Source organism: Papio anubis, chromosome 5, assembly GCF_008728515.1.
Source record: "Papio anubis isolate 15944 chromosome 5, Panubis1.0, whole genome shotgun sequence".
In the NCBI taxonomy this organism is placed as follows: domain Eukaryota; kingdom Metazoa; phylum Chordata; class Mammalia; order Primates; family Cercopithecidae; genus Papio; species Papio anubis.
The window spans coordinates 134752601-134896779 of NC_044980.1; the positions used below are offsets into that span (position 1 = coordinate 134752601).

Below are 144179 nucleotides of genomic sequence, written 5' to 3' on the forward strand. Positions count from 1 at the left end.
GCTTCCGGTTAAGGTGAGTGTGTGGGAGCACCGTGGGGTTTTCCAGTTACTTACACACAGGATATGTCATTCCTGCCCAGCATGTCTGCCAAGGTTTAACTAACAAGGGGCAAAGAGGCCTTTCCCTGAAAAAGGTTTTTGGACCTCCCTCTGGCGCATCTGCAGTAGGGCTGACCGAGTACATGGCTGTCTGGTCCATAAAGGTGCTTCTTCCACCAATGTTGGTGACCAGCTTCAACACCACCCATAGGGTTCCCAAAGTCTGGTGGCTACAAAGGAATGAGAAGAGACAGGTTAAGAGTTCATAAAGATGGGAGCCAGGGTGCCAGAGCAAATCAGTGGCTGCGAAGGCCCAGAGTTCTGGTCTCCACACTATTTATTGAGTACAGTCACTTAGCTCTAAGAAGCAGATGTTCAGAGTGAAACAGTGAAAGGGTGGCAGTGCGTCATAGGCGTAATCTATAGCAATAGCGGTTTAAATGAATCTCTTTTGTGTTCAAACAGCGTATCTTTAACTTATCGGAGAGTAGCTAGTGGGAACGGGCTTAACTAGGAGCCTGCATGTCTGTCCACATTCCAGCGCTTCAAAGGAGTGTCTTTCTCCTTGAACACAGTGTTTACAGATAAGAGAGCAGGTCTCGCTCTGAGCATGGGAACATGATGGCAATTAGGAGGCTTTCCTTCTCAGGGGCCTCTTGTGGCTTTCCACAGCTTATTGTCCCATATTTTTATGGCCAGTTTATACAAGCACCCCACAAGCTCTTCTCGCAACACACCAACCCCAGTGTCTGCCGCCTACATCGACTAACCAGACTGGGTGCCTAAAATAGCAGCATTGAACCGCCTGCTTATTCTGTTTCTCCCAGAGCTACAGTTACAGGTCACTGAGGGGTCAGGGAGCCTTGGAAGGAGAGACCTCCACAGCCACCTTTGGGCTTTTTTGTTTTGTTTCTCAATACAAACTCCAGCGTTTCAAGGTATTAAAAATTGCTGTCTCGGCTGGGCGCGGTGGCTCACGCCTGTAATCCCAGCACTTTGGGAGGCCGAGGTGGGTGGATCATGAGGTCAGGAGTTCAAGACCAGCCTGGCCAAGATGGTGAAACCCCATCTCAACTAAAAAAAACAAAAAAATTAGCAGGGCGTGGTGGCACGCGCCTGTAATCCCAGCTACTCTGGAGGCTGAGGCAGAGAATTGCTTAAGTCTAGGGGGGGCAGAGGTTGCAGTGAGCTGAGATTGTGCCACTGCACTCTAGCCTGGGCAACAGAGCGAGACTCCATCTCAAAAAAAAAAAAATTGCTGTTTCTCCAAAACTGGCAAATGAGGGGCACAAGAAGGAACAAGATGGAGTCTTGCTCTGTCACCCAGGCTGGAGTGCAGTGGCATGATCTCAGCTCACTGTAGCTCCGCCTCCTGGGTTCACGCCATTCTCCTGCTTCAGCCTCCTCAGTAGCTGGGACTACAAGCACCTGCCACCACACGCGGCTAACTTTTTGTATTTTTAGTAGAGACAGGGTTTCACCGTGTCAGCCAGGATGATCTCCATCTCCTGACCTCATGATCCGCCCGCTTTGGCCTCCCAAAGTGCTGGGATTACAGGCATGAGCCACCACGCTTGGCCCCTGGTTTTCCATTGTTGATGTTACTCCCTCCCTTCCTCACAAAGATAAATACAATCTTCCAACTACACCTGCCTTCGATACATTGTGATTTGAGACTCTACCTTGTCCCTTGGAATTAGATGGAACTGGGGTCTGGGGAAAGAGCAAACAATAGGGTGGGAGTGGGTGGGTGGGGCAAAGGCTAGGAAATCTGATTCTGGACACAGCTTTCCTTATCTTTTTATTGAACAAATATTTCTGGTGTGCCCACCACAAACAAGATACAATCTTTGCTCTCAGGAACTTAGAATCTAGTGGTGGACTGACTCCATTAAAAAACTTTGCCCTGTGTTTTGCTTCTTTGATTTTACTGAACCACATATGTTGCAATCCTGTTAATGACAGGATTCATTGGCAAAATCTATTAGATGTTTACGTTAATATTAAAATTGAACCTCAAGTACATAAATAAATGAATGGAGTTGCCCCTAGTACATAAAGACACGAATAGAGTTACTTGAGCATCACTTCCATTGTCACTGGGTCCTTCTGAGCACCCACCTAGACATAATTCTCCCAGATTACAGTTTTAACTAAATTCCTAAATTTCTTTTTTTTTTTTTCCTTTTTTATAGAGTCAGGGTCTCACTATGTTGCCCAGGCTGGTCTTGAACTTTTGGACTCAAAAGATCCTCCTGCCTCAATCTCCCAAAGTGCTAGGATTATAGGTGTAAGCCACCATGCCCAGCTTAAATTTCTTAATTTAGTTTTCTCCTTGGTTTAAATTAGCATAGACTAATAGGATTAAGGTCTTCACAAATGAAATTACATTTGGCTTTAAAGAAACAAGGTTGTGGCCCAGCTTGGTGGTTCACGCTGGTAATCCCAGCACTTTGGGAGGCTGAGATGGGTGGATCACTTGAGGTCAGGAGTTCAAGACCAGCCATGGCCAACATGGTGAAACCCCATCTCTACTAAAAGTACAAAAAAATTAGCCAGGCATGGTGGCACATGCCTGTAATCCCAGCTGCTCAGGAGGCTGAGGCAGGGGAATCACTTGAACCCGGAAGATGGAGGTTGCAGTGAGCCACGATCATGCCACTGCAATCTAGCCTGGGCAACAGAATGAGACTCCATCTCAAAAAAATAAAAGAAGGTTGTGGGCAAATAAACTTTTTGATCATCCCGAAAAGATGGCTCACAGGACTGATATTGCAGATAAGTATATGATTTTATGCAAAAAATAAAGTCATTTTTAAGAGAAGTGTATAGTATACATAAAAACTTATACAAGAAGGTTCATAGCAGCATTATTCATAGTAGGCAAAAGTGTAAATGATGAAAATGTCCATCAACTGATGAATGAATAAACAAAGTATAGTATATCCATACAATGGAATATTTGACAATAAGAAAAAATGAAGTATATCTACATGCTATAATATGAATGAACTTGGAAAACATTATGCTAAATGAAAGAATCTAGTCACAAAAGGTTATATACTATGTAATCCCATTTACATGAAATGTACAAAACATGCAAACCCACATAGAGACAGAAAGTAGATTAGTGGTTGCCAGGGGCTGGAGGGGAGGAATGGGGAGTGATTGCTTAATGAACATATGTTTTGTTTTTTCGATGATGAAAATGCTTTGGAATTAGATAGAGGTGATGATTGCACAACATAATGAAGGTGCTAAATGGCACTGAATTAAACACTTTAAAATGATTAATTTCATGGTATACGAACCTTACCTCAATTTAAAAAAAGAAAGAAATTAAATGTGGGTATATACTATACTGTGGATGAATTTTGAAAACATCCTAAGTGAAAGAAGCCAGACACAAAAGGCCGCATATTGTATGATTCCACTGATATGAAATGTTCTTTGTGGGTTGATGGAAATGTTCCATCAAAGAACAAAATTTCAACAAATTTAATTTCAAAGATCTAATTAGTTTTTATTAGTAATTCATGAACTGAGCAGCATCCAGTCTAAAACAAAGAGGGCTGGGCACGGTGGCTCACACTTTTACTCCCTGTGCTTTGGGAGGCTGAGGTGGGAGGATTGCTTGAGGCCAGGAGTTCAAGACCAGCTGAGCAACAAACATAGCGAGACCCCATGCCCCCGCGCTGCCACCAAAACAATTAGCCGGCCATGTAGGTGTGGACACTAAAGCTGGAGGATCACTTGAACTCACGAGTTTGAGACTGCAGGGATCTATATCATACCACTGCACTCCAACCTGGGCAACAAAGACCCTGTTTCAGTAAATAAATAAATAAATAAATAAATAAATAAATAAACAAATAAAGTAAAACACAGAAAAGAGCTCTCACAAGCTAGACACAATGGGTGAATTTCACACGTAGAAAAAAATGCAGGAAAGAAGAAACAATGAACCAACAGTACTTTAATCATTTCAAGATTACTTTCCTTGTAGAGGTCTAAAGGAAATTTTGTTGACTTTATGGGATTTGGCCATCGCCTTTCTCCTGGTTTCTCAGAAGGTCGAATCTTATAAATAAACAACTTAGGTTTCAGTTTGGTGGGATAGAACCTTAGCATGAGTGACACCATTTTGGACCTGCTGTCTTTTAATAGTTCTAAAATTGATTGTGGTGAAGGTTATACAACTGTGAATATACTTAAAACCACTGAATTGTATATTTTAAATAGGTGAATTGTATGGTATATGAGTTATATGTTAATAAAGCTGATATAAGAATATGTAAACATTTCAGCTTTTAAAAAATTGAATAATTTCAGGGGTAATTAGGACAGCTTGCTAGCTGTAGCCTGAACAGTTCTATTTCCTTAGGTTATCTAGCTTGTATGTTGAAGTCTTTGTGAATTGTCTTCTAAAAAACAGGACACTAATAAACATACAGATAGGTGAGTGAAAAAGAAGTGGGGGGCCAAGCACAGTGGCTCACACCTGTAATCCCAGCACTTTGGGAGGCTGAGGTGGGTGGATCACTTGAGGTCAGGAGTTTGAGACCAGTCTAGGCAAAGTGGTGAAACCGCATTGCTACTAAAAATACAAAAATTAGCCGGGCATGGTGGCACACGTCTGTAGTCCCAGCTACTGAGAGGGGGCGGGGGTGCTGAGGCAGGATAATTGCTTGAACCTGGAAGGCAGAGGTTGCAGTGAGCTGAGATTGTGCCACTGCCCTCCAGCCTGGGCGACAGAGCAAGACTTCTTCTCAAAAAAAAAAAAAAAAGAAAGAAAGAAAAGAAAGAAAATGAAGAAAAGAAAAAGGGTGGGGTTCCAGAAATAAAACAGACTTTTTAAATGGTTATTTACCAAATTGTATGGAATCTAGCTAACCATTTAAAAAAAAAAATCTGGATTACTAGCTTCCTTACCCCTAAATAAATTACTTGATCAGGTATGTCCATGTAAAAAAGAAACCATAAAAGCACTAAGGAAAATATAGCTAAGTATTTTTGTGATTTTGGGAGTGAAGAAGACCTTCCTAAGCCTAAAAAAGAAAAAGGAGGGATACATTTGACTACATTTTAAAAATGTGACCAGGCGCGGTGGCTCATGCCTGTTATCCCAGCACTTTGCAAGGCCGAGGCGGGTGGATCACTTGAGGTCAGGAGTTCGAGACCAGCCTGGCCAACATGGTGAAACCCTGTCTTTATTAAAAATACAAAAATCAGTCAGGCATTGTGGCACATGCCTGTAATCCCAGCCACTTGGGAGGCTCAGGCAGGAGAATTGCTTGAACCCAGGAGGTGGAGGTTGCTGTGAGCTGAGATTGTGCCACTGCACTCTAGCCTGGGTGACAGAGTGAGACTCTATATCAAAAAAAAAAAAAAAAAAAAAAAGCGAAAAAACTTCAGTATGGCAAATAATGCTGCTGAGTAGACTGAAAGACAAAGGATAAGCTGTGAAAAATATTTGAAATCAACAAAGGGTAATATTCCTAATATATATATAAAGAATGCTTATAGATAAAAGACTAATTCTAAAAACATATAAATATGTGTGTGCATTCGATTAGCAAAGATTTTTCTTTCTTTTTTCTTTTCTTTCTTTTTTTTTTTTTTTTTTGAGATGGAGTCTCACTCTGTCACCCAGGCTAGAGTGCAGTGGCGCGATCTCGGCTCACTGCAAGCTCTGCCTCCCGGGTTCAAGGGATTCTCCTGCCTCAGCCTCCCAAGTAGCTGGAACTACAGGGGCATGCCACCACGCCCAGCTAATTTTAAAAACATTTTTAGTAGAGACAGAGTTTCACTGTGTTAGCCAGGATGGTCTCAATCTCCTGACCTCGTGATCCACCCTCCTTGGCCTCCCAAAGTGCTGGGATTACAGGCATGAGCCACCACGCCCGGCCCTTTTCTTTTCTTTTCTTTTCTTTTTTTTTTTTTTTTTGAGACGGAGTCTGCCTCTGTCGCCCAGGCTGGAGTGCAGTGGCCGGATCTCAGCTCACTGCAAGCTCCGCCTCCCAGGTTTACGCCATTCTCCTGCCTCAGCCTCCCGAGTAGCTGGGACTACAGGCGCCCGCCATCTCACCCGGCTAGTTTTTTGTATTTTTTAGTAGAGACGGGGTTTCACCGTGTTAGCCAGGATGGTCTCGATCTCCTGACCTCGTGATCCACCCTCCTTGGCCTCCCAAAGTGCTGGGATTACAGGCATGAGCCACCACGCCCGGCCCTTTTCTTTTCTTTAAAATAGAGACAGGGTCTATGTTGTCCTGGCTCATCTCAAACTCCTGAGCTCAAATAATCCTCCCATGTTGGCCTCCCAAAGTGCTGGGATTATAGGCGTGAGCCACCACACTTGATCAGATTAGCAAAGACTTTTAAAAAATTGCCAATAACCAACATTGGTAAGAGTGTGGAAGAATGAGTAGTGGTGTGGCCTGATGGTGGGAATATTAATCAGTACCATCTCCCTGGAGAACATATTAGCAATGTAGATCAGGAATCTAAAAAAGGACTATATCTGAAAAACAGTAATTTCATTTATAGATATCCATTTTAAAGAAATAATCAAAGATGGACAAAAAAAGTTATATATAAGGAGGCCGGGTGCAGTGGTTCGTGCCTGTAATACCAGCACTTTGGGAGGCTGAGGTGGGCAGATGGTTTGAGCCCAGGAGTTTGAGACCAGCCTGGGCAACTTGGCAAAACCCCGTCTCTACTAAAAATGCAAAAAATGAATCGGCTGTGGTGGTGTGCAGCTGTAGTCCCAGCTACTCAGCAGGCTGAGGTGGAAGGATCACCTGATGAGCCCAGGAAAGTCGGGGCTGCGGTGAGCTGTGGCTCACCACTCACTCCAAACTGGACCATGGGAGTGAGACTCTGTCTGTCTCAAAAAAAAAAAAAAAACAAAAAAAAAACCAAGAGTACTCTGGCCTTCTAAAAATAGTGCTTTTCAGGAGCACAGTGATTCCCAGGAACAGAAACTATCACCAAAGTGACCTCTAGTTTATGGCTGGGGGAAAGGAGGGTGGCAGAGAGAGCACAATAGAAATGGGCACATCTTTACCTTTTGTATTTAAACAAAATTTGTTTACCTTCAAACTATATTCACTATATGTGGACAGCAAATGGAGTCTTTTAAACAGAGAAAGCTGCCAATGGAGTAAGAAGTAAATATCTATTTACTGAATGAGTGAATACGTGAATAAAATAAAGACAACTGAAAACACCTCTAACATGACAAAGTGTTCAGTGGAGCTCAAGCATTGCATGGTACTGACAAGAAGCTAGCAAACACGTCTTATCTTAGAGTTGAGATCAACTCCAGGTTAACAAGGTACAGAATCAACTGGGAGAGACTCTCACGAGTGAACAGGCTCTTTTTCTTTGTCTCCTCAATTCTGCTGGCTTGCTTCAAACTCAATTTTAGCTCGTGTGAGTCCAGCCCAGCGTCAGGCCTGCTCTCTGCAATCATTCTAATATCATCTCAGCACACAAGGAGTTACCCACGGAAAGCCCACGCCAGGAAAAACTTCCCCGGGTTTCTGTGGCTGGAAAATCTGTGTCACCAGAGGTATCGATAGAGAAGTCTCCCTTCCACCCACTGCAATTTTGAAGAATCAAGGAACACACGCAGAGACACATGATAGTTCCTGGTATCTGCAATTTATAAAATACATTGTCCCATTTCGCCGATCTTTAGGAGGTAAAAGACCAGGCCAAGATCCACACCCTTTTCCCTGAAGTCATTCTGCTTTAGAGAAAGCAATTTTTGCCAAAGCTAATATGAAAGGTCTTTCCTTCCTAGCAAGAGACACTACTGTCCCTTCCTGAAGAAGGAAGTCTAGTCTTCAGGTAAGAGGAAGGTATATTCTTAGGCAGCTCCTGGGTTGGAAGGAAGGAACAGTGAAATCTGTGTTTTGGAAGGGAGGAGGGAGTGACATTTTTAAGTTACAAGCCTCTTCTGGGAGAGCTGGGGACAGATCTATTTTTAGATATGTTCTCTGACACCCAGGAAGAACTCAAAAGGTAACCAAGCACTTGGCAGGTTTCCTGAAGAGAAAGTTGTTACGGGCTAGAGGGACTCTGTATGTTCTGAGGCACAAAGTTTGACTTCAATCTGATGCGGTGTGGTGCCCGCCCCACCTTTTAGCATAGTTTGGTTGCAGGATGACAAAATACTTGGGGGTGGCACAAACCCTCAAATCATGAAAGGCTAGGCCGCAGACTCACAGAGAGCTGGATGATGTGTGCCACCCTAAAGCCACTTCCTGGCTGCGTGATTATGGGCAAGTGACTTAACTCCTTCGAGCTCAGTTTCCTCATCTGTAAAATGAAGACTCAAACCAAATAAAGTCCTCTTAGCCCTAATCTTCTAACAACACACACACAGGCCAGGTGTAGTGACTCATGCCTGTAATCCTAGCACTTTGGGAGGCCCAGGCGGGTGGATCACCTGAGGTCAGGAGTTCAAGACCATCCTGGCCAACATAGTGAAACCCCGTGTCTACTAAAACTACAAAATTTAGCTGGGTGTGGTGGTGGACACCTGTAATCCCAGTTACTCAGGAGGCTGAGGCAGGAGAATCACTTGAACCCGAGAGGCGGAGGTTGCAGTGAGCCAAGATTGTGCCACTGCCCTCCAGCCTGGGTGACAGAGTGAGACTCCATCTCAAAAAAAATAATAAAACATAATAATAACACACACAAAATGATTAATCTCCATATGACCTGTTCTTTCACTCATAGAATAGAGATAGAAAGACACTGCCTCATGTGTTTATTGTAATAAAAAAAGATGATAAATATAAATTGTTTGGCACAGTCCCTCACTTAAAGTAAGTACTCAAGTCATGTGTTATTCAAACAGCATTCTGGGGTCCATGATGTCAGAGGCCCCTTTGTTAGGGCATTGAACAATAAAAAATGTGCCTTACAACTTTTTATGGTGAAATACATCAAGGAGAATGTAAGCTGGTGTTCTGGAGCAGCTGTAAACTAATCTGGCCATGCTTGCTGATGGAGTGACACTGGCTCACTAAGTAAAGGCAAGAGGGTGTTTGGTGTATCAAGAGCCAAAAACACAGCCTCCTTCAGCCATGAAGCAGGAGGCCTATTATTCTGTTAGAAATGGAAATCCAAGGTTTCATGGCCTGTTTTGTCATAAGGAACTTGGGGAAGGCCTCATTGCCAGGTGGTATCTTACCTTGTGTCCTGATCCTTTTTTTTTTTTTTTTTTGAGGTGGAGTTTCGCTCTTGTTGCCCAGGCTGGAGTGCAGTGGCTCGATCTCGGCTCACTGCAACCTCTGCCTCCTGGGTTCAAGCGATTCTCCTGCCTCAGCCTCCTGAGTAGCTGGGATTACAGGCATGTGCCACCATGCCCAGCTAATTTTGTATTTTTAGTACAGACGGGGTTTCTCCATGTTGGTCAGACTGGTCTCGAACACCTGACCTCAGGTGATCCGCCTGCCTCAGCCTCCCAAAGTGCTGGGATTACAGGTGTGAGCCACTGCGCCCACCCACTTTGTACCCCGATTCTATCATAACAGTGCTTACTCCAGGGGAGGAAGTTGACACAGAAGGGGGCTTGTCTTTGCTGCTCTCTGTGGGCTTTAGTTACTGAAGATGTGACAAAGGACTGTGCCAACTTGGCGATAAGGTTAGACAGAAGTTATGAATAACTGGGCCAGGATTTCTATACTACTTTAAAAAACTCAGCAGCCAGGCATGGTGCCTCATGCCTCTAATTCCAGCACTTTGGGAGGCCGAGGCAGGTGGATCACCTGAGGTCAGGAGGATCACCTGAAGTCAGGAGCTTGAGACCAGGCTGGCCAACATGATGAAACCCCTGTCTCTACTAAAAATACAAAAAATACAAAAATACAAAAAATCAGCCAGGCATTGTGGCTTACACCTGTAATCCCAGCTACTCCGGAGGCTGAGGCAGAATTGCTTGAATCTGGGAGGCAGAGGTTGCAGTGAGCCGAGACCGTGCCACTGCGCTTCCAGCCTGGGCAACAGAGCAAGACTCTATCTAAAAAAAACCAAAAACTCAGGTATTATTTTCTGGTCCTGGTGTAATCTTATTTAGAACTAGAGATTCTCTTGTACTTTGCCTGAGGCCTGCTGAGTCACCTGAACAGAGCTCCCTGAAGACTTGTAGTAACCAGCGTGCATGCCCACAAACTGCTGCGGAGTGCAAGCCAACACGGCTTCTTCCACTAAGGCCCCCGAGGGTCACTTCTCTTCTGCGTCATAATTAATGCATATTGCGTCTCCCCGACACACTGCAGAGCTCCTAGCTTTAGCATTTCCCGTGTGTAATTGTGTTTCTTCTGATACTCTCTAAATGCAGTGAGAAAACTACCATCCTAGGAAATGTGAGAAGCCCTTGACTTATCTTATGAATCAGTGTGGGAGCTTGGAGAAGTGAAGCACCTTCTCTACTCACCTTGTTCTTTTTTCAAGGCACTTGGTTAAGACAACTTGTTGGAACATTGTGCCCAAAGATGAGACTTAATTTCCTTGTAGATGAACACAACGCTGTTCCTCATTTCTGGGCCACCGACAGCACTTGTAGGGGAGGAAAAAATAATTTTCCTTCCACCCTTCTAAGTTATCTGCTGGGGCTCCTGTAACAAAAGACAGATTAAAAAGAGAAAAAACAAGCGGAAGTTTACTAACGTGTATCTTGGCTCATTCCTGTAATCTCAGCACTTTGGAAAGCCAAGGCGGGTAAATCACTTGAGTCCAGGAATTTGAAACCAGCCTAGGCAACGCAGCGAAACTCCATCTCTAAAAAAAAAAGAAGAGAAAGAAATATTAGAAAAACAAAACAGAAGTTTACTAACAGGTATATCTCATATAAACATGGGAGGTCAGGGAAATGAGTAACTCTCAGAGAAGTAGGTTAGAACTCAGGCTTAAATACCATCTTCAGCTAAGTCAACGAAAGAATTGTGTGGTGGAGGTAAATTATGAGAAGGAACCAGGAAATGTACAGTAAACAAGGATAAGCTTTGTCATGCAGATATAAGTTGGTGCCTTCTCCATTGATAAGAATTTCTTGTGATTTAGAATATCTTTCTCTTCCTAGTACAGAGAAAGACATCCCTACACATGGAGGTTTCCTTTATAAATGTAAATTTCCCTTTCAAATGGGAAACTTCTCTGTTTTCAGAGATTCTCCCATGTCTGCTATTTCCTAAAATAATCGGCTCAAAATAATCCTTATGCCAAAGAGGTATATTTTGGGGTGGCATATTCTGTTCTTTTACAATCCCTAAATATACAGTGAACACTAAGCCATTTGTCAGAGGAGGAATCACTCAATGATTTTATGGAGTCACTCTTGTAGGAGCCTAGGTTGTATATTACCCAATGCAGAGTGTGTGTGGTTGGGGAGACGGTGTTGTTTGCATAGACTGCAATGTGATGGATACCCTGGAGTTGGGCAGTACACAGTTTGCACAATCAGATGTGGCAGCCCATGTGGACTAACTATTGCATCACTCCTGGGAAGGGGAAATTCCCAAACTTAAAGCATATATTCTGTTTAGGATGGAGGAGTCCGTTTTGGCATATTTGTAATTGAATGTTAGTGACAACTCTTGGAAGGAATTTCTCTATTGTTCTTGGTATCATCTCTTGTTTTATTTAGCTCTGGATCACTATCAATTGTATAACCAATCAGGTCTCCACTTTAATTGGATGCCAAGTTTACAGTACACTTGTAGTGTATAACTTCATTTTTGTGTTAACCTTATTCTTGGTGTTATTTTAATTCTATAAAGACCTGTGATGTGACAGGCTCTGTTCACATGGCAACAAAAGTGAACAAGAAGACAAAGTCTATTTTATGTTGCTACTCTTGTTTTGCTTTTTCTTTCTCATCTACTTCTAATCTGTGATTTCTTGCTATACGGTAACCTCCTAAATCCTTTCAGGATCAAGTGCATAAAATAAGTGGGTATTATTAATATATATGCACCTAAAAATAGAGCAGCAAAATACACAAAGCAAAACACACAAAGCAAAACTGACACAATTGAAGGGACAAATAGACAATCAACAGCAACAGTTGGAGACTTCAACAACCCACTTTCAAAAACGGTGAGAACAACTAAGTAGAAGATCAATAAAAAGACAGAAGTCTTTTTTTTTTTTTTTTTTGAGACAGAGTCTCGCTCTGTCACCCAGGCTGGAGTGCAGTGGCACGATCTCGGCTCACTGCAACCTCTGCCTCCCGGGTTCAAGCAATTCTTCTGTCTCAGCCTCCCGAGCAGCTGGGACTACACATGCGTGCCACCATACTCAGCTAATTTTTGTGTTTTTAGTAGAGACGATGTTTCACCATTCTGGCCAGGCTAGTCTCAAACTCTTGACCTCATGATCTGCCCGCCTCAGACTCCCAAGGAAATAGAAGTCTTAAACCGTACTATAAGCCAGCTAAAGCTAATAGATATCTATAGAACTGTTGGGGCTCAGAAAATAATACACCAAAGTATAGCATATTATTTGAATACTGAGCACTTTGAATTAAAGGAAATCGAAAGTCTTAGAAGCAACCTCAGAATCAGGGTCTCTCTGACCTTCTCTTGTTTCTCCCCACAAGGGTGGGGACAGGCTCTCTCTGAAGGTCCCTTATCTCACTGAAGGAAGTTCTTTCAAAAGAAACACAATTGCCTTCAATCCACTGTTTAAAATCTCTTTGCCTGCTGGGCACAATGGCTTATGCCTGTAATCCCAGCACTTTGGAAGGCTGAGGTGGGTGGATCACTTGAGGTCAGGAGTTCAAGACCAGCCTGCCAACATGGCAAAACCCCATCTGTACTAATAATACAAAAATTCACCAGGCATGGTGTTGGGTGCCTGTAATCCCAGCTACTCGGGAGGCTGAGGCATAAGAATCACTTGAACTCGGGAGGCAGAGGTTGCAGTGAGCCAAGATCATGCCACTGCACTCCAGCAGTGGGTGACAGAGTGAAACTGTGTCTCAAAAAAATAAAAATAAAAATAAATAAATAAGTAAAATCTCATTGCCTAGAGAAGATTAATCAGGAAAAAGAAACAAAAGGTTGTCACTACACCCACCCAAGCAGACTTTTCATATTGCCTGAGAGAACTTATTTGCATACTAAGACAATCTTTGTATTGCAGTTCTGCTCCCTCACCTTCCCATAACTTGTCACCACCTTCCCCAGAACTCAGAGGACCTTTGTCCCAGGCTATTGTCTGTTCTTTGGGCCCATCTATCTCCCCTAAAAATTACTTATTCTTTGTATTAGTCCATTTTCACACTGCTATAAAGAATTGCCCATGACTGGGTACTTTGTAAAAGAAAGAGGCTTAATTGACACACAGTTCAGTATAGTTGGGAAGGCCTCAGGAAACTTACAATCGTGGCATGGCGGCAAAGGGGAAGCAAGGCAATGCTTCTCCACAAGGCAGCAGGAAGGAGAAGTGCTGAGTGAAGGGGGAAGAACCCCTTATAAAACCATCAGATCTTACGAGATCTCATTCACTGTCATGAGAACAGCCTGGGGGAAACTGCCCCCATGATTCAATTACCTCCACTTGGTCTCTCCCTTGACACGTGGGGATTAGAATTCAAGATGAGATTTGGGTGGGGACACAAAACCTAACCATATCACTCTTCCTCTAAAATTGCATCTATCTCCCTTGTGAAGAGGGTATTTAAACTTCATCTGTCAGGTCCTTCTTTGAGTTTCATACTTGGTGTGACTCCCATTGGCTTGCAAATTAATAGCCTCTTCTCCTGTTAATCTGTCTTTTGTCTATTTCTTTTTTTTTTTTTTTTTTTTTTTTTGAGATGGAGTCTGGCTCTGTCGCCGGGGCTGGAGTGCAGTGGCCGGATCTCAACTCACTGCAAGCTCCGCCTCCCAGGTTTACGCCATTCTCCTGCCTCAGCCTCCCGAGTAGCTGCGACTACAGGTGCCCGCCACCTCGCCTGGCTAGTTTTTTGTACTTTTTAGTAGAGACGGGGTTTCACCGTGTTAGCCAGGATGGTCTCGATCTCCTGACCTCGTGATCCGCCCGTCTCGGCCTCCCAAAGTGCTGGGATTACAGGCTTGAGCCACCGCGCCCGGCTTGTCTGTTTATTTCAACAGACTCAATTATTGAACCCTCAGAGGGAAAGTTTAAACTTCCCTAACAAACACTCCACCCAACAATAGCAGAATATATATTCTTCTCTAGTGTATGTGGAACATTCTCCAGGGTAGACCTGATATTCTAGACAATAAAGCAAATGTCAATACATTTAAAAGGATTGAAATAATGCAAAGTATGTTCTCCAAATACAATGGGATAAAATTAGAAATAAATAACAGAAATTTGGGGGATTTGCAGATATATGGAAATCAAACCACACTCTTAAATAACCAATGAGTAAAAGAAGATATCACAAGAGAAATTAGAGACTACTTTGAGGCCAGGCATGGTGGCTCATGCCTGTAATCCCAGCACTTTGGGAGGCCAAGGTGGGTGGATCACTTGAGGTCAGAAGTTCAAGACCAGCCTGGCCAACATGATGAAACTCCTTCTCAACTAAAATACAAAAATTAGCTGGGCGTGGTGGTGCACACCTGCAATCCCAGCTACTCAGGAGGCTGAGGTGGGAGAATCATTTGAACCTGGGAGGCAGAGGTTACCGTGAGCCAATATTGCACCATGGCACTGCAGCCTGGGTGACAGAGCGAGACTCCCTCTCAAAAAAAAAAAAAAAAAAGAAAAAGAAAAAGAAAATACTTTGAGATGAAATTAGCTAAAGATACAACATACATGGCTGGGCACAGTGGCTCATGCCTGTAATCCCAGTACTTTGGGAGGCCAAGGCGGGTGGATCGCTTGAGGTCAGGAGTTTGATACTAGCCTGACCAATATGATGAAACTCCATCTCTACTAAAAATACAAAAACTAGCCAGGTGTGATGACACATGCCTATAATCCCAGCTATTTGGGAGGCTGAGACAGGAAAATCACTTGAACGCAGGAGGCGGAGGTTGCGGTGCGCCAAGATCGTGCCAGCAGACTGGGTGACAGAGCAAGACTCTGCCTCACACAAAAAAAGAAAGATACAACATACTGAAGCTTACGCATATGTAGCTAGAATACATAAATAACCACTTTCAGCATTTCTTCATTTCATTTTGTAGAAGAAATGAGAGACCATTTTTTAGATAGTTTCAGGTTCTAGGCATAAAGTCACAGTGTTTATCTATAGTGGTGCTAAATTAATGTTTGCTAAATAAATGAATCTGTGGAATTCCAGTGACAAGAAGGTAAACCAAGGAATCAGGAGTCCCATGTTGGATTCTTATTTGATGAACCCCTTTCCTCTGACTCACCTTTTCTTTTCTTTTTTTCGAGACGGTGTCTTGCTCTATCCCCCAGGCTGGAGGGCAGTGGCGTGATCTTGGCTCACTGCAACCCTTGCCTCCCAGGTTCAAGCAATTCTCCTGCCTCAGCCTCCCGAGTAGCTGGGATTGCAGGCTTGTGCCACCACACCCAGTTAATTTTTGTATTTTTAGTAGAGACAGGGTTTCGTCATGTTGGCCAGGCTGGTCTGGAACTCCTGGCCTCAGGTGATCCGCCCGCTTTGGCCTCCCAAAGTGTTGGGATTACAGGTGTGAGCCAAAGCATCCGGCCTCTGACTCACTTTTTCATAAAAGCCACTTACCTGTTTATATTTTAGGATCTTTTGTAAATTCTTATCTTCCCCTCTCTCTCCTTTCCCTTTCCAGTAGGTGTTCTGCATTGGTTTCTGGTTTAAACTCTCTACTTAATCTCTTAGCATATAACTTCTTTGGTCTTGCTACTAAACTAAGGGTTGGCAAACTACTGCCCAGGAGCCAAGTCCAGCCTACAGTTGACCTGAGAGTTGAGAAGAGTTTTTACTTTTTTTTTTTTTTAATTCTATTGTGTAGAGCTGGTGTGCAGTGACGTGATCACAACTCACTGCAGCCTCGAACTCCTGTGTTCAAGTGATCCCACTGCCTCAACCTCCTGAGTAGCTGGGACCACAGGTGTTTGCTACCATGTTTGGCTAATGGCTAATTTTTTTTTTCTTTTTTTTTTTGGAGAGAGATAGTTTTGCTATATTGCCCAGGCTGGTCTCAATCTCCTTGCCTCAAGTGATCCTCTGGTCTCAGCCTCTCAAAGTACTGGGATTACGGGCATAAGCCACTGTGCCTGGCCAGTTTTTACTTTTTTTTTTTTAGACAGAGTCTCACTCTGTTGGCAGACTGCAGTGCAGTGGCACGATCTCAGCTCACTGCAACCTCTGCCTCCTGGGTTCAAGCAATTCTCCTGCCTCAGCCTCTGAACAGCTGGGACTACAGGCTTGTGCCTTCACACCAGCTAATTTTTGTAATTTTAGTAGAGACGGGGTTTCACCATATTTGCCAGGATGGTCTTGATCTCTTGACTTCATGATCTGCCCACCCCTACCTCCCAAAGTGCTGGGATTACAGGTGTGAGCCACCGTGCCCAGCCCAGTTTTAAAATTGTTAATTAATTGGAAAAAAAAAATCAAAGGAAGAATACTATTTCATGACACATATGTTGAGGCTGGGCACGGTGGCTTACGCCTGTAATCCCAGCACTTTGGGGGACTGAGGTGGGCAGATTGCTTGAGGTCAGGAGTTCGAGACTAGCCTGGCCAACATAGCAAAACCCTGTCTCTACTAAAAATACAAAAATTAGCTGGGCGTGGTGGCAGGTGCCTGTAATCCCAGCTACTCTGGAGGCTAAGGCAGGAAAATTGCGTGAACCCAGGAGGTGAAGATTGCGGTGAGCCAAGAAAGTGCCACTGCACTCCATCCAGCCTGGGTGACAAAGTGAGACTCCATCTCAAAAATAAAAAAATAAAAAATAAAAAATCATATGTAATTCACATTTCAATGATATAAATAAGATTTTATTGGAACACAGTTATGCCAGTTTGGCATTGTTTATGACTGTGTTCACAATACAATGGCGAAGTGGAGTAGCTACAACAGAGCTTATGGTCCACAAAGACTGAAATATTTCTATCTATTCCTTAACATTAAAAGTTTGCTAAGTTCTAAGCTTTTGCTCTAAGTTCTATGCTTTTGTACAATTATACTCATGACTTTGTGAAAGTTGTAAGAATCAAAATGGAGTCGCTTATGCCATAGCCCAACAAATAGGAGTCGGGAGGCCATAAAGGAGGGGCTCTCATACACACATGTCTATGTTAAAATCTATTTTTAAATTACACTTTCTGAAAACCACAACCTTGAACAAGGCCACTACAACCTTACACACAGAATACTACAAGGACATCTGCCTAGCAACTCTGTTCAGCCTTGGAGTGATGCCACCCTTGTTATTGATCCTTGTAGCCAAGGTTAATAGTTTCAAAACAACTTATGTAACCTTGCTCATTTTGCTTTTAAAAACTTTGCCTTCCTTTCCCTCTCTGGGTACATTCATGGCCCTTCATGAGGTGCACACATATCCCATATTGCAATCTTGAGGATTCCCAAATAAACCCATTGTCTTTGGAGAATCTCTCTGTTGTTATTTTAGGTTGACAACTTTCTCTCTTCCCATGACAGTAAAGCCCTTTTCTTTCTTTCTGGTTTTTTTTTTTTTTTAGATGAAGTTTCACCCTTGTTGCCCAGGCTGGAGTGCAATGGCGCGATCTCGGCTCACTGCAACCTCTACCTCTCGGGTTCAAGCAATTCTCCTGCTTTAGCCTCCCGAGTAGCTGGGATTACAGGCACGTGCCACCATGCCTGGCTAATTTTTTTTTGTAGTTTTAATACAGATGGGATTTCTCCATGTTGGTCAGGCTGGTCTTGAACTCCTAACCTCAGGTAATCCTCCTGCCTCGGCCTCCCAAAGTGCTGGGATTACAGGTGTGAGCCACTGCTCCTGGCCAACAAAGCCCTTTTCTCGTTCAAAACCCTTTCTTCCCAATCCTTACCTGATTATCCCAGTTGGCCACATAATCCTCTTCACTATCTCTCAGCATTAGTTAATACAGCTCAACACAGTTGTAATTAACTTATAAGTTTTATATTTTATAAATATCTTGAATACTTGTTTACTATCATCTCTGTTTCATCATGAAGACTCCAAAGATTAGAACTTTCTATCTCCTGTCTATTTATATCCGGTATTTCTCTCCACACCCAAAGCAGTGCTCACGTTTTGGAGTCAGACATATCCCAGTTTGTGTTTCGACTCCACTACTCACAAAGCTGAGTAGGTTATGTGAATTTCCTGAGTCTCTTCATCTGCAGAATGGGTTTGTTATGAAGATTAAGCAGATGATGTACCATCGGGTCCAAGATTCTGGAAGTGCTCCATAACAGTAGTAATTATCAATGGATAATTTCTTTATTTGTAATATGAAGATATTACCTTTTGCTCTTAATGGACATTATGGTAATGTAGTGAGAATTAAAATTAGTAGTAAGTCATTAGAAATAAAACTTCATGGTTTAATTGGAGCCCTGTAAAGACTAGCTGGAGAAGTTCAAGGCCTCAAATGAGATATTAGACTAATGAGGCTTTTGTCTGAATTTAACACATTTAACAAACCCTTCTTGGTTACTTACTGAGCTCCGCACTACCTTGGTCAAGCCTCATGCGGACATGAAAGACAGAAGGCCACATTTATTCTGGAGATTTGTATCTATATTGCGGGGGGAAAGGCATACGGACATGAGCTATCCTCATACTTGTCCATGTTTCTCTTCTCTCTCAGGAGGGATGATTCAGAGTCAGCAACTCACATATGCAGTACTGCACATGGAAAGTATTACTGTTACTCTGTGGGGAAATAAGTTTCTAAGTGCAGCAATCTGAAATTAATAACTTTCTCTGTGGAAACTCTCTTGACAACATCTCGAGATGAAGCCAAAGAGCACAATTTTTATGGCCTTGGATTATCTTCTCTGTCTGCTTGGCTTGCACTAGGCATGGATCTGTGAGCCAGAAATTCAGTTTTCCCCTTCGTTGTACAATTTGCCTGCCAGCTGGAGGCCTAATATAGCAGTGACTCAATTTCTCAATTCTCCAATTTATCCACCCATCGAATCAAGGCAAATAATCTCAATTTACTTATTAGAGGCTTTGGGGAACTCAAGAAAAAACCCCAAAATCCTTACCGTGACTACAAAACATTTTGGTTGAGGACATAGGAAAAAGAGATTGGAAGTTGGAGATCAGTTTTCTTTTACTTTCAATGGAAAATATTTCTATGATAAAGCCTGTTATTTATATTATGATAAATATTTGTGTCCGCATGCAGGGAGCATATAGATGTTGAGGGAGAAAGTAATTTAGGAAAGAAATAGAAGGGTGGCAACATCTTTTCCACAAAAGCCACAGCACTGCAGACATGCCTAAAGATTGCAGTTGTTGCTCCAATCGCCGTATGTGGCAGGCTGACAAATTCTTCTTTCTTTCTTTTTTTTTTTTTTTTCCAGAGATTGTGTCTCATTATGTTGCCCAGGTTGGTCTCAAACTCCTGGCTCCTGGGCTCATGTGATCCTCGAGTCTCAGCCTCTCAAAGTGCTGGGATTACAGATGTGAACCATTGTGCCCAGTGGACAAATTCTTTTTTATTATTTCTTACATGCAAATTTAGACAATCTGGACAAAGAAGTCTGGATTTCTACTTTCCACTGCTGAAATTTTTAAAAATTTCAAATTAGATTTTTGCACCCTTTATACAAGACTACATGGCAGGACATTACGTTTGATTCACTGTACCTGATTACATTTAAAGGTTGTTTTTCTGGATTAAAAACAACAACTGAGGGACAGAGTAAGGAGCCTCTAAATAGACTTCAGAGCTTGGAATGTTGCTACATTTGTTCACTCTTCCAGCATGTTAATATGTGAGACTAATACTTGGAAATAGCGACAGATATGGAGAAGTTTGGATACTGAGAGAGAACTCAAAGTGAAGATGGTAAACATCTAGAGTTTTTATTGATTACAATTTTCTCATATATACAGAAACCTCAGGGTGTGTTTGAAACACTGCTCTCTTTTAAAATACATAATTAACTAAACTTCAAAATTAGAAGCTAAGACAATAATCATATTAATACAACCTCTACACTGCCAACTTGGAAAGGCAATGAAGAAGAAATGGGAATTGCAACAAGCTTCAGAGATGGAAGATTTTTTTTTTCTCTGTAGGACATGTGGGTAGAAGCAATTGCAGATGGCTGGGTGTGAAAGAAACAAAGCTTGCAAGCCTGCTATATAACTATACTGTGCTAGATGCCATTGGGAGGTAATAAGATTTAAAAGACAAATACTCTTGTCTTCACAAAGCTTATAATTTAGTTGTGCAATACTGGTTAAGAAAGCTGGCTTATTGGAGTTGTATTCCAGCTTCACCGCTTAGTAGCTCTGTATCATTGGGTGAGATATTTAACTTCTTTGGGCATAACTTCCTCATCTGTGAAACACTGATAATTGTATCTCCTATATGGCAGCTATGCCAGCATCCTTTCTGTTCTTCCACAAGGCAATCTCTCTCTGGACCACCCTTTGCACCTGTTCCTGTGGCCGGGAAAGCCTTTAGCATGGCCAAACCCTTCAAGTTTTGACTTCCAAGTCACCGACTCAGGGAACTGTTTTGGAAAATATGGTTTCTGATTCCGCAGATGAGGCTGTTAAAATACTAAAGAACTGCATAAACATGAGGATGTTATTATAATCATCCACCCTAAGTAGCATTTGAGATCCAAGCAGTTCTCAAGGATTTAGGGTTAGCAAACATTTACTGTAAAATGTCAGATAGCAAGTATTCTAGGGTTTGCAGGCCATAATAAACAAAAACGTGCTGCTGTGTTCCAATAAAACTTTATTTATGGACACTGAAACTTGAATTTCACGTACTTTTCACAGTCACGGTGACAGACCGGATTTTGCCCCCTCCCTGTCGCTGGCTGACCCCTGGTTTATGAGTATGGCAGATAAAAGAAGGGAGTGAATAAGAACCACGATTCTGCTGCCAGACACCAGGGATCAGGTCGCTGCTGTGAAGATTGTCAACCTCTCTGGTTGCCAACGACCTGGAGAATGGTGCTGTGGTTCCTGTGTCAGGGTGGTTGTGCTGAAGGCTGGATGAGGGCACGTAAGTGAAGCTCAGGGCTTGGCTCGAGGTGCTCATCAGCACCATCGCCCTTTCTTTGGGCTGGCCTGTTAGTAATTCGTTTTTAGTGGAATCGAATACAACACTTGAGCCTCGGAGGCTCAGGTCGTCGGAGCAACTACACCCGGGCCGGGGCACCTCGGGGCGGCGGCTCAGGGCTAGGGTAGGCCAGGCCGGGCCGGGCCGGGCAGGGCGGCGCGAGTCGGGGGCGGGGCGGCGGCGTCGCGTCGCCGTCGTAGTCCCCGCCTCTTCCCCAGGGGCCGCGTCGGAGCCTCGGCGGCGGCGGCGGCGGCGGCGCTTACAGCCTGAGAGGATCGTCTCGCCCGGGAGCAGCGGCGGCCATCGAGACCCACCCAAGGAGTGTCCCCCTCGGCCTCCCAGCGCTCCCAGGCCGCAGTGGCCGCGCCCATTTAGCTAGCTTGCTCGCTCGCTCTCCTTCCCTGCTGCCGGCTGCGCCATGGCGTTGGCGTTGGCGGCGCTGGCGGCGGTCGAGCCGGCCTGTGGCAGCCGGTACCAGCAGGTAAGCGGCGCCCAAGTCCCGCCCCGGACTCCGTCCCCCGGCTCTGCCCTGTCCGCTGGCCGCCTCAGGCCTCTCGGGCCGGCCCGCGGCCAACTCGACGCCGGGGCTTGGCAGGCGGCGCTGGGCCTGGAGGGGCGGGTCGGGCCCCGGGCTCGGATTCGAGGCTGCCGCGGGCCCGGCCTGCCCCTCTGCGACCCCGGGTGGGACTCCGGCGGTGGAAAGCCCTCCTCCCGGCCTCGTTTCCCGCATTTCCCAGGGCGGGCGGGTCCCTGAGTCAGAACCCGAGACCCACAGGCGGCATCGATCTGAGGCATTCGTTTTTCGTTTTTCCACCTTTGGTTTGATGTCATTGGAAAAGAAAGAAAGAAAAAAGCAAGAAACGGAAACTGGGTGGTGAGAAAAGATTAAAATCTCTGCTGCTGCCGATAGCTCCCCACAGCAAGATGCTATTGCTCAGGGTTTCAGAGCCTAGTTTGTCGAAACCCTTCCCCCTCGCCTCCGTTTTAAGACAAAAGTAAAAAATGAAGCAAGAGACAAACCCGCAGTTTGCAGTAGATTTGGAAGAGGCGATGTTTGGCTGTGGTGATGCCCCAAAAGGGAGGGCTACGATGAAGTCTGCAGGGCGTGTGCCGGGTGTATTTTAAATGCTTGGAAGTGACGTTTGAAGAGATTTGATGGCATAGCTGAGGAGGAAATGTATAGGGAATGATTGGATCATTTTCTCGGGTCTGATTTATAAATTGAGGCCCCAGGGAAAAGAGCTGCTTGTTTCACTCCCCGTCTGTAGCTAAGTTCCCCCAGGAAATTTAGAGACCTTCTGCAGGATTTTTAGAAATGTTAATCTAACATATCGTAATTGTGGGAATTGAGCCAGGTGGTAAACTGATGTTGCCTGGAACCGCAAATAACGGCTTGTGTTTGTCATGTTTCACATGGTTTCGGTGCATACAGATGTCAATCCTGCTTTTATCAAATAAAATGTCCTATCTTAGACGATCTACAATTTTATATTTTAGAAATAAGGAAAGCCAGTACGATGAAAACGTAGATTAACCCTGGTGCGGCTGGTTACTGGTTTGTTTTGCTATAATCAGCCATGTGTTGCAGTCCGCCCCCACTCAGGATTGGACTCCTAAAATGACTAGTTAAGAATTTCGCTTCTTGGTTTTATAAACACGGCCCAAATTGTGGCAATGCAGTTAATCCTTAGATCTTTTCAGAGCACATGGATCTAGCACATGCTTTTTTTTGTATGACCTTGGGCAGCCTGTGGGTTCCTTACTGCTTTAATAAAATGGGAATAACAGATGTCACTTAACTGTGACATCTTTGCAAAGTGACTTGCAAACAGTGTTTGCAAATCACCCATACTGTATACTGTCATCTGATTTCATCCTTTTCATCCTGACTTGGATAAGGCGAACCAGCAGAAGAACTGTGGTTTTTCTTTGTACTGCCATCTTCTTGAGCTATTAGGTAATGCCGATATACTGCTAGAATACAAAAAAATTGCTGGAGTGTCAAAATCATGTATTCCTTAGTGTGGCATTTAATATTTTTTAGTTATGCAGAATTGAAGTATCAAAAAAACGAAAAAAAAAATCTTCCTAGAAAAATTGTAGAAGATGAAAGCCCATAAAACTGCAATACCTTCCCTAAACAAAAACCAACTAGATAACCGAAGGTAATATTTTAATGTGCATTCTTGTGGGTTTATAGCTATGTTATAGGTCAGTGTATGTGTGTACAGATAAGGAATGCAGGAAGGCTAATATTGATTTTTTTATGCCACAATCACAGTACTAAGTAATTTACGTCCATTTTTTAAAAAAATTTAATCCATACCAAACCCTTATGAACCAGGGTTTGTTCTCATTGTCAAAGACTGAAAGTGGCTCAGTAACTTGCCTCAAGGTCACAAGCTGCTAAGTAGTGATTACAAGGATATACACACACTCACCTACTTAAAACACAGGCTCACAGTCCAAATATAGGTGTATGCATTAGCAGATATATGCACATGCGTATGTATTCTCTTATGTACCCATATATACATGTACAGACATATCTTTGTACATTCGTGTGCAGTTTTATGAGCCCCTGATCATACTTGCACATACTTTTGCACGTGTTCATGTGTATCTTGTTCTCAGACATGTGCATTCATACATTTGCATATGTGTATCATTCACATGTATCTACAAAGGCATACTAGATAAATAATGAAATGGGTTCATATTTCTATTTTGTAATGTTCTTCACACAATGTTATTAACATTTTCTATATAAAATATTTTTAATGTCTGTATGGCATGTAATTGTATGGATGAATCGTAATTTAACTAATTGCCTATCTTTGGTCACTAAGAATGTTTATAGTTTTTTTCATTGACTGAAACTTATTTTACATACATCTTCAGCCGTTTCCTTAGCATAAATTACTAGACATGGAAATGCCTGGTCAGAGAATATACATACTTAAAAGGCTTTTGAATTATAGAATGATGGTGAATTGTCCAGGCAACTTGATAGGAACATGATACTCTGGTTGTCACACAGGGCTGTTCTGACTTCTATTTGATCTGGTTAATCAAATTGAGCTAGTTTTCTCACCAAGTAAATGTAATGGAAAACTGTATGATTCATAAATGCAAACACAGTTTTGTCTTTATAGTCTTTTTATTGGTAGCGTAATATGTGGACAACTTGAATTTAGCATAGTAGTGACAGACTATGCAGAAAGGCTAGGCTCAGCCAGGTACAGTGGCTCACACCTGTAGTCACAGCACTTTGGGAGGCTAAAGCGGGCAGATCACTTGAAGTCAGGAGTTCAAGATCAGCCTGGCCAACATGGCAAAACCCTGTCTCTACTAAAAATATAAGAACTAGCCAGGTATGGTGGCACTCGCCTATAATCCCAGCTACTTGGGAGGCTGAGGCAGGAGAATTGCTTGAACCTGGGAGGCAGAGGTTGCAGTGAGCCGAGATTGTGCACTGCACTCCAGCCTGGGCGACACAGTGAGACTGTGTCTCAAAAAAGCAAAACAAAACAAAACGAAAAACGGCCAGGCAAGTTGACTCATGCTTGTAATCCCAGCACTTTTTGGGAGGCCGAGGTGGGCAGATCACGAAGATCACGAGGTCAAGAGATTGAGACCATCGTGGCCAACACGGTGAAACCCCATCTCTATTAAAAATACAAAAATTAGCTGGGAGTGGTCGCATGCACCGGTAGTCCTAGCTTCTTAGGAGGCTGAGGCAGGAGAATCACTTGAACCCAGGAGGCAGATGTTGCAGTGGACTAAGATCGTGCCACTGCACTCCAGCCTGACGACAGAGCAAGACTCTATCTAAAAAAAGCACGGCGTGGTGTGCACCTGTAATCCCAGCTACTTGGAAGGCTGAGGCAGGAAAATCACTTGAACTCAGGAGGCAGAGGTTGCAGTGAGTCGGGATCGCTCCACTGTACTCCAGCTTGGGTCAGCAAGACTCTGTCTTAAAAAAAACAAAGGCGCCAAGGTGGGTGGATCATGAGGTCAGGAGATCAAGACCATCCTGGTTAACATGGTGAAACCCTGTCTCTACTAAAATGGCAAAAAAATTAGCTGGGTGTGGTGGCGGGTGCCTGTAGTCCCAGCTACTCGGAAGGCTGCGGCAGGATAAACCTGGGAGGCAAAGGTTGCAGTGAGCCAGGATTGCACCACTGCACTCCAGGCTAGGCGACAGAGTGAGACTCTGCCCACCCGAGACTCTGCCCACCCCCCAAAAAAAAAAGAGGCTTGGTTTATAGGTTCCCTGTGGCATTATTTTGTTTTTTTTTGTTTGGTTTTTTTTTTTTTCATTTTGAAACTGAGACTGCCCTGGGGACAGTATGGAAGCACTGTTTTAGAAAGACCTAAGTAGACCCATACTGAGTGCTGAGAAACCTGTTGCGTGTTTCTCTCTCTGAGTACGTTAACTCCCGTTCATCCGTAGATGAACGCAGATCTTCTGCAGTAGATCTGTGCATGAATTTTGCCAGTTCATTCCAAGTATTTTAGGATACTTGGATTTCAATTCAATGTAAGTGGGTGATGATGACACTGCCATGTAGGTTCAAACAGATTACAGAATGCTTAGTTCTGGACTTGCCTCATTACCTGCTAAAGAAGTTGCCCATTTGTAAGCATCACCAATACTCTGTATTATAGTTTGATGACATTGTAGAGCAGCTTTTGAAATGGTATAGTTTTGGATAAATTCTCTCAGGATTATGGAGGAATATTTTGATGAGCGTAAGAATTTCATCTCTGATAGGTCAAACCATATTCATGTTAAATTATTAGATGAAGTAATGATCCTGGAGGAAGGAATGAATAGTGCTCATGTGGCTTTTTTGCTTATTTTTCAGTTTCAAAAGAAGTTATAATTATATCACAGAATGCCTCTTAGGTTATGTCAGAGTTTCTTAAGTTATATGCTGTATTTGTGGTCTACATGGTCAGTGATCAAAGAAAATTTATAAAAATATTAGGAAGACGGATACATTATTCCTTTGAAAACTTTTAATTATGGTAAAATACATATAAAATTTACCATGTTAACCGTTTTTAAGTATATAGTTTAGTGGCATTAAGTATATTCACATTGTTGTGAAACCAGTCCGTCTCCAGAACTTTTTCAGCTTGCAAAACTGAAACTCCATATTCATTAAACAATAACTCTCCTTTCCCCCCTCCTCCAGCCCCTGGAAACCGCCATTCTGCTTTCTGTGAATTTGACTACTCTAGGTACTTCTCATAAGTGGAATTAGATAGCATTTGTCCTTTTGTGACTGGCATATGTCACTTAGCATAATATCTTCAGAGTTCATCGATGTTGTAGCATGTGTCAGAATTTCCTGCCTCTTTAAGGCTGAGTAATAGTCCATTTTATATGTGTACCACATTTTGTTTATGCATTCATTTGTTGATGGATGCTTGGTTTGCGTCTACCTTTTGGTCATTGTGAGTAATGCTGCTATAAAAAACATGAGTCTACAAATATCTTTCAAGTCCCTGCTTTCAGTTCTTTTGGATATACCCAGAAATGGAATTGCTGGGTTATATAGCAATTCTATTTTTAAGTTTTCGAGGAACTCCCATACTGTTTTCCATAGCAGCTTCACCATTTTATATTCCCACCAGCAATGTATAAGGATTCCAATTTCTCCATATCCTCAACATACTTGTTCTCTTGTTTTTGTTTTTTTGATAGTAGCCATCTAATGGGTGTGAAGTGGTATCTCATTGCAGTATTAATCCCTATTTCCCTAATAGTTAGTGATGTTGAGCATCTTTTCATGTGCTTATTGGCCATTGATATTTTCTTTAGAGAAAATGAGTATTCAAGTTCTTTGCTTATTTTCGAATTGAGTTTTTTGTTTCATTGTTGAGTTGTAGGAGTAATTTCTTCATGATGTTTACGTTTTCAACTTTTACTATGGAAATTTCAAACACATACAATAATAGAGTAGTATAAGAAAGGTTCTGCACCATCACCTAGCTTCAGCAATTGTGAATGAATGGCCAATATTATTTCATTTTTACTCACCACATTATTTTGAAACGAATCCTAGAAATCATATATTGATAAATGTTTATATGTGTAACTCTTAAAAGAAAACAAATGGTGTGATACTTCAAGAAGATATCACTTGAGGAATATATCATGAGAGCTCTCTTGTAATCTGTGAGGAGTGTGGAAACAGGATTTGTCAGTGTTGGGCTGTGGATCCATAACTAACTGTTGTTTGTATTGATTGGTCTCACTCTTACCAAGCCTCATCCTTTTTTTTTTGTAGCAGTGATAGATTCCTGTTAATCTATCCTTGTTTTCTTACCTGATCCCATGGGTGACCACTTGTTAGGCAAGATTTGTTTGGCTTAATCATACTGTGTTCTGAAAACAGGGCAGCGCTTCCTGGTTTAGGCAGAAACCAAGGCCCAGTTGAACTGCTCTAGGGAATTTTGCTCTAAGCTGATGCCACCAGTAGTTTGACTGCACATAACTTCAAATTGTTTTATGCTAGACATCAATTATATTTCTTTATTTTATGCTAGGGTATAAAGTAAATCCTACCATGAGAGTAACTTCCTATTTTTATTAAGAAAGAAAAAAAGGCTCAAAGAGATTCAAGTGACATCCTCAGATTTATTTGTTTTTAGGGCTTTAAAATAATTATTTTGGTTTCTTAAAATGTTCTTATTTTATCTTTGAGCAAGTACAATAGCTTAGAAGAATTATATTCTTTTTTCTTTTCTTTTTTTTTTTTGAGACAGAGTTTCGCTCTTCTTGCCCAGGCTGGAGGGCAGTGGCACGATCTTGGCTAACTGCAACCTCTGCCTCCCAGGTTCAAGCGATTCTCCTGCCTCAGCCTCCCGAGTAGCTGGGATTACAGGTGCCTGCCACCACGCCCAGCTGATTTTTTGTATTTTTAGTAGAGATAGGGTTTCACCATATTGGCCAGGCTGGTCTTGAACTCCTGACCTCAAGTGATCAGCCTGCCTCGGTTTCCCAAAGTGCTGGGATTACATGTGTGAGCCACTGCGCCCAGCCTATATTCTTATAATAATGGACAATTTAGATAAAGCAACTTTAATACTTCTGTTCCATTTGTACTGAAAATTGGCTTGATGGTTTATCTTTTTCTCAAGTCATTGTTGCCAATAAGCTAGGCAACTGGCAAATATCATGTATGAAATTTTTTGGGTTTGACATACTTTCCAGTGGTAATTGCTTCTAGTGGTTGACTAGGTGGGGGTATGAGTCAGAGTAGGCTCTGGGTATCCACAGGTTGCACATTTGCAGATTCAACCAACTGTGGATTGAAAATGGGGAAAATAACAATACAATAATAAATAATAATACAAGTAAAATATACACTATAACAGCTATTTTACATAGCGTTTACATTGTATTAAGTGTTATAAGGTGATTTAAAGTACATGAGGTAGGTTATATGTAAATACTATACCATTTTATGTCAGAGGCCTGTGCATCCTCAGATTTTGGTATCTGTGGGGAGTCCTGGAAATAGTTCCCACCAAATACTGACGGATGACTGTGTGATATGTCTTATTAACTTGATCAAGTACGGTAGTAAAGCAAGTATAACCTGATAACACTTAGCACATCCTGTTCTTACAATAAGGCTTACTCATTATTTTTCTGAATAACATAATTTATATTAAATGTCCTAAATACTAGCACTGATCAAGTTTAAGAACATTCCTAGTGAAATATTTTCTTATTGATTAATGCGGTTCCCTTCATATGTATATTTCTTTTCTTTCTTTCTTTCTCTTCCTTTTTTTTTTTTTTTGAGGCAGGGTCTTCCTCTGTTACCCAGGCTGGAGTGCAGTGGTGCAGTCTCAGCACACTGCAACCTCTGCCTTCCAGGTTGAAGCAATTCTCCTGCCTCAGCCTCCTGATTAGCTGGGACTATAGGCAGCCGCCACCATGCCCGGCTAATTTTTGTTTTTTTAGTAGGCGCGGGGTTTCACCATGTTGGCCAGTCTAGTCTTAAACTCCTGATCTCAAATGATCTGCCCACCTCGGCCTCCCAAAGTGCTGGGATTACAGGTGTGAACCACCATGCCCAGCCTACCTTCATATGTATTTTTCTTTTCTTTTCTTTTCTCCTCTTCTTTTTTTTTTCTCAGACAGGTCTGGCTCTGTCACCTAGGCTGTAGTGCAGTAGTGAGATCTCGGCTCAATGCAATCTTCGCCTCTCGGGTTCAAGAGGTTCTTGTGCCTCAGCTTCCCGAGTAGCTGGTATTACAGATGTATTCCACCATGCCCGGCTAATTTTTGTATTTTTAGTAGAGACGGGATTTCACCATGTTGTCCAGGCTGGTCTCGAACTCCTGGCTTTAAGTGATCTGCCTGTCTCTGCCTCCCAAAATGCTGGGATTACAGGCATGAGCCACCGTGCCCAGCCCATATGTGTAATATATTTCTTATCCCTGAGCAATTTAGCATAATCTTTGATAGTTTTTCTGTTTTTGTCTTTTAAATTAGTTTATCTCAGCCATATTAATTAGTAGTTACCATAATCAGAGGCTTGAATACAAGTTGGAGGTCTGTCTGGAGACTGGACAGTTTATGAATAGAGATATAAGGGCTTAGGGAGTGGTGCCTGTTTAATAATGATTTCATTTTCTTTATCATTCAATGCTTAAATGTAGTGTTTAGAATTAAACATTTTGTATTATACAGTAATACATTCTTCATGTGCTAGATTCAGACAGTAACTTTCTAAAGAAAAACTTGATTTCCCTTTCCTTCCTATCTCTTCCCAGAGCTGTAACTGCTCCTCAAATTTGGTGTGCGTTCTACAGGCTTTTTTTTTTTTTTTTTTGAGACAGGGCCTCACTCTGTCACCCAGGCTGGAGTGCAGCGGGGCAATCTCGACTCACTGCAGCCCTGCATCTTCAGGCTTTCTTCTTAACCTTTCCTTCGCTTTAAATGTTTTTTAAATAAATCTGTACTTTCAAATAGACCACAAGTGCTGCTCTCATCACATCATATCAAGAATGCACACTGTCAACATGACTTATCATTGTTGACATTGGCCTTGACTTTACTTTTTGAAACTTTTTTCCCCTAAGATGGGTTCCTGCTATGTTGCTACCCAGGCTGGCCTCAAGCTCCTTGCCTCAAGCGATCCTTCCCCCCCAGCCTCCTGAGTAGCGGAGACCACAGGCATACACCACTACACCCAGCTGAAACATTTTGAATTTTTCAGAAACACAGAAGACAGTAGAGAGTTTCTATATGCCCTATGCCCACCTTTCCCTATTAGCATCTTGTATCAGTGTGGTACATTTTTCACAATTATTGAACAAATATTAGTACATTGTTATCAACTAAAGTCTGTACTTTATTCAGATTTTCTAAGTTTTTACCTAATGTCCTTTTTCTGTTCCAGCATCCCATCCAGGATCCAGGATGATATAATGTGGTAACGTTACATTTAGTCGTCCTGTCTCCTTAGGCTCCTCTTGGCTGTGAGTTTCTCAAACTTTCCTTGTTTTTGATGAGCTTGGCAGTTTTGAGGAGTACTGGTCAGGTCTTTGTGTAATGTTCCTCAATTGGGGTTTGTCTGATGTTTTTCTCATGATTAGACTGGGATTGTGGATTTGGGGGCAGACCACAAGTAAAGTGCTGTTCTCTTCACATCATATCAAGAATGTACACCGTCAGCATGACTTATCATTGTTGACATTGACCTTGATCACCTGGCTGAGGTAGTGTTTGTCAGTTTTCTCTTCTGTAAAGATACTTGTTACCCCTCTTTCCATACTTACTGTTGGGAAGGAAGTCACTATACATAGTCCACACATAAGGAGTGGGGAGTTATGTAACACCTCGCTGAGGGCAAAGCATTGACATGAATTATTTGGAATTTTCCTGCATGGGACATTTGTCTCTTCTCTGATAATTTGTTTAGTGTTTATATCTGTATAGACTCATAAATATTTTATTCTTCTAATTATAATCCAGTAACTGTTTTATTTTATTGCTTAAATTGCATACCTCCATCATTGTGGATTTTTTTTTTAAACCACTTCCATACATTTTGGCACTAGGCTCATCTTATATATTTCCTGCACTATCCTAGAATCAGGCATTTTTCCAAGGAGCCGAGGTTCCTTTTATTGAAAAATAATACTACAAACCAAGATCTGTGCTCCTTGCTACTAGGGTGTCATTACTTTTAGGCCTTCTAAGCTGACAGAGCAAGGAACTATATATGTCTGTATATTAATCTGTGGGTACGCACATCTGTAACTATTTCTGTGTGTACCATCTATCTATATTAAGCTGAACATAAGTTCATACTAGTATCTCCACCTCTAATTCATTACCATATGGGTCGCTCTAGCCTACTCCCCTTATCTATAAACTCCCACTCCAACATTGAGAAACCTGGCTCACTTCCACCATCCATTTACATAATTCTTCAGTTCTGATATACATGTGTAAGTTGTATCAGAATTGTTAACCCACACCCCTGTGGGAAATAGTATTATAACCACTGCAGGACAAAGCATATGTACAGTTCCTTTTGCCTTTAGTCTTAAAAACTCTACTTATTTCCAAATGTTCCTTAGGTCAGCACCTGTTCCTCCACCCACTTGAGTGAGGTTGTTTCAAACATTTATAATACAGTTATCTTGTTTTGTCACATTTTGCATACATCCTCCAGCCACCTAAGTGGATTTTAAAAATTTGCATGCCTTAAGATTCTTTCTTTGTGCTATCAAGTTCTACAAATTTTCACAAATGCATACTGTCTTATTTTTTCCTTTTAAACAACGCATTTTACGAAAAATGGTAGGACTGATTTCTCTTTATTTTCCAAATTTTCTAATGATCATGTTTGCTTTCTTTTTAAAGTACCTTTAAAGAAAATTTTTTTTAGAAATAATTTTAAACTTAGAGAAGGTTGCAAGAATAGTATAACGCTCATTATCTATTACCGAATTCATCTTAGACTCATTGTTAAATTTTGATTAACTATGAAATACAATCCTATAAAAATTGAAAGCACTACAGATAAAACCCAGGTTCCTTTAATCATCACAGTCCTTTCTCTATAGAATTCAGTGTTTGTTTAGCTATTTGTTATCAAATAATAATAATTATTATTTTTTTTGAGATGGAATCTCGCTCTGTTGCCCAGGCTAGAAGTGGTGCGATCTCAGCTCACTGCAATCTCTGCCTCCGGGGTTGAAGCAATTCTCCTGCCTCAGCCTCCCTAGTAATTGGGATTACAGTCATGCACCATCATGCCCTGCTAATTCTTGTATTTTTAGTAGGGATGGGGTTTCACTATGTTGGTCAGGCTGGTCTCAAACTCCTGACCTCAGGCGATCTGCCCACCTTGGCCTCCCAAAGTGCTGGGATTATAGGCATGAGCCACTGCACCCGGCCCAAACTAACTTTATGTTTATAAATCTCGTCTACAGCCATACCACCCTGAACGTGCCCAATCTCTTCTGTTTATAAATCTCGTTTTCACTTCTACTTCTAGCAGTACCTGGTGCCACCGTTCTTGAGCTTTTGGGGGATACAAAACAGTTGTTTTTTGGCTTTCTGGTTTAGGATTTAGCTTTCTTGGGTCTGCTGAGTCAGTTACCACTTGTCATCCCGCTTCTAGCTTTCAGAAATTAATTGCTGCTTCCTTTTCTGTTGCTTGTAAGTTTTTTGTCTTTAAACAAGCAACATTTTACTCACATTTATATTTAAGAGGGTTTCAGGAGGAATAAGACTCAAGTGTCTAATCTTTAATTGGACATTATACAGTAATTGTAATTACTTATTTGTGTTTCATTTGCTAAACTTGCAGACTTAGTGAGGCCAAAAACACCAGCCAAGTCACTGTTCTGTCCCCAGACCCCACATCAGTTGTGGCCTGACACATTTAATGAGTGTTGTTAAATTAACTTAGCAGTTGAATACTTGTAGAACGAAACATTCTGTGATGATAGTTTAATAGGAAAGGTATTAAATGCTCGATGTACCTACTTTTTGGCTCTCATTGTTCTTGCAGGAAGAGAGGACCTCATGACCAGGCCTGTATCAAGGTGGACTCTCCTGAATAGAATACCTTTTCCCACCCATAATGTCTGCCTGAGTATGCTCTACTCTAAGCTAATAAGCAAGCATAACTTTTGGAACTTCTCACTATCAGAGCTGAGCAGGCTGCAGTCAACATGCGAGCCTGGGTTCTAGGCATGGCTCTGTCACTGTCTTTCAGTGTCTACATTTGATTTCACTGCCTTTTCAATGTGGAATATTCCATTTTTGGGATATGCCAATTGGTTATTTTTAGAAGAAACAATATTGTAGGAATTACATTGTGATCAAGATAAGTTTTCCTTCATATATAAACTTTAATTGAACATCTGAGCACTTATTGCTAAGTGCTGTAGATTGAATACTAAATGTTAAACACTGCTCATTTCTAAAGAGATAAAGGTTGGAGATGTCTGTTTCTCCCTTGGTGTTTCTTTTCTGTTATTTCTTTTTAAAATTAGTAACTATAGAGCCATACTATTCTTTTCATTTTTATTGTGAAATTATGGATGCATATGAAAGGATACAGAGTATATATGTACCTTATGCAAAATAATAATAAATCAGAGACCTGTGACTACCATCCAAATCATAGCAATCTTTTTTGAAAGTTTGTTTGTTTCACACGTATTCTTTTAGACCAGTCAGTAGGAGAGAGCTGCTTTTGCCTTAGTTGCTTTGTAAGGCCACGTTTCTCCTCAATTCTTCCATGTTTAAAATGCACTCCTTGTGCTAAGTAGTGATGGGGGTACCATAACTGCCACTCTCCATTCCTGAAACCATCATCACTGTCCTCTCTACAGTTATAGCAGTCATCTGTGTATGGCTACATGCATAGCCTGTGAATTTATTTGGAGATTTGTAAAGTAATATGAATACTTTTCATAGATGTGAACTGGTAAGTTAAGATGGTATTAAGAATAGCTGCTATTTCTTCAGGTAAGTTTCTGTTAGAAATCCACCTCCACGCCTATTTTGGCCAACACTCACTAATGTATCCATGCTGTGCCACTCACTGGTAAGTGCTGGGGTGAATGCATTGATAAACCATGCAAAGGTCTCAGTCCACAGAGGGCTCACAGTCTGCATCATCACTATTCCTCATACAGTGTTTTTCTATTCCCATTTCTGAATTGTTAGCGAAGTATGATATATGTATAAAAACATGTACAATCATAAATGTGCAGCTCAATGAATTTTCACAAACTGAACTTGCACAGCTAACTAGTATGCTCTACTCTAGCATACTAAATCCAGAAACAGAATTACCAGCACTCCAAAAGGTCCCTTCAGGGCCTTTCCAGTCACTCTCCTCCCAGGGCATACTCACTGGTATGTTTAGTTTGTCTATTCTTTAAAAAAGTCTTTATATGAACCTGATCATACAGTAAATACTGTTTTGAGTCTGGCTTCTTTTGCTCAACATGATTTTGCAAAATTTACCCATGTGGGTGACAGTTTATTCATGCACACTGCTGTCTCATTTTGTGAAAATACCACAATTTAGTTACCTCTTCTACTGTAAATAGGCATTTCAGTAATTTCCAGTTTTATGAATACTGTTGCTTTGCCCCTCCTTATATGTCTTTTGGTATCATATGTAAATGTTTCTGTTGGACATATAACTAGGAGTGGAATTGCTGGATATGTGTAAATTCGTCTTTTGTTGATATTGGCAAACAGTTTTCTAAAGTACTTGTACAGGTTTATACTCCCATCAGTAGTGTAGTGTGAGAGTTCTGTTTATTATATATCCTCGATAACATTTGGTATTTTCTGCTTTTTATTTTGGTCATCATCTGTGGTTTTAATTTTCATTTCTATAATGACTAGTGAAATAGAGCACCGTTTTGTAAGTTTATTGGCCATTTAGATATCTTTTTTTGTGAAATGTCTATTCAAGTCTTGTCCCTTTTTTTATTGAATGGCTTCCTTATTGATTTTAAGAAGTTCTTTTTTTTTTTTTTTTTGAGACAGAGTCTCGCTCTGTTGCCCAGGCTGGAGTGCAGTGGCTGGATCTCAGCTCACTCCAAGCTCTGCCTCCCGGGTTTACGCCATTCTCCTGCCTCAGCCTCCCGAGTAGCTGGGACTACAGGTGCCCGCCACCTCACCCGGCTAGTTTTTTGTATTTTTTTAGTAGAGGTGGGGTTTCACCGGGTTAGCCAGGACGGTCTCGATCTCCTGACCTCGTGATCCGCCCATCTCGGCCTCCCAAAGTGCTGGGATTACAGGCTTGAGCCACCGCGCCCGGCCCGATTTTAAGAAGTTCTTTATGTATTTTAGATATAAGTCCATTTTCTGAAAAACATATCCTCCCGCTCTTCGGATTTTCTTTTCATTTTCCTGATGGTGTCTTCTGAATGAATAGTAGAGTTCTTGTGTGTGTGTTTTGGTTTTGTTTTGTTTTTTAGGCAGAGTCTTGTCTGTTGCCCAGGCTAGAGTGCAGTGGGGGTAATCTCAGGTCACTGCAATCTCTACCTCCCAGGTTCAAGTGATTCTCGTGCCTCAGCCTCCCAAGTAGCTGGGACTACAGGGGCGTGCCACCACACCCAGCTAATTTTTCTATTTTTAGTAGAGATGGGGTTTCACCATGTTGGCCAGGCTGGTCTCAAACTCCTGACCTCAAGTAATCCTCCCACTTTGGCCTCCCAAAGTGCTGGTATCACAGGCATGAGCCACTGTGCCTGGCCCAAACAAATGATTTTTAAAAATTGTTCTTGAAATCTAGAATTCTTTTTTTTTTTTTTTTTTTTTTTTAAGAGGCAGGGTCTTGCTACGTTGCCCAGGCTGGTCTTGAACTGGGCTCAAGCAGTCCTTCCACCTCAGCCTCCCAAAATGCTGGGATTACAGGTGTGATCTACCACGTCCAGCCATAAAATAATTCTTGAATAGATGCCAGTTGTAGTCCATGGTCTGTTGTGACTTTTTTTTTCCCCTTTGGAAGGGGCTACTTAATGTATCATTTTAAATGACAAATAATTAGGAGCTTGTTTCTGCTTCTATGTTTCTATTTTAGAGCTTTAACATATCTTAGATAAAATCTACATATGGGGTGGTGGGGGGTTAAAACAATGTATTTACCACCTTTGCGTTTAAATTATGGACTAGATTTTATATAAATTATTTTAAAATGAGTCTGATACAGCCACTATTTTTAGTATTGTTTACTCTGTAAACAAAAGATGACCGATTCCTGCTATTCTGTCAAAGTCAGGGAGCCAGGTGCTTAGCCTCCTTTTCAACTTGTCTTTCTCTAGGGCTTTAAATCCTTCTCAAATGGGCCCTGGAGCTCTGAACTAAGCCTGAATTTTCTTATGGAACCAAGAAGTGGAGAAAAGGAAGAACTCACATTACTGAGGATATGAACTGGTTATAAATTGTGTAGATGCTACTTCTTAATTTAAAATCCTATATGTTCATGAGCAGAGAGACTTGCTATTAAAATGCTATTTGGAAATATTGAACAATTGTCCCTCCTTATTTCCCTAGTCTTTGTAAGATCATGACCCATCGGGGGCCTGCCATTTACCTCAAAGGCTCTTGGCTGTAGGTTTTTCTCAAGCTGGGTGTCAGAAAACACTGAGGATTATTTGCTTGGCGATATATTGGTGGAACCATCAGTACTAGAAGTACTTGGATGTCAGACACAGATCCCAGGGGTTGGCAGGTTGATGATAATTTTCTGGTGCTCACTACTACCATAGCCATGGTTGGCTAATTAGTGCCTTCAGGGACGAGGGTTGATTTCTCCTAGTTCCTTGCATTTCTCTTTGGATGGCATGCCTTTACTTGTTACTTGGACCTACGTAAAGAATGGAAAGATCAGAAAAAAACCCCACAAAATTGATGATCGTAGGTCACAGTATTTGTGCTTTCATTTCTAAGGACTCATTCTAACATAAATCATTTTCTCTTTCCAAACCAAGTTGTACTCATCAGTTATATTGATACATATTAACAGTGATGATAACCACAAAAATTTTAAATAGAAAGCTTTACAAACGGTTAGCCTTTCTGAGGGGATTTACTGCAAAATTAGGGTATTCTTTTCATCTGTTATTGTATTGACTTTTTAAAGCATTATTCTGATTACTTCACTTTTGGCAAATTTTGATTTTTAAATGTGTTTTCATTTTGCTATTAAGAGGATTTGCATTTATCTTTTCTGTGAGAGATATTGAGGATAGTCTGAATCTGGTGATTGGTTTGGTGGGTTTTTTCCTTTTTTTTTTTTTTTTTGGTTCTGCATGAGCAACTTGAAGTTTTTTTGTTTTTTGTTTTTTCTTTATTTTGAGATGGAGTCTTGCTCTGTCGCCCAGGCTGGAGTGCAGTGGCACGATCTCGGCTCACTGCAAGCTCCACCTCCCGGGTTCACGCCATTCTCCTGCCTCAGCCTTCCGAGTAGCTGGGACTACAGGTACCCCACCACGCCTGGCTAATTTTTTGTATTTTTAGTAGAGATGAGGTTTCACCGTATTAGCCAGGATGGCCTCAATCCCCTGACCTCGTGATCTGCCTGCCTCGGCCTCCCAAAGTGCTGGGATTACAGGCGTGAGCCACCGCACCTGGCCGAAGATTTGGTTTTTAAAAGATATCTTGGCTGGGTGCAGTGGCTCACGCCTGTAATCCTAGCACTTTGGGAGGCAAATGAGGGTGGATAGCTTGAGGTCAGGAGTTCAAGACCAGCCTGACCAACATGGCGACACCCTGTCTCTACTAAAAATACAAAAATTAGCCAGGTGTGGTGGCAGGGGCCTATAATCCCAGCTACTCAGGAGGCTAGGCAAGAGAATCGCTTGAATCTGGGAGGTGGAGGCTGTAGTGAGCCAAGATCATGCTACTGTACCCTAGCCTCGGTGACAAAGCGAGAGTTCATCTCATAAAAAACAAGAACAACAAAAAAAAGTCATCTTTTTCAAACTCTTGAAGTAGGAAAAAAGTGATATTTTTCCTCTTGATCCTAATAATTCTTCTCTTCAGGAAAAGGGAACATTAAGGATTTTATTTTATTTATTATTTTTTTTTACTATAAGTAGTTTATAATTCAGTGTACTCTTCCTCTTTTTTGTTTTCATTCATTCACACATGTGTGTTCTGTGTTAAGTTCTGGGTATATTGGTATGATCAGGACCCATTCCTTCCCATTGAGGGGCATGGACATTTATTTAGCCAGAGAATAATACTTGGAGGAATGTTTTGTTTTAAATAAAATTTATGTTTATATAGGTTTGCTTTTAAAAATTAGAAAATACTTTTAAAGTGTATGATTCAGTGGTTTTTTTTTTTGTTTTTTTGGTGTTTTTTTTTTGAGATGGAGTCTTATTTTTCACCCAGACTGGAGTGCAGTGGCGCGATCTTAGCTTACTGCAACCTCCACCTCCCAGGTTTAAGAAATTCTCTGCTTCAGCCTCCCAAATAGCTGGGATTACAGGTGCGTGCCACCACGCCCAGCTAATTTTTTTTGTCTTTTTAGTAGAGACGAAGTTTCACCATCTTGGCCAGTCTGGTCTCTAACTTCCGACCTCGTGATCCACCCACTTCGGCCTCCCAAAGTGCTGGGATTACAGGTGTGAGCCACCACGCCCATCCGATTCAGTGGTTTTTATTATATTCACAAGGTGTGAAACCATTATCACTGCCTAATTCTAAAACATTTTTTTATCACCCCAAAAAGAAACCTGGACCCATTTGCAGTCAGTTGCTTCCCCTTCTCTAGCCCCTGGCAACCACTGATGTACTTTGTCTCTATGGATTTTGCCTTTTCTGGACATTTTATAATAAATGGAAGCGTTCAATATATGGCCTTTTGTGACTGGCTTCTTTGTTGTACTATAATTTTTTTTTTCTTTTTTTTGAGATGGAGTCTCACTCTGTCGCCCAGGCTGGAGTGCAGTGGTGCAATCTCAGCTCACTGCAAGCTCTGCCTCCTGGGTTCACACCATTCTCCTGCCTCAGCTTCCCAAGTAGCTGGGACTACAGGTGCCCCCCACCACACCCGGCTAATTTTTTTGTATTTTCAGTAAAGACAGGGTTTCACCGTGTTAACCAGGATGGTCTCAATCTCCTAACCTCATGATCCGCCTGCCTCGACCTCCCAAAATGCTGGGTTTACCTCCGCCCGGCCTCTTGTACTATAATGTTTTTAAGGTTCATTCATGTTTCAGCATGTGTCAGTACCTCATTTTTTTTGGATGAGTAATATTTCATTGTACAGGTATGCCACATTTTGTTGATCTATTCGTAAGTTGATGAACATTGTTGGCAATTATGGATAATGCTACTGTGAAAATTCATGTACAAGTTTTTGTATGAACTTGTTTTCAGTTCTCTTGGTATATACCTTGGAGTGGAATTGCTTGATGTTAATATAAATCTATGTTGTTGTTTTTGTTTGAGACAGGATCTCACTCTGTTGCTCAGACTGAGCAACAGACTGGACTGGACTCACTGAAGCGCTGAACTCTTCAGCTTAAGTGATCCTCCTGTCTCAGCCTCTTGAGTAGGTGGATCACAGGTGTGCCACCATGCCCGGCTAATTTTTACATTTTTAGTAGAGACAGGATCTTGCTGTGTTTCCCAGGCTGGTCTCAAACTCCTGGCCTCAAGTGATCCTCCTGCCTCAGCCTCTTGAAAGTGCTGGGATTGCAGGCTGAGCCAGTGTGTTTTCAGCCTGTGTTTAACTTATTTTGAGGAACTGCCAAACTTTTCCACAGCAGCTGCACCATTTTGCGTTCCCACCAGCAGTGTATTAGAGTTGCTGTTTCTCCACATACTCAGCACTTGCTATTGTCTGTCTTTTTGATTATAGCCATCCTAGTAAGCATGAAGTGGTATTGAGTCTTGGTTTTGATTTATGTTTTCCTGCTGACTTAATGATATTGAGCATTTTGTGTCTGCTGGCCTTTTGTATATCTTCTTTGGAGAAATGTCTATTCAAATCATTTGCCCATTTTATAATTGGGTTGCCTTTTTATTTAGTTTCTCTTGTCAGAATTACTTAAAATATCTTCTCCTAATTAATAATTAGAGAATTTTTCTTGAATGTAAATAATTTGGTGATGTTAGAATGACAGAGTTTATATTTACAATATATAAAGTAAATGTACAGGCCACACAAACTTAATGATTATTTCTGAACAACAGTAAAATAGCATACTCAGCTGTTTGCCAAAAGAAATGTGCTTTGTAATTATACCGTCTTGTTTTGGTAGGATTTAGGGACGATGCAGTAGTGGGCTGGTAATGAGAGCTTTAAAAATTAGATTTTAAGGTAAAAGTTTTAGAAATTAACTCTAAGATAGAATTGGTAAATAACATTTAAAGCTAGAGTTCAGGCATTGACCCAGAACTTTCTGATACTTATTTTTAATAACTTAAAGAAGGGACTTGAAACTTATAAGAATTTTCTTGCTGTTTGAGTAGGACCAAACCAAAAAAAAATGAAGTAATGAAAATACTTGCAACTTTATAGACTTACTGGATAGTTCAGCATTATTTTTCATGTGCTTTGTTTGTATGAATTCTGAGGTATATGTTGATACCTTTTCTTATACATAAGGATTTATGGGTTTTGTTTAGTGTAGGTTTTTGTTGTTCTCCCATTCTTAGAGAATATAGAGAATCCAAGAATGACTTTTAAGTGCCTTTAGGTCCTGCCATTTGCTGCAGTTATAAATGTTGCCCCTTGCTTATCCCTAATCCTAGCCCCAGTTCTGCTATTACTGAAAAACAACTCATTTTAGAACTACTTAGCGAGGAGGGCAGTGATGAAGCTTTCTTGGACTCAAATAATAGTTTAAATCTGTAGGGTATAATGTCTTAAACTTGTTGAATTCAAGTTTGTTTCTATTAGAATTAGAACTATATATGATTTCTGTGTTGGAGAGTCATAAAAATGTCATATTTATTTTTAATACCAATAGTACCTAGATACAGAGGAAGGTGATAAGGAGGGGAAACAACCCTCTTATTTTATTTATTTATTTATTTTTGAGACAGAATCTCGCTCTGTCGCCCAGGCTGGAGTGCAGTGGCTTGCTCTTGGCTTACTATAACCTCCACCTCCCAGGATCAAGCGATTCTGGTGCATAAGCCTCCCGAGTAGTTGGGACTACAGGTGTACGCCACCACACCTGATTGATTTTTGTATTTTTAGTAGAGATGAGGTTTTACCATGTTGGCCAGGCTGGTCTCAAACTGCTGACCTCAAGTGATCTGCCCACTTCGGCCTGCCACAGTGCTGGGATTACAGGTGTGACTTGAGAACAAAACCTTAGTAGCACCTATTTGTAAATAAATGTTTTTTTAAAATTGAAGGTCATCAAGGCCAAAGGTACCATGGCAGATTGTGATATATCTGAAGTGGGAACAATGGAAGAGTTTTAGGGTTTTTCTGGGGAGCCATTCTAGTCTGCTCAGCACATAGAGAGGAGCAAAGGTAATCAGGACAAGAGTAAGGGCACACTCTGGGTGTGAGAAAGTGAAAGGTCATCTGAATTCTCAGGTGATTGGATTATTTATTTCTTAGTGATGGAGGCATAGGTAGTTATAGGTAGTTGTGTATTAAACTCTACTTTATATGGCCTGTGTAGGTAATTGTGTAGCTCTATTTGGAAAAAATGCCATTTAAATCATATTTCAGCCGAGTGTGGTGGCTCATGCCTGTAATCCTATCACTTTGGGAGGTAGAGGCAGGTGGATCACTTGAGATCAGGAGTTTGATACCATCCTGGCCAACATGGCACAACCCCATCTCTACTAAAAATACAAAAATTAGCCAGGTATGGTGGCACATGCCTGTGATCCCAACTACTTGGGAGGCTAAGGCAGAAGAATCACTCGAACCCAGGAGGCAGAGGTTGCAGTGAGCGAGATCGTACCACTGCACTCCAGCCTGGGTGACAGAGTAAAACTCTGTCTCAAAAAAATAAAAATTAAAAAAATTAAAAATAAAATCATATTTGAAGGTTAGTAAAATTGATCAGAATTTTAACAGAAATTATATGACAGGAAAAAAAAATCTAGTGTCCAACAGCTATTTATTATCTATCACGGTCACTCAAAGGATGTCCCTCCTATCCTTGCCCAACATCTCCGTGTACTGAGAGCAGAAGTTCCCAGATCTGTCTCTCTGAGTATCCCCTACAACCCAGATTCTGTGACAGTTAAATGGGACTCAGGCTTCCACTGGCCAGTTGATAGAAGAGACTGAGCATCTTTCCAACTCTAACCCCAAAGTGACAATGCTACATATTCTTTCAGAAAGTGTCAGGAAAAAGCCCGAAGATCCCTGAGCTCCAGGGACATGGCAGGGAGGCTGCACAGAAGAGTTCCCAGGGACAGAAAAGGGGAATCTTAAAAATAAGTTTTGGAACCAAGTAATGAATTTTATAGTACACTCTAGTTCTAGAGCACGTGTTCCTCCACTTGTTAGTGAATGCCTGACTTGTTGCCCCCGAAGTGTAAAAAGATGTATATTTAAGAATTCCATTGTTCAGCAAGTGATTATTCATGCAGATGGCGGTCACTAAATACCTCTTTTTGAAGGTGATTTCCTCTCCCGCCAATCCCCCTACCTTGCAGTGTTTTGTTTTAAACAGCTTTCTTGATGGAGCCTAATCTTAACACCAGCATTATAGAAATAAGCCAGAGTGGGAAGCCTGTATAGTGAGGTCTTGGGATTATACTATAGTCATAATGGTGTTTTAAATTGTTTTTCTTTTTCTTTTTTTTAATTGAAAAAAGTACACTACTCTAAAGTAGTGAATTTTAATGGAGCAAACTCTTCACATAGAAGTGTTTCTTTTTTCCTTATCAAAGTGAAAATTGGCGTTTCTAAGAAGGCTGGAATTTATTTGCACTGTCATCTTTTACTGTGGTGGGGGATGATCGAATTTAACGTTTCCAAGTTGCCAGGAGACAGGCAGCCTATCTTATAAATATTGTCATAGAAGACCTCTTAACCTCTTCTTTGGATTTCTGTATTTCTTAGAATTGTCATGCTTCCTTTCTGAGACCTAAATTATGCAGAGGTAATGTGATTACTTTGACACCAAGCTCAGGAAATATAAAACGGGTTAGATATAAACCAAGCTAGATTTAAATGAAGTTCATTACTGGCTACAGTATATTAAGGGAACATTTTCGAAAAGTCCATATTTGCCTCTGTTCTTGCTGCTGACTCTTCTGCTTCTTTTGGTGACCTTCCCATAGCACAAGAGTGGTTAGGTATGAGGAGGCTAAGAATACCTTGCCAAGAGCTTCAAATAATGTTAAAACCAGTATTTTAGGGCCGGGCGCGGTGGCTCAAGCCTGTAATCCCAGCACTTTGGGAGGCCGAGGCGGGTGGATCACGAGGTCAGGAGATCGAGACCATCCTGGCTAACATGGTGAAACCCCGTCTCTACTAAAAATACAAAAAACTAGCCGGGCGTGGTGGCGGGCGCCTGTAGTCCCAGCTACTCGGAGGCTGAGGCGGGAGAATGGCGTGAACCCGGGAGGTGGAGCTTGCAGTGAGCCGAGATCGCGCCACTGCACTCCAGCCTGGGCGACAGAGCGAGACTCCGTCTCAAAAAAAAAAAAAAAACCAGTATTTTAGGTGAACTGTTGTCCCAAGAACTCTCTTTAAATAATTCACTAGTTCAGCGTCCCAGGAGCATTTGGCTTTACTGCAGCTATTTTGACCACATGTATTTGTTTAAAAGGAAAAATTATCTTAGGTTACAATACAGTTATTTTGGGCGTACCTTAAGTTTAATATTAGATTACTAGGATTCGAAAAAATGTACCCAGATGGTAGATGCTGATGAGAATTTGACACAGGAATTCATTTGAAATTGAAGCTTTTGTAGTATTAGTCAGAAAAATTTATTGACATCTGTTTTTGAATAGTATTTGAGATTGAGATGATCACTTAAAATTTAATGGATTATGGCTGGGCACAATGGCTCACACCTGTAATTCCAGCACTTTGGCAGGCCAAGGCAGGCGGATCACCTGAGGTTGGGAGTTTGAGACCAGCCTGGCCAACATCTACTAAAAATACAAAAATTAGCCAGGCCTGGTGGCACACACCTGTAGTCCCGGCTACTTGGAGGCTGAGGCAGCAGAATCACTTGAACCTGGGAGGTGGAGGTTTCAGTGAGCTGAGATCCCGCCATTGCTCTCCAGCCTGGGCAACAAAAGTGAAACTCCATCTCAAAAAAAAAAAAAAAAAAAAAATTTAATGGATTATGGAGCCTTACTTCATGTTAGTACACCTCAGCCTCTCTGTTTTTCTGTCTCAATTCAAGATAGAGTTCTTTATAGCAGTATGGTTTAGAGGTGGTATGTATTTTACAAGTATGTCAGTTGGCTCTGTATATCCTGATGATACTGAAGCCAGGACTAGACCCCTACATCAGTTATATCACTAAATATTCTGTTATTAATTTCCAGATTGACTCCTAGTCCCAGTCAGCTCATCTTTTAAATTAATATAGTTCATTGTCACACTGGACTCGAAAAACCAAATGAAATGTCTTTATTCTGTGAAGATGACTTGTGTAGGCTATACAGACTAGCAACAGCAGACACTTTTGGTGTGAGTTATTTAAAAAAATTGAAGAAGGCTGGGCACGGTGGCTAACTCCTGTAATCCCAGCACTTTGGGAGGCTGGGGCAGGCGGATCACAAGGTCAGGAGATTGAGACCATCCTGGCTAACTCAGTGAAACCCCGTCTCTATTAAAAAATACAAAAAAAATTAGCCAGGCGTGGTGGCAGGCGCCTGTAGTCCCAGCTACTGGGGAGGCTGAGGCAGGAGAATGGCGTGAACCTGCGAGGCGGAGCTTGCAGTGAGCCAAGATCGCGCCACTGCACTCCAGCCTGGGCGAGAGAGCGAGACTCCGTCTCAAAAATATAAAAAATAAATAAATAAATTGAAGATTTGACTGGCAGAAAAGTTGCTGAGATAGGGAAAAGGGATATCGATTGACAGATATATGTAGAATTAGGGAGAATTTTATGCTTTCATAAATGTCTCAATTATTTAAGATTTAATTTGGTGTGCATGCTAAATATTATGGTAACATGGTTTGTCTGTGATTTGTCTTTTGTCTTAACAGATTATTTTTCTAACTTTAAAAAAGTATACGTCGTTTGAGGCCAGGAGTTGGAAACCAGCCTGGGTAACACAGGGAGACCCCATCTCTACAAAAAATAAATTTTAAAAAAGCCAGGGTATAATTGTGCCACCGCACTCCTGCCTGGGCAGCAAGAATGAGATCCTGTCTCTCTAAAAAAAAGTATACAAGTGATAAATATTCACTACAAAATATTTGAACATGCAGATACACAACAAAAAGGAAAAATTCCCCTGTACTCCTATTACCTAGAAATAACAGTGTTGAACTGTAAATGTCTCATTCTAGGCCTCTTTTCCATTATATGTCTGCCTTTTTAAAAAGGAATATATGATGCATATTGTTTGGCAAATTTAGCTATTTTCATGTAATAATAGTACACCATAAATACCTATTTGAGTAATGAAATTTAATTTTTTTTTTTAAAGACATGGTCTCACTCTGTCACCTAGGCTGGAGGGCAGTGGCACAATCTCGGCTCACTGCAGCCATGACCTCCTGGGCTCGAGCCGTCCTGCTGCCTCAGCCTCCTGAGTAGCTAGGACCACAGGTGCATGCCACCACTCCCAGGTAATTTTTGTTTTTTTTTAGAAACAGGGTTTTGCCATGTTGCCCAGGCTAGTCTTGAACTCCTAAGCTCCCCTAATCTCAAGCGATCCCACCTGCCTAGGCCTCGCAGAGTGCTAGTATTACAGGTGTGAGCCACCATGCCTGGCTGAAATTTAATGTGTATTTTTTTGACACAGAGTTTCGCTCTGTTGCCCAGGCTGGAGTGTAGTGATACCATCTCAGCTCACTGCAACCTCCGCCTCCCGGGTTAAAATTATTCTTGTGCCTCCGCCTCCTGAGCAGCTGGGACTACAGGAGTGTGCCACCATGCCTGGCTAATTTTTGTATTTTTAGTAGAGATGGGGTTTTGCCATGTTGGCCAGGATGGCGAAATTTAATTTTTAATGGTCGTTTAGTAGTCCTTTGTGAGATGTACTATAATTTATTTGTCTCCTATGATTGGAATTTAGGTTGTTTCTAATTTTTGCTGATACAACACTTATATGTACCCTTTTTGCCTCTTTGAATATTTTCATAGAATAACTTCCTGGGAGTAGAATTCTTAAAGGATTTGTGTATCAGGGCTTTCAAAATACATTGCTAAATAGCTTTCTAGAAAGGCTATTTATTTCAGTTTTTGGGTTCTTATCTTTCTAATTGGCTTTATGCTTGCATTAAAATATGAAATTTTTATTTAGTTACAGAATGAAGAAGAGTCTGGAGAACCTGAACAGGCTGCTGGTGATGCTCCTCCACCTTACAGCAGCATTTCTGCAGAGAGCGCAGGTAGGTAACAGGGCAAAGTGATTACGGAATCCTTAAAAACACTCTGCGCTTTGACATTACAGTTTAAAAAAAAAACGTTTCAGAACCAGTCGGAAGAAAGGTTACAAAGCGAGTCTGGTTTTTAAATAATTGAGAAGTAGATACATTTAAAAATCACCCCCAGTCTCTTAGACGTTCATCTAGAAATGTCTTTTGGTTCAATTGTTATATATGTACTTTTAAGGGAATGGCTGGGTTTTGTCTGCTAGAGTTAGTGGAACTCCTTTTATTTCAATTCAGCTAATCATCAAAAAATTGTGACTGTTAAAATTCTGCAGCATATTTTGACTACAAGGATGAGTCTGGGTTTCCAAAGCCCCCATCTTACAATGTAGCTACAACACTGCCCAGTTATGATGAAGCGGAGCGGACCAAGGCCGAAGCTACTATCCCTTTGGTTCCTGGGAGAGTGAGTATAATTTGCCATGTTACTTGATGGCTGCTCTATGGGAATTAAGTTATTTTCATTGTCCAATTTTGATTCATTACTTATGATTTTATTGATTAGTGAAAGTAGAGCTAATTTAAAAAATCAGGTATATTTGCTTTTGGGATAATAAACTCATCTCTTCCTAAAAATGACAAGGTAAATTACTAGTCAAACCTGCTCATTTTTCCTTTATCTCTCCTATTGCCACTACTTTTTCAAGTCTCCTGGGATGGCTGAAGTATCTTGAAGCAGGAGCACAGTAACATTTCCTTGATTCTGCACACTTAATATTTTGCTGTTGGGTGGATAGCTGCTAAGGAGGTCTAGGAAGATAATAAATATGTTCAAATTTATAGAATTAAACTCATAAAAGAGATCTTCACATTGATTTAGATGAACTCCATTCTTAACAGCAGTCCAGATCATGTCATTTGTGGGGACATAGTGAGTTCAGATTCCATCTAGCTTGACGTAGATTCATGGAGGTGGAGATTGGGATGCCATATAAACCAGTGGAGATTATTGGGCACTCTTGGTTCTTGATGTCAGATATGTAAGTGCTGTATTTGTCATTTTGTAAATATTTATCCAGATTGAGGTTGATGCAGGTAGGGCATTGGATCAGATGTTGGGAGAAGGGAAGCAGGATAAGTCCCCAGAAATGTGGGGACCATCAAGCCTCTAGGCTCTATTCTAGCAAGAAACTGGAGTGAGTGATGAGCAAGAACAGAAACCTAGTCTAGGCAGTGTGATGGCATAGGCCCAGAAGTTCCCCTCTTAGCTTGAAGATAGTAGACTGTTTACAGACCACACCTACTGTGAGGAGCAGAGCTCCTAAAATCATTGCTTGGCAGAAATAGTTTATGAGCGCAGTCTAGGATGATCCTAAATGGTGATGATGTGTGTTCAGTTCTTATAGGTGCCAGGGAGAAACTAAGAACCCTAGTGTCTAAGGGCAAGACAATCATAATGTAACTGCCGTATATTGGAAGCAAACAACATGCTTGGTACTGTGCTTGATGCTTTTATGTATTTTGTATATTGTTTCCAGTCTTCATAGTAACCTTGAAAGGTAGAGATTATATTATCTCCATTTTACAGATGTGAAAATTTAGGTCCAGAGAGATAAAGTAATTTTCCCAAAGTCATACGACTGATAAGTGGCAGAAGTGAAAGCCAAACCCAGATATTCTAGAATCCAAAGTCCTTGTTTGTTTCATTGTACTCTGCAGACCTGTTGCAATATATGGTAAATAGATCAGTATGGAAATTAGTCTGATAAATCACAGAACTCTTCAGAATACTTTCATTGATACAGGTATATATTTAGGAACTTCTTAAAGGGCTCTAGTATTCAGCAGACATGTATAAAGCACTTTTAAAATCTAAGATGCAGTGTATTTTACAGTGGATAGGCAAAAAGCTTTGTATAAGGCACTGTTCCTCATTGTTACTCAAAAGCCTAAAATCCAACTAGGGTAAGGGGCCCACAAATACTGATAACTAAGACACTTAAGAGCAGGGGGCATCACGAACTGAAACTTTTTACTGGGTGATCATAGGGGAAGATGTGATTTGATGTGGGCCCGGAGTTTTGATGAGTAAGAACATTCCAGAGGGAAAAAGCACAGAAAGCAGGTGTGAATCCAGCCAGGTGAGGGCAGTTCTATGTATGTAGTAATTGGCTTTGTATGAGCACAGAGTTTGTGAAGGGAGATACAAAGTTGTGACTAGAACTGTTTATAGAATCCTTGGAATGTTAGACGGGGGTATTTAAACTTCTATATGCAACTTTTAGAGAATCCTTCAGAGTTTTTGAGCAGGGGTATGAGAGGACTTGTGTGGTGTTCTGGAAACATTAACTTGGCAACAATTTCTAGGAGGAATCATGGTAGAAGACATACCAAGAGGACAGGAAGAAGGCATTTGTAATATTATTAGATGTTACTTCCATGTGTTTTTTGGAGTATATCTTTGAGTAATTATGCAAAAAACAGAGTTAGCTTTTAATTTTGGCAAAACCTTATTCTGCTAATATGAAGTAAGAATACTAGATATTTAATGTTTTAAAAAATTAATTATAAAACAATTCATTTTAATAGAAATTTCACACAATAGAGGAAGTACGTTAAGTTAGAAAAGGAAGCTGCCATTGCCACCGACCTCCTTTTCTCTAGTTCCCACTTCCCAGGGAAACCACTGTTAACAATTTGGGTCTTCGAGACTCTTTTCTGTGTACAACAAGTTTTGATATTCCCTAAAATGTTTTTCATTTGAGGAGCCCTCATTGAACTGTGTACAGATCTATCACTTTTAAGTATATATTCAATTATTTTTAAATATCTCAACACATACCTACATCAGTTAAAAAGATAGCCTACATGTGTTGGTATTGTTCAGGATCATGTTATTTCTAGATCTGCAATATTATGTTATCAAGTTAGGATGGAAGAGGTCTTATCTGCTGATAAGGTTAGAAGTGAGATTGTTTTAGATCTTGTATGCCAATACAAATACATGATTATGGAGTTGAGCAGTGGGCAGTTCTGTGGACTATTCGTGTATGATCGTACTATTCTTTTTTCCCCTATATCAGCCTCGTAAAGCATTTATTTTTTGAATTTTTTGAATTTTTTTTTATTTTTTGAGACGAAGTCTCACTCTGTCGCCCAGGCTGGAGTGCAGTGGTATGATATCGGCTCACTGCAAGTTGCGTCTCCCGGGTTCATGCCATTCTACTGCTTCAGCCTCCTGAGTAGCTGGGACTGTAGGTGCCCGCCACCACTCCTGGCTAATTTTTTTGTATTTTTAGTAGAGACGGGGTTTCACCATGTTAGCCAGGATGGTTTTGATCTCCTGACCTCATGATCCGTCCGCCTCCGCCTCCCAAAGTGCTGGGATTACAGGCATGAGCCACCACCGCACTTGGCTGATTTTATCTTTTTAATAGTCCCTGGATTACTAATATTTTAGGTCCTAAACAGGTCCTTGATTACTGATATTCTAGAATTTAAACCAAATGTGTAAGTACATTTTGTCTTTTGTCTTTTTTTGAGGTATATTTTTTTGAAGGAAGAGTAAATAGTTCTTTGTGAACTTTTAAATGTTTGAAGTGTATTGTTAAAGAACTTAGGTTATCAGATGAAAATTTCATTTTGAACACTGGGGATAGAAAAAAGATTTGCTTCTTTTCTAATTATATATTAATAATGCAAAATGGAATTTTAAACACACATTGAGCCTTTAATGCTCATAATTTTGAACTGAGCCAGAGCAATAACTTTTTTCCTTGCTACTCAAATTTACGCCTTCATTTTTCTTTATATCTTCCCTTTGCCTAGAAATAATTCTTTTTCTTTTCATTTAGGATGAGGATTTTGTGGGTCGGGATGATTTTGATGATGCTGACCAGCTGAGGATAGGAAATGATGGGATTTTCATGTTAACTTTTTTCAGTAAGTATGTATGCATAGCAGAACCACCCCTTCCAAACCAGAGTGCTTTGGATTATGGGTGAACCTGACTGAATTAAAATAACTAGTTGAGCTAATGTATTAATACATTATATTTATTTGGTGCCTTTTACTGGAATGTTCAAAGCTTAATATACCTTTGTTCTAATATCCCTTCTCTTTGCCTTCTGTTTTCATGAATATCTGTGGAAAATATAATTAAAGCAGTTATGAGGATGCTGCATTTTTACATGAGCTAAGCCTCATCTTCCAGGTCTTCGGGGCCCTTTTGCATTGCTGCTACTCATCCTTAATCTGTAGAATAGGAATTAAATGCCTTTGATGAATTTTGCTCTGAAAGCTTCTTTTTTCTGACAGATCAAAGTCAGCCTGATTTTCTCCCTTCGTGTTATTTTGCATTTATCTTTTTGTGTGCCTCACATATAAGTGAGCAACCATTTCCTTTATTTGTTGTATTAGAAAGATAAGAAAATGCAATGCTTTTAGAGGTGATGTTATATAAGTTGTCAAAATTCAGAGAACAGGAGGACGAGTGACTTGAATCAGATTTTTGGGGGCACTTATTTAATGTTGAATGCATTTATTTTATTTACTGGACTATATATATAACACACACAGTAAAAAGCAGAGGTCAGGCTGGGCATGGGGGCTCACGCCTGTAATCCCAGCACTTTGGGAGGCTGAGGTGGGCGGATCACCTGAGGTCAGGAATTTGAGACCAGACTGGCCACCATGGTGAAACCCCATCTCTACTAAAAATACAAAAATTAGCTGGGTGTGGTGGCAGGTGCCTGTAATCCCAGCTACTCAGGAGGCTGAGGCAGGAGAATCAATTGAATCCGGAAGGCGGAGGTTGCAGTGAGCTGAGATCGTGCCATTGCACTCCAGCCTGGGTGACAAGAGCGAGACTTCGTCTCAAAAAAAAAAAAAGCAGAGGTCAAAGCCAGGGCACAGTGGCTCATGCCTGTAATCCCAGCAATTTGGAAGGCTGAGGTGGGCGGATCACCTGAGGCTAGGAGTTCAAGACCAGCCTGGCCAACACGGAAAAACCCCGTCTCTACTAAAAACAAAAATTAGCCGGGCGTGGCTGTGCACACCTGTAGTCCCAGCCACTCGGGAGGCTGAGGCAGGAGAATCGCTTGAACCTGGGAGGCAGAGGTTGCAGTGAGCCAAGATCATGCTACTGCACTCCAACTTGGGTGACAGAGTGAGACTCGGTCTCAAAAAAAAAAAAAAGCAGAGGTTGTAAGTATATAGTTTGAAGACTGTTAAGGTTTGCTTTTTGTTTTTTGCTGTTTTTTGTTTTTTGTTTTTTTTCCTTTTGAGACAAGGTCTTGCTCTGTTGCCCAGACTGAATTTGGAGTGCAGTGGTGTGGTCACTTCTCACTGTACCCTTGACCTCCTGGGCTCAAGTGCTCCCCCCACCTCAGCCTCCCAAGTAGCTGGGACTGCAGGTGTGCACCACTGTGCCCAGCTAATTTTTTTTTCTTTCAGTTTTTGTAGAGATGGGTCTTACTGTGGTGCTCAGGCTGGTCTCAAACTGCTGGGCTCAGGGGATCCTCCCACATTGGCCTCCCAAAGTGCTAGGATTACAGGTATGAGCTACTGTGCTCAGCCTGTTAAGGCGTTTTTGAAAGTAACTAACAGTAGACATAATTGTGTAAAACCTGATAGGGAGGAATTTTTCTTGTTTGCTTTTTGGGGAAAGACAGAAGAATGGTTGTTTTAGAGGAGGTATGGTGAGGGTTGTGGAGGACAGGCTTTTATCCTTTGGAAAGTCATTAAAACAGAGGCAGGTGTAAGGCACTCTTGTTCTTGGGTAACAGGACATGTCTAACATCTTTCCCCTCCTCTGCTTTTGCAGTGGCATTCCTCTTTAACTGGATTGGGTTTTTCCTGTCTTTTTGCCTGACCACTTCAGCTGCAGGAAGGTATGGGGCCATTTCAGGATTTGGTCTCTCTCTAATTAAGTGGATCCTGATTGTCAGGGTAAGTTGTACAACAGAAAAGGTGGGCTCTACAGAGGGACAATAATTAGAATATTTTTGAATATTTGATTTTTCATTTGCTTTTTTAAAAGTTATTTCAACGTGTTAAATGATTTTTAGTTTGTCTGTGGTTTCATGATGAAGCCGAACCAAAATCATTTGCAAATGGTTCATGCACACAAGTTTTGTTGTCAAAGCTATTGAATACTGGTCTATCATTAATACTGTTCACCATCTGCTTTCTTTGTTTTTAATGTTTATAATATGATAATGTATATGTTCTGAAATTAGTTGTTTTTATAATAAAAGGAAGGATATTTACCCCTTTGATGTCTCATCAAAAGCAGCCATTCCTCTCATTTCTGTTACAGTTTTAATCTAGCTCTCTCTCTTCTTCCTTCTTTTCTTTTCTCCTTCTCTTCCCCTCTCCCCTCCAGGATTGCTTATGCCAAAATGTTTGGGGAGCCAAAACTGTTTAACAAGTATTGCTTCATTAGGAGTCTACCTCTGAAGTAAATTATAGAGATGTATGTCTTTAGTGACTTAAGAGTTGCCAGTTAGGCTGGGCGCGGTGGCTCAAGCCTGTAATCCCAGCACTTTGGGAGGCCGAGACGGGCGGATCACGAGGTCAGGAGATCGAGACCATCCTGGTTAATATGGTGAAACCCCGTCTCTACTAAAAAGTACAAAAAAAAAAAAACTAGCCGGGCAAGGTGGCGGGCGCCTGTAGTCCCAGCTACTTGGGAGGCTGAGGCAGGAGAATGGCGTGAACCTGGGAGGCAGAGCTTGTAGTGAGCTGAGATCTGGCCACTGCACTCCAGCCTGGGCGATAGAGCGAAACTCCGTCTCAAAAAAAAAAAAAAAAAAAAAGAGTTGCCAGTTAGTTAAATTTGCATGAAGTAATTTAAAGTTGTAAAAGATCTAGGCTTTTAAAGTATCCTCTGATTTCAGATACATTTATTGCTATCATCAACCTTATAAACAAAAACAATTTATCCATCATAAATTGGCATACTTGACTAATGGGCGTTGCTTGACCACTGTAGTTTTTCTAAGTAGTGCCACCTTATTTATTATAAAACATTTGTTAACGTTTTTAGGGTTCTAGAATCCTTTGAGAATCTGATGAAAGTTATAAGCTTTTCCCCCACATAGCTAATATGTACTCATCCATAATAATGGACTTTAGGTTAAGAACTCAAGCCCTAAAGAGGTTTTCATTCCTTCCCTAAATCTTAATTGTTACTTTATTAACAAATAAAATGCTGTATTTTAATTTTCAAACTACATTAAACTCTTGGACACCAAAGCCTCCAAGGAAAAGAGAAATAAAATTAATTCCAGTCTTTTTTTTTTTTTTCTAACTAAATTTTCAACTGCATTTACAAAGTGGATTAAATGGGCTGCGCGCGGTGGCTCACGCCTGTAATCCCAGCACTTTGGGAGGCTGAGGCGGACAGATCACAAGGTCAGGAGATCGAGACCATCCTGGCTAACACGGTGAAACCCTGTCTCTACTAAAAAAATACAAAAAAAAAATAGCGGGACGTGGTGGCGGGGGCCTGTAGTCCCAGGTGCTCGTGAGGCTGAGGAAGGAGAATGGCGTGAACCCAGGAGGGGGAGCTTGCAGTGAGCCGAGATTGTGCCACTGCACTCCAGTCTGGGTGACAGAGTAAGACTCCGTCTCAAAAAAAAAACAATTAATCAAATGAATTAACTTGTATCAGTTAGGATGCTTTTGACTGTGAGTAACAAAAACCTAGCTCAAAATGGCCTAGAAAAAAAATTTTAATTGTTATTTTAAATGGGGAAAGTTTATTTCCCCTGAAAACAAGTCCCTGACAAGGAGGTTAGTTAAGTCAGTGGCTATTTGACATCATCAAGGTCAGCTGACCTATCAGCATATTGGCACAGATCCCCCCATGCCCTCAGGGTTAAAAGATGGCAGTTTCATGTATCAGTATTACATTGAAACACAGCAGTGCTCAAGAGAAGAAAAAGAACTATTTAAAAAAATTTTTTTCTACCACCTTTAGAAAGAACTGTTTTTTCTCTAAGAGCCAGGAAAGCTTCTCAGAAGCCCTCAACTTCCATTGGTCAGAATGGCATCCTGTGCCCATTCCTAAACCAGTTGCCAGCAAAGGAAGGGGATTACCCTGGTATACATGATAAAGCTTCCAAAGTCAAGACAAGGCTGGAGGAGTAGGAACAAAGTCAGGCCTCATTAGAAAGAAGGCAATGATATCAGCTACTCAGGAGGCTGAGGTGGGAGGATTGCTTGAGCTCAGGAGTTCAAATCCAGCCTGGACAACATAGTGAGATCCTGTCTCTTAAAATTAATAATAATAATAATTGCTTTTGGCACTGAATAAGCAAAGTAAAACGATCATTATTGAAACACATTTCTAGAAGAGCAAATATTATGTGGGGAAAAAATGTTTTCTAAAAAACAAATTTTTGTGTACTTTCAAAATAAGGAGTTCATAAAGCTAAAAGCTATCATATTTAACAATTGCTTTTCTCTGAAAGGAAATAGATTTGCATTTATTGTAACCATTTCAAGCCAGTAATATGTAAAATACTTTCACTTATATTTTAAAATTATTCTAAAGGCTAAGCGATGGCATTGGTAGAACAAATAAGTTTTGCCGGGCACAGTAGCTCATGCCTGTAATCCCAGCACTTTCGGAGGCCAAGGTAGGTGGATCACCTGAGGTAGGGAGTTTGAGACCAACCTGACCAACATGGAGAAACTCCGTCTCTACCAAAAATACAAAATTAGCCAGGCATGGTGATGCATACCTGTAATCCCAGCTACACAGGAGGCTAAGACAGGAGAATCGCTTGAACCCGGGAGGCAGAGGTTGCAGTGAGCCGAGATCACGCCATTGCACTCTAGCCTGGGCAACAAGAGGGAAATTCTGTCTAAAAAAAAAAAAAAAAAAAAAAAAGAATCAGTCTTGCATTTTGTGATTTTGTGTACCCTTAAGTTAAAATGAGAAATTGTGTCTGTTAAGCTGCTATAAAGTGTTTTGCCTTATTTTTTAGTTTTCCACCTATTTCCCTGGATATTTTGATGGTCAGTACTGGCTCTGGTGGGTGTTCCTGGTTTTAGGTAAGTGTTTTTAATGTAAGAAAAGGCAAGAAAATATTACATTAAATTTTGTAAGTAAAATTACTTTTAGTAAATGTTCATCTTGATTACTGTATAGTAATATGTTAATAATTGTTAATAAACATTTTTAAAATGTTGCTTTCTTAAAGAATAGTCTTTCATTACCGTCAGAGTAACATGCAGAGTAATAAACAGTTTCTTTGTGGTTGTAGGTTTTTCCTAACCTATACATACATTCTTCTCCTCCATGTGATCAGTGGGGTATACTGATGACTCTGTAATCTGTCAGTTTTTTCCCCTTGTGAGCTATTGCCACACAGCATTCACAAACTCAAACCAGAATTGCTTATAGGCTTACTGCAGCCAGTTGAACTAACTTGTAAGTGCAGGTGGCCCATCTTTGGTGGGTCTATCAGTAGAAAACAGAAAATATATAACCTCACTAGACATAACTTCTGAAAGAACCACCACTGGATTTCCAGAATTCTTTAGTTTACCATTGGTGGGAATAAGAATTATTTTACGATAGGCAAGAGGACTCTTTTTTTTTTGACAGAGTCTTGCTCTGTCGCACAGGCTGGAGTGTAATGGCACGATTTCAGTTCACTGCAATCTCCACCTCCCGGGTTCAAGCAATTTTCCTTCCCCAGCCTCCCAAGTAGCTGGGATTATAGGTGTCCGCAACCACACCTAGCTAATTTTTTGTATTTTTAGTAGAGACGGTGTTTCGCCATGTTGGCCAGGCTGGTCTCGAACTTGTGACCTCAGGTGATCCACCTGCCTCAGCCTCCCAAAGTGCTGGGGTTACAGGTGTGAGCCACCATGTCCGGCCGGAATTTTTTTTTTAAATATATATACCAGGTATTTCAGGTTTCTGGTCTTTGGATTATTTTTTTTACTCTAAACATTTATTTTTAAATATTTTTTTCCTAGACATTAAAACAAAGAGATGAACATTGGAGTAAATTATTTCAATGTTGGCTTCTTGATTATTTGTAAAGAAAATATATATGATACAGTAAGAGAGACCACCATCACTTCTGTCATTTCTACAAAAGAATAACAGGGCCATCTTGTGGCTGTTAAAGACGATGCGATTGCCTCACTGTGTTTCTGTGACATCAGTTTCTCCTATCTCCTGTTTTGCTTCTTGTTGCCTCCTTAATTAAGATTCTTGTTGGTGGTGCTGCTAATGGGTCTGGCTAGCACATCCTGGCACCCACGCCTGACAGGTGCTTAATAAATTGAGGACCTGGGCCAGGCATGGTGGCTTACACCTGTAATTCCAGCATTTTGGGAGTCTGAGTCAGGAGGATTTCACCTTGAGGCCAGGATTTCAAGACCAACCTGGGCAACATAGCAAGACCTCATCTCTACAAAATTTTTTTTTAAATTAGCCAAGCATGGTGATTTGTGCCTGTAGTCCTAGCTACTGGGGAGACTGAGGCAGGAGGACCCCTTGAACCCAGGAGTTGGAGCCTGCAATGAACTATGATGGCACCACTGCACTTCAGCTTGGGTGACAGCAAGACAGTGTGTCTCTAAAAACAAAACAGTTCAGGACCTGTTTTGCCAAGACTAACAGAGCCTTGCATTGCTGACCCTACATTTTACTTAGAAAATATAAATCATTCATCACACCGTCTACCACCTCCTCAACAGCATAATCTACTCTATGATTGGTCATTAGAATTCTTTTTTTTTTAATTAATTTATTTATTTTTTATTATTATTATACTTTAAGTTCTAGGGTACATGTGCATAATGGTCATTAGAATTCTAAGGAAAGAGAAATAGTAATTTTTTTTCCTCTCTTGATTATTGAGAACTTTAATAATAAAAATGACCAACAGGAGAATAATTTAGAAGAAATAGTTCCTTGGCTTGCTTGTTTTGTAAACTGTACCTTTACGAGAAAGGCTGACCACCCCTGTTTCCCCAAGTCAAATCCTGAATGGACCAAAGAAGAGCCCTTAAGCATATGTTCAGATTGATTGCTTATGGCATAAATGATTTAAGGAAATTTAATGGATTGATTCTCTTTCTATATTAAAGTTTCATGGGAGGTGGTTTTATAATACTTTATCATTGATCATTCTTGCTATGTACCATTTGCTTGTATGCGAAAAATAAGAGTTTGGCCGGGCATGGTGGCTCATGCCTGTAATCCCAGCACTTTGGGAGGCTGAGGCAGGCAGATCACTTGAGGTCAGGAGTTCGAGACCAGCATGGCCACCATGGTGAAACCCCGTCTCTACTAAAACTACAAAAATTAGCTGGGTGCAGTTGCTCATGCCTGTGATCCCGGCTACTCGGGAGGAGAATGGCTTGAACCTGAGAGACGGAGGTTGCAGTGCGCTGAGATCGTGCCACTGCACTCCAGCCTGGGCAACAGAGCAAGATTCCGTCTCAAAATACATATATATAGTAATAAGGGTTTGGATACACTTATGAGCATTTATACCCAATATTCGGGTCATTTTGGGAACTTCCCTTTTGAAGAGAACCAGTTTCATGGCTCTTGCAGAGCTGTATGCAGAGCTCCTAAGCTGGCTGCTCATGAGCTATAGTTAGCCTATAGTTTATTTGTTCCACAGTTACTTTTAAAGTTTTTCTTAATTGGTTGCCAACATTTTAAAAATCAAAATTATTTCACATAAAACATCTGAATGTTTTTACTTTTCTTACAAGTTGGAATATCAAGCAAAGCTAGCCTACATTCCCCATGGCACCCTTTGGCTAAAGCTGAGTTGTTGCTATCTCCTCCATATAGGTCATGTGCCTTCCAGTTCAGTAAGATCCCACCACCATACCCCAGCTTAGTGTTTGAAGGGGTAACCCCTGCTCGATACTCACTTGTTGCTTTGGGTGCCAAACAGAATGATGTTCCCCAAGCTCAGAGCTGACAGCTCTTGGTAACTACTAAAAATCAGTTCAACTTTCCAAGTACAGTTTTCTGCCACCGAGTATCCCAGTAAAAGTGTTTTTTAAAAAAATGTGCTAAGGGCTCAGAGACCATCTCTGAAAGAAGAAGGCCAAGAAGAGTATCCGAGTTTCCACTGGAGGTGCATATCACCTCTCTGCTGACAGTTTTAAGAGGTACAAAGTTTTGTGAATGTTATAGATTCTGGTATCGTCACACAAAAAAGAGTCTTACTAAGAAGAGAAAAATAGGCTGAGTGCAGTGGTTCACACCTATAATCCCAATTCTTTGGGAGGCTGAGACAGGAGAATCAATTGAGCCTAGGAGTTCAAGGCCAGCCTGGGCAACATAGCGAGACGCCTATCTCTACAGAAAATTTTAAAATTAGCTGATGCCCAGCTAATGGTGGTGTGAACCTGTTATCCTAGCTACTTGGGAGGCAGAGGCAGGAGGATCATCTGAGCCCAGGAGTTCAAGCTTACAGAGCTGTGATCGTATAACTGCACTCCAGCCTGGGCAACAGAGCAAGACCCTGTCGGGGAAAAAAAAAAAAGAACTAGAGTTTCAAGTTGAGACGATGAGAATTGCTGTAATAGATAAGGGGATCCTGACATCTAGTGGACAACACTATATACTGTCCACAGAAAAAACAGCTCATGACAAGGAAGGTTACATTTTTTCTTTTTACTTGAGAAAATCACAGTTATGATCTCTTTTGTTGTTGTTGTTTGGAGTTAATTATATTGGCATGCTTTTTTGGAGCTCAGTAGGTAGATTTTAATATGTTTCTCAATGAGACTTTCGTATGTAAATGTTTGGCCGCATCTTTTATTTCCTTTTTAGACCAATTCAATTCTGAATGTGCAAAAGACACTATTGATTCTTGCATTATACCTTTTCATTGAAGGATGAATAATTTGGTATGAAAATCCTTTGCAGATTCTGGAGGAAATTGCTCATGCTTTGATTACCTTTAGCAGAAAAATAACAATGTATTGCTATCAGGAGAGGGATTTCTGGGGAGGGGACTTACCATGGAAATTATAAATTCATTCATACTTTTCTTTTTTAAATTAGGCTTTCTCCTGTTTCTCAGAGGATTTATCAATTATGCAAAAGTTCGGAAGATGCCAGAAACTTTCTCAAATCTCCCCAGGACCAGAGTTCTCTTTATTTATTAAAGGTATTAAAGAAAAAAAATTTATTCTAGTCCCAGTGTAACCATGTGCTACATTGTAGATTTCTGTTCAGTTTTAGAGTAAGTATCTGTGGTAGGGGGATATAGAGAAGGGAAGGAAGGCACAGTCCCTGCCTTTTAGCAGTTTCTTGTCTGGTAACAGGGATTTTTATAAAAAGCTATTGACAAAGTCAAATTAGAAAAATTGCCATAGGAGAAATTGTTACTTTGTGCTTTGACAGTGTGAAAGAGGCAGGGGTCTTAGCAGTCATCAGAAAGCTAGGATATTTGGCTGCTTGACTGAATCCAGCATCCTGAATCCCCTGCTTACTGTTGTACCAGTTCCAGAGGATGACATTCAGAAGGAAACCTTCAGGCCTAATCACTTGTCTCTGCCCCTAAATCCCAGAACCTGGAGAGACTGTGTAATACTTTAAGAACTCCGTTTATCTGGGCTGCTGACAAGCCCACCAAGTCTTCCATCTCTTAAAATTGTCATTGAGGCTTTCCTGATGGCTTTCTTCAGGTTGACATTCTGATACCACTCTAATGTAAGGAAGGTCAAACCCAAGAAAACAAGAGAAAGGACCTTTTCCCTTGCCTAGAACAGGAGGACTAAGCCCTGGCAAGGCTCTTTGATTCACACATGATTTTCCCCAGAGGCTGACATTCCATCTTACATCAGTGGCTGCCTAAAGGAAGAGGTAGAGAATCTTGAGAAAGAGTACACCAGAGAGAGCTCTCTTTGGTAACAAGTTCTAATAGACTTTCTTGGACTTGGCTGTTTGTTCCTTGGGACTTTTGGGGACTGTGTTGATCATAGAGTAGAACCTTGAGCACCACCTAGAGGCCAGTCCAGTTGAAGGTCTTAGGCAAAGCATTGTAAAGGGTAGCTGTAGTAGTTCAGGTAACTTTACATGATAGTGGAGAGTGTGGGGAAGAATTTCAGAATCATCTGAGGCAGAGTGAAGAGCAAAAATAGGGAAGTATGGAGCTTGTTCAAAGGACAGTAGTTTGATTTGGGGCATAAAGGAGTATTGAGGGTCAAGGCTAAAAAGTCAGGTTGAAACAGGTTTCTGAAATAACCTTGAGCACCAAGTCCATTTAGTAGAACCATCAAATTGATAGAGCCCGTGACATGTTGAGTCAATGCAAGACTAAGCCCACGTGGAACACGAATTTGTTCTGTACTCTCAGAGTATCAGTTTATATAGGCAATCATACGCTAATAATCAGATTCTCAATTTTGAAGATTTGTGGTGGTCTCAGGAGGTATGTTTCAAGAAAATAAAGCATCTACGATAGTTCATTTTCCAAGTGATAGAACAGCATTGAAAACTTTAGGCAACAGAATAATATAATGAGACCATCTTGAATATAACAAACATTTTTTCAAGCATTGTATATATAGTAAACTAAAATTAACATTCATGGAGTTTTCCATGTGTCAGATAGTAAGCATTTTACATGGATAATTAAATGTATGTAAGTAAAGAAGGCTTAAACTGCTTTTAAAGTTAGTTTCTTCAAAGAAATATATACTAGTATTCGTTACTAAAAAACAGGAATCTTTGCGTGTTTAAAAATGTGTAGCATGTCATGAATTTGAATTCAGCCACACAGTCTGGATGTAGATGAACATTCACACCACTGGCCTGGGCCTTAATGCTTACGATGTGTCTTTGTTTATGTCTGGAACATAAGAGGCTTATTAGATATTCTTTGCAGTTTTATTTAGTTACCATTGTCATCTTTCATTTTTATATCTGATTGGAATTTATAGTTAGCCTTAGGTTTAACTTTTACCTATCAAGGATTCAAACGTTAGTACTATTGGATTGCTACAAGTCCTCCTTATGAAGGATGCTGAAATCACCTAATATTTTCCCCCTGATACATTGACACCCAAAATATACTGAGGGGACAGATTTCTTTCTCTTTTAAAAAAAAGTCATCGATTCTGTAGGTGTAGTTTAATGTTAGCTCTGAGTTTCTAAATGGACTGAGATCACACCTCTGCCTATTCTCTTCATCCTTCAGTTAGAAGGAAATTTGGATCTTTATTAGGGGATTGCATACCTCCTTCATCTTGGTTCTAAGCATAAGAAATAGCAGTCCAGTTGACAGAAAGCCTGAACGTCTCGGTTTTCCTGTGTTGTTTGGTACTTTACTGAAAATTTTGTTGTTATTGTTTGGATTTTCTAAAATTTCTGAAATGTTTTTTGATGTTCTAAATTTAAAACTATGCATGTGGGGTTGTGATTTGAAGTAGGCAGTCCTTAGTAATAATAATGTTGTAGGAACTGCTAAGGGAGATTGAAGTGATGAACTTGCGGGTGCTTCAGGAGTTATACATTAAGAGTTGTCAGAAACGTACTCAGGTAAATGAATGCACTCCATTGGAGGGCATAATAGAGTTTATTTGCTTTTCTGTTTAACTGTGATACCCTGGTTTATTTGAAATCATTCCTGGCACACCCAGAGAATTCAGAGCTCTAAATTAAGGGTTTGAGGAACTTACAGCAGACTTTAGAATTCTAATGACTTCACTAATTTTCCAGGGATCCCCAGAGGGAACCTGAAAAGCCATAATATCCTATGGGACTGAGTTCCCTTTGTCCATTGAAAGGGTAAGAACTATGTCCAGATCCAGATGTAGAATCCTTTCTTTCTCTAGTTCAGAGGACATTTAGTTTAATTTTGTTAGAAGACATACTAGGAAACTGTCATGTGAAGTATGAAAGCTTTATTTTTTTTCCTCCCTATGGATTCTTTATTATGTTTATCACAGTTTTTAAAAAGTCATTATCTGCTAATTCCAACATCAAGATAGATAAGTCTATTTGTATTGATGGATTTTTTCTCTTGATTCTGGGTTACATTTTCCTGTTTTTACATACCTGGCCAGTCGTTTCTTTGTTGCAGCATTGTCGGTTATCATATTGTAGAGACTGTGAGCTCTGAATTTTGTCGGAAGGTTGTTGAGTTTTTGCCTAGCAGGCAGTCAGATTACTAAAGGATAACTTTGATCTTATTTCTAACTGTCATGTACAGTGATTCTTCCAGGGAGACAGGGGTAGGGGAGAGGGAAAATGTAGTTTAAAAAAACCTAGGCTAACTCCTGCTGAGGAAAATCACTGGTAAATTAGTGACTCCTCTGCTAAATTGCCTGTCTTGACATTGTCAACCTGAAGTCATCAAAAGGATCAGAATACAGAGTTTATGCAAGTAGAAAGCTGGGAATGGCCAATCAGAGAACACAAACTTTAGAAGATGGGGTCAGTGTTCCCAAAAGCTTTATTTTCTTTTATGGACTTCTACTTCTTTGATGGAGATGTCACCAGTTAAAAGATAGCTGAAGAAAGACACAGGTAGGGAATTTTTAAAATAACTTTGCTGGAAAGATACAGATACAGAATTTTTAAAATAACTTCACCATAACAGAAAAATAATACTTACCATATTGTACTAGGATTTGGCAATTTACTACAAAAGGGTGTAAGAATAGTGACTTTTCTAGTCAGGCTACCTAAAATATAGTACAAATAAACCAATATTGAAGTGATCCCGAAACACCTCTTTCTAATCAGCCAAGTAGATGTTACAAAAGCTAAACATTAGAGCTCGTGTACTACTATCATAGGGGCAGCTCTCAGGTTCCCTTTCAGAGTCCGTTTAAGCTTAAGGGAGGGAAAATGTATTAATAAGCTGTTATCTGTTTTCCTACTTCATAACAAAATGCCAGAAGGAACTGCTAAAGGTGTGCACAGTGGCCATCAAGAAGTATGTGACTGGGCAGGGCGCGGTGGCTCTCGACTGTAATCCCAGCACTTTGGGAGGCCGAGGTGGGCAGGTCACCTGAGGTTAGAAGTTTGAGACCAGCCTGGCCAACATGATGAAACCCCGTCTCTACTAAAAATGCAAAAATTAGCTGGTCGTGGTGGTGTGCACCTCTAATCCCAGCTACTTGGGAGGCTGAGGCAGAAGAATAACTTGAACCCAGGAGGTGGAGGTTGCATTGAGCCAAGATCATGCCACTACACTCCAGCCTGGGCAACTGAGCAAGACTCTGTCTCAAAAAAAAAAAAAAAAAAAAAAAGTATGTGACCGAGGAGGCAGAAGAAACAGATAACCTGTTATAAACATCTGTACCTGAAATGGTAAAAAATGTAAAGTGTTTATACTTGTTCCTATTTACCAGTTCACTGGAAAATACATTTTTATGGATTACCACCTCCTCTGATGCTGCCAGGTGAATGAGGAGTTAGCTACAGTAATAACGTGGTAACACAGTTGATTGGTTATATATTGGTTATAATAGTGTCTTATAACACTATTTGTGTGGTACCAAAAGCACTTGTACATACGAAGCATAATGTATTTTAAAATTATTTATTTTAACTACATCTGAAATAGAAGGAAAAAGAGGAGGTTTTTGAGCCCTAGCATTAATGAACTAGGGCCTTCATAATTTAAAAAGTGACCTAGTGACCTGTACCTATTAGGCATCAAATATTTTAATTTTTTTCCATGTGATAACAGACACTTTCATTTCTCCTTTTCTGTAATTTTTCTCCTATTCCTTAATATCTCTTTTATTAAAGGAAATTCATCTCAAGGTAAAGATTTACTTATTGGACTGTGTTATAAGATAGCAAGATAGTAGAAATGGTGTTTCCAGTAGAATTTTTGCTAAACAAAATTTACATAATATCTCCAAGAAGAACTGGTTGTCTTCCTGTTGGGATTAAATGATCTGTAGGCTACTGGATTCCTTTTTTTTACAAAGTGATCTGATCTACAATTTAGTAATGTGGTCCAGAGTCCCTAAGATCTGTTTGTCCTTCAGTTTGCGTACTGCCAGCATTTCTGTAACACTGCCATTCAAGCCTCCAAGTCTCAGACAGCAGTGCCTGCTAGCAGTCTTTCATTTGGAAATTGTGTAGTGATTGAGATTACCCACTGGTCACCTATCTAGGTCCTCTTGAGAGATTTTAATTTAATTTAATTTAATTTTTGCTTTTCTTACTGAACAAGCAAAGGGATTTTTAATGTTTGTTGGGTGGCAGGCTTTGACTTTGAGGAATCTATTAAAGCTGTTTACCTATGCTAAAGCATCATAAACTAAGGTAGTGACCAGGTAATTGTACCATATTGCATATTCTTGCAAACTCTGTTTTGACCTACTAGTCACTGTTTCATCAGTTTTCATCTGTTAAACTGATAAAACAGAAATTACTTATGTTTATAATGAGTCTGGCCTCATTGCAAAAATGTTCATTTAATATTCATCTGCCAATTTTCTTTTTGCTTCTACTTGGCTTTAGAATTCCTTATATTCTTGTGTCTCTGTCTCTGTGCTTTCCGAGGTCTTTCAGTCTCTTATATCTCAATCTAAAGAAAAGATGTCCTTGTATCAGTTTCAGTGGTTTACTTCAAATCACAATACAAGTGAATTTATAGTTTGGGAAAATGTTGATAATATTAAAATATGTTAATTTCCTCCAGTGTGTTTGTAGTGTCTCTCCATTTTGGCAGCCTTTTAAATATTTATGCAGTAATTAATCAGAAAAGATACAGAAGACGTCAGGCATAGTAGCGCACACCTGTTAGTCCCAGTTACTTGGGGGGCTGAGGCAGAAGTATGGCTTGAGCCCCGGAGGTGTAGGTTGCAGTGAGCCAAGCTCGCGCCACTGCACTCCAGCCTGAGTGACAGACTCTTGTCTCCGAAAGAAAAGAAAGAAAAGACACAGAAGAGTTTCCTGTGGCTTTTACAGTAATCTGGGGGATAGAAAAGTAAGTTATGGACCTATATGTGAGCCCATCTAACTCTTACTTGTTGCTGAGTACCACAAAATAGTTAATAAATATTTATTAAGCAGTAAATGTATCTCTTTAGTGTTTCTTTTGTTGTTAATATTTCTTCTTTTATTGTTAATATAGGGAATTACTTGTAGTTTTTCTCAAGTTGTTTTCATGAGAACCAAAACAATGTACTAGTACAGAAATGCCTCAAAGTATTAGATGAAAACTGCATTTAGTAAAATGCATAGGCATTATTTTGAGAGCATATATATCAGTCGGATACATTCCTTTCTTAAAATCAGTTTGAAACTACATATATTATTTTAAGAGAAACATGCCCCCAAAATACAATGACTTTTTTGGAAAACTTGTTTTTTAAAAGTATTTGTGGTACCTGTGAGTTTATCCTTGTTTTCTAATTTTGCCATGCTCAATTGAGGTATAGCATGACGTCGTTGACATCCTTACTGGAAATCTTCCTTGTGCAATATCTAATGGAATTGTTAGGGTAAACAGTAGCTTCAGGTATATTAGGAAAATTACCTGTGCACTTGGATTATGCTCTCTGTCCCAAGTTACAGTCACTGCTGACAGGGTTAAGTGTGGGATGCAGTAGCACTGCTTCCATTCTATTCTTTTGTTAAGAGGTTTGGAAAGAGAGACTCCTGACTTCAGGAGTTTTTAGAAAAAGCATTCCAGTTTTTTCTAGTTCTAGAGGCCTTGATAACTTTAAGAACTGAAATTTTAATGTTTATTGAATACCATGATGTCAGTATACAGTAATCTTAAAACTATGTTAAAATGCACTTGTGTCTCCAAACATCCTGCCTTCTTTTGTGACTACATCCTTCTCTTAGCCAAAATAACAAGCTAACTAGAGTTTCAATATTCAATATCCTTCTCTGGCAGATGTTTTCTGGCAAAGGCCTTCCTGCATTTATGAATTCTCTCTCAAGAAGCAAGAGAACACCTGCAGGAAGTGAATCAAGATGCAGAACACAGAGGAATAATCACCTGCTTTAAAAAAATAAAGTACTGTTGAAAAGATCATTTCTCTCTATTTGTTCCTAGGTGTAAAATTTTAATAGTTAATGCAGAATTCTGTAATCATTGAATCATTAGTGGTTAATGTTTGAAAAAGCTCTTGCAATCAAGTCTGTGATGTATTAATAATGCCTTATATATTGTTTGTAGTCATTTTAAGTAGCATGAGCCATGTCCCTGTAGTCAGTAGGGGGCAGTCTTGCTTTATTCATCCTCCATCTCAAAGTGAACTTGGAATTAAATATTTTATTGTAAGATATGTATAATGCTGGCCATTTTAAAGGGGTTTTCTCAAAAGTTAAACTTTTGTTACTGTGTTTTTGCACATAATCCATATTTGCTGTTCAAATTAATCTAGAAATTTATTCAATTCTGTGTGAACACCTGGAAGCAAAATCATAGTGCAAAAATACATTTAAGGTGTGGTCAAAAATATGTCTTTAATTGGTAAATAATAAGCGTTAATTTTTTATAGCCTGTATTCACAATTTTGCAATACTTTATTGTACCTAAGGGATTCTAAAGGTGTTGTCACTGTATAAAATAGAAAGGACTAGGATACAAATGAAACTTAATTACTAAAATGTAATTCTTGACACTCTATAATTAGAGTCCCTCACCCCCATCCCCACCCCCACCCCCCCTTATTTTCCTTTTATCTCCTGATGATTAGGCCAAAGGCTGGGAGTAAGGAGAGGATTAGGTACTTAGGAGCAAAGAAGTAGCTTGGAACTTTTGAGATGATCCCTAACATACTGTACTACTTGCTTTTACAATGTGTTAGCAGAAACCAGTGGGTTATAATGTAGAATGATGTGCTTTCTGCCCAAGTGGTAATTCATCTTGGTTTGCTATGTTAAAACTGTAAATACAACAGAACATTAATAAATATCTCTTGTGTAGCACCTTTTACTGTAGATTAGTGCTTAATTTCTTGGCTTGCATTTGTTGATTGCTAAGGCAATTTTTTCTAATCTTAGGGAATAATTCAGTAGATGTGATTAAAAAACTAATGTTGGATCAGGTTTTTTTTCTTCATTTTCAGCACAAGAAGTCCTCTTCTTTCATATCCTACTAAATACATTCCTAAAAATGTATATGAACATTGGTTCTGTAAAAGATAATGGACTAAAAAAGTAGAGAGGAGTTGTAGAGATCTTAAATCATTCTGGAATTCCTAATTATGCTTCAATTTTTAGACATAATTTTAGATGATTTATTTCCAGTGTTTTCTGCATGTTCGCATTTGTTCTTTTTCTCAGTTGAATGCACCAACTAGTTTGAGTCCTGTGAGCATTCAGTCAGTTGAAATTAAAGATTCCTCATTTCTCCTGATTTCTATTCTTGTCTCCATGTTACATTTAGAGACCAGTGGTTTTTATGATATCAGCCATTTGATTTTTTTTATTTTCTATTTAAGAAATATAAAGAAAAAATACACCAAGATGGTCAAATTACTACACAAATCAGCACCAGCACAGTCTGATAGCTGCAAATGTCCATTCATCTGCTGTGTGTGAATATCCAGAATCAGCATAGGAAGTCATTTAGGATGTCAGTATATAATGCACAGAATTGTGGGTTGTTTGAAAGCCAAACAGGAAAATTAGGAGCCTCCTGGATTGACATTTCAATGATCCTTCCAACCAGTTTATGGATTATTATGAATAATAGTATAGTGTGTTCTTGTTCAGAAGTTATATTTGATAATAGAGGAGGGAGTTTTATGAAAGCTTCTTTGAAGATTTTTTTTTTTTTCATTTTGAATCAGATTATATCAACAATGGAGTTTGGAATTTTGTATGGCCTATAATGTTTTAAGTTCCAGAATGAAAAGGTCTGTAACAATCTGAATAGATGTGGACACATATAGCAGAGAGAACTATGTAAATTATCTTGCAGAACAAAATAGAAGGGTCCTAAATCACATTAACTCAAACATTGTAGACTAGCTTTGTGTTTATTCTTCAGGTCCTTATGCCTTATTTGGTTTTGTATATTCAACGAACTGAAATATTTGGAATTCCTATTTCTACATATTTGGTAGTCCATAAGACTTTGTCAAATGTAAACCTACAGTTTGATGTGCTTTAAAATACCTAGTCAAGAGGATGATTTCTCTTTAATCGTTTAAATGTTCTGAAAGTTAAAATCTTTTGAGGCACATAAAGTTGGCACCATATATCATCTGGAGTCCTTACTGGTATTCAGGATGAAAATGTTCATGCTGCATTGTTGATTCTCATTTTTCTCTCCCATTTTCTTTCTCACTTGGATACGTTAATACTGATAATGGATAAAGGGTGAGATTTTATAATAAATGGTTTTAGAAAGGTATTCATAGGAACCGTGGTTATTAAGGTTATGGAGTAAACTAGCTTGGACCTTGGGCTACAGGACAACTAGGATTCACCTGTAACGACACAGTGGCCTGTGTTTCTTAACTTCTTGTTGCCTTTGAAACTCTGTACGCCTATGTTTAAAGGGTTCTGTATAGTCATTTTTTTTTCAGAAAGTTACATTGCTTTGTATAGAAATAAAAGGCATTATTAAAATTTGCTTGTTAAAAAAACAATAAGAATGAATATCTTTACTAATAGGATCGATTTTGTTTAGAGTTTTAAAGAAACAACAAAATTTTTAGTGAAGTAAATGATTTTTTTTCCCCTTTGCTTTCTTACTACAAATCTGACTTGAGCTCTGGCCCACCGTGAGTCATTATTAGTACAGATGAAGTTTTGCTTGGTCTTCACTGTGTTCTTTTACTAAAATATACTCTACTTAGCTATAAATGGTTTACATTCAAAGGAAGAAATTTACTGAAGTGGAGTATCAGGACCAATAGAAGTGATACTTCAATTTGAGTGATTGCCTGAGGGGGCAAGATTCTGAGGTGAGAATCGACAAAACTAGACCCCAGCAAAACTAAAGCCCTGGCCTCAGGCTTTACATCCAGTCCAATGCCCTCTTCCCATTGTCCCAACCTTCTGAAGGGTTGATGTGTAAACACTGACATAAAATGAAAAAGATCATTTGGCCGTGCTTGTAAACATCAGTAATCTAATTTTAACTTAAAACATGCTAAGAATAGACATAGAATTGTACATTTATGTAAAGTAGGAGGGTGTGTGTATGTGTGTTTGTAGAGATGGATGAATAGATTTTTTTTTTTTTTTTTTTTGAGACAGGGTCTCACTCTGTAGCCCAGGCTTAAGTACAGTGTCGTGATCTCAGCTCACTGCAACCTCCACCTTCCAGGCTCAAGTCATCCCACCTCAGCCTCCCAAGTAGCTGGGACTACAGGCATGTGCCACCACACCCGGCTAATTTTTGTATTTTTAGTAGAGACAGGGTTTTGCCGTGTTGCCCAGACTGGTCTTGAACTCCTGGGCTCAAGGAATCCGCCTGCCTCGGCCTGCTGGAATTACAGGCGTGAGCCACCTCACCTGGCCAGTAGGAGGGTATATTTTATGAAAAAGTAATTGTGACCCCTATTACCTACCTGAATCTGGTTCTTGGTTAAACCTCAGTGGTGAATATAGGTTAATCATGTGCAAAATGTATAATAATTTTCAGGTTCTGTGGGTGGTTCAGCTATTTAGAAGATTTTCACCTCTCAGGCTTTTAGAATATGATCTGAGGGATGATGAGGGTCATAGCAGAAGGCAAAATATGCTTCCACAGATGGTTTGTATATTTAAAAAAAATTTTTTTTTGCATATTTTAAAGCCTAAATAGTATTTCTAGCCTATAAAATGGATAAGGTGGATTGGGTGAGAGCATTTGTTAAAGCAGTAGTACAGTACTCTTGCATCTCCTTTTTCCTTTTGCATTTACCTGTACACGTTTGTGTATGTGTATAGTTGTGTTCTTTTAGACTACTTACAGAAAGCGCTCTTTGACAAGTAGTGTCTGCACGTTGGTTCTTTGTAGGCCCTGCTATTAACGTGGAAGACATCTCATAGAAATACACTGGGAATTCCCAAAAGGGAGAGTAAGTTTAGGTTGAATGTAAAAGAGGTTTTCAGGAGGAAATGATGGTTGTAGAAATTGATTTTGTATCATCTCCATTCTAAAAAGAAGCTATTTTATAACCCAGTTTATTGTATCACCTACAACTTTATGGCCTATGGAAAGAACTGCTCTTATGTAAAGTATATGAGTTGAGAGCTGTCCTCCCAAGGCCAGTTTCCCTGACTATAAAATCTTGAAATAGTCCATCTACTGCATGGCATTTTAATCCCCTCAGTCCTCCAGTTATTCTCGTAATTTTCTACTTGTAGGATAAATACGTTACTCAAAGGCTTTGGGTTAATTTTTATACCTGTTTTTACTAAAGCCTGTTTCTTTTTTTCTTTACCAAAAAGCATTGTCTTCTGATTTTGAGAGTTTTAATTCTTAAGTTTATCAATTGATGAATTAATAAAATGTAAATGTAAATTCACATCTCTTAAACCTGAATACAGAACATATGAATATAGAGGATTCTCTTGCATTTATGCAGGATTTTACCTAGGTCAGAAACTGAGATGCAATTGTGTGAAATAGAAGTCGTCCAACCTGCTTTGTATGTTGTTCATTCTGCTCTAAAAGCAGCTAATTTTAATCATTTATGTAGGAAATGTTTCACAGACTTTTCCCCATTCATTAGTGATTGCAGATTCATAGACATCAAAACTGAGAAAAGTGGTTTCCTCTAAGTCTTTTTTTTTTTTTTTTTGAGACGGAGTCTCGCTCTGTCGCCCAGGCTGGAGTGCAGTGGCCGGATCTCAGCTCACTGCAAGCTCCGCCTCCCAGGTTCACGCCATTCTCCTGCCTCAGCCTCCCGAGTAGCTGGGACTACAGGCGCCCGCCACCTCGCCCGGCTAGTTTTTTGTATTTTTTTAGTAGAGACGGGGTTTCACCATGTCAGCCAGGATGGTCTCGATCTCCTGACCTCGTGATCCGCCCGCCTCGGCCTCCCAAAGTGCTGGGATTACAGGCTTGAGCCACCGCGCCCGGCCTCCTCTAAGTCTTAACAAAGATTAGTGCTGGAGCTCTGGGAAGATGGCAGTATTCATTGTCATTCTTCAGTTGTCTGGAAGGTTCACGAGTGATATACGCAGCCTGGGAAACAAGAAAATAGGTCAAAAATCTAAAAGAAATCTCTAAAATAGAGAAGATTTCCCTGACAAAGCATTATTAGAAAAAGCATAAAACTAAGGAAGTTCTGCCTTCTGGTTATGAAACCCAGCCTGATTCTAATGAAATTCATCCAAAATGCCAAAGCTAGAGTGATTTTCACCTTGCATAGCTGGGTTTGCATTCGTGTCCCGTGCTGAGAGCTGCTTTGCCTCTCACTTCCCCTCCCCCATTTAAGCCAGATACTTCCTGTGCCAAGTTGGAGAGGATTGGAGCAACCTATCATCATAACTGGGCTAGAGTTATTCTTGATGAAACTTCCCTCTTTTCATTTGCAGAACCGTCAGAAATGCCTAAAATGCTACTTAAGTGGGGTTTTAGAAAGAATTTTGCCATCTGCTTCCTGATTCCACATCTTTATTTTGACAGAACATTTCATAGGCCGTATTTGGCAGTTCCTCTGTTTGGATGTCATTTTAATATGTTGCTTTTTTCTCTGATTATCAACACTGAAGATTTTCATGTATTTGATTTATTTCCAGTTTATATTTTAACAGATTGCAGATAAATCAGTGATTGCAGAGAAATCAGATGGATCAACATTTTCACCAACTATTTATTACTTTTTATGTATTTTTATTTATTACTAGTATGCTTTGATACTGTATAGTTGATGAAAATAGTGGGCACTGGTGACCTGAAGAAGCAAAATTAGTAGTACATATTTTTCTAGGTTTGACTCAGTGACTCTCAAGCCCTAGATCTGTATACGCATGGTTGTCTGTAGGACAAAAATCATCTTTTTTTCCTCTTTTTGGTTAATTATATATTTTGTCCCTGAGACTGTGTGTGAAGTGAGTTGAATCTGTATAACCTGTTTTTGTCCGTAAGCTCTTCTCTGATTTAGCAGTTCTCTAGATTTAGGTATTGGAATTATATATATATATATATATATATATATATATTTTTTTTTTTTTTTCTTCTTCTCCAATGTCCACCTCATTGAATTATAGATAGACTTAGTTTCTATAGCAGTTCCACAGAGCTTCCAAATGAGGGCAAGGATAATGGGTAAGTAAGTACTTATCTCTCATCTTCACTTCCATAGAAGGTTGAGTGCAGTACATTTGTATCTACACTTTATAAATTATGAAGTAATTTTTCATTAAAAAATTTTGCCGGGCACGGTGGCTCATGCCTGTAATCCCAGCACTTTGGGAGGCCGAGGCTGGTGGATCACAAGATCAGGAGATTGAGACCATCCTGGCTAACATGGTGAAACCCCGTCTCTACTAAAGATACAAAAAAAATTAGCCAGGCATGGTGGCGGGCACCTGTAGTCCCAGCTACTTGGGAGGCTGAGGCAGGAGAATGGCGTGAACCCAGGAGGCGGAGCTTGCAGTGAGCCAAGATCGTGCCACGGCACTCCAGCCTGGGCGACAGAGTGAGACTCCGTCTCAAAAAAAAAAACATTTTGATGACTGCTGAGTGCGGTGGCTCTCGCCTGTAATCCCAATACTTTAGGAGGCGAAGGCGAGAGGATCTCCTGAGGTCAGGAGTTTGAGACCTGGCCAACATGGCAAAACCTTGTCTCTGCTAAAAATACAGAAATTAGCCGGATGTGGTGGTGCCCACCTATAGTCCCCAGCTACTTGGGAGGCTGAGACAGAAGAATCGCTTGAACCCAGAGGCGGAGGTTGCAGTGAGCCAAGATTGTGCCTCTGCACTCCAGCCTGGGCAACAGAGTGAGACTCCATCTTAAAAAAAAAAAAAAATCATGGAATTGATGGTTGGGTGAGATTAAGAATTATTTTGTCCTTATATAGGTCTCAAAGCTCATGGCCACAATATGTTCCTCTTCAGAACGGCAGGACTATAGGAAGGAATGTGCATTCAGAGCAATAGGGAAAGGCCACAGGGAAATTAATTTCTAAGTATTTGGTTAATTGATTGTGGACTCTTCCTTGGAAGTCTTTAAACACAGAATAGATCCTCCTATTTGGAATGACTTAAGGGTAAAGGAAAAGCAATGGATTAGCAGGCCCCTTAAAGACCCCAAGAGCTCTAGAGATTTGTATGTGGCCCATGTCAGTGACAGATGGAACAGTAAGTTCAATAGATGTCATGTGTGCCATTCCCAGGCTATGCTTCCTTTAATGTAGTGACCTACTGGGAGCATTGTCCTCAATTGTCTGCAAGAGGGAAAGGAGTACATCTAAACTTCTTGTAAACTTAATTTGGGTGGCTTATTACCTACTGCTACATATTTTTTTAAAGATTCAGTGATCCAAAAAAACTGTGCTTTGCCCAGAATTCCAAAATGAGAAAACCATAAAAACCACCTCTAGGGCCGGTCGCGGTGGCTCAAGCCTGTAATCCCAGCATTTTGGGAGGCCGAGATGGGCGGATCACAAGGTCAGGAGATCGAGACCATCCTGGCTAACACGGTGAAACCCCGTCTCTACTAAAAAATATAAAAAACTAGCCGGGAGAGGTGGCGGGTGCCTGTAGTCCCAGGTACTCGGGAGGCTGAGGCAGGAGAATGGCGTAAACCCGGGAGGTGGAGCTTGCAGTGAGCTGAGATCCGGCCACTGCACTCCAGCCTGGGCGACAGAGCGAGACTCCGTCTCAAAAAAAAAAAAAAAAAAAAAAAACACCTCTAGTTTCTGGAACCATTTTTAAACCTATGTTGATTCTGAAGGAATTTCATTTATGTAGCATTTTCTCATGTTAACAGTCCTTCCCCTAAGGGACTATGGGTAGGGGAAAGAAGATGAGGTGGTAAGGAGGCGCTGGAGGAGATGAAGTCTGATTTGTTCAGAAAGGACCGATGGAGGAGTGGAGCAGATCAGTTCCTTTTGTTCTTTGCTCCTGCTTTAATCCTTCAGACCCACAGGATAAGATTGCCAGCTAATTGCAAGGAGCCCATAAAAGAGAATTGGCCTAAATTGAAGAATATATTTAAGAATGAAGATATATATATATATTCATTCTTCCTTTATTTGGGTCACTTTGCTTTACCTATGTTTATGTCTCCAAAAAGTAGTTGGATACCCTCTTGAGAGGTTTTCTTTACAAAAAAGAAAAAAAAAAATTCTGAAATTCCAAAGCCTCTTTCCTTGCCATTGTAGCACTTAGGCAAAAACATGAAGAACTAAATCCACTAGACTGTAGTTTATTTATTTATTTATTTATTTATTTATTTATTTATTTATTTATTTTTGAGACGGAGTCTCGCTCTGTCGCCCAGGCTGGAGTGCAGTGGCCGGATCTCAGCTCACTGCAAGCTCCACCTCCCGGGTTTATGCCATTCTCCTGCCTCAGCCTCCCGAGTAGCTGGGACTACAGGCACCCGCCACCTCGCCCGGCTAGTTTTTTGTATTTTTTTAGTAGAGACGGGGTTTCATTGTGTTAGCCAGGATGGTCTCGATCTCCTGACCTCGTGATCCGCCCGTCTCGGCCTCCCAAAGTGCTGGGATTACAGGCTTGAGCCACCGCGCCCGGCCTAGACTGTGGTTTAAACTTGAAAAAACAAAAACCAAAAAACCCAAAAAGACTATAATATGCTTTATAGTGGCATTTTTATACAAGTGACTCATTGCTAGAAGTGTATTGACCATTTTAAAGTGCAATCTGATCTTTCATGGGTAGACATTTAAATTCTCTGAATACAGACACTGTACTTGGGACAAATTATTATATTTGTACCTTGGTGCCAATCTTACTCATGTCCTCATTGGGTGCTTATTTTCAAATACCTGATCCTTCCAAAAACAGTATACTAAAACCTGTCATTAAAAATATTTCAAGTTTAATAGCAAGCCATGGATACTTTTTACTGCCTTTTATTTATTGCTGGGTGTATTTTATTAGAAGGAAAGGTAAGTAAATGTGTTTTGCAGAAAATGTGTAGTATAAGTCAGCTCCAGTAGCAGTTATTTTTTAACTAGATGGTGGAGCATTTACACACTTAGTTTATTAGTGACCTTCCCATAAAATTTTTAGGAACACAGGGCCAAACAGAGGTCATTAGTTTATCCAAGCCAGCCCACTTCTTTGGTGACATCAGACAGCTGAAGAGAAGCCAAGAAACGTTCCCTACATCTTCAAATTCTATGTATCCTTGGCTTTGCCTCCATCCATAGTATTTTATTCCCCTCAGAAAGAATTGCAGTTAGAATTTGTATAATCACCTGTGTTAGAAGTGATGCTCTACTTTGAAAAATATAGTTTCTATATATTATAAATAATTGTGCTCTGCCTTCTTGCATATAGTTGTTTTGGGCCTTTGTTTGATAAAAACTATCTTATTAGCCAGTTATGACATACATGACCTTATGCTGGATGTAGTATATACAAAGGTTTGTACAAGACAACCCCTGAACACAAGGAGGTTCTAGTCTGGGAGGAGACTGGTAGGAGACAATGTTCTTTCCTGTCCAAGAAATCTTAATATGTAATGTTTTTCTGCTTTGTTTGCATAGTGATGGAAGAAGCTTTTTACACTTTTCAAGCTTGCTGCTAACTTAATTTTCACCAGAAAGGCACTTTTAAAGATGTTTGCAAAACCAAATGCCCTCAAAGGAGAGACTACTACCACTTGAAGAGGCCATCCCCAAAAGGGCCAAAAGGATGGAGGGGGAACATCTCAGGGTTCTATGCAGCCACGACCTAGAAAACCAGCTGCCAAGGGGACTTGTGACTGTTAGCCTAGGGCTTGAGCCCTCGCTCCCCATTTACTGGTTGTGTAATCTTGGGTCATTTGCATGCCGCATCCAAGCTTTGATTTTCTAATCCATGTGCTGGAATATTTTCTCACAGGGCCATTTTTAGGGAGGTAAAGTGCCCAGCATCTAGCTAACAGCTCTTCACAGCTGATCAGCTAGAGTATTGGGTCTAAGGGCAGGACATGAAAAGCCCAAACCTATAATTCAAATCAAGGGAATCATTTCCTTCTTAGGACCATATAGCTGTCATAAACCCTGCCTTTCCTCATTCCTTCTTTCCTAAATGTCATTAGGCCATCCCTGATAAATCAGACCGTTCTTATCCTCCTAAATTCCTGCAGCCCAGATGAGAATGCGGTTTACTCTTGCTTTTCTGGTAATACTATCATATGTTTATGTAGGAACTTATATACATGTTCATTTCATCTTCACAGATCACTATAAAAGGGATTATTTTGCGTTCTTTACCACCAAGCAACCAAAGTCTCCCTCCCCTGGCAAATAATTTTTCAACACTCAGCAACATCAAAACACTCTATAAATTCAATAAACTTTGATTCTCATTTCCTTTCCTGAGTTCTATAGGCTGAAACTCTGGCCTCTTTTTTGCTTAGTCCATTTGTATTACATTACAAGACTTGCCATATACTATCTTTGTATGGATTTAGGTCTTCAAAGCAGCCTTTGAACTTCTTATCCTTTGCTTTGTTTCTTTCTGCACTGGCCTTACATTCTCTGCTACTTTCCTTGCCCTTTCCATGTCTTCTTTGCTGGCCTCTCCACACCTCCCCATCCCCCTGTTTCCAGTGCTGCTTAGATCACTCTTGTTACTTCTCCGTCATAAATTCCTACACAGCTGTAGATAGGGCCATTTTCTCAGTGGCCACTTTCCCTTTCTTATCTCCAAATCTTGCCATGGGCCATTTGATCCTTAGTTACTTCTTTTGTTTTGTTTTGTTTTAGTTTTTTTGTTTGTTTGTTTTGAGACGAAATCTCACTCTTGTCACCCAGGCTGGAGTACAATGGCGCGATCTTGGCTCACTGCAACCTCCGCCTCCTGGGTTCAAGTGATTCTCCTGCCTCAGCCTCCCAAGTTGCTGGGATTACAGGCACCCGCCACCACGCCTGGCTAACTTTTGTATTTTTAGTAGAGACGGGGTTTCACCATGTTGGTCAGGCTGGTCTCTAACTCCTGACCTCAGGTGATCTGTCCGCCTCTGCCTCCCAAAGTGCTAGGATTACGGGCGTGAGCTACCGCGTCCAGCCTAACCCTAGTTACTTTCTATCTTCGCATCCCATCTAGCCACATCCAACAAGAAAACCACATACCTGCTTTCTCTTCCTGAAGCTCTCCAGGGAATGCTCCTGAATGCCCCTGGATAGATGGTTCCAGCCTGTGTCTGTGCCCCCCACCCCAGCCCTGCCAATCCAAGCCTGTCCAGATAGGGCCTGCCTGTTTTCCCCTTTACTGGGGGGTCTGGGGAGCTTTTCATAGTTGTGGCATTTGTCACAGTGTTCACAGGCTCACCACTTCATGCCCCGTCAGTACTAGTTTGGCTTGGCCATTAAACAGAAAGCATTGGGGTATCCTCTGCTCTTTGCTCTCTCTTACTACACAGATCACTTCCAATGGCATCTGCATGAATCTGTGACAACCCTCGGGCCTCCATGGAGAAGCACCTGGCTAGTCCCAAATTTCATAATCCTTTTGATGCTTCTGAATTACCTTCCACAAAACACTAGGATTCTGTAAGCTTTTATTTGGAATTTTATCTTTAAAAAACAGCCTTAATCATGTAATAAAATATATTTTCAAATGTGTGTTCAATTGTGTGGTTATTTGTGCTCTCATTTACAGACATGAACAAATACTAAAACAATATATAAATGAATTTACTCACAGTACTTTATTTGGGATCTCAGGTTTTGTTTTATAAAAAGCGTTCTGCAGCTGAAAAAAATGGCTTGAAAACCACTGCCCTAGGTAAACACTCAACTCATCTCTTACTTTGCCTAAAACTGTTAGACCATTATACATTTTTTTTCCTCCTTCAATCTTACAGGGGTTTCAAAATGCCCTGATTTTGCAAAAGTTACGAGCACATCTAAAAAGTCACTTTCTAATCCTACTATCTCCGAAAATCAACTGTTTGTTCTTTTTCAGACTTGTTTTTGTGAATTTATTTTTACATAGGTAGTACTAGCATACTGGCACAGCCCAGTGAGATGAGGTCTCTTAAGCCGTTCTGTTTATGTCAGATGTTAAATTTTGTAAATAGTCTTTTGTTGCACTGTAGATTATCTTGTCTTTTTCTGCTTTTCAGCTCGTTCTGACAAATGCCGCATGATGTTTTTGTTTTTGTTTTTTTTGAGACAGAGTTTCCCTCTTGTCACCCAGGCTGGAATGCTATGCTGCCTTCTCAGCTCACTGCAACCTCCACTTCCTGGGTTCAAGTGATTCTTCTGCCTCAGTCTCCCATGTAGATGGGATTATAGGCGCCCGTCACCACATTTGGCTAATTTTTGTATTTTTAGTAGAGATGGAGCTTCACCATTTTGGCCAGGTTGGTCTCAAACTCCTGACCTCAAGTGATCCGCCCCGCCCCCCCCACCAGCCTCCCAAAATGCTGGGATTACAGGTGTGAGCCACCACAACCGGTCTCGATGATGGTGTTTTTAAAGCCAACTTCTAATACCTCTTTTTTCCATTGCTTCATTGCTAAGAGGACTAATTAGACTTTTGCAACAATTATGACAAAGGCTTCCTATACCCTTGGTCTTCTTTCATCCATAGGGCATCCAAAAGAGACCTGGTTTCTCTGTTGATTGGAAGTTCACGTCAAATTCCTTGATCCTGGGATTAAACCTACAGTAAACATGTATATTTTTTTGTGTTGCAGATGCATATCATAGATGGACAGTAATGAATACCATTTATTGAGCATTTATCATGTGCGAAGTACTCTGCTTTATTCTTCACAGGTACATTTAATCATCTCCCCAATCCTTTGAGGTAGGATATCAAACTATGATCCTTGTTTTATACTTTAAAAAAATGGAGACTCATGTTAACTGACTTGCCCCTTACCGTTCTTAAGTGGGGAGGCTGGGATTAATTTGGTTTGTGTTGTTAGAGCATGAATTCTTAACAATAGAACACTCATCATCTTTCCTGTGTGTGCACCTGCTTCCATTTCTTTTTATTCTCCTGTCCCTTCTTGATCTACACTTTTAACACATTCCTTTCTCTTCCCACAGGGTTCCCTTTATTGAGGGTGGGAATTGGGGGGGATTCTGGACTGCAGGCACAGGACATCTGCCTTCCCACAGCAGCCTGAGATGTTTTCTTCTTTGTGCATGTTCCCCATGAGGTGGGCTCATACCCCTCCGTCAGTGTGCCTCCCCACCTCACCTGGAGCATGGCTTCAGTGCCCCCACCGCCACTCCCAGCTTGTACTGCAGGGTTTTTTTAATCCTTTCTCTAAGCCAGTGAGATAGGCACAGCTGATGGTATTCATCTTTCTAGCTAAGAGTCAGATCAAGTGCTGGACAGAGACAGGGCAAGTTCTCTCAATTAAGCAAAATGTATCTCGAGACAGGATTTCAATTTTAATTTCATATTAATAGCTTACATGTATTCAATATTTATTGTGTTCAAGTGCTGCTACAGTCCTTTTCATGCAGAATCTCTTAACCCTCCAGCACTGAACAGCAACAGCGCTATTATCCCTGTTTTACACTAAAGGAGCTGGCTCCCAGAGAGGTGCAGTAACAGGTCAGGTCACACAGTGGATAGAGCAAGAATACAAATCAAGGCACTCTTGACCACTAACCAATACTTCTCCCCCTACCATCACCCCTGCCCCCTCCTCTTTTTATTTTACAAAGTTAACCCATGTTTATTATGGAACATCTTAACTCTGATTTTTAGAAATCTGCCTTCTGTCAATAGCGCAAAATAGAGTGTTTCATTAGCCTCTTAAAATGCCAGCAATTGTAATGTATACAGATGTGAACCTTCATGGGAAGAGCATGTGTTTATGTTAGCAAAGAGTGACTAAAGCTACCCAGTTGAGGTCATATATATTGAGTTATCTGTAGGAAATATTCAGTTAGATTTGAGAAGTCATGATTGTTATTAGTCTCATCCTTTAAATTGAACTTTTATTTTTTTATACTCTATTTAGATCAAAATCTGTTGCAAATCTGAAAGGAAGCTATAATCATTTACTGTTATTCAGTATACCTTTCTAGTAGCTTTATAGATAAATGCTCGAATCTAGTCCTTCTCACACTTTAATATGCATACAAACTACCTGGGAAGCTTGATAAAATTCAGGTTCTAGTTTAGGAGGTCTAGACTGGGGCTTGTGATTCTGCGTTTGTAACAACCTCCCAGGTGATAACCAAACTGCTTGGCCAGAACTAAATTGTCATGAGCAAGTCTCTAATCCACATTAATATTCAAGAAAAAAATTAAATTCAAAAGTGCAACTTTACAGGCTGGGCCTGATGGCTCACATCTGTAATCCCAGCACTTTGGGAGGCCGAGGTGGGCTGATCACCTGAGGTCAGGAGTTTGAAACCAGCCCGGCCAACATGGTGAAACCCCATCTCTACTAAAAATACAAAAATTAGCTGGGCATGGTGGCACATGCCTATAGTCCCAGCTACTTGGGAGGCTCTGGCAGGAGAAACTTGAACCCAGGAGGTGGAGGTTGCAGTGAGTAGAGATCACACCACTGCACTCCAAAGTGAGAATCCATCTCAAAAAAAAAAAAAAAGTATAACTTTACAAACGCTACTTACAGAGTAAGCCAAAACTCAAATTGTCATGTAAAAATAAAAATAAAAAAACCTTGTCCTCAGGCTCCAAAGCAGTCTTATTTTCTTGGAGTTTCTTTGGGCTTGATCTTAACTTCCTTTCTGATGGCATCAGTGCATGCAGGAAAACACATTAGCTTTCCCTTCCTTTGTGAGTTGAGTCTTCTGTCTTCTACTAGTGTGACAGGTGGGTCATGGCTTTGGTTAGCCCACATGTCCTGCTTGAATGATCTTGATCTACAGTGCATTTTCTAGAAAATGTTTTCTAAATCTCCATTGTTGAGAGATCACTGTGAGGTAGGGTAGGGAGTGTGGGGAAAGATTCGGACCCCCAGGGTTGAAGATCAGCTTGGTTTTGCCTGTGTGCATATAGTTGATAAAATGCAGGAAAAGTTTGTCTCTTCCCCACCTTCACTTCCACCCACTGTGAGCCTTGCTCATGTCCAGATTGGGCTCAGGATGGCAGCTGTGGATGCTCAGAGCACAAAAGGCGTCTTGTTTGCCCAAGGGTCTATCAGTGTTTAAATAGAACTGGCGGAAGCACAAGCACACCATATCAGCAGCTTATCAGGGACCATGGTTTTCCAGGTACATTTGCTAGGCACTCGAGTTTACCCAACTCCATCAGCACTGAGTTAAATTGCAAGGCTGGGCTGTACTACACTGAGCCAGGGCAGGGAGAACAAGCCAGTTACTGGGGATGAGGGTGTCAGGGGCCCTCAAGACCTTATTTGCATTCTGCCCCACATAGAGGATAAAGCTGTGATAGCCTGTGTACCAAGAGGCACCCAGAGAGAACCAGTCTGGCTTAGGAATGCACCCAGAAGGTGGGATGAGTCCAGGCCTCCCTATGGTGGAAGTAGTTAGAGATACCTCTTGTTACCCTGGTTCTCCAACTTAGTTTACCAGGTCTATAGTTATGGTTAAAGGAGGTGTCAGTTGGGGGCCTGTTAATGTCTTAAAATTGTATGCAATTTTGGGGTTTGCAAATGTCTCTGCATTCCTATTTCTCTGGGAGCTGGCCTATGAATCAAAGGACTAAATATTCTTGTACTATTTGGGCTGCATCTTCTTTGAGGGTAATCTTCAGGGCAAATACATGGGTAGCCTACCTTAGAAATGAGGCCTTTGCATCAATTATAATCACTCCTACTTTCTAAGCACTTGCTATATGCCAGGTGCTGTGCTAAATACTTTATAAATATTATCACACTTAATTCTCAGAAAATCTTATGAATATAGGAATTTTTATTTCTAAAAAAGTTATAATTTACCCATGATCACAGAGCTAAGTAAATGATAGAGCTATGATCAGAACTTCAACTTTCTGATTCCATATCTGTTAGCACTGTGGAAGGCTGCCTTTGGCGTTTTAATATACTTATTCGAGTGTTTCATAGACATTGGTTAATTTCTCTAACTGGCACAGAGTGGGATAGGTGGCTCTTTTTCCCAAACTGGACACATCTTTTCCCCAAAGTGAAGCCTACATGAATTTTGCCCTATTTATATATCACCTATGCTATTAAGTTACTTACCATTTAAAATTTTTAATTAAATGTTATTTCTTACCCTCATTCCTAAATAATAGCTATGGAATAACCATTGATGTGCTATTTGTTTCCTCAAATCCACACTAAACCAACTACGTAACCATTAAAATGAAAAATGCATTAGCCAGGTGTGGTGGTGTGTGCCTGTGGAGAAGAATTGCTTGAACACGGAAGGTGGAGGTTGTAGTGAGCCAAGAGTGCACTGCTGTACTCCAGGCTGGGCAACAGAGGGAGACTCCATCTCAAAAAAAAAAAAATACTATGTATTAATACTGCTTCATATCATGTAGAGTGTCATCAGTATATTGGTGCCATGCTTTAAAAAACCCTAATGTATGATTTAAAGACTACATATCTATATTGCAGCAGACCTGTGGGTAAACTAAAATACCCCCTCATGCCACCCACCCCAGGCAGCCCTTCTGGCACAGGGACAGGCTAGGGTCGTGAAGAGTGGTGCTAAGAGCATCGGAGAGGAGGCTGGGTTTGACTCCAGGGAAGGCACTCTTACGGTGGAGGCCACGCCCTGTATCTTTCAGGACCTGTTTTAGTTGCTCTAATGAGGCAATGATGCCAAGAAAAAGAATGTTGCTTAGCTCTCCTGGAGGGGGTTGAAGGATTCCAGGCACTGGGGCAAGAATCTGTGCTCTGTGTGCTTTTGCTGAAAGGATATTGCTGGGATATTGAGGGTTATGGAAGAAATAACCTTCCAGGGGCAGAATTGTGCAGTAAGGTCCCTCAGCCTAGGATAAAAAAGGTCTCTAACGAAAAGCCCACTTATTCATATTTCCATTTTAACTCAGTGTTCCTCTCTAAATTCCATACCCTCTGGGGCATAAGCTGAAGGAAAATTTCGAGTCTGATTGTCTGAAATTGTATGTGCATTTGACCTACCTTGCTATGTCTTTAATAAAAGCAGCTGAGGAATCGTTCCTAATTTCTTAACCTCACTGTTATTCCAAAATAGGCTAAGACCCTCAGTAACAAAGCATCCTCATTATCCTCCCCAATAAAATTGCATTTTACATGTTAAACTTTTTAATTTTGGACCTTAACCAACTTTATAATTTGGCAATCCCTCTAACCAGCAAGTTAGATAAAGAAGAGCAACATACTGATGCTCTGGGGAACAGAATGCTGGAGTCCGTCTTCTTTCACCTGCCTGGGTAAATCAGAGTGTGGAAAAGGTTATTTTGAGCACCAGCTGTAGTAGGATCTCTCTGATTAGGGCCACCTGTATCAGAAAAGTAACATTTGTCTGCTGCGCAGCTGAGCTGGTGTCTTGCTAGTCCCAGACACAGCTATTGCCTCCCTATAGTCTGTTACTATTTCACTGAGGAAAAAATGGAAAAAAGGAAAAGGAAAAACAGTCTGCTTTTGGACAGGGCTGGGTGGGCTGGGCATTTAGCATTCCAACTGTCCTCATCCTTGTGTTCAGCAGTGTCTGACCCGTGACACTCTTCTGGGGACTGCAATAGTGCGGTCCAGAAAACAAAATTCCAACTCTCTCTGGTGCAGCTCTAATCTTCCTCTATTGTCAGTACCCAAAATGACATGGCCTGGCCAAGAACTCCCAGATATGGTGCTTTTAACTCCCAGATATGTGGCCAGGCATGGTGGCTCACGCCTGTGATCCCAGCACTTTGAGAGGCTGAGGCAGGCGGATCACCTGAGGTCGGGAGTTCAAGACCAGCCTGACCAACATGGATAAAACCCATCTCCACGAAAAATACAAAATTAGTCAGGTGTGATGGCTCACGCCTATAATCCCAGCTACTCGGGAGGCTGAGGCAGGAGAATTGCTTGAACCCGGGAGGCAGAGGTTGCAGTGAGCCAAGATTGCGCCACTGCACACCAGCCTGAGTGACAAGAGAGAAACTCCGTCTCAAAAAAAAAAAAAAAAAAGGAAAAAAAGGTCTCTCGCCAGCTTCAACTTCATATCCCATTCTCCACAACAGCCCCTCCTCCCCGCAGGAGTTGTGGCTGGAGTTTACAGGAACATCAGGCACAAATGGAATGCTGCCAGTCGCAGGAGATTCCTAGGGAGATAAAAAGCACATCTTTGACCACTTCTTTACCAAACAGACCCAAGATGTGTAATTAAAGGCCCTGGGACTCTGCTGGAAATAGGTTTAAACTTGAGGTAATCCCTTCTGGCACTTCCTCTTCCTAATAACCATCAACAAAAATCAAACAAATCCACCTGGCTCCAGTCGGTAAGTCTGCAACCAGCAAAGGTCACAGGAGGAGGAGTGATAAGAGAAGAAAGCAGCCACAAACAGAGTTACTGGAAACACATGTTGTGACGTGTTAGAGAAAGACTCCTGCCAGGACCATCCTGGCCCTGAGAAGGGCCCGCTCTGCTGTCTAGAAACTCATTCTCTTCCTCGTAGAAAGAATGCCAGCACAACATGGGAGGAGAAGCATGACTTGGGGGAGCTCATTGGTGCAGCGTGCCTTGGTCTTTCTCTCTGTGAGATGTGACTCAAGCCAAAGAGGACGCCGGGGGGTGAGGCAAGGCTTAACGTTCTTCTAGAGTTAATTTCCCCCATCTCTAAAAGTAATGTGTAGCCATTATTGAAAATACTGACAGGCAAAATAAAGAATAAAATAATTATCCCTAACTCCACCATGCGCTGATTACCCCGTGAACATTTTGGTGTGTCTACTTCTAGTCTGTTTTCAGCGCCTGCATATATGTACAGGTAGAAAACAGATAAACACACATGCAGGGGACATTTTTTTTTTTTAACTTTTAAGTTGCATTTCACTGTTTCATTAGTCAATTTGGGCTGCGGTAACAAAATACCACAGACTGGATGCCTTAAGCAACAGAAAGTTCTTTTCTCACTGTTCTGTAGGTTGTGAAGTCCAAGATCAAGGGGCCAGCTGATTTGGCTCCTGGTGAGGCCTCTCTTCCTGGCTTGCAGATGGCGGCCTTCTCACATGGCAGAGAGAGAGCTCCAATGTGTCTTCCTCTCCTTATAAGGCCACTAACCCTATGGGATTAGGATCCCAGCTTGTTTAACCTTTATCACCTTCTCACAGGCCCTGTCTCCAATTACAGTCACGTTGAGGGGGCCTGGGCTTCAACACATGAATTTGGGGGTATACAATTCAGTCCAGAGCACCTGTGCAAACTCTTTTGACTCTGCTTTTTGTTTCACTCCACTTGTCTTGAACATCTTTTTTCATAATCTCTAGTCACATCATTTCAAGTGGCTGAGTCATATTCCAACACATGACTGTACCATAATTTAATGATCTGTGATTAATGCCCCCTCCCCTCCCCATTAAGTTATGTTGTGGAAATATCTTGATTATTGCAGCAAGCTGGTTTTTAGCTGAAAGGGCAGATGTCAGCTGGCTTGATCCCGCTCAGGTGAGCTCAACAGCTTTCAATGGGGAGAAGACTTTGAGTTTCCAGGTGACAGCTGAATCCTCACTGGGTGAATCCTTACTGGTGGCCCATGCCCGAGGCACCTCGAGGACAACATGGAGAGTACCCCAGGAGTAAGGGCAAATTCGGTTCCTCTGTGGTGCTCAGAAGATGTTGACTGTGGAAGCAGAGGAAGTGGGTCAGGATTATATGGCTGTGGAGTGGCAGTTTGCTGAGGGCAGTGAAGTACAGACAGAAGGACAGCTTTAAAGAACAGAAGTCTTCATTCCCTTCCTGGGTGTCTTTGGTCATCTGGGCCTTGATGGTGGGGCCATGCCAGATAGAGGGGTTATGATGCTAAAATCTAGCAGGATTACTGGTGAACTTGGCCCTAGGTTTCAGCAGGCTACCTAACATTTGTTCCCTCCATGTGTTCTCCATCTGTGATGTTTGTAGCAGGGAATTGCAATTAGGGAAAGCTGCAAAGTCAGGACAAACAGAAGAAACCTAGCAGTGAGCAAGAAGTGAGTGCCAGGCCGGGCTGTGGCTCAAGCCCAACTCAGAGGCTCAGACGCTGATCACTGAGGTCAGAGATCTGCAGACTATCTCTGGCTAACACGGTGAAACCCCGCTCTATTAAGAAATACAAAAACCAGTCAAGGACGCGGGCGAAGCCTGTAGTCCCAGCTACTGAGCTGAGGCCGGAGTAGGCGTGAACCCGGAGGCGGAGTTGCAGTGAGAGCTGGAAAGATCGGGCCACTGCACTCCAGCCTGGGCAATGAGCGACCCAATCTCAAAAAAAAAAAAAAAAAAAAAAGAAGTGAGTGCCTCCCAGGTATGAGGCTGGTACCTGTTCCCATCTCCATTTTCCAGTGGGGATCCCCATGTGCAGGAATGTTGAGTCACTTGCTCAGGGCCGTACAACTGAGCCAGGTGGAGCTGGGATTCCATCCCATGTTTAACCACAGAACCTGCTCCAAACCATTGTGCAATACTGCCGCATTCTGAAGCATGTCTAAAAGCATTCCAGTTGTGCAGGTCTGTATATAAGACTCAGATAAAGTTGAAAGATAAAATAAGGTCGTCGTAAAAAAAAAAAAAAAAAAAGCCACTATTTAGTGTCATTTAGACAACTATCTTTGCCAAAAGCTGGTGGGGGTGAGGGAACGTGTGAGACAGGTCCTGGAAGCATCCTTGATCATTGTCAGAATAGTTTTGTATGAATTCATACAATAAAAAATAGAACTAATGAGGTACATTAACTGTTTGTATCTTGGGGTAAGACACAACTTCAAAAGTTTATTATTTTGAACTGACTTTCTTATTTTGAGTATCTTGAATGAATATTGTAGGAAAGAAAAGGAATAAAGAAAGAAAAGAGATATATATTCCTCACCTATAACAAAAGACAGATTAACAATAGAAAAACAACGAATGTGTTTAACCCAAGTTTTACGTGACACAGGAGCATTCAAATATGAAGACCCGGCCAGGAACAGTGGCTCATGCCTGTAATCCCAGCATTTCGGGAGGCCGAGGTGGTCAGATCACCTGAGGTCGGGAGTTTGAGACCAGCCTGACCAACATGGAGAAACCCCGTATCTACTAAAAATACAAAATTAGCCGGGCGTGGTGGCGGGTGCCTGTAGTCCCAGATACTCAGGAGGCTGAGGCAGGAGAATCACTTGAACCTGGGAGGTAGAGGTTGCAGTGAGCCAAGATTGCACCATTGTACTCCAGCCTGGGCAACAAGAGTGAAACTCCATCTAAAAAAAAAAAAAAAAGGAAAAAAAAAAAAAGAAATAAAGAAATGAAGACCCAAAGACCCAGGGAAAACTGTATTTTTATTTTATTTTATTATTTTTTATTTTATTTTTGAGATGGAGTTTCTCTGTCACCCGGTCTGGAGTGCAGTGGCGTGATCTTGGCTCACTGCAACCTCCACCTCCAGGGTTGGAGCCATTCTCCTGCCTCAGCCTCCCGAGTAGCCGGGACCACAGGTGTGCACCACCACACCCAGCTATTTTTGTATTTTTTATAGAAATGGGGTTTCACTTTGAGACCAGGCTGGTCTCAAACTCCTGACTTCAATTGACACACCCATCTTGGCCTCCCAAAGTGCTGGGATTACAGGTGTGAGCCACCGCACCTGGTTGAAAACTGTATTTTTATGGACAGTTGTGCAGAAATATGATTGGAGGTCAAAAGGGTATGATCTAAAGGTAACAAACTGGCCTGTTTGTTCAGATTTCTCTTGGCCTGTCTATGTAATAGTCCTTTCTTCCAGGTGTAGGGCAGAACACTTGTCAAATAAGGCTCTTCAAGAGAAAAGGTCAGAGGCCGGGCGCGGTGGCTCACACCTGTAATCCCAGCACTCTGGGAGGCCAAGGCGGGCAGATCATGAGGTCAGGAGATGGAGACCATCTTGGCTAACAAGGTGAAACCTCATCTCTACTAAAAATACAAAGAATGAGCCGGGCACGGTGGCAGGTGCCTGTAGTCCCAAGTACTGTGGAGGCTGAGGCAGGAGAATGACGTGAACCCGGGAGGCGGAGCTTGCAGCGAGCCGAGATAGCGCCACTGCACTCCAGCCTGGGCGACAGGGCAAGTCCCCGTCTCAAAAAACAAAAAAGAGAGAGAGAGAAAAGGTCAGAAAGACTTCTGCTTCTGAGATTTTCTCAATTTCTTTCAGCTTCAAATACTCAGTACGCCAAAGTGCCATATTTTGGGGTAATATTTCCTACACCCCCATCAATATAAATGTGTAACCTCATATATATTAGTCCATTTTCGCATTGCTATAAAGAAATACCTGGCCGGGCGCGGTGGCTCAAGCCTGTAATCCCAGCACTTTGGGAGGCCGAGACGGGCGGATCACGAGGTCAGGATATCGAGACCATCCTGGCTAACACGGTGAAACCCCGTCTCTACTAAAAAATACAAAAAACTAGACGGGCGAGGTGGCGGGCGCCTGTAGTCCCAGCTACTCGGGAGGCTGAGGCAGGAGAATGGCGTAAACCCGGGAGGTGGAGCTTGCAGTGAGCTGAGATCCGGCCACTGCACTCCAGCCTGGGCGACACAGCGAGACCCCGTCTCAAAAAAAAAAAAAAAAGAAATACCTGAGACTGGGGTCCGGGTGCGGTGGCTCACGCCTGTAATCCCAGCACTTTGGGAGGCCGAGGAAGGCAGATCATGAGGTCAAGAGATCAAGACCATCCTGGCCAACATGGTGAAACCCTGTCTCTACTAAAAATACAAAAATTAGCTGGGCGTGGTGGTGCACGTCTGTAGTCCCAGTATCTCAGGAGGCTGAGGCAGGAGAATCGCGTGAACCTAGGAGGCAGAAGTTGCAGTGAGCCAAGATTGCGCCACTGCATTCCAGCCTGGTGACAGAGTGAGACTCTGTCACAAAGAAAGAAAGAAAGAAAGAAAGAAAGAAAGAAAGAAAGAAAGAAAGAAATCCCTGAGACTGAGTAATGTATAAAGAAAACAGGTTTAATTGACTCACAGTTCTGCAGGCTGTACAGGAAGCATAGCAGCCTCTGCTTCTGGGGAGGCCTCAGGAGGCCTTCAATCATGGTGGAAGGCAAAGAGGGAGCAGATGTCTTAACATGGCAGGAGCAGGAGCAAGGTGTGGGAGAGCGGGAGTGCGGGGGCAGGGAGAGGAGAGGTGCTGCACACTTTGAAACAACCAGATCTTGTGAGAACTCACCTACTGTCAGGAGAACAGCACCAAGGGGATGGTGCCAACCCATTCATGAGAAACTCACTCCTATAATCCGACCACCTCCTACCAGGTCTCACCTTCAACATTGGGGACCACAATTCAACATGAGATTTGGTGAGGACACAGATCCAAACCATATCACCTCAGAACTGTTCAGCCTCAAACTCGAGTACACACTATAGAAAGTTGGAGTACAGCTTTAGGCTGGGTGCAGTGGCTCATGCCTATAATCCCAGCACTTCGGGAGGCTGAGATGGGAGGATAGCTTGAGCCCAGGAGTTCAAGAGCAGCCTGGGTAACATAGTGAGACCCCATCTCTACAAAAAATTTTTAAAAACTTAGTGGGCCATGGTGGTGCACACCTATAGTTCCAGCTACTCAGGAGGCTGAGGTGGGAGGACTACCTGAGCTCAGAGGTTGAGGCTGCAGTGAGCCATGATTGTGCCACTGTACTCCAGCCTGGACGACAGGGTGAGATCCTGTTTTGTTTAAAAAAAAAAGTCAACAAAAACAGCAAGAAATAAAAAGACCAGAAAGTTGTAGTATAGCTTTAAAAACAAGGATAGAGGCTGGGCGTGTTGGCTCACACCTGTAATCCCAGCACTTTGGGAGGCCGAGGGAGGCAGATCACTTGAGGCCAGGAGTTTGAGATTAGCCTGGCCAACACAGCGAAACCCTGTCTCTATTAAAAACACACAAATTAGCTAGGTGTAGTGGTACACACCTGAAATCACAGCTACTCAGGAGGATGAGGCAGGAGAATGGCTTAAACCTGGGAGGCAGAGTTTGCAGTGAGCAGAGAGATTGTGCTACCGCACTCCCAGCCCGGGTGACAGAGCTAGAGACTCTGTCTCAAAAAAAAGGGATAGAATTCAAGTTTTGTGCTTTTCAAATTTTTTCAGTTTTAAATTTTCAGATACTCTTTTGATTGTGACACTAATAATTTTGACCTGATTGATCAACATTTGAAAAAGCTTTGGAAGGCAAGAATGGATTTTGGCAGTATGTGCAGGTTATAGGACACCAAAACTGTGACAATGAGGGTATGCAGTGAAAAAACACAAGGAGTCATTGCAGCCACGTGGGAGCCTGGAAATCATGCATTTTTACCACCATCCCTGGGGAGGAAGGAGGAAAACGTGGCACTGAGCAGCCTGCCCACACTGAAAATGAAATCTTGGCCAGCAGGAGCGCCAACGGTGGGGGAGGGGTATTTCCTTGGGAACAGGTGCTGCTTCTGAGGTTTCAATTTGCTCATCTGCTCCCTCAATCAGAATAACAGTTGCACCAGGTCTTCGAGGGGTTATTTGGCTGGTAGGGAGAGTCGGGGAAACCCAGGTCTTTGGGGCTTGTGTAGCAATAAACTGTGGCCCAGCCGTTGTCATGCTCTTATCCTGTCAGAGCCCACAGGACATGTGCAGGGAGCAGGCCTGACCCAGAAATAGCCTTGGCAGCACTGCTGTGCCCACAAATGAGGCTTTATCCTGATTTGGGGGCCTCCTACTGCTCTCTCTTCCCCCTTGTCTGGGTCTTGGGGCTGAATCCCATCGGCCTGGCAACTCATTGCCCCATCATCCATGGAGAAAACTGGAAAGCCTAGAAGCTGACGGCTGGAGAAAATAGGGCATAGCACTGACAAAGTAGTAGCCTAAGGACAGAACAGCCAGGTAGGGCCAGGGACCTGGAGGTGGCCTTTGGAGGGTAATATTTTGGCCTTGTGTGAATATCTGATCCCACAACCACAAAACGACCAGTTTTACCCAAGAGCTTTCTAGCATCCATGCCTGACCAGAGTCTCACTCTTGCCCGGACTGGAATGCAGTGGTGTGATCTTGGCTCACTGCAGTCTCAACCTCCCAATTTCAAGTGATCCTCCCATCTCAACTGCCTAAGGAGCTAGGACTACAGGTGCATGCCACTATGCCCAGCTAATTTTTGTGTTTTTTGTAGAGATGGGGTTTTGCCATGTTGCCCAGACTGGTCTCGAACTCCTGAGCTCAAGCAATCTGCCCTCCTCGGCCTTCCAATAACTAAGGAGTAAGGAGTTGGGAAAATGTGTTTGGTCTTTAGGAGGCAGAAGAGTGAATGTAACTGAAAGGTTGAGGTTTCCTCTTCCTCCCTTTCCTCTTTCTCCTGTGACTCTTCAACTCTTTAGAAATGGGTCCGAGGGCCTTGCCTGGGACAGACCATGCTCCTGAGCCTCTATATGGAATGTTTTCCATTCCGGGCTGGTGCCCGGGGTGGGGTTGGGGAGGGAGGTGAGAACAGCGGGCTTCATCTCCAGATCCTGTGTTTTTTCCATTTTTGGAATGAGCTGGAAGGGCGTTTGGAAGTGGTAGTGTCATTATCTCTCCTGTTGACACTTTGCTTGTGGAAGGCTCATTGGTGTCACCAACCTCTTCCTGAATGGAAAAATGTTTCCAGTCTTTGTTTATTTTTTCCCCTCTTCATATAATAACGATGGACAAAAGGTGCATCAATGTACTGCTCACCTGACATTCATGGAGCATTGTTGGTGGGCCGCGTCCTCGGGCTGAGCGGACAGAAGGCAGCCTTAAGGTGCTCACTGTCTAGTTTGGGAGGCGAGACATGTACCCACAAGAAACCGAGCAGAGGACAATGCAGCCCAAAAAGACTTGTAAAAATAAGCTCCAATATATTGTCTGGCCTGATAGCAATCTTTTATTGGTCACTTACTATTATGCACTTATCTTTAATATCTCTGGAAGACAGAGAGACATTATCATTCTATATTTCAGATGAGGAAACCGAAGCTCAGATAGCTTACACAGTTTAGCCCAGGCCACACAGTTCTTCAGTCTAGGAGATTGGTTCCGTCTGTATCAAAGCCCACTCTCCCTTCACACCATGCTGCTCTGTTACCAGGTGGTAAAAGACATAGTTTAGAGAAGGTGAGAGACAAATTAATTACTATCTACAAGGTATGTGTCACTTTTGAAATTTTAACTTCTCCATTTTTAGGTAATCATCAGAACAATGTGTTAGCAAGGTATTAAATGTATTGCAGCAGTTAAAAAAAAATCTTTGGCAGGGCGCAGAGGCTCACGCCTGCCCTCCCAGCACTTTGGGAGGCCAAGGCGGGCGGATCCTGTTAGGCCAGGAGTTCTAGACCAGCCTGGCCAACACGGTGAAACCCTGTCTCTACTAAAATACAAAAATCAGCCAGGCATGGTGACACATACCTATAATCCCAGCTACTCAGGAGGCTGAGGTGAGAGGATCGCTTGAGCCTGGGAGGCGGAGATTGCAGTAAGTTGAGATAGTGCCACTGCCCTCCAGCCTGGGTGACAGAACAAGACTCTGTCTCAATTGAAAAAAAAAGAAGAAGAAGAAGCAAGGAGGGAACAGGCACCAGGCCCCATAAGGGCTGGCATAAGGGAAACCTCCCTGGCAGGCGCTGTGGCTTTGAAAGAGGGACACAGCCAGCCCAGGATGACTCCACAGAGAAGGAGCTGGGAGAGTAACTCCCCAACTCCCCAGCCTCACTCTGTTCTCTCCCTCCCCTCCCCTGCTGGTGCCTGAGCTCAGATCACTACACCTGTTTTCCCAAATGGTGAGATGGTTCTGGGAGGCCCATGGATAAATATTTATTTATTTTTTTCTTTGAGACCGAGTCTCACTCTGTCACCCAGGCCAGAGTGACGTGGCGTGATCTCAGCTCACTGCAACCTCCGCCTCCTGGTTTTAAGGAATTCTCCTGCCTCAGCCTCCAGAGTAGCTGGGACTATAGGCGCCCGCCACCACGCCTGGCTAATTTTTGTATTTTTCATGGAGACAGGGTTTCACCATATTGGCCAGGCTGGTCTCGAACTCCTGACCTTGTGATCTGCCTGCCTCGACCTCCCAAAGTGCTGGGATTACAGGTGTGAGCCACCACGCCTGGCTGGATAAATATTTTTTTAAGTTTAATAGTCACGTATTTTTTAATACACGTGTCCATATATATCAAGTGCTTCTATCTTCTTTTTTTTTTTTTTTTTGAGACAGAGCCCGGCTCTGTCGCCCAGGCTGAGGTTCTGTGGTGCGATCTCGGCTCACTGCAAGCTCTGCCTCCTGGGTTCACGCCATTCTCCTGCCTCAGCCTCCCAAATAGCTTGGGACTACAGGCGCCCGCCACCACATCTGGCTAATTTTTGTATTTTTAGTAGAGAAGGAGTTTCTTCGTGGTCTTGATCTCCTGACCTCGTGATCCGCCCGCCTCGGCCTCCCAAAGTGCTGGGATTACAGGCGTGAGCCACTGCGCCCTGCCACTATCTTCTTTGTGTAATAAAGTATTTACAAACTCTATGATTTCACAAGTGTTTATTTTTGGCACAAAGCTAAGCTACGTATTGAAGTTAAAGGTTGGCTGGATTTGATGGACTGTGGTGCAGGGCCTGGCAAAACTGCCTGCAGTTCAGGGAACCAGTGCTCCCAACAGACTCCACACCTGATGCTTTGGTCTCTGGCTTCACACATACACCATCCTTCCTGGGAGGTCAAGGGTTTTTGGTCACCCATGGACACTTGTCTCTGATGTCTCAAGGTTACAGAGGGGGTTCCTGAGGCCTCATCCCAGAAACTCGCTCACCTCACCTGAGGAACTAGGAGAGGAACCCTGCCTCTGTGTAGGCTCACTGAATTACACCCCAAGTAAGAGTGGGCTGCCCCTAAGCCCTGCGCTGCCCTGAAACCTGTCCCTATGCTGAAAAATAATCCCATGGCAGAGCCAGCGGGGAGGAGGAAAGGGGAACCGGGACCCTGTGCCCACATTCTGGTCTCGGGGAAGCATGGTAAGTACCACCCTCTTACTCCAGCCCCCAACTCCCAGAGGCATGTCAGCCCAAAAGACAAGACACAAGGGGACTCTACCCGGAGATCAGTGACCGCTGGCTCGTCCCTCCCCTCTCCCACCTGGGAAGAGATAAAGGCCCTTCGCGCTTCCCCCTTAGGAGTGGCACTGCCGGGAATCGCTCTGTACAACAGGCCATTTAGCATTATCTCTGTGCTCTCCCCTGGGAGTGTCTGCTTCCCCCAGAAAATGCCCTAGGGCACGTGCCTCTGTGAAGAGCAGCTGCAGGGGACATTAGGCAAAGGATCCATGCTATTACGATTTATCGTCTATCTTATCATGTTACTCAGAGAAGTGGGTTGTCAAACTCTCTTTGAGAAGTGGCCATTTCGTTTGGAAAAGTTTGAACAGTAATTCCAGGTTTCAATCTTGGATCTACCAAAATTTGGGTAAACATTCCTTGTCCTCAATACCTTAGGTAGAAAGACCAGACTTCCCCATTTGCCTGGGGGTAGGCCTGGTTTATGCCTGTGACTTCTTTCATTTTCAAAGTATTTTGGGCTGGCCATGGTGGTTCATGCCTGTAATCCAGCACTTTGGGAGGCTGAGGTAAGTAGATCGCTTGAGCCCAGGAGTTTGAGACTAGCCTGGGCAACATAGCAAGACCCTGTTTCTACAAAAAATACAAAAACTAGCCAGCCGTGGTGGTACATGCCTATGGTCCCAGCTACTTGGGAGGCTGAGGTGGGAGGATCACTTGAGCCCACAAGGTTGAGGCTGCAGTGAGCTATGATCGCATCACTGCACTCCAGTCTGAGCAACAGTTGAGTGAGACTCAGTCTCAAAAAAAAAAAAAAATTTCAGAACAATAAATTATGGCTACACTGCCCACAGGCAAATGTGACCAATCTTCAGAAAGATTATAGAATGTGGGGGCTGGAAGAGATTTCCAAGGGTCTTTAATTCATTCTGTGACTGGAAGGCAACAAGCAGACCCCACAACCCTGCTGTCCAGGAAGAGCCCCATGCCTGCCTCAGCCCATCCCTCAGTCCAGCCCTTCACAGGTGTCTCCATGGTACAATTTCTCCTTCGTCCACTTCTTCTCTCCTCTGCTCAGAATTCTCTGATGAGAGATGAGCAAACGGGAAAAGCAGGAACTGCAGGGGGAACAGACTCCTCTTCCAGCAGCAAGGATACCCTTGGGCTTGAAGATAAGCCCAGGAGGTAAGTTGTTCTCCTGGCTTCCTTGTGATAAAGGCAAGAACTCTCTGAGGTGGAATCACAGAAACCAAGAGAGGAGGCCAGTGAGTGTTGGTGGCCCAAAGGGACCGCAAGGCATGCAGGGCTAGTGCTGCAGGCCTTGTCTGCAGGCTCAGGGCCATGACCGCCCAGAGCCAAATGGCCTTTACCTGTCTGAGCTTGCCTAGCCCCTCACTATCACAAAGCCTGCTGTAGGAGCCCCACCTGGCTCTCTCTGAGCTGGACCCCTGCCAGGGCTGCCTGGGGGGCTCTTAGCCTAATTCTAAGCTTCTTTCTGCTCCCCTCCCAACCCCAGCAGTCAGCTACTTCTTAGGGAGCAGGCGGGACCAGAATGTCCTGGGGTTGGAAGTTTTGTTCTCCGTTTTGTTATTCTGGGAATGATGTGCTTGCTTTTACCTAATTATAAGACATTTATTGAATTTCTGCCAAGTAGCAGGTAGGTGACTGTGCTAGGTGCTGGAGGTGCAAAGGTGAACTGATCCTGACTCTTCCCTGCAAGCACAGTGAGTTTGTGCTATGATGCTCTGAACTACAGACCGAGAAGGGAGCAGTGGTTCTGCCTCAGGTTGGGAGGAGGGCTGGGGAAGTCTTTAGAGAGGAGCAGACTTTAGGCAAAGCCTTGAGAGATAAGGGGATTGATATGGTTTGGCTCTGTGTCCCCACCTGTCTTGAATTGTAATCCCACATGTTAAGTGAGAGAGGGCCCTGTAATCCCCATGTGACAAGGGAGGGAGGTGATTGAATCATGGGGCCAGTTTCTTTTATGCTGTTCTTGTGATGGTGGGTGAGTTCTCACGAGATCTGATGGTTTTACAAGTGTTTGACAGTTTCTCCTTCACACACTTGCTCTCTCACCTGCCTCCATGTAAGATGTGACTGCTTCCCCTTTCGCCAGGATTCTGTTTCCTGAGGCCTCCCCAGACATGAGAAACTGTGAGTCAATTAAACCTTTTTTTCTTTATAAATTACCCAGTCCTGGCCAGGCACAGTTGCTGACACCTGGAATCCTGGTACTTTGGGAGGCCAAGGCGAGCAGATCACTTGAGGTCGGAGTTCAAGACCAGCCTGGCCAACCTGGTGAAACCCCGTCTCTACTAAAAATACAAAAAATAGCAGGCGTTGTGGCGGCCGCCTGTAATTCCAGCTACCTAGGAGGCTGAGGCAGGAGAATCACTTGAACCTGAGAGGCGGAAGTTGCAGTGAGCCAAGATTGCACCCCTGCACTCCAGCCTGGGCGACAGAATGAGACTCTATCTTAAAAATAAATAAATAAATAACCCAGTCTGGGGCAGTTCTTTATAGCGGTGTTAAAATGGACTAATATAGAGAGCCTTTCCATGGTTCGCAAAGATAGGAAGGACTTTCCAGACTGAGGAAAATGCTTGAGCAGATGTCTGGAGGTGTTGGAGGAATGGACACGGGTGGGTGGGATTGGAATGCAGGGAAAAGCTGGGGCAGGTTGGAGAGTCAGAGCTCAGGTGTGATGAGAAAGCCCTCTGGAGGCACGCAGACTAGTTGCACAGCTGTGGGCAAGTCATTTCACTTCTCTCAGCTGCAGTTTATTTATCTGTATAATGGGGATAATATAACCTACCTCGTAAGATTGTTGTGAGAATTAAAAGATATATCAGATGTAAATCAACCAGCATGGAGTCTGGCTAATACATGCTCACAAAATGTCGATTATTGGCACTGTTTCTACTGCTACTAATAAAAATGGGCTGTTCTTTTCTAAACCATGTGGCTTGAGTCACTGGATGAGCCAGCAATGCTGCTCATTTAGAAAGATACTATCTGGTACAGGATGCTAATAGAAGAAAATGTACATGGCTGGCTTGCTTGGAGCTCTGCTGCCACATTTTCCTGACAATTACATCAGGCCAGCAGTGTGGCTCTTGACATCAGTAATGCATTTATTAATTACTTTTTATTACACACCTATTTATTACAAACCAGCTATGTGTCAGGTACTGGATCCAATGTCTTAGAAAGAGTAGGTGAATAAAGTTGATCGGGAAGAGAGAAACAAATTCTTTTCAAAACTGATTTTGTAAAATCAGAAATGTATTGGAAGCCATAATTTAACTGCATATTGTAACCCTGTACCTAGAAACTTGTTCAGGGGCTAGGGGTAGAGTTCTTTCTGTATCTCTATTATTGACATGTGAGTGCCTCAGGAGTAGCCACTGTGAGAACTGGGTCACTTTGTCCATTTGGATACCCGACAGGTATTTATGCACACCTACTATGTGCCCAGCACTATCCTATGCACTAACTGGTCATTGAGATGTGAAGAGCTCTTTCAGGAGGATAACGATTTTCTCTAAAATGATCATTTTTGTTTTAGAAAGACTCGAGCCCACTTTCCCCTGCCTGTTCTTTCTCAGATAGACTTGGAAAGAGGAAGGGGGAAGCATGCACCTGCATTGCTGTCAGTAAGCTGCCGTTCAAGCAGCAACTTAAGCTGGAGTCAAATGCTACTCAGGAGTGATGGGCAGGGAAAGGGTTGGGGTGGGGTGGGGCGTTAGCTCCTGTTTTAGAGCTCTCGCTGTCTTTCTCTCTGGGGGGGGTGGGCTGGTTTCCCTAAAGGACAGCTGCTGGACCCGCCCATCCAGGATGTCACATTTCACTCTCAGCTGACACAGTGATGGTGGTGGGGGGGAGTGGCGAATCTGTTCAAGGAAAAGGCAACTACTTACTTTCCCTACCCCATCCCCACACTTTGAAATCAGTATCTATAGGAGGTAGTTTATCCCCTTGTATTTATTTAGAGGAAAGATTTTCCTCAAACATGGTCAGAAGAAGACTAAAGAATAATGATGAAACTAATTTAATGGCCAGGCAGTAGCCATCATTTTGGAGAACTTACAATGTTCTAAGCAAACAGGTGCTTTTCATACATATTTAATCCTAACAACAATCTTGTCAAGTTCATGCTATCATTTCCATTTCACAGACAAGGATAACTGAAACCAAGAGGATGGGTAAGTCCATGGTCACACAATTGGTGAACAGAAAAGCTGGGAGTCTAACCTGTCTATCTCAGGCTTCAGGGGACATAACCTCCACACCAGCGCTCCCCCGGTGGAGTGGTTGATGCTGCCATGAGAGTCTCTTCTCCCCTTGATTTCTCCCCTCCCCTCCCCTCCTCTCCTCTCCTCTTCCTTTCTTCCTCCTGTCCCATGCACCCATTTCTTAATGATTCTTCAATTAACCAAGCAAGGCTTAGAAAACTTTGATGAGCTTCCTCTAGCAGTGGGGCCATTTATCTTTTTTTTTTTTTTTTTTTTTTTTGACATGGAGTTTCACTCTTGTTGCCCAGGCTGGAGTACAATGGCACGATCTCAGGTCACTTCAACCTTCACCTCCCGGGTTCAAGTGATTCTCCTGCCTCAGTCTCCCGAGTAGCTGGGATTACAGGCATGCATTGCCACGCCCAGCTGATTTTGTATTTTTAGTAGAGACAGGGTTTCACCATGATGGCCAGGCTGGTCTCAAACTCCTGACCTCAAGTGATCCACTCGTCTTGGCCTTCTAAAGTGCTGGGATTACAGGTGTGAGCCACCACTTCCAGCAGGGGCCATTTATCTTATTTTTATTTTTTTAAGACAGAGTCTTGCCCTGTTGCCCAGGGTAGAGTGCAGCAGCACAACCTTGGCTCACTGCAACCTCTGCCTCCTGGGTTCAAGCAATACTCCTGCCGCAGCCTCCCAAGTAGCTGGGATTACAGGCGCCTACCACCATGCCCGGCTAATTTTTGTAGTGCGAGGCCATTTATAATGAGGCACCGCCTTGGAGCTGCAAGAGTTAACTCTGGCCTGGTGTTCAGAGCCGAGTGCCTTGGCCTTGGGAGGCGGCTATTAGTCCTCCTTTCTAATTAAAAATTGTCACCACTGGCTTTCATCCCGTGCTAACGAGAAGAGTGTGTGTGAGTTTGTGCACAGTGTGTGCATGGGTCTTTATCTCTACTTCCTGTTTCATATTTAATTTGACATTTTTTTCCAGTTTGTGGATGTGGAACACGTGTAAGGTTGGGACCATCGTCTGTTAGTAATCATTCCCGCATTTGGGGACTAGCTGGCTCCCACTGAGCCTGACCAAAGGCTTGTGGATTCTAATCTTCCTGCCTCCCGAAATTGCTTTGTCCGGATCACCCCAGTTCCTGAAGGGACTGCCTTCAGGGCAGCAGTTTTGCCTTGGAAACTTTTCCAGAAGTGCTGGGATGATTCTTGTGTGGCAGGGAGAGGGGAAGTGGTACAGAACCCCGATTTGATAGATAAAGAACTACAAGCTCTGGAAGACACAACCTCCCACACCCCCCACAGTGGTTGGTTGGGTTGGGGTGAACTGTAGCTTCAGCTTTTGGGTCATCGTTCATCGAGGCTGGATGAGGACATGGTGAATCTGTGTTCACTTCTGCCTTTTCTCCGAGGTCTGAGGCCCAAACCCATTTGGACTGGACTCTCAGACCCAGCCTGCCCCCTGCTCAGCAGCAAGGTCTTGCAGACTCCCGTTGTGGAGTATGGGGTCTGAGCATAGCCTCAGAGTGAGACCTCATGAGAACATGATGGGCGCTGGGGGGATGGAGAAGCCTTACCTTCTCAGCCCATCTGTGGGTATAAGGCAATGGAAATCCTGTTGGACATAAGGGTCCTAGGGACCTATCCTCATGTCACCAGTCTAAGTGGGGATTCCGCTAAGTGGGGATTCAGAGCTGCCATCCAGGTGCTTGCCGCAAATACCCTAGTCCTCCCACAGTGGTAACCGTTCTCGCCCTACTAACTATTGAGCCTTAGAAACACTTCCTGGGTGTTTCTGAGCCACTAAGAATTTTTTTTATCATCAGACTCTGATTGCTAAGGATTATCTCATGTATAGAATGGGAACAAATCAATTGTAGAATGAGAGCTGGAAGAAATTTACCAATCCATGTGACCTGGGAAGTACTGCATCAAGGAAGTACTGTTCCAAGACTGAGAAGTCTCGGGACCCCTGAAATATGGTGCGCAATTATCTGTGGTGTGCATCTTTCTAGGGAGAGGGTCCATGGCCTTCATGAGCTTCCCAAATTGTCTGGGACTTCTCCAAAAAGTTAAGAATCACTGGTACAATCACCCCTCACCCCACCGAAGAGTGCTATAGAATGAGTCCCAATGAACAGGGTTAGGGGCGGTTCAGAGGGGCTGAAGTACTCATAGACTTGTGTAAATGGTTCTGGGTCTCATACTTTCAGGTGATGAGAGTGGGTGGGGGAGGATTGAGAGAGATAAATCGTTCGTATTTCTTTGCGGTAAATAGTTTGTATTTCTTTGCATCAACTTTTGGTGATGAGAGTGGGTGGGGGAGGATTGAGCAGAAATAAATAGTTTGTGTTTCTTTGCAGACAAGGATAATCCATTTTTATTATTTGCTCTTAGCTTTGTGGATGTACATTAAAGAGTCTGAAGTATAAAGAATTATAACCATCCCAGACTCCCTGACTTTGAATAATCCATTATAAAAGTACAGTTCCTTTTATCACAATATTCTTATCTTCTGTTTGTTTCTGAGCTAAAAAGAAATGCCCCAAGCTACACCCCAGCTGCAGAGTTTCTAGACCAAAGGCTACTGTTTTTTTCCTGCAGGAACCCTGGGGTGTTTGGGGGTTAAAAGGCCTGGGCCAGCCATGTGTGTTTAAAAAACAAGGCTGACTCCGAAGCCAGTGGCTCCAGCCTGACTCCATCCTGCTGTTAATGGAGGACAGAGGACCACTTATAGCTTCCTCTTCACCCCATAACAAATAACCCGGCGCTCCCCCAGGCCTTCCTGCACCCCCACCCCCACCGCCCTCGCGGTGGTGGCAGCAGCAAGCACATGTTCTGAGTCTGGTTTCTCGGCAGGCCCTGCGGTCAGCCCCGACAAGCTGTCTGAGACCCAGCTCCTTTCAGAGATAAGGCCCAAACTAACCACATTAGCAGGGTGCTTGGCGTGTTTGCCTTGCCTCTGTCTTGTGTTTGGACACTCCAGAACCTCCTGGGCAGGGTGGAGGCCTTTGCCTTACAAAGTGTGGTCCAGCTTTGAGTGGAGGCTCTTGTGGTACCTCCTCTGGGAAGTCCTCCCTGACTGCTCTAGCCCAGCTGCTTGCTCTTCGTTGCATTCATTTAGCAAATATTTGTCATGCACCTTTTAAAAAATTCTTTATCACAGCCTGTACAAACACTATTTAGCACATCAGCACCATCACTCCCATTTACTTATTGTGCACCCAGCTTGGCACTAAGCATCTGACAGAAAATATTTTATTGACTCAGCACAAGGTCCTATGAAATTGGCATCATCAATATCCCATTTTACAGACAGGAAAATGAGGCATTTTTATGTTTTGTTCTCTCTCTTTCCCTCCCTCCCTTCCTTTCTTCCTCCCTCCCTCTCTTCCTTCCTTCCTTTTTGACAGGGTCTTGCTCTGTTACCCAGGCTGGAGTGCAGTGGCGTGATCACAGCTCACTGCAGCCTCAACCTCTAGAGCTCAGGTGATCCTCCCACCTCAGTCTCCTGAATAGCTGGGACTACACGTCTGGCCACTGCACCTGGCAGTGTTTCTTTTTCTTAGCTTTTATTATCCTCTGTGGTTACATCATGTGTTTATCTGGTTACTTGTTTCATATCTGGTTACTTGTTTCGTATCCGGCTCAAGTATTTTATCATGAACTCCATGGGGCAGGGATTTCCCTCCTGAGGTGGTGGGGACCTGGCGTGAGCAGTACCTGTCACCTAGGAGGTACTCAATAGATGCTTGCTCAACGGCTAAGACACAGGAGGCTGTCACTGGTCCACAGCCTCACACCTGGTTGGCAGTGAAGCTGGGATTTGAACCCAGGTCCCTGTATGCAGTCATTGCACCCAGTAATTCCTGTCCATGTGTGAGTTCTTGTCCCCGGCCAGACCATCAGCTCCTTCAGGCTGGCCCAGGTCTTACCTGATAGGGCACCAGGGCATTGGAGTGGGGTCCACCTGGGTTCAAACGCTGGTTCCGCCACTCAGTTGGGTGACACTTAGAAAATTGCCTATCCGCCGGGCGCGGTGGCTCAAGCCTGTAATCCCAGCACTTTGGGAGGCCGAGACGGGTGGATCATGAGGTCAGGAGATCGAGACCATCCTGGCTAACACGGTGAAACCCTGTCTCTACTGAAAATACAAAAAACTAGCCGGGCGAGGTGGCGGGCGCCTGTAGTCCCAGCTACTCGGAGGCTGAGGCAGGAGAATGGCGTGAACCCGGGAGGCGGAGCTTGCAGTGAGCTGAGATCCGGCCACTGCACTCCAGCCAGGGGGGACACAGCGAGACTCCGTCTCAAAAAAAAAAAAAGAAAATTGCCTATCCATTCTGAACCTACACAGGCGCATTTCTAAAATTGGAAAAATAATGCATGGTGGTTGTGAGAACTGGAAATAGTATGTGGGGTGCCTGGTTTTATCATAGGTGCTCAGTGAAAGGACAGCTAACATGAGACCTGGCTCAACCTAACTTCTCAGGAAGCCAGTGGACTGGGTTGAAAAAGTGTGGAAATCTGTCCTCTTTTATTAGATTATAAAACTATAAAACATGAGTACATGCTCACTGGAGGAAGAAGAAGGAGAAGGAGGAGGAGAGGAGGGAGGGAGGGAAGGAAAGGAAGGAAGGAAGGAAGGAAGGAAGGAAGGAAGGAAGGAAGGAAGGAAAGAAGAAAAGCAGGCCGGCCAGGCGCAGTGGCTCATGCCTATAATCCCAGTACTTTGGGAGGCCAAGGCAAGTGGATCACAAGGTCAGGAGTTCAAGACCAGCCTGGCCAACACGGTGAAACCTCATCTCTACTAAAAATACAAAAAGCAGCCGGGCGTGGTGGTGGGTACCTATAGTCCCAGCTACTCAGGAGGCTGAGGCAGGAGAATCGCTTGAACCCAGGAGGCAGTGGTAGCAGTGAGCCGAGACCATGCCACTGCATTCCAGCCTGGGCGACAGAGTGAGACTCTGTCAAAAAAAAAAAAAGGAAGGAAGGGGAAGAAGAAGGAGGAGGAGGAGAGGAAGAAGAAGAGAAGGAGGAGGAGGAAGAAGAAGAAATTAAACTATATAGAAATCAAAAGTAAAAGTTTGTATACCCTTTTTTTTTGCCCCAAATCCATTTTTTCCCCCAATAAGTAAATACTGTTAATGGTTTGGTGTATATCTTTTTGATAGTTTTAAATGTGTTTACCCAAATCACATATTTTTACATAACAAAATCATACTAGGCATATGGTTTTAAAAATTGCTTTTTTGGCCTGGTGCGGTAGCTCACACCTATAATCCCAGCACTTGGGGAGGCCAAGGTGGGCAGATCACGAGGTCAAGAGATGGAGACCATCCTGGCCAACATGGTGAAACCCCAGCTATACTAAAAATACAAAAATTAGCTGGGTGTGGTGGCGCACACCTGTAGTCCCAGCTACTCAGGAGGCTGAGGCAGGAGAATCGCTTGAATCCAGGAGGCAGAGGTTGCAGTGAGCAAGATCACGCCACTGCACTCCAGCCTGGTGACAGAGCGAGACTCTGTCTCAAAAAAAAAAAAAAAATTGCTTTTTTCACTAACCTATCTTGGGGGCCTTCCTCTGTCACTTCATTCAGATTCACAGCAATCTTCTTAATGGCTGCACGGCATTTCTGGTATGACTGGACTATAATTTAGGCAAACATCCTCCTATTGATGGGTTTTTGCTTCCTTTTTTTTCTCTATTTCATACAAGATGACAATGAATATTGTTTCTGTTATCTATTCCTGAGTAACAAATCCCTCAAAATTAAATGGCTTAAAGCAACAATTCATTATTCCCCATGTTTCTGTGGGTGGACTGAGTGGCGGCTCTGCCTCCTGTGGTGCTGGAGAGGGAGGGTCCGAACGTTCTCACTGGCGGGGCTGGTAGTTGGGGCTGGTAGTTGGTGCTGGCTGGCGCTGGGTGCTGGGCTGGGGCTATCCCCAGGAGCGCCTTTGGCTCCCCTCTTGCTGGTCTCTCCATGTGGCTTGAGTTTCTCGCAGCATGGGTCCAGGTTCCAGAATGTCACTGTTGCCATACTCTATTGATCAAAGTCAGTCACAAGGCAAGCCCAGATTCAAGGGGGTTGGGAGCCAAGCTCTGCCTCTTGATGTGGGGAGCAGCATGTGTGCATGTGCAGGGAGAGGAGGACCTGCAGGGGGCCGTGTACTAATAATACACGCTCTCCTCAACAGGATACAAGAGCGGTTATTTCTCCATACCCTCACCAGGGTTGGATGTTATCCATTGTTTTCATCATTGTCCATCTCGTGGATGAAAAATTATAACTTGTTAACTTGTTTTTAGTTTTAGAGGTGCTGGGCATCTTTTTATATGTTTCACTTTTAAAATTTTTTGAGACAGGGTCTCGTTCTGTCATCTAGGCTGAAGTGCAGTGGCACCATCACAGCTCATTGAAGCCTTGAACTCCTGGACTCAAGTGATCTTTCTGCTTTAGCTTCCTGAGTAACTGAGACCACAGGTGTGCACCCCCTCCACACACACACACACACACACATATACACACACACACACACATTTTTAAGAGATGGGATCGTGCTATGTTGCCCAGTATGTTCTACTGAGAGTTCAATTTGGGAATAAGTCCACGCATTTCCTATACCATCAAAGAAACGAACGATAGTTGGGAGCTCAGAGGGGAGGAAATATCCTATATGAGGACTCTGATTCAGGGTTTCATCAGCGAGCTCTGCTGCCTGCGAACTGCCTTTGAGAGAGACTTTAAAAGTGTTGACAAGCAGATTATTAACCCCGTGTTATCTTCAGGCTCATTCCTTACTTACACGGGCCTGTGCTTTCAGAGGACCCTGTGATTCCCAGTAAGAGAATGTCCTGCTCTTCAGTGAAATTGTGAGGAAGCTCTGAACTCTAAGCCCTGGGGCTGGTCAAAAAATGCCCTTTTAGTGGGAGGGAGTGGACTATGGTAGTAAGATGGTGGGTAAACCTCCGTTAAATGGCCTATTATTAACATACATCTCAGGCTTTTTCTCTCTGCTATTCCCACGTTCCCAAGAGAAGAAAGAATATAAGCCATGGTGACTTTGAAGGAATAGTCCAGGGTTTAATTCAAAGATGCTCACTGGTCAAAGTGAGTCCCACTGCTTTTCCAGCTTTTTTTTTTTTTTTTTTTTGAGACGGAGTCTCACTGTGTCTCCCAGGCTGGAGTGCAGTGGCGTGATCTCGGCTCACTGCAAGCTCCGCCTCCCGGGTTCACGCCATTCTCCCGCCTCAGCCTCCCAAGTAGCTGGGACTACAGGCGCCCGCCACCGTGCCCGGCTAATATTTTGTATTTTTAGTAGAGACGGGGTTTCACCATGTTAGCCAGGATAGTCTCGATCTCCTGACCTCGTGATCCACCCGCCTCGGCCTCCCAAAGTGCTGGGATTACAGGCTTGAGCCACCGCGCCCGGCCCGCTTTTCCAGCTTTCAATTCAAGCTTCAGTCTCCGAGAGTTTGCACACTAGTATGTCACACAGGACCATATTGGTTATAAGACCCAGAAAAGCCCATGCCCACTCTGGCTTAATAAAGAAGCAGTTTGGCGGGGGGCAGTGGCTCACACCTGTAATCCCAGCACTTTGGGAGGCTGACGGGGGTAGAACAGGAGGTCAGGAGTTCAAGACCTGCCTGGCCAACATAGTGAAAACCCTATCTCTACTAAAAATACAAAAAATTAGCCAGACGTGCTGGTGGGTGCTTGTAGTCCCAGCTACTCGGGAGGCTGAGGCAGGAGAATTGCTTGATCCCGGGAGGCAGAGGTTGCAGTAGGCCGAGACTGTACCACTGCACTCCAGCCTGGGTGACAGTGTGAGACTCCATCTCAAAAATAAATAAACAAACAAAATAAATAAAAGGCCGGGCGTGGTGGCTCAAGCCTGTAATCCCAGCACTTTGGGAGGCCGAGACGGGTGGATCACAAGGTCATGAGATCGAGACCATCCTGGCTAACCCGGTGAACCCCCGTCTCTACTATAAAATACAAAAAACTAGCTGGGCGAGGTGGCGGGCGCCTGTAGTCCCAGCTACTCGGGAGGCTGAGGCAGGAGAATGGCGTGAGCCCGGGAGGCGGAGCTTGTAGTGAGCTGAGATCCGGCCACTGCACTCCAGCCTGGGCGACAGAGCGAGACTCCGTCTCAAAAAAAAAAACAAAAACAAAAAATAAATAAAAGAAGCAATTTATTAGATCATATACAAGGATACCTGAGGGTGGGGATGAGAATGGAAGGGATTCAGGGCCCAAAGAGGACAAGCATCAACCCTGGACTCTCTCTTCGCTCTCTTCTCCTTGCTGTAGACTCCTTGTGAAGACAAGATGGGGTGGCACCGGCAGCCCCTGAGACTCAGGATCCAAGTCCAGCCAGAGAGAGTGCCGGTCTCCGGCTCTGCATTCCCAGGAAAGGCCTCTGTGGCCCATTGGCTCCCCTGGGGCCATTTTTCCTTTCCTGATCCAAGCCCCGTGGCCCAGGGAATCTGGAACAGTGATTGGCTTAGGCTAGGATGTGTGTTCTTCCCCATAGCTGTGTTTTGGAGCCTCACCTTGAGGGTGGCAGGGTGGATCCCAAATCAACCCTGGGAGCTCTTCCTGAAGGAAGAGGAAAGGATACTGGGCATGTCACAGACAAAAGTGACTGTCCCTAGTTCCTCCCCAGTGCCTGTCACACAGTCATTCATTTAGAATGTAAAATCTACAGTGGGAGGAATATGGGACTCCTACCTGTCTTCAGTTAAAGCTAATTCACTTCCTCCCAGGACTAGTGTTGGCAAACAAAAAATTGTGGGTCATCCAAGAGCAATTACAAATGATCCAAAACCCTTGCTTCAGTCACGGGTTGTGGTCTTAGAGCTCAGCCTTCATGGAGGAGGTGATGAAAAGGCCGGATTCTAACCCTTCTTTGTCCCTGTTGCCCTTAAGGGGAAGTGTCTGAGCAGTGAACCGGCAACAAAGAGAGGAGTGCAGGAGTTGGTGGATCGAGCACTTTCTTTCAAAATGTAGTTTACAGGATTATTATTTGTAAAGTTGATTATTGCAAATTATCCATGGGGGTCTAGGGTAAGGGTATTTATTGTCTTCAACTACAAGCCTACATAGTTTGGGGAAGCGAAATGTACTTCTATTTTGCCAGGCTGGGAGAGTAACCCTGGGATGTGCTAACAGGCCCAATGGGGTCATTCGCTTCCTGTTAATCCTTTTATGGTTTACCTTTTTTTTTTTTTTTTTAGAGAGAAAACTTAGGTTAAATATTTATTATACAGGAAAGGAATGCTGCTGCTTCCTCCTGCTTTTCCTGCTCTGTTGCTCGTAATTGTTTAATAGGCAATAGCATGCAAATAGTATAAAATCTAAAAGGTACACAATGCAGTATGGGAAAAATACATGGCCCCGGGAACCTTTGTCCCCAGCCCCTCCCCCACTGCCACCCCAGAGGCAGGCCCTGTTACCGGTTTCCATCGTATCCCTCCTGAGATAGTCCATATAGACTCCTTTTTAATAGAAAATCGCATTGCATACACATCATTTAAGGACAAATTATTCTTTTGTTCTTTAAAATGAAACAATCAGAATTTTCCACCACCGTGACTTGGAAGCCCGAGTTAAGGCCACAGAGTTAAAGAGACATATCAGTCCTCATCTCCAGCCAGCTGACCTGCTGACCACTGAGGTGTGCGCGCTGTTTCCAGAGGTTTACTTGCACTGGCGTATTCTCTGCCCCGCGGGGCACCCCCATTCACAGGGCCTGCAAGCTGAACTGCTTCCTTGCACTTTTGACCAAAAATGGTCTCACTCAGCATCATTGGACAAGCTCCTCCTCGCCTTATTTGCCGTCTGGGCTCCAAATGGCCTATGGTTTCCAGACATAAAGTTGAAGGCTTGTCACCACTGAGGTTACGCCAGAGCTGATGCCTCAGAATCTGAAAGCCAGAAAACATTGCCAACAAGGGCAGGGTGCCACTGGGAAAGCATGAATGTAGTCCCTACTGTGTTCCCGGGCCTTGTGCTGAACCCTGACGATAAAGCAAGAGAAAGCGCACAGTCTCCTTCCGAGCCTCGCTTAGTGCAGTCCCAGGGGGACAGGGCACAGGCGCTTGTGAAACTTAGTGCTCCTTATGTCCAGCTCAGTCCCATTGGAGATGAGCATGAATGAACAGCATTCACTTTTACAGACACAAGAGTTCTGCTGTTCAACAAGAAAATCAATCACTCAATAGTCACGTCTTACAATGCAGCAGAGAGATATGGGAATAGTAATAGTAATAATCCTCACTTTTTAAAAAAACTTTCTTCTTATTTATTTTATAATGACAAGGTCTCTCTATGTTGCCCAGGCTGGTCTCAAACTTCTGGCCTCAAGCAGCCCTTCTGCCTCAGCCTCTCAAAGTGCTGGGATTACAGGCATGAGCTACCACAACTGGCCCTCACTTACTGAAGAGGAAAAATAATTACTGTGCACAGGTACCAAGCCCTGTACTTCGTACTTCTTCAGCCTCACTTGATACCTCCCAAGGGCTCTGTGAGGTCGGGCTGAGTGTCGTCCTCATTTTACAGGTGTGCACTTGCCTCAGGGAGAGGAAGTTAGCAGCTCCAGGTCGCAAAGTTGGGGCATGGTGGAAGCAGCGTTTGCACCCAGGCCCTTCTGATTCCAGTGCCCATGCATTAGGCCCTAGGCAAAACCACGGCCACTGGCACAGTGAAGCCACCAACCTGTCCTTTGGCAGTTTGTTCATAATTTAAACTATTCGCCAGGCACAGTGGCTCATTCCTGTAATCCCAGAACTTTGGGAGGCTGAGACGGGCAGATTAGCTTGAGCTCAAGAGTTCAAGACCAGCCTGGGCAACGTGGCAAGATCCTGTCTTTACAAAAAGTATAGAAAGTTAGCTGGGTGTGGTGGTGCATGCCTATAGTACCAGCTACTTAGGAGGCTGACGTGGGAGGATCATTTGAGCCCAGGAGGCAGAGGTTGCAGTGAGCCAAGATCAACACCACTGCACTTCAGTGGTGATAGAGTCAGACCTTGCCTCAAATACATAAATAAAATATTCTCTTAAAGTGAGCAATGAGCGATTTATAGGAGAAATCCTTTATTCCCAGGAGACAGGTAGACAGACTGAGACCTCTCTGGATTAGCTCACTGTGTACCATAGAGAGGTAGCATCATTATTGAACAAAAAGAAACACCTCCGTTTATTTACAGTAGAGCTGTAACTTTTGTTCCCATCACTCTCGGTATGCATAGAAAGTGCAGCTTCTTTGTTTAAGGCTATACCTGGTAGAAGCCCCCACCCCACTGCTACCCACTGGGTGGCAGGAAGAAAAGCTAATGCAACCCAGTGCAACTTATAATGGAGCCTGACTGTGTCAACAATCTCTTGAGGCTGGTCTCTGCTCCCCAGCCTGAGCAGGTATGCTGGGGAGGAACCTGTGAGAATCTTAGTCTGGGGGAAGACTCTCTCTGTCCTGTGCTTGCTCCTGGGTGTGAGCTGGCTGGTGACACAGGGGACTGCTGGCACAGTCCTAAACCTGGGCAGGGGTTCCACACGGCCTCTCGCTCTTTTTTTTTTTTTGAGATGGCGTCTCGCTCTGTTGCCCAGGCTGGAGTGCAGTGGTGCTATCTCGGCTCACTGCAACCTCTGCCTCCTGGGTTCATGCCATTCTCCCACTTCAGCCTCCTGAGTAGCTGGGACTACAGGTGCCCACCACCACGCCTGGCTAATTTTTTTTATTTTTAGTAGAGACGGAGTTTCACCACGTTGGCCAGCCTGGTCTTGATCTCCTGATCTCGTGATCCACCCGCCTTGGCCTCTCAAAGTGCTGGGATTACAGATGTGAGCCACTGTGCCCATCCTAACCAAATGTTTTAACTACTGGGCTTCTCAGCCCCTTCACAGAACAAACTACTATATTAATCCCAGGGTGGAACTGTTGTAAACAATGTTGCCCAAACTTACTTTTTGATGAGCATTTCATGGGACTAGTTTTGCATGAAACCTACTCTGGAAGCACTGACCTAGAGTGAACCATTCCCTTTCAGGGGAAAGCAAGGAACTCTTATTATCTTAGTATTTCCTTGTGACCAAAATCTATGGTCCCTGAATCAAAGAAGGAGCCTGCATGATGGAACCACTTCCAAGCTCAGTGTGGAGCCCCAGGAACAAGTCCTTCATTGCTCTTGTCCAACAAACCCTCCCCACAAATGAACCAGGCCAGCACTGGCTTCCTCCTGCTTCTTCTAGAAGCAGGCCACTCCTGGGGAAGGTTATTGGGATGTGCCGCTTGGCTTGGAAGTGGGAGATGGTCTGTTCCAAGCTCTGCTTATTCAGCCACAAGAAATAAATATCTTTCATTCACCCTGCCCCTGCCACACCATCCCTACATCAAACACTAGAACTTTCCTTCAACCAAACAACACTCAGAAAGGAAGAGGGGGAAATGAGCAGGAATTTCAAGAATTTGCATGACACTTCCTTCTTCACCCTAGCACCATATTGCTTTAGACTGCAAATATGATTCTAGCCATGTAAGATTTAAATGACAACTGAAATTAGTTGTAACAGGATTCCACATCTGTTTTGTTGTTGTATTGCCCCTTTGGCCAAGGTCTTAGAGACGGTGGAATCAACCAGAGCTAATAACCCAGCACTTGGGGAGGCCAAGGTGGGTGGATCACTTGAGGTCAGGAATTCAAGACCAGCATGGCCAACATGGTGGAAACCCTGTCTCTACTTAAAAAAACAAACAAACAAACAGGCAAACAAAAAAACAAAAAAACAAAGGTATTAGCAAAATCCCCTTGCAGATGACTGAGATTGACCCTTCCAACCTGTGGGGAACTGGGTGGCTCCGTGAACATTTTAAGGCATTAGGAAGGAGACAGGCCCCATCTCCCAACCACTGGCACTGTAGATTGGACTGGTTTTTCCAGTGAATAAAGACAGCCTGAATACATAAAGAGGGGACTCAGGTTGGGGAGACTCTGAAAGAATCTATAGATGAGAACAAAATCTTACCTGCCTGGTAAAGACTTTTTGGGCCATATACCACCCTCTAACAGATTTATATGTCTGAGGTATAAAGCCAGCACTTGGAGGAGCAATACTACAAAAACAAAGCCTCAGAGGGTATAAATTTGCTGGCTGCACAAGCCATAAATCAGCGGTGAGAGGATCCAAGGCCCTGTGGAGGCCCACTGCCTGCAGAATAAGAGGGCAGTGTTGCTCGAGGGGTCTCTGCTGGGCCTGCATTTTCCGCGGTAGAATAACCAGAATTCTCCTCTCCCGTCTCCCTGCCCGCCCCGCCTCTGTCCTGTGAACTGAGATGCTGCTGATTGCAGCCTGCTGGGAAGTGGGCTTCATTCCATGAGGTCACTACATGGGGTATTGACTTATTGACTTATTTATTAGGAGGCCATAGGAGATGGGCCACTGACCCAAAGTCACCAATGCTCTCCAGAGCGCCTGCCACACAATCCTTGCTGTCTTGGATCATTTCTCACTGTAGCATTTCTTAGTTCCCTTCAGAGATTGTTGGCTTGAGGAGGCTGATTGTGCCTCATCTGTTTCCATGTACTTCACAACCACCACTCAACCCTTTGCATTTGATAGGTAAGTGACACTTTTGAGGTCATTGACCCCTGGTCCCTAGAAGTGTCCCTGCTTCAATCAAGAATGGGGCCAGGAAAGAGAGGTTGAGCCAATGGGTGCAAACATACAATTAGAAAGTATGAGTTCTTTTTTTTTTTGAGATGGAGTTTCGCCATGTCGTCCAGGCTGGTCTCAAGCTTCTAGCTTCAAGTGATCTGCTTGCCTTGGCCTCTCATAATGCTGGGATTTCAGGCCTGAGCCACTACACCCAGTCAGAAGGTATAAGTTCTTTTTTTTTTTTTTTTTTGAGATGAAGTCTCGCTCTGTGGCCCAGGCTGGAGTGCACTGGTGCAATCTCAACTCACCACAAACTCCGCCTTCCGGGTTCAAGCAATTCTCCTGCCTCAGCTTCCCGAGTAGCTGGGATTACAGGTGCATGCCACCATGCCTGGCTAATTTTGTATTTTTAGTAGAGATGGGTTTTCAATATGTTGGCCAGGCTAGTCTCAAACTGCTGACCTCAAGTGATTTGCCTGCCTTGCAGAAGGTATAAGTTCTAATGTTCAATGATAGCAGAGTAAGACAACTATAGTTAGCAACAATGTATGGATAAATACTGGAAGTAATGGCTATCCCAAATACCCTGACGTGATCGTTAGGGATTCTATCCATGTAACAAAATATCACATGTATCCCATACATAGGTCAAATATTATATAACAACTAGACAAAAAATGGGCCCAGGAGTCAGCTTTGTACCATGTAACCCTGTCCCCATTTAACCTTTTCCCAAACCTGTGGAACCATGAAACATATGCCTCCTGCCATGCCCCTTTATATCATTGGTTCTTTTTCCCTGGAACTAATGCCCCTTAAGGAATACATGTTAGGGAGTGTCACTCCTGACTGACTTGTCCAGGTGGTGCTGAATTTGAGGTCACTACATGGGGTATTGACTTATTGACTTATTTATTAGGAGGCCATAGGAGATGGGCCACTGACCCACGCTGGGCCACTCAGAACCTCTCTCCTGAGAACTTGGAACTAGGAATCAGACTCTTTGGTTCCCACTGGTCTTTTGAACAGGAATAGGTAAGACAGGAGCCGTGGGTCATCATCACCATTTTCTGCTGTGTGCATGGGGAACAGAGGAAAGAGGTCTACCAGGGAGGAGAATAGAGCAGGTGTGCAGGACCAGCACTGACGAACGACCATGTGGCCAGAGAGTCAGATAGAGGAAGGATGCCTGTCCCAGCACTGGGCTCCTCTCTGGGTCCTGGTTCTTACTCCTCGTGAGACCTGGCTGCTCCTCCTGCCTTTGGATTCTGAGAGCTTGAGAGATACACTGGAATCCTTACAAAGTCATCCTCTTTGTTTAAGTTAGAGTGGGTTTCTTTTTTTTTTTTTTTTTTTTTGAGATGGAGTCTCACTCTGTCACCCAGGCTGGAGTGCAGTGGCACAATCTCAGCTCACTGCAACCTCTGCCTCCTGTGTTCAAGCAATTCTTCTGCCTCAGCCTTCGGAGTAGCTGGGATTACTAGCATGCACCACTGCGCCTGGCTCATTTTTGTATTTTTAGTACAGATGGGGTTTCACCATGTTGGCCAGGCTGGTCTCGAATTCCTGAGCTCAAGTGACACCCTCCTTGGCCTCCCAAAGTGCTGGGATTACAGGTGTGAGCCACCGTGCCTGGCCTAGAGTGGGTTTCTATTTGCAACCCGCTTGAGACGTGACTAAGCAAACTAAGCAAAACAACAGCAACAAAAATCGTCCTTGGGTTGAATTCCCAAGTGTTTTTATCAGTATCTCTTACTGACTTTACCTTTAAAATGTACCGAGAATATTGACCACTTCTCACCACCCGAGTCACCATCATCTGGATGGGATTGCTGCGATAACCTCTCACCTGGTCTTCCTTCTCCTCCTGCCTCCCTACAGTCTGTTCTTCACTTAGCAGCCTGGTGCCCTCCCCTCTCTTTTTTACTTCCTTTCCTGTGCTTTCCCATCCCATTCTGACCAGAATGGTTCTAAAAACCATTAGGACAAAGCAAGGCAGGCACCTAGTACACCTGGGAGAGACTGCTGTAGTCCAGAATGTGGTGTTGGAGCCTGAGTGGGGTAAGGAGGGTGTCTGCGTAGAAAGACTGCCTGGCATGGGGAGTAGACAGGGAGGAGAAGCATCTGGGCAGGAGGATGTCAGAGCCTGTGAAAGGTGAGGGAGGTGTCCACATGGTGCAAGGGCGTGCCCTCGTGTGGGAAGACAGAACCTGGGTGGGAGAGAAGAGTGTGCATGGGGAGGAGAGGCCTGGCGGCAGGTATCGGAGTCTACAGAGAGGGAGGAAGTTGTCTACACAGAGGAAGGGCCTGGCATGAAGGATCAGAGTCCGAGAAGATAGAAGAACATCCCCATGTGGGTGTTAGAGATGAAGAAGGTGTCCATGCAAGAGAGCAGCCGGGCACAGAGTGTCAGAAGGTGAGAAGCGTGTCCAGGGCAAAGGATGATGATGGCAGATGGGTGACAGCAGGGAAAGTGATCAAAAAGTACATATATTAGGAATAATGGGAGCCAGATTTCTCAGAGTCAGAGAAGAGAGTTACAATTATGGAGAGGGACAGAACTTAAGTGAACCCTGTAGTGTCGTGTTGGAATTGAGATCTGTGTCAGAACTCATGACTTTCAACACGTAGGTAGATGGATGGATAAATAAAATGAGATAGCAATGTCCACTAGCTCTGATGGCCTGGGAAGAGTGACACACCTCACTAGTAATGAACACACCCAGCACCCAGATCTTCTAAATACCATTTTCCTATAGCAGGAACAGGGCTCCTTGCAGAAATGACTGATTCCCATATTAGGGCATAGAAAGTGTAAGAAAAGCCTGGAAGATCCTGTTGTGTCAGAAAGCAAAAAAGTGCTAAAAAAATGATGAGGATATGTTAACACAGAAGCCAGCTTGAAGGGGCTTCTATTAAGCAAAGCTGGGACGATTTAAAGACCAAAATAAATTATGATAGTAATGGTTCTAACCCATTGACTAATTTAGGAAGCCATGACTCCACACTAATATAAATAAATAAATATTTACATAGCTTCAGATAGTCTCCCCAGAAGACATCTGTTAATTTCAAGGGGGAACAGGGTAACTTTTCAGTGAAGAAGTCTGGCAGACATCACCTTAATCAAGTGATCAAAGTGAACGTCATCAGCAATGGGACAAATGGAAAGCAAGGCAGGAGATGCACTGATAGGATGTGGGAAGAACATAGCATCACTTCTCTGATATTCTTGCCAAAGATGCATAGCTAGGATCCAGTCATGAGGACTAAGTTGAAAGACATTCTGTGAGAAACTGACCTGTAATCTTCAAAAGTGTCAAGGCCATGAAGGCTAAGGAACTGTTTCACATTGAAGGAGACTGAAGAGAGATGATGACTAAATGCAATGTGTGATTCTGATCTGTCTCTAGGCCAGCTGGGGCTCCGCTGCTCTCTGCTAGCATCTGTGGGTCTTGGCTCCAGGCTGTGGCTGAGTTGAGGTCTGTACCACATGTCTTTCATCCCCCTTGGATCAGCAGATACCTGAGGCATATTCTTTTTATTTTTCAGTTTTTGAGATGGAGTCTTGCTCTTTCACCCAGGCTGGAGTGCGGGGATTACAGGCACATGCCACCATGCCCGGCTAATTTTTGTATTTTTGTAGAGACGGGGTTTCACCATGTTGGCCAGGCTGGTCTTGAACTGCTGACCTCAGGTAATCCACCCGCCTCGGCCTCCCAAGATGCTGGAATTACAGGAGTGGGCTACTGCGCCCGGCCACCTGAGGCATATTCTATTCATGGCCAAAAAGTAGGGCAAGCCCAGCTGCACAATCATATTTCAAGTTTCTGCTCACTTCATATTTGAAATCTGTAATTAGTATTTAACGCAAGTCACAAGGCCAAACCCCAATTCAAGGGCGAATGCCACACTTTGCCCTCTCATGACCATAGCAAAGGTGTGGATGTGTGATACTGCTGCAACAGAGCAGTGAAGAATTGAGATTGATGATTCAACCTACTACACTCTCTGTGTCCCTTAGACTTTTTTGAGCATACTGTATGATCTGGGAATTCCTATGTTGGATACGTGTAGTGCCAAGCATACTGCTGAACTCAAGGAAAGTGCTTATCTTGACTAATTGATTGTTGTCGAATGTTTCTCTATCCTTGTTGGGGGAAGAGACTAAAACCACTGCATCAATGTTCCCTATCTACATTGGTTCCAGGCAGCCTTCCTGCAGTTTGGACCTACCTACTAAAATGTAAGATATGCAAACTTTTTGAAACATCAGTTTAATTTTTCTGGAGAGCTAATTATAGATATGGTTTAAAAAAATAAACAAATATGAAAAAGAGTGCTTATTACAGCAAGGTTTGTTAGAGGAACAAAATGGAACTTCCCAAGGTCTCATATAGGAGAGAGGCTAAATCACATTGCCATTTTCATGGTGGTTAAACAGAATAAAGAATGAAGGATCATTATGTGTTCTCAACAGTTCAATTGGAGAAGTGGAACCACTAGGGGGTACTGTGTGTGTGTGTGTGTGTGTGTGTGTGTGTGAGAGAGAGAGAGAGAGAGTAGAGAGACGAAGAGGGAGAGAGAGAGGGAGAGAGAGAGAGATGGGGATTTGACTTTAAACAATCGGGGAGCTGGCTAAACTGTCTTGGGAAGGCCGTTACCTTCTCATCTGACACTGGAGCTTGGCATCCACAGGGCAGGAAGAGAAGAGGGATGTAAGTAGGGAAGAGTGAGAACCAGCGGGAGCCCACAAGATCCATAGGAGTCTCTCTCCACCTCCAACTTGTTGGTACAAGTGTCCTGAGGGAGCAGTTGACCCCTTCCTTCATCACAGAGCCAAACACACATCTGGCCCAGGAGATGGAGCTGCTGAAGAAGGACACAGGGCAGGTGGAGCAGCTGCAGCCAGCAGCTGAACAGCAATACAGGAGATCCAAATCTCAGCCTAAACGTCTCTTGGTCTACCCTAACTGGCTACGTACAGGGAAGATAGAATCCGGCCTTCCCAAATGGATGCATTCCAATGCCACCACACTGCCAATATGGAAAGATTTCCAAGATATATTTATGTGTAAGAAATGCAAGTTTTGGCTGGGCGCGGTGGCTCACACCTGTAATCCCAGCACTTTGGGAGGCCGAGGCGGGTGGATCATGAGGTCAGGAGTTCAAGACCAGCCTGGCCAACATGGCAAAACCCAGTCTCTACTAAAAATACAAAAAGTAGTCAGGCATGGTGGTGCGCACTTCTTATCCTGGCTACTCGGGAGACTGAGGCATGAGAATCTCTTGGATCTGGGAGGCAGAGGTTGCGGTGAGCCGAAATTGTACCACTGCGCGATCTGGGTAACAGAGTAAGACTGTCTCAAAAAAAAAAAAAAAGAAGAAAAAGAAAAAAAAAGAAATGTAAGCTTCAGGCTATTATGGAAATATGTTTTTTTAAAAATGCTGCCACAAAAATTATTTTTATCTGTACACATACAGATAGGTACATACACAGAGACAGATTTGGAAAGGTAAACACTGACCATGGTCACCTCCAGAAGGGGACTGGAACTGGGGAAGAGGGTGTCAAGGGGACTTTGTGTTTATCTGGATTCAAGTGCAATTGAAGGCAAACGTAAAAAGCAAAAAGAAAATCCCCTCTGTGTTAGTCTCTTCTCAAGTCAGGGGTGTTTTACTTCCTCTGCGAGGACCCTCATTTTTAGTTCTTTCAAAATAAATAATGAAGCAGTTCTTTCAAAATGAGCAATGAAGTAGATTTCAAGACACTGTGAGGTGTGTGTAGATGGTCAAAGGGTTATTCTAGTGGTTTTCTTTCTTCTCTGTTTCAAATCGTTAACAGTGCAGCGAGGCTTTACCACATTGCTTTGGCCTTTTGCTCCTGAGAGGTGGGTGAACCCCTAGGGCTCTGCCTGCAGCCAGTTGGGCTTTGGGGGAGGGGTGGTGACCCTCCTGGGCAGAAATCAGCAGAAGTGATGACATCCAGTTGGAATACCAGGACCTCCTGCAGGAGGTTGAGGAGGCAAATCCCTCTGCTTTCCCAACAGTGATGCTATGTGCCAGATATTTCTTCTAAGAACTTTGCTAGTGCCATGGACTCCAGCTGGGGCAGTATTGGGAGCCGCCCTCTGTGGATGGCACCCGCAGTTCTCTGTGGGGTTTATGCAACAATAGTCACAAGAATTTTTCAAGAGAGAGAAACAAATAGATGGTGAGCCTCAAGAGGCTTCCAGTCTGCTACAAGTGACTCCATGAGGCCCCCTCCCCAACCCCACACTGTGTCTCCAGGCCCAGAGGACAGCCTCCAGGATGAGGCTACCCTGACAGTCCCACCTTTTCCGAGTCTCTCATTCTCCCATCTTTAGGAAGCCTCAGTTGCTTTCTCCATTGAGGTCTCTCCCTTCTCTTTTTTTCTGTTAAAATCACAACCATACTTCAAATCTCTCCAGCATCAGCCAAAAGGAGTTTGATTTTCCATCATCACCCAGCTCTCCCTTAAGGCAAGACATGGTACCCAGCCCGGGGCTCTCAGCAGGGAGCTTCCAGCTGTTGCTCCCACAGGGACTGTCCTGCCTGAGCCCATGGCTTCCCTAGGGGAGCCCCATCTGGTGGCTGGGTGAGGCGAGGGCACCAGGGCCTGGCCACTTCAGCCTGACAAGGGTAACTGCTGCGACATTTGCTCCCGAGCCCTGCACTGGGCTGGCCCTGTATTTGACAGGTCTGCATTGCAGCTTGACTTTCCCCTCTGCCCACATCTGTTCCTGTGCACCTCTGTCCTTTCACAGGTATTGATCTCTAATAAACATCGTGCACTCTCAGCTCCATATCAGCCTCTGCCTTCTGGAGAACCCAACTTGTGATAGTTGGTACGAGGAATGGTCCCAGCAAGCAGTTGACAGGTGGGTTTTGGAGCTGGACCAGTTATCATGAGGCCAGCATTGGCAGGGTAGGGCACAGCAGCCCCTGGATCAGGGCAGTGTCCCAATTATGGATTCTCCTGGTGAAGAAGGGGAGAAAAGCACTATTAGGTGTTATGCATGAGGTGTTTGAGAGGTCTGGAGTTCACAGTTGCCATAAGGATAGGGTATGGCATAGAAAGTTGATGTCCTTCAGAAAGAGAACAGACAGCTGAGGGCCAGTGACAGGCAACTGAAAGGCACATGTGAAGCCAGAGGGCCTCTTTGTTTGGATACAAAGAAGTTCTAACCTCCTACAGCAGAGGGCAGGATGAAATGCCCACTGAAGCAGTTTCATTACATCAAGGCTAAGGCCCTGGTGAGTAAAACCTGGCTGTGATATAGATATATGGGATGGAGACATCTATATGGATGCTCCAGAAGCCTGTGAATTCCCAGACTCAGCTGACCCTTCTGAGCATGCAGAATAGCCCACCCGACGCGAGTGAGAGCTAGCACTGTCCCTGTGCCGGAGATCACTGCAAAGGCCACTCTCCTGATGTGTGTCTCAGGAAGTGCCCCCGCCTCCCCTCCTGGCCACTAGGCCTAAAAATAAGGTTAAGTCACAGCATGATCCAGCTGGGCATGTGATGTGCCTGATACAGGAGGAAAGGGATTGTTCCCCAGGGGTGGCAGGACCAAGCCAGACGGCAGCACACACAGGGGCCAGGGTAGTACGCAGGGGCCTGGACCTGAGACTGCCGATCAGAGGACCAGAACGTCGCAGCACACAGGGAAGAGCTTTCCTGAGATGCAGCATCCAGGGAGATGGCACTAACTAGGCATCACTACCAGGATGCCCCAGAGGTGTGGAGAAAGTAATCATCCTGCCGAGCAAAGATGAAATGCCAGAATTGCTGTGGCAGTTGGTGGAGGAAAGGATTAAAAGGCTCAAGGAGATGAGTATGCCAAAATGGATAGGCTATGTCCAGCCGGAACGTCTGTCTATTCATTCGGTCCACGAAAGGGCTCAGAGGACACAATGTGCTGGTGAGAAGGGCACCAGCATAAACACTCAGTGGTGGCTCTCCTCTGCAGGCCAGGGCTGAGGGCAAAGATACTGCTATAGAACTTGGCTCCCGGCCAGGCGCAGTGGCTCATGCCTGTAATCCCAGCACTCTGGGAGGCCGAGGCGGGCAGATCAGGAGTTTGAGACCAGCCTGACCAATATGGTGAAACTTTGTCTGGGTTTCCAGAAAGAAAGGTGGTTGGGTTTCCAGAAAGAATAACTCTGTATTACCATGGTATGTAAAACTCCTGTTTCTGGCATGGGATACCCCAACAGGACCTATGACCATTTATTTAGGTCACTCTGCACTAGGGAAGTGGGAATACAATACCTAGACATTTGAGGACCATCAGACACAGGGTCTGGGTTGACATTGACACCCAAGGACCTGAAGTGTCATCACAGCTCCCCTGTCAGGTGGGGATGTGGGGGTCCAGGTAACAAATGGAGTCCTGACCAAGATGCAGCTTTCAGTGGGTCTACTGGGTCCCGGACCCAACAATGGTTATTTCTCTCCATCCTCCTCCCAACTGCCTTCTCTCTCATTATGACGTTCTGGAGAATAGGACCAGTATCTTTGAATGCCCCCTAGTGTGGAGCATGATGCCTGGCATGCAACGAGGAGTAGGTACTTAATGAATATCTCCACTCCCAGCTGCATGGGAGCCAGACCTCCCGGGGCGCTTATAGCTTCTAACACTTATTTTGCACATTGGGGGCTTTAGTCTTTACTGCCTTTATTATTTTTTCTAGGTTACTTTGAAATAATTACAGACTTATAAGAAGTTACAAAAATTAGCCTGGGCACGGTGTCTCACGCCTGTAATCTCAGTACTTTGAGAGGCCGAGGTGGGCGGATCAGCTGAGGCCAGGAATTCAAGACCAGCCTGGCCAACATGACGAAACCCTGTCTCTACTAAAAATACAAAAATTAGCCATCCGTGGTGGCACACACCTGCAGTCCCAGCTACTCGGGAGGCTGAGGCAGGAGAATTGCTGTAACCCAGGAGGCAGAGTTTTCAGTGAGCTGAAATTGTGCCACTGCACTCCAGCCTGGGCGACAGAGAAAGACTCCATCTCAAAAAAAAAAAGAAAAAAAGTTACAAAACTAGTCCACAGTGGTCCTGTCCATGCATTGTACCCTTCCCTGAGCTTCCCCAGTGATAACCTCTTATATAACTACAGTACATTAACAAACCAGGAAGTTGACATTGGTATGGCAACATTAACTGACATAAAGATGACAGCCCCTATTTGAATTTCACCAGTTTATACATGAACTTTTGTATGTGTGCAGAGTTCTATGAAACTTTGCCACCTGCATAGGTTTGTGCGACCACCACTACAATCAAGATACAAAACGGTGCCATCACCACACCACAATCCCTTGGGCTACCCTTATAGTCACACCCTCGCCCCATCCCTTACCTCTGGCCACCACTCTCTATAATTTTGTCATTTTGAGAATGTTATATAAAAGAAGTTATTAGCAAGTATCTTTTGAGATTAGCTTTTGGAATTCAGCATAACACCCATGGGCAGTATTCCCTTGTGTAGATGCTCCCAACTTTTTTCCTTTCTTTTCTTTTCTTTTCTTTTTTTTTTTTGAGAATGGAGTCTCGCTCTGTCACTCAGCCTGGAGTGCAGTGGTGCAATCACTGCAACCTCCACCTCCTGGGTGCAAGCAATTCTCCTGCCTCAGCCTCCTGAGTAGCTGGGACTACAGGCGTGCACCATCATGCCTGGCTAATTTTTTTTTTTTTTTAGTAGAGATGAGGTTTCACCATGTTGGCCATGCTGGTCTCAAAGTCTTGACCTTAGGTGATCTACCCACCTCGGTCTCCCAAAATGCTGGGATTACAGGCGTGAGCCACTGCAGCCCACACTTTATTTTTGATCTGGTTACCTCTTGAAGGACATTTGGTTGTTGGCACTTTTGGGCTATTGCAAATAAAGCTGATTTGAATATTCACACATGGATTTTTCTGTGAACATAGTTTTGTTTTCTTTTCTTTTCTTTCTTTTTCTTTTTTCTTTTTTTTTGAAACAGAGTTTCGCTCTTATTGCCCAGGCTGGAGTGTAATGATGCAATCTTGGCTCACTGCAACCTCCGCCTCTGGGTTCAAGCGATTCTCCTGCTTCAACCTCCCAAGTAGCTGGGACTACAGGCACCCGCCACCACACCAAGCACATTTTTGTATTTTTTTAGTAGAGACCGGGTTTCACCATATTGGCCAGGCTGGTCTGGAACTCCTGAACTCCTGATCTGCCTGCCTTGGCCTCCCAAAGTGCTGGGATTACAGGCGTGAGCCACTGTGCCCAGCCACCTGGCTAATTTTGTGTTTTTAATAGAGACGGGGTTTCATCATGTTGAGCAGGCTGGTTTCGAACTCCTGACCTCAGGTGATCCGCCTGCCTCAGCCTCCCAAAGTGCTGGGATTACAGGCATGAGCCACCTCGCCCTGGCTGCAGTTTTCATTTCTCTAGGATAAATGCCCAGGAGTTCAATTGCTGGGTCATATGGTAAGTGTGTTTAATTTTATAAGAAACTGCTAAGCTGTTGTCCAGGGTAGCTGCAGCATTTTACAATCCCACCACCACCGTGCGAGAGCTCCAGTTTCTGCCTCCTCCCCACCACTTGGTATAGCAGAAGTTGTTTTAGCAGCAGTTGTTTGTAGCTGTTTAATAGGTGTGCAGTGGTATGCCATTGTGGCTATAATTTGCATTTCCCAATTGGTTAATGATGGCAAACATCTTTTCTTGTGCTGATTTCTCATCTGTTTATTTTCTTTCATGAAGTGCCTGTTGAAGTCTTTGCCTATTGGATTTATTTTCTTCCTGTTGAGTTTAGAGTTCTTTTCACATTCTAGATCCAAGTCCTTTGTCAGAAAGGTGAATTGCAAATGTTTTCTCCTAACCTGTGGCTTGCCTTTTCATCCTCTCCGTGGGGTCTTTCGCAGAGCAAAAATTTTAAATTTTGATGAAGTCCAATTTATTAATGTTTTTCTTTGTGGATTGTGATTTTGGTGTCAGGTTTAAGAACTCTTTGCCTAACCCTATTCATAAAGATTTTCTCCCACGTTTTCTTCTAAAAGTTTGATATTTTACATTTAGATCTATAATCCATTTTGAGTTACTTTTTGGATAAGGTGTGAAGTTTGGCTCCAGGTTTGTCCATTTTGCCTAGGAATGCCTTAAACCATTATTCCAAGACCATTTGTTGAATGACTTCTCTTACTGACTACTTCTTTCTACACATCCATCTGGTTTTTTTTGTTTTTTTGTTTTTTTGTTTTTTTTGAGACAGAGTCTTGCTCTGTTGCCTGGGAATGCAGTGACCTATCTCGGCTCACTGCAAGCTCCGCCTCCCAGGTTCATGCCATTCTCCTGCCTCAGCCTCCTGAGTAGCTGGGACTACAGGCACCTGCCACCACAACCGGCTAATTTTTTGTATTTTTAGTGGAGACGGGGTTTCATCATGTTAGCCAGGATGGTCTCACTCTCCTGACCTCATGATCCGCCCGCCTTGGCCTCCCAAGCTGGGATTACAGACTGGAGCCATCGTGCCCGACCCTACACATCCATCTTTTCACTACAGAAATAGTAAGAGTAAAAGTAGGAATCACATCTTATGCTTTTTTTTTTTTTAAATAGAGGTGGGGTCTCACTGTGTTGCCCATGCTGGTCTCAAACCCTGGAGCTTAAGTGATCCTCCTGCCTCGACCTCCCAAAGTGCTGGGATTACAGGTGTGAGCCACAGGGGTCAGCTTATCTTATGCTTCTTGACATCTCCCTCTGAACTTAGCATTCATTCATTTCTTGATTCATTCAATAAATATTAATTGAATACTCATTATGTACCCATTATGTACTAGGAATTATGCTAAGTACTTAGAATACATCGGTTCTCATGGAGTTAATAACCTAGTGGAGAAGAACAATAATGAAAAAGCAAAAAGAGCCAGGTACTGTGGCTGACTCCTGTAACCCCAGCACTTTGGGAGGCCGAGGCAGGAGGATCGCTTGAGCTCAGGAGTTCCAGACCAGCCTACGCAACATAGCCAAACCCTGTCCCTACCAAAAAAGATACAAAAAGTAGCCAGGCGTGGTGATGTGCACCTATAGTGCACCCAGCAATCCAGGAGGCTGAGGTGGGAGGATCCCTTGAGCCTGGGGAGGTCAAGGCTGCAGTGAGCCGTGACTGTGCCACAGCACTTCAGCCTGGATGACAGAGTGAGACCCTTTCTCAAGAAACAGAAAGAAAGAAAGAGAGAGAGAGAGAGAGAGAGAGAGAGAGGGAGGGAGGGAGGGAGGGAGGGAGGAAGGAAGGAGAGAAAAGAAAGAAAGGAAGGAAGGAAAGAAAGAAGGAATCTAGCTGGCATTGTGATGGCAAAGATCTGAGAGAAATGAGAACCACAGTAGAAAAAGAATAATGGATGGGGGTGCAAAATGCATAGGGAGCTGCACTTAGGAGAAAATAAAGTCTAAGTTAAGACCTTACCACCTCTGAGGCTGTGACAGGGATGAAGAAAGAGAAGTGATGAGAAGTTCTAATGCTATCGGTCCAGCCATCTGTTTGTCTCTACCCCCTCCAACTCTCACAGCTGAAAAAGGCACCCAGAAATATTAGCCACCATCATTAAAAGGAATGCAGTACAACTCCGTCTCCTGACACAAGAACCTCCCCAACATAATGCTCAGTGAGTGATACATTTCTCCCTCCCTCCCTCATGCCATCTTTAGCTACTAGAGTTCCCCATACCTCTGATGCCTTCCTCTTTCTCAGAAGTTAGTCATGGGCAGTGAAGAGTCTCCATTGGTTACTGACCCTCTGAGCTATGTCATATCCCACACCCTCTCTCCCCATCCCCCATTCTCAAGTCCACCTGGGGAGAAAGCAGGTATTCCCAGCCCACAGAGCTGATTGAGGAGTTGTGGGGGTCAGGAGAGGCTAGTGGACAGAAAGCGGGTTCCCACTGCTGCTCTGCACAGGGCAGAGGTGACCCTGATTGAGCCCAGCAGAAGCCCAGCCTAGAAGGAGGGGGCAAGTGGCATCCCCGGCCTCAGCCTCATTCAGGACTGGTTGTCTACAGCCCAGTGTGGTTTTGCGGTTCCTCTTGGATTTTGGATGTTCATAAAATAAGCTGCCAGCTGCCTGCCAGCTTCCTGCCTGCTGCGGTGGGGGAGGGTCTGTGGGATGAGTGCCTTGCTGTTGAGGGCTGGGGGTGCTGGCGGGTTCCAATGAAGCTGGCCTGTGAGCCTCCTGGTTGGCTGCCTAGAACACTTTCCCAGGCCAGGGCGGGAGGCCCAAACCACCTGCTGGCCTGCTGGTGAATGAGTAGTAGACCAGGTGGGATTTCATAGCTGCATCTATTCAGGATTTTTCAAAAGGCTCCCAAGGTTTCCATCTCCCACCAGGTCTCCTGGTCACACGGTCTTCTAGCCATGCCCTTCAGCACCCACATCTCCAGAAGCTTGGCTGTGATTAGCACAGTGCCTGACGCAGAGGGGTGAGGCCTCACCTTTCTAGGGCCTTCTTGGCCGTGTGTTCTGGGAAGCACAGAAGTCTGGAGAGAGAGGATCAAGCAGGTTCTCTTTCTTCCATGGGCATTGTCAACCAGTGAGAATTTTAGACATCACAATGCGTTTGCTTTTAGCCTCCAGGGGCAATCAGATCGCTGCAGGAGGGCCCGGCAGGGTCTCTGCTGCTGGTGGGGAGAGAGCAGTGGAGCCCAAGCACCTTGGCCCTGGTGTTCTGGGGGTGTGGTTGGCCAGCTCTGGGTCAGGGGGTCCTGTTCCAGCCCCGTGGTCATTGGATGATTTAACCCTGTGGTGGCCTTGGTTATGCAGGCTTTATCTGGGTGAGCCCAGTTACTCATTACCTCTCCCTGGGTTTGGGCTGACTCGAGCAGGCTGCTTCACCTCTGAGAGTTTGCTCTGCCCACACAGGCTCACTCTCTGGGAGAGACATTCTGGAAGTGTGTTCCCTAACCTCTGTCCACAGCCTGGGGGCCAGGAGGAAGGCCACTCCAGCTAAGATGAGATCCTGTCTCTTCTTGCACTTGGCACTTCCCTCAGACTTGAGACTTGTTCCCTGACACTGCGCTGTCTTATCTGGTCTTGTAGGCAGGACTTTCTCCTCCTTGGAAACTAGAGGTACCAGGATCCCTGTGAATGGCCAGGCACTGGGGTGTGGCTTGAGGGTCACCCATTGTGTTCATGACACATCATCCAGACATTTTCTTTTCACCCCTCACTGCGGGAACTAGGATCACCAAGGTCGTGCCCTACTACCCCTCCCAGAAGCCTGGGTGATACCCCAAACCTCAAATAAGCTTAAGAGAATTGGCTTTCATTCCAGACTGCTTGGGTTTAAACCTGACACCATTACTTGCCTGCTCTGTGATTTTGGACAAGTGATATAACCTCGCTGAGGCTTAGTCCCCTCTCCTTTACCCCCTCAAAGAACTATTATGGAGATTAGATAGGATAATGTACATGGGTAGGCTGGGTGTGGTAGCTCACGCCTGTAATTCCAGCACTTAGGGAGGACAAGGAAGGAGGATCACCTGAGGCTAGGAGTTTGAGACCAGACCAGCTTGGGCAACACAACAAGACCCCATTTCAAAAAAATGTAAAAATTAGCTGGGTGTGGCAGTGTACATCTGTAGTCCCAGCTACTTGGGAGGCTGAGGCAGGAGGATCACTTGACCCCAGGAGTTTGATGCTGCAGTGAGCTGTGATTGTGCCACTGCACTCCAGCCTGGTTGACAGAGCAAGATCCCATTTCTAAAAAAAATAAAATTGGCTGGGCAAGGTGGCTCATACCTGTAATCCCAGCACTTTGGGAGGCAAGGCAGGTCAGGAGTTCAAGATCAGCCTGCCCAACATGGTGAAACCCCCTCTCTATTAAAAATACAAAAAATTAGCCGGGCGTGGTGGCGGGTGCCTATAATCCCAGCTACTCAGCAGGCTGAGGCAGGAGAATCGCTTGAAACCCAGAAGTAGAGGTTGCAGTGAACCGAGATTGCGCCACTGCACTCCAGCCTGGGCAACAAGAGCAAAACTCTGTCTCAAGAGAATAATTAATTAATTAAAAATAAAAGGCTCATGTCTGTAATCCCAGAACTTTGGGAGGCCAAGGCAGGAGGATTGCTTGAGCCCAAGAGGTCAAGATCAGCCTGGGCAACATAGTGAGATTCCGTCTCTACAAATAATAAAATTAGCTGGACATGATGTTGCTCACCTATAGTCTCAGCTACTCAGGAGACTGAGGTGGGAGGGTCACTTGCGTCTAGGAGGTCGAGGGTGCAGTTAGCTGTGATTGGCAACAGAGCAAGACCTCATTAAATGGTAGTCATTGTTTTTATTATTCCTTACAAAATTTATCCAGCTTGTGTTCTGTTCCTCAGGACTGATCAGTGACAGGGCTCACAGAAAATTAACTCAATTAACTGGGGAAGACATTCATAACATGCTTTGTGTCACTGTTCTAAGCCCTTGATAAATATTGTTGAATCCTCCTAATAACTATTTAAGATAGGCTATTATTATTATTTTGTTTTATTATTATTTTATTTATTTATTTATCTATCTATTTATTTATGTTGAGATGGAGTCTTGCTCTGTTGCCCAGGCTGGAGCACAATGGCTTGCTCTTGGCTCATTGCAACCTCCGCCTCCAGGGTTCAAGCAATTCTCCTGCCTCAGCCTCCCGAGTAGCTGGGATTACAGGTGCGTGCGCCACCACGCCTGGCTAACTTTTGTATTTTTAATAGAGATGGGGTTTCATCATATTGGTCAGCCTGGTCTCGAACTCCTGACCTCATGATCCACCCGCCTCGGCCTCCCAAAGTGCTGGGATTACAGGCGTGAGCCACCACTTCTGACCGGTACCATTATTATACAAATTATTATTTTTATTATTATTAGAGGAAACCGAGGCACAGAGCGGCCAAGTGAGTTGCCTGAGGATACACAGCTAGTGAATGGCTGATCAAGGATTCAGACGCAGGGAGCCTGGCCTCAGAATCTATAGTCTTAACCCTAACACATTTGGTTTGCTTCCTCCAGAAAACACAGGGCAGTGGAAGAACCTGACCATGGAGTGATGATCAGGCTGGGCTTCTAGTGCTTTTCCTATCACCACAGGCAGAAGGCCCCCATCCCTGCTTAGTCCTCTGGGTGCCCGGGGCATCTCACCTTTACTAGCGAAGGACTTTGTGATTTGCAAGACATCTTTACACATCTACAACTTCTCTGCCCCTTCCAGCAATCAGATGGGGTAGACAGAAGAGAGTCATTGTTATTTCTTTCTTACCAAGGCTCATAAAGGTGAAGCAGCTAAAACAACATGACAGGTTTTCAGGTTCCCAACGCAAATTATTTTATCTATACAGTCATCTTCCCTTACCCACAGGGAATACATTCCAAGACCCCCAGTGGATACCTGAAATCATGGATAGTACTAAACCCTATATGTGTGTAATTTTTTTTTTTTTGATATACATACATACTTGTGATAAAGTATTCTCTTTATCACAAGCGATTATTATCAAGCGATTCGATTCTTTTGCCTCAGCCTCCCAAGTAGCTAGGATTTAGGATTACAGGCATGGGCCACCATGCCTGGCTAATTTTTGTATTTTTTAGTAGGGACAGGGTTTCACTATATTGGCCAGGCTGGTGAATGTGATCTATTTCTAATTTTTATTTATTTATTTATTTATTTATTTATTTATTTATTTATTTATTTATTTATTTTGAGACAGAGTTTTGCTCTTGTCGCCCAGGCTGAAGTATAAATGGCATGATCTCAGTTCACTGCAACCTCTGCCTTCAAGGTTCAAGCGATTCTTGTGCCTCAGCCTCCTGAGTAGCCGGGATTACAGGCACCTGCAACCGCGCCTGGCTGATTTTTGTATTTTTAGTAGAGATGGGGTTTCATCATGTTGGCCAGGCTGGTCTTGAACTCCTGACCTCAGGTGATCTGCCCACCTCGGGCTCCCAAAGTGCTGGGATTACAGATGTGAGCCACTGTGCCCAGCCTCTTTCTAAATCTTTTACTGTATCATGGGTAACTGAAACTGCAGAAAGGGAGACCATGAATAAGAGGGAGAGGCTACTGTACCATCCTGCCTTTTGTTGATGCCAAGGGTAGTTCCTATACCTGAAAAACATAATATAAAATACAATCTTGGGGTCAGGCATGGTGGCTCACACCTGTAATCCCAGCACTTTGGGAGGCTGAGGTGGGCAGATCACTTGAGGCCAGAAGTTCAAGACCAGCCTGGCCAACATGGTGAAACCCCATCTCTACTAAGAATACAAAAATTAGCCAGGTGTTGTAGCATGCCTGTAATCCAGCTGCTCAGGAGGCTGAGGCACGAGAATCACTTAAACCTTGAAGGCAGAGGTTGCAATGCGCCAAGATCGTGCCACTGCACTCCAGCCTGGGTGACAGAGTGAGACTCCATCTCAAAAATAAAATAAAATAAAATATTGGAACTAGATGGTACCTTAAAGCCGTGCAGTTTATGTTTGAATATGCTTGAATACTTCCAGTGACAGGTAACTCACTACCTATAAGAGGAAACTAGAGAGTGGATCCTGATAGTATGTAAGAAGGAGGTGGCCTGGGACATGGCTGACCTGCTGACCTTGGAGATGTTTGCCCCGCAGATGAGGCTGCAGGATTGAGTCTATCTGAGGAATGTCCTGCAGCCAGGCCTACAAGGTGTCCCTCCCAGCCCTGCCCCAGAGCCCTCTCAATCTTTCCCCTCTAGCACCGCAGCCCCTCCTGCAGAAGGGAGCCTTCTCTGCACAGACTGGTTAAGGTTTATTAGTCCTTAAAATTCCTTCGAGATGAGTTGGTATTTATTTCCCTGCAAAGCTTATGTAACCGTAAGAGGATGCTGGGGCTGCCAAAGCTGTCTGTGGTTTGGATGGGGCCCGCAGCGGTTTCTTCTGGGAGCTAAATATTATAATGAGTGACCTCATACTATCATTTTCTTTGGAACGGAGTTGCGCTTGTCCCAGTGGTACCCGGAGCTACCTCCCAGGCCCCTGCTGTTTTGATTCAGGCTGGGACCAGAGGGTAGAATGAAGGGGACAAGGAGAACAAAATTAGTCTTTGAGCCAACTTGGTCACTCGGCTTCCGGGGAGGCTGAGATCTGGGTTTTCGGCCAGCACTGAGCTCTGGGTAGCCACCGTGATTGGACTGCAGGGGAAATTATGGGAAAGGCTAGCCTTCCAGCCACTGTCTGTTTCAATCTCAGCTTTTGTAAGGGTGCAGATTTGGGACTTGGAACAAGAATGGGTTGGGGAGGACCTGACTGCTGAGTGGTCACGGGCCAATCCTCAGGAACTCTTGAAGCTTGGGAAGTCTTGCACGGGAAGCCTCCCCATGTTGAGTAAGAGGCAGCATTCATGGAGCACTTGCTGCATACCAGGCACCAAGAAATGCACTCTGACTGCATTCACCAGGGGGGCTGTGTAAGACAGTGGGTTGGAGGGTCGACATAGTGTGGAATGGCTGAGTCTGTGTCCCAGCTCCACCACTTACTGGCCATTTGACACTGGGCAATGATATAACCTGTATGTCTCCATCTCTAAACAGGGGTGAAGACAGCCCCCCGCCCCGCCCGCCCCATGAGGTTGTTAGGAAGATTAAATGTGATAATGCAGACAAAACGCTTGCACAGTGTCTGGTGTAGTAAAGAACTCAAAAAATGTTAGCAGTCATTATCAGTGGCAACATCTAACTGGATCATCATAGCATCCATAGCATCAAAGCATCAAAGTCTAAGTAAAGCCATGTTAAGGTATTTCTGAAGACCCTGCTGCACTGGAATCCCAAGACTAAAGATCCTGTCTCACCCAAAAGGCTGGGAATAATTAACAGTGAAGGGACAAAAGAGGAGCCTAGGCCAGGCATAGTGACTCACGCCTGTAATCTCAGCACTTTGGGAGACCAAGGCAGACAGATCACCTGAGGTCAGGAGTTGGAGACCAGCCTGGCCAACAAGGTGAAACCCTGTGTCCACTAAAAGTACAAAAATTAGCCAGGCGTGGTGGCATGCACCTGTAGTTCCAGCTACTCGGGAGACTGAGGCAGGAAAATCGCTTGAACCCTGAAGGTGGAGGTTGCAGTGAGCAAAGATGTGCCACTGCACTCCAGCTTGGGTGACAAAGCGAGACTCCATGTCAGTAAATAAATAAATAAATAAATGCCTAATTTAAGAAAGAAATGGAATGGCTCTAGCCAATCAGGCTAGAGGTGCTGAACATCCCTATTCTGAGGGCATACATGAGGCCCATTTTCAAGAGTTTTTCACATTTATCCCCTTGGTTCAGGATCTTCTTAAATTCTTTACATGTCCCCAGCAAGAAACAGCTCTGGACTTTTGCTTTACCCCTTTGCAGAGCATTGCCAACCGCTAGTCCTCTTAGTCATCCTCACCCACACTCAATAGGCCCTGCTGGTTCTACTTCGAAGTGTACCTCAAATCTGTCCTTTCCCAGCCCCATTGCCCAGCACTTCCTGTTCTCACCAGGCCATGTGCACACGCTGCCAGGGGGGCTTTTAAAGATGTTGGCCTTGGCTGGGCATGGTGGCTCATGCCTGCAATCCTAGCACTTTGGGAGGCCAAGGCAGATGGATCACTTGAGGTCAGGAGTTCAAGACCAGCTAGGCCAACATGGTAAAACTCCATCTCTGCTAAAAAATACCAAAAAATTTAGCTGAGTGTGGTGGTGGGCACCTGTAATCCCAGGTACTGGGGAGGCTGAGGTAGGAGAATTGCTTGAACCTGGGAGGCAGAGGCCGCAGTGACCCAAGATGGTGCCACTGCACTCCAGCCTGGGCTACAGAGCAAGACTGTCTCAATGTATCCTTATTGTAACCTGGAACTAAATCATCAAAAGCCCTTTCCATGGCCGTAGTGGCCCATGCTCTTCCCCATCTGCGCCTTGTACCCCACGCCCCTCACCCACCGCCCTTCACCTTTCACGGTCTGAGTGGATCTAGTCCCAGTTGTATACATTCAGCATAGACAATGATTAAAACCTAGACTTCAGGGATCTGTACTGGAGGCAAGTTGCTCTGTAAGCCTCAGTTTCCAAACCTGTTCAATAAGCATAGGAAATGCCACCTCTGACAGATGTTAAATGAATGTTAAAGTCTCTTTCCCATTTAGGCTAAAACAAAAGTACCTCCTTAGTATACTTTATACTTTAAGCCTTCCAGGGCACTTTCCCATTCATTCTCTTATTTAAAACTACTGAAATCTGGGCTGGGCGTGGCGGATCGCTTGAGCCCAGGAGTGCAAGGCCAGCCTGGGCAACATGGTAAAACCCCATCTCTACTAAAAACACAAAAATTAGCCAGGCTTGGTGGCTCATGCCTGTAATTCCAGCTACTTGGGAGGCTGAGGCAGGAGAATTGCTTAAACCTGGGAGGCGGAGGCTGCAGTGAGCTGAGATCGCACCCTGCACTCCAGCCTGAGTGACAGAGCGAGACTCCGTCTCAAAATAAATAAATAAAGTTATTGAAATCTGCATATGACCAGATGTGGTGGCTCATACCTGTAATCCCAGCACTTTGGGGAGCTGAGGCTGGTGGATCACAAGGTCAAGAGTTCAAGACCAGCCTGACCAACATGGTAAAACCCCGTTTCTACTAAAAGTACAAAAATTAGCTGGGCATGGTGGCATGCACCTGTAATCCCAGCTACTCAGGAGGCTGAGGCAGGAGAATCACTTGAACCCAGGAGGCAGAGGTTGTAGTGAGCCGAGATCACGCCATTGCACTCCAGCCTGGGCGACAGAGCAAGACTCCGTCTCAAAAAAAAAAAAAAAAAAAAAATCTGTATGTGAGGCAAAGTAGGCGATGTGATCTTATCAAGCAGGAAGTGGCTTCAGAGAGGTTTAAGCCCTGTTCAAGGAGACAAAAGAAACGGACAGTGAAACTGGGACTGCAATGACAGCTGTACTTGAATTTCTCCTGAAGGTGATGCTGCAGAGGGACCAGATGAAGATTCTGAGCCCCAAAGCCAACCAGTGTCTAAGGGATAGACAGACCTCTGCTTTCAGGTCAGCCCCGACCCAGCTGCCTGCTCAGGGAGGCCGACTTCCCTACAGCCCAATTCTGGGGTGCTCACACATCTCTCAAATTCTTCAGTGTTCACCCTCTCCCTCGTCTTCTCCCATTGCCCTTCTTCTGCCACTGACCTTGGCTTGTCCAGCCTTCCCTCTCCAGTTTACAGCCCCAATTCACTGGGCAGTGTGGGGAGCTTGGGCCAAGGGTAGGATTTGGCTGTGGGTGGGGTGGGGTCACAGGGCAGCAAAAGCTTCACCAAACATCTTTCCCACTGCCTCAACAGCCCAGGTCTGGGGATGTATTTCCTAAGGGGAGCCCAGTTCAGTACCTAAACCCTTCAAGGTGGGGAGCCAGAGGCAGAGGGGTCTTAAGATCTTTAACTTCCAGAATTCGCATTCTTGCAATGAGGGGGACCCTGTCCAGCTGAGAAGCATCAATACCACAGGAGGCAGTTTAAGCAGGAAGAGGAGATTTTGCTCTGTGGTTGTGATTTTAATGCTCTCCCAGCTGGTTGGATGAGTGCCTACTTTCTGGGGCTAGGGTGGTAGGGTAGAGGTGAGAAGGTGGTGGGGGAAGAGAATAGGGAGGAAAGGAGGGTCCTCAGAACAAAAGTAGTGTAGCTATGTGGGAGAAAGCGATGTCTGAATCCTGTGAATCCCCTGGAGCTGCTTCCCAGCTGTCTGACCTTGTGAAATGGCCTAACTTCTCCCAACTTCCATTTCCTCATCTGTATAAAAGCAGGGACAATACTTCCTTTATTAAGCAAATATCTTCTGTCTGCCTACCGTATGCTTGACCCTGTGCAAATGAACAAGACAAACAGGAGACAGGATCTCTGCCGCCCTGGAGCTTATATTCCAGGAGGGAGACAAACAAGAAATACATCAACTATAAACAAACAAGATAATTTTGGATAATGCTAAGTGTTAGTCAAAAGCCAAACGGGAGTGGGGAACATGGGACAGACAGGGAACTCCTCTCTGAGGAGGCAGCATCTGAACAGAGACCTGGAAGTTGAGAAGTCAGTTCTAGAAATGGAGGAAGAGTGCTCCAGGCGCAGGGAACAGTGAGTGCAAAGGCCTTGAGATGGGAATGGGCTTGACGCACTTGCGGAACAGGCAGTGGCCTCAAAATATAAAATATGGTAAGCAAATAGGGAAGTGGTTTGAGCAGAGGTGGGAGAAGTAGGCCAGAAACAGATCACACAGGGCTTTGGAGGCTGTGCTGAGGGATTTGGAAGGCTTTTGAGGGTAAATTAAGCAGGGGAATGACATGATTAGGTATGTATTTGAAAAGATCACTCCCTTGAACTTTCTGAGCCTCATTTTCCCCATCTGTTAAAAATGAGCATAATAATACATATCTTACAGGATTATAGAGGATTAAAAGACTTGAAAGTTAAAGCAACAAGCAAACTGATGAACGTGTATGGCCAAGGTGCACGACAAATGCCAGGACCATGATGTGAAGACTTTTCAGGAGCTCTGAAGAGATCTGCTGAGGAGTGAGGATGGTTCCTAAAGAGTTAATCAAACCTGTCTTGGGAAAAGCAATCCCATGCTACTAATATAATGGTAAAGGATGCAATTCAGGCTGTTTATTTTTTAGAGATTCAGTGCTCCTATTAAGCAATCACTCTGTTTATGTCACTGCTAATTGAAGTAAATTGCTTTCTGCAATCAAATCGGGAAGTTCCCCCTTCCGATCACGAAAGGGACTTGGACTCTGGTTCCTGATTTCCAGTATTTAGTCTGACTTGAGATTTGCCCTGTAATTAATTGCATACATTCCACTGATTTCCTTAAACAAGCAGTTGGTTTGCTGTTGGGTCGGGAAGGGTTGCGTTGATTTTGAAATTGCCCCTGGGATAGGAAGTGTTCCGCCTCCCTTCCCTCGCACCCCCAGCCGCAGCAGCATTCTGGCTGATGGAGCTGGTGGGGAGTGGGCCTCACAGCAGATGTGAGAGGTGGAAGTGAGCAGCAGGTGTGACTGCTGCGGGCCAGAATCCTCTTGGTGCCCCAGCCCAGTGGAGAATTCTAGTGCATTAGAACCGAAGCCCGTGAATTAGGCTGGAGGAATTCCTGGGCCATGGGCACAGGCTTCCTTACACCAGTCATCTGTTCTATCTTCACTTCTGTGAGAGGCACGGGAGGACGTGAGGGGAGGTGGGCAAAGAGCAACACTGCATCCGAGTAAGCACCCCGAGAGCCCCGATCCTCTCCACGGCCCTGTCGCTGCCACCCACCCCACACCCCACCTGCAGCTCTCCGTCATGTGCATAGGCCTGGAGGATGTTCGGGAAAGGGTGAAGGGGTACCCCCAAGGAGGAGGAAGTAGAGAGTTTTAAGGCCTGGGGCCCAGCCCCAGGGAGGAGCACTCCAGCGCCTGCTCCTGGTCTTGTGGGACAAAGGCAGGGGGTGAGGAGGAGTATTTGATGCTGGACACATCTGTTAGGTTAGGTTGCCAGGCGACTGAGAAAACAGGCAGACTGTTCGCCCCATCATTCAGCCTTGATGCTGAGAAGAAAATAAAGGGCCTCAGGATTTAGTTGAAGGTGAAGACGTTGGGTGCTTTACCTTGAGATGTGGAGAGCATCTCTTTAGGGATTAATCCGGTGACCCTGCAGAAAGTAGTCTTCGAGGCCCAGCTCAGTGGCTGCCTCCCACATGAAGTCCTCAGTGCACTCCCTGGGGCTCTCCTGGGTTCCTCGGTTCTGTATTGTGCCTCTGGGGCAGCGCCACACCTGTCCTGCCCTGCAGTGGACGCTATATTTGAGTTTCCTCATCCACTGACAAAGCAACTGGCATGAGTGAGATTCTGCTGGACTGGGGATAAAGATTCAGGTGAGCTGAGGTCAGGAGTTCAAGACCAGCCTGGCCAACATGGTGAAACTCTGTCTCTACTAAAAATACTAAAATTAGCTTGGCGTGGTAGCGCATTCCTATAACCCCAGCTACTCAGAGGCTGAGGCAGGAGAATCGGCAGGCCAGAGGCAGAGAGCTTGCAGTGAGCCAAGATCACGCCACTGTACTCCCAGCCTGGGCAACAGAGCGAGACTCCGTCTCAAAAAAAGACTCAGGTGAGATACAATTCCTACCTTCAAAGAGCTACCAGAGGCCACCAGAAGAGTTGGGTAAGTAACAGGAAGTTTTTTTTTTTTTTTTTTTTGAGTTGAGGAGTCTGCTGTCACCAGGCTGGAGTGCAGGCCTTTGATCTCACCCTCACTGCAAGCTCCACCTCCGGGGGTTCGAGGCCATTCTCTGCCTCAGCCTCCGAGTAGCTGGGACTACAGGTGCCCGCCACCACACCCGGCTAATTCTTTGTATTTTTAGTAGAGACGGGGTTTCACCATGTTAGCCAGGATGGTCTCGATCTCCTGACCTCGTGATCCACCCGCCTCGGCCTCCCAAAGTGCTGGGATTACAGGCTTGAGCCATCGCGCCCGGCCTTGTAACAGGAAGTTAATTAAATAAGTAGCATTTGGTCGGGTGCGGTGACTCAAGCTTGTAATCCCAGCACTTTGGGAGGCCGAGGAGGGCAGATCAGGAGATTGAGACCATTCTGGCTAACACGGTGAAACCCCGTCTCTACTAAAAATACAAAAAATTAACCAGCGTGGTGGCAGGTGCCTGTAGTCCCAGTTACTCGGGAGGCTGAGGCAGGAGAATGGCATGAACCCAGGAGGCGGAGCTTGCAGTGAGTCAAGATCTGGCCACTGCACTCCAGCCTGGGCGACAGAGCGAGACTCCATCTCAAAAAAAAAAAAAAACTAAACTAAAAAAGAAGTAGCATTGGCTGGGTGCCAGTGGTGGCTCATGCCTGTAATCTCAGCTCTTTGGAGGCTGAGATGGGTGGATTCCTTGAGACCAGGAGTTTGAGACCAGCCTGGGCAACATGGGGAAAACCCATCTCTACCCAAAATACAAAGACTAGCTGGACGTGGTGGTATGTGCCTGTAACCCCAGCTAAGACTTAAGAGTCTGAGGTAGGAGGATTGCTTGAGTCTGGCAGGTTGAGGCTGCAGTGATCACACACTTACCATGAGCCAGGCACTGTACTGAATGTTTTATATGCATTGTCTTATCAGACCCCACTATATCCATACAAGGGAGGGACTCAGTATATTGAGTCTGCAGATGATGAAATTGAGGCTAAGCCACTTTGGAAGTGAGATTCTGTGTCAAAAAAAAACAAAAAAAAACTGAGGCTAAGTAAGATGGAGCAACTTGTCTGAAGTGATTAGCTGTTTTTTGTTTTGTTTGTTTGTTTTTGTTTTTTAGACAGAGTCTCGCTCTGTTGCCCAGGCTAGAGTGCATTGGCGTGATCTTGGCTCACCACAACCTCTGGCTTCCAGGTTCAAGCGATTCTCCTGCCTCAGCCTCCCGAGTAGCTGAGGCTACAGGCATACACCACCACGCCTGACTAACTTTTGTATTTTTAGTAGAGACGGGGTTTCACTATGTTGGCCAGGCTGATCTCGAACTCCAGACCTTGTGATCTGCCTGCCTCGGCCTCTCAAGTGATTCAAAGTGCTAGGATTACAGGCGTGAGCCACCGCACCCAGCTGCTGAAGTCATTAGCTGTTAAGTGGTGAAGCCAGAATTCAAACCCAGGCAACCTGGGTCCAGAGACTCATTTTTATTTTTATTATTTTTAGAGATAGAGTCTCACCCTGTTGCCTAGGCTAGAGTGCAGTGGCACAATCATGGCTCACCCTAACTTCCAACTCCTGGGCTCAAGCAATCCTCCCGCCTCAGCCTCCTAAGTGGCTGAGACTGTAGGTGTGCATCACCATGGCTGGTTACATTTGTTTTTACTTTTTGTAGAGATAGGGTCTTACTATGTTGTCCAGGCTGGTCTCCAACTCCTTGGCTCAAGTGATTCTCCTACCTCGGCCTTCCAGAGTACCGAGATTACAGTCAGAGCCACAGAGCCTGGCTCAGAGACCACATTCTTAACCACTGTGCAACCTTGCTTCCCTGAGGTAGCTTTTATCTCAGCCCAGCAGGGGCACGCTCACACAGGCTTGGGATGAGGCTGGCCTTCTTGGGATGTCTCTGGGAAAAGTAACGCTTGAGTTGTGTCTGCAAGTCTGGCATGCAAGTTCTCCTCCACCAAGGAGGATTCTGGGCTCCCATCTTTAACCCTCACTACCTTTTAAGAGCTGCATCTTATTGAGTAAACAGAAGAGTGAATGCCTGCAGAAAGGAGGTGACACCAGCCGTCTTCCCACCATGATGAAAATCCATAATCAGGTGACTAACGTGGCCTCTGGAGAGGTGCTTAGTTGGAAACAGGCCTCACACTATGGCTCTGGCCCCACTGATGTCCACGGCTGATTCCCATAGGCACAGGTGTCCTCTGCCCCTCTTTAGGCTAGAAAGAGGATACGCTTCCTTCTTTGGGCCTATTGGGAGTTCTTGGCTTTCTGGGGGCTTCTTTCAGGAGCACACTTGAATTAGGGCCAGGAAGGCAGAAGGAAACAAGGACTTTAAAAAGCATTTTCCAAAACCCTTCCGGTTTGCTCCTCACTGACTTAGTCACAGCAGTGTACAAAGAGCAGGGTGGCAGGAGCGGCCCCCCCTGGTGCAGGCAATAAGGGGGTGCATTGTCTGCAGAGAATGAAAAGAGAATAAAGAATAAAACCAACCTAAGGGTGCTTGCCATACACCAGCAATTCTAAACAATGTCAGGGAAAATATTCCTCCCACTGGGGCAGGCTGCTCCTGTGCCCTGCCCTTGGTCTGCTACTGTTTGGTTAGGATAAATTAGTAGCAGGGTAACAGGGACTCATTACAAACTGGCTTAAGTCTAGAAGAGTGAATTATAAGGAACCGGGGTCTCTTGCAGAAAAGCCTCTGGGCAGTGCCTCCCTCCTTTCTCTAGGACCCTGTGACACCTCTGGCTTCTCTGTGTGTCAGCCTCATTTTTCCTTCTCTGCATGATGGCTTCCTCAGCTTTATTGAAGTAGTGTATTCTCAGTTCAAGCAAGCAGCAGAGACTGACCTGAATCTCTTAGTTCCAACTCCAAATTTCTGGGAGGCAGAATCAAACTGGTTCAGTGTAGATCCAGTGACCAATCCTAATGCAATAGCCAAAGGAGGGTGTCCTAAAAACCAGGGCTTTTAGGGCACTTGGGGATTTGTGTGCTGGCCAGACACCCCAAAACAAGTCTACTAAATATGTCTGGGTGTCGTTTGAGAGAAGCTGAACAGTTCTTTGTTCAGGACCTGTATCTTTCCTTATATTCCTGTTTCTTTCTGATATAGCCCTTTTCACTTAAGTTGGCTGGAGTGGGTTTTTACTTCTTGTAACAGGAGAGTCCTTGACCAAAAAAAAAAAAAAAAAAAAAGAACATAAGTTGATGGGCAAAAGGGAACACATAAGAAAGGTGAACATCCCTGGTTGTATGTGCACGTTAGTAGTGGGATGGGGGTGACTCTGAAACAGGTATAAGTCTATTTTTATGCTTCGCAATGGGGAGTTTCCCTTTGCTTGGAGCACTTGGAAACTGACATAGGTTACAACAGTGTGGAGACTTACACCTCTCCAGAAGGCGGTGGCACCTGCCTCTCCCACTTCTTGTCCTATACTTTCCCACAGATTTTCCATTCAACCATCCAGACAGCTCTCAATATGAAATCCCCTGTCTGGACTGCCGTGAGGCAGATTTTTCTAATGGTTGATAAACTTACCTCCAGGCCTTCCTCTACTCTCACCCCCAGCTGGGGAACTGTCTCTTGACTGGCAGGTAAAAGTGCAGGCTCCGAGGGCCACTTAGCATCAAAGGCCTCCTGGGGAGATACAACAGGAGGGACCAGCATCACCTATAAAGCATTCCATCCAAAAATATCTAATCTGAATCATATTCATCCTCTACTTCCAGTTTACAGAGATAAGGAACAGAAGAACAAGTTAAATGACATCATGAGAAAACTATCAGACCAATGGAGAATGTAGAGTGTTCAACAGGACAGCAGGGCTGGCCTCTTCAAAAAGCTAATATCGGCCAGGCACAGTGGCTCACACCTGTAATCCCAGCACTTTGGGAGGCTGAGGCAGGCAGATCATGAGGTCAGGAGATCGAGACCATTCTGGCTAACACGGTGAAACCCCGTCTCTACTAAAAATATTGTAAAAGTTAGCCAGGCGTGGTGGCGGGCACCTGTAGTCCCAGCTACTCGGGAGGCTGAGGCAGGAGAATGGTGTGAACCCGGGAGGCGGAGATTACAGTGAGCCGAGATCACGCCACTGCGCTCCAGGCTGGGCGACAGCGAGATTCCGTCTCAAAACAAACAAACAAACAAAAAAACAACAAAAAAGAAAGCCAACATCGTTTAATAAGAAAGTTGGGGCCAGGTGTGGTAGTTTATGCCGGTAATCCCAGCACTTTGGGAGGCCGAGGTGGGCAGATCACTTGAGGCCAAGAGTTCGAGACCAGTCTGGCCAACATGGTGAAACCCGTCTCTACTAAAAATACAAAAATTAGCTGAGTGTGGTGGCACATGCCTGTAATCCCAGCTACTTGGAAGACTGAGGCAGGAGAATCCCTTGAGCCCAGGAGGCAGAGGTTGCAGTGAGCTGAGATCTGGCCATTGTATTCCAGCCTAGGTGACAGAGGGAAACTCTGTTTCGAAAAAACAAAAAACAGAAAATGCAAAAATTAGCTGGGTGCAGTGGCACACACCCGTATTCCCAACTACTCTAGAGGCTGAGGCAGGAGGATTGCTTGAGCCTGGGAGGAAGAGGTTACAGTGAGCTGAGATCCTGCCACTACACTTCAGCATGGATGATAGAATGAGACCCTGTCTCAAAAAAAAAAAAAAAAAAAAGTTGGGATACAGTTCTAACTTAAAAGAGGCTTAAAATTCATGACAACTGCCAGACTTGGTGGCTCATGCCTGTAATCCCAGCATTTTGGGAGGCCAAGGCAGGCTGGTCACCTGAGGTCGGGAATTGAAGGCCAACCTGACCTACATGGAGAAACTCCGTCTCTACTAAAAACACAAAAATTAGCCTGGCATGGTGGCGCATGCCTGTAATCCCAGCTACTCGGGAGGCTGAGGTAGGAGAATTGCTTGAACCCGGGAGGCAGAGGTTGCAGTGAGCTGAGATCATGCCATTGCACTCCAGCCTGGTTAACAAGAGCTAAACTCCGTCTTGGGAAAAAAAAAAAAATTCATGACAGCCACATGCAGTGCTCAAACTTTAATGGGCTCTTGATTTAAATAAAAATTAAATAAAAGATATTTTGGGACTACTACAGAAATTTGACTCTAAGCTGTTTGACTGATATTCAGAAATTGATGTTACTGTTCTTAGTGTGCCAGTAGCAGAGTGGTTATGAGGAGAATGCCATCATTTTTGAAGATGTATGAGGAAGTATGCAATTTATTTTATATTTTCCCAAGGAAAAATCTACGTATTTAGCTCAAACAATCCAGTTCAAAAATGTGAAAAGAGGCCGGGCGTGGTGCCTCATGCCTGTAATCCCAGCACTTTGGGAGGCCAAGGTTGGTGGATCACTTGAGGTCAGGAGTTGAAGACCTGCCTGGCCAACATAGTGAAACCCTGTCTCTACTAAAAATACAAAAATTAGCCAGGCATGGTGGCAGGCACCTGTAATCCCAGCTACTCAGGAGGCTGGAGGCAGGATAATTGCTTGAGCCCGGAAGGCAGAGGTTGCAGTGAGCCGAGATCGTGCCATTGCACTCCAGCTAGGCAACAAAGCAAGACTCCGTCTAAAAAAAGAAAAAAAAAAGTGCAAAGGACTTGAATAGACATTTCTCCAAACAAGATAAACAAATGACCAATAATCACAGAAAAAGATGTTCAACACCATTAATGATTAGAGAAATGCAAATCAAAACTACAATGGGATACCACTTCATACCCATTAGGATGGCACCTATCAAAAAACCCAAATAATAAGACTTGGCAAGGATGTGGAGAAATTGGAACCATTGTAGACTGTTGGTGAAAATGCAAAATGATACAGCTGCTGTGGAAAACACAGCATGGAGGTTCCTCAAAAACTTAAATATAGAATTACCAGACAGCAATCCCACTTCTGGGTATTTATCCAAAATAATTGAAATCAGCAACTTGAAGAGATGTTAGCACTCCCCTGTTTCTTGCCCCACTGTTTACAATAGTTGAGATATAGAAACAACCTAAATGTTCATCCAGGATGAATGAAACAAAAATGTGGTGCCCACAAACAATGGAATATTATTCAGCTTTAAAAAATAAGGAAATTCTGACACACGCTACAACATGGATGAGCCCTGAGGACATGGTGCTAAGTGAAATAAGCTAATCACAAAGAGACAAATACTGAATGATTCCACGTATATGAGGTACTTAGAGTAGTCAAAATCATAGAGACAAAAATAGAATGGCAGTTGCCAGGGTTTGAGGGGAGGGAGAAGTGGGTAGATTTTGTTTATTTGTTTGTTTGTTTTGTTTTGCTTTTTGAGATGGAATCTTGCTCTGTCGCTCAGGCTGGAGTGCAGTGGCACAATCTTGGCTCACTGCAACCTCCCCCTCCCGGGTTCAAGTGATTCTCCTGCCTTAGCCTCCCGAGTAGCTGGGATTACAGGTGTGTGCCACCACACCTGGCTAATTTTTTGTATTTTTAGTAGAGATGGAGTTTCACCGTGTTAGGCAAGACAGTCTTGATCTCCTGACGTTGTGATCCGCCCACCTTGGCCTCCCAAAGTGCTGGGATTACAGGCATGAGCCACCGCGCCCGGCCCGAAATAGGGAGTTATTGTTTAATGGGTTTGTTGAAATGCTCTCATTTGAGTTTTAGTTTTACAGGTTGAAAAAAGTTATAGAGATGGATGGTGGTGATGGTTACACTACATTATGAATGTATTTAATACCACCAAATTGTACACTTAAAAATGATTAGGACAATAAATTGTACGTTATATGTACTTTAACACAATAGAAAACTGAAAAAGAAATACAGGAAAGGTAAACCAAAAAATCTACAAATTTATATATACATATAGATGAAGCAAATATGACAAAATATTGCCAATTGTTGAATCTAAGTGATTGGTACAAAGATGTTCATTGTTTTATCCCTTCAACCTCTCTCTATGTTTAAACATTTTCATAATGAAAAGTTGGGAAATAAAAATAAAAAGGCTGGGCACAGGGCTCATGCCTGTAATCCCAGCACTTTGGGAGGCTGAGGCAGGTGGATCACCTGAGGTAAGGAGTTCGAGACCAGCTGGCCAACATAGTGAGACCCTGT

General features: G+C 43.6%; 1 protein-coding gene across 1 annotated transcript; it reads left to right on the forward strand.

Moving 5' to 3' along the window:
* Nucleotides 1–21189: 21189 nt before the first annotated feature.
* NDFIP1 (Nedd4 family interacting protein 1) lies at nt 21190–67699 on the forward strand. Its single transcript, XM_003900286.4, has 8 exons — nt 21190–21728; nt 46701–46788; nt 47106–47236; nt 50625–50712; nt 52595–52719; nt 55767–55833; nt 59834–59939; nt 66648–67699. The coding sequence occupies exons 1-7, from the start codon at nt 21666–21668 to the stop codon at nt 59935–59937; spliced, it is 666 nt and encodes a 221-aa protein (XP_003900335.1). The 5' UTR covers nt 21190–21665; the 3' UTR covers nt 59938–59939; nt 66648–67699.
* Nucleotides 67700–144179: the final 76480 nt, after the last annotated feature.

Coding starts and splice junctions, on each gene's coding strand:
- NDFIP1 (XM_003900286.4), top strand. CDS start 21,666: ATGGCGTTGGCGTTGGCGGCGCTGGCGGCGGTCGAGCCGGCCTGTGGC. Junction 46,789..47,105: donor CATTTCTGCAGAGAGCGCAG/GTAGGTAACAGG, acceptor AAAATTCTGCAG/CATATTTTGACTACAAGGAT. Junction 52,720..55,766: donor AGTGGATCCTGATTGTCAGG/GTAAGTTGTACA, acceptor CTTATTTTTTAG/TTTTCCACCTATTTCCCTGG.